We start from the raw sequence: 144,179 nt of genomic DNA on the forward strand, positions 1-144,179 counted from the left end.
TTCTAGACTTGTGAGTTTCTCTATCCACTTAATCATCTTTAGGACATGGTTCTAAACCAGTATCCCCTCAGTCATCCCAACACGGAAGAGGCTCTTGGATATCTCATATCACTAAGTCATTTTTTATTCCTCAAATAATTTACGGATATGTAAGAGAATAAATTTGGCATCCATCTTTTAATGTTATCTTTATAACTCTGGAGTCATGAAGCCCAACATATAACACTAAGCAAGAGTGAAGTCATCTATATACTTCACGTAGTGAGTGATTTTATCCTTGCTTGCCCTTTCCTCGGGTGTAAGCATCACTATATCAAGGATATACATGATTTTCTCTGCCGTGAGAATAATTCTTAAGTTGCGAAGCCAATCCGTATAATTCAAACTAGTGAAACGGTTGACATCAAGTATGTCACGTAAAAGATTTGAAAGCGATATTTTCAGAAAATAAAGACGCAGGAAAAAAATAACATACAAATTTCATAAAAAAATATATAAATAAGATATGAACTTTTATCTTAATCTACTCACACTATTTTTCTGGTGGGTCACTTGACACCCTCAGCACGTAAAACGAAAGTCTCTGACAAACTTTTAGTGGGGATTGAGATCCGATCACCATCTTAGTATAACCTGAAGTGACTCAACTAACCACACTAAGCCCAAAAGGTATGCAACTCTTACCGATCATAACTCCTTGTGATTCCTGTTCTGTTCATCCTCCGAACCACCATGGTCTCGAGGGACTCAACCAACCATGATGTTCGATTAAGTCAATATCATTGTTAAAAGATGAGTATGATTCAATGATATACCCTCAAGGGACTCGACCAATCATATCATATCCTTAGGTCATCGATGACATCTTTATGTCATAGGCAAGATAGTGAATCATGATATAGGTGAGCCTCGAGGGACTCGACTGTTAGGATCGGAGCGGCACTAAGAAGGGGAGGGGTGAATTAGTGCAGCGGATTAAAACGTCGATTTTGGAAAATCTTTCGTACGATAAAAAACCGAACTCGGAAGTGCTTAACTTGAAAGCATGTTCGTAAAGGTGTGCAGCAAAAGTAATGAGGAAGTAAAGCACGTTTGAAGGTTTGCAGTAAGGTAAATAGCAATAAGTAAATGCAAACAAAAGAATACACCAATTTTATAGTGGTTCGGTCAAAATGACCTACATCCACTTGTGAAGCCTTCTTCAATGAGGCTCCCAACTTCCACTAGCAAATCACTTTGAAGGGGAAGGACAAATACCCCTCTTACAACCTTTTACAAGTGGTTCACACTCTTACAAATTCTCAAAGAGAAAGAGGGAGGTGAACACTTAAGCTATTGAAAACAAAAACTTGCTAAAGACTTTGCTAAGACTTTTATCTTAATCTCTTGCTTCTCAAAGGTTATGTTCTCTGCTGAGAATTGAGGGGTATTTATAGGCCCCAAGAGGATTCAAATTTGGGCTCCAAATTTTGAATTCTCTTGGGTTCCTGAGGTTAGCGGTGCCACCGCCCGACCTCTCGGGTGCTGACCGCCTACACTATTTCAGCTCACTAGTTGGGCTCCAAACTTAGCCCAAACCAGTCCGAACTCGGGCCTAATTGGCCCCTACTTAAGTTGTAAGATTAACATCTAATCCTAACCCTAATTAACGTGCTAACTATGAATTTAAAGACATTTCCTAAGCTATTACAAAGTCCGCAAGTCAAGACTTCTTTCGGCGAGCTTCCAGCGAACTTTCGGCGGTCTTTCGATAAACTCTCGGAAACCATTCTGCGGACTCCCGGCAAGCTCCTAGACTTCACGATTTGATCTTGGCGAGTTCCAACGAGCTTCTTCAGTAAGCTCTGATCTTTCTCGGTGAGCTCCGCGAACTTCCAACGAACCTTCCGGTGAGCTTCCGAAAAACCCTTCAGCAAGCTCCCTACTCATTCTCGGCTAGTTCCGGTAGTATTCCCGACGAACCTTCCGACTTCCATCGAACTCTCGAACTCGCAACGAATCCTTCGCGCTGGACTCCGGCACTTTGTTTCGCTTTATGTATTCATCGTTATCGTAGTTAATCCTGCACACACAAGCCAAAACTCTACTCCGATATAGACAATTATTACAACGCGAATTGACATTCTGTTGCCCGGCACGTCATTGGTTGACGCTTCGTCCGATTCCTCAGCGCATCATTCTCTCATGCGGCTTGTTGCCCAATCGGCGGTTGACCTCCGCAATCCCGATATCCTTGGCACAATTCCGCTCTCCTTGGCCCGATGCCCAACGTCCGAAGCCTTCTGTCGTCCAATATCCTAACGTGATCTCCTCCGACGCAACGTCAATTCCTCCTGCGTTAACTATCTAATCCTGATCGAGTAGACCTGCATCACTCAAAATGTAGTTAAACATCTAAACACAATCAATTAGTTTCATCATCAAAATTGTTGGGAAATCATGGGGGCGACATCACATGCGCAGCGGAAGAACAAGACAACAGAATCCCCGATTCCCAAAAGGATGTTCGTCGTCGTGCGAAGATTGGTGCGTAAAATCCGCGAAACATGAAACTGTGTATAGAGTAGATTGTGTTACCTAGGGAGATCGTATATCCATGTTTCCTTGCAGATCCTTAGGAGAGGATGAAGGAGGTCAAGCGTCCTCCTCTTTAGCGGTGATCCACATAGCAGGGTTGCGATGACGCTCCTCAAGACTCCAGGCCTGCTCTGAGGTGGAGAGGAAAAGGAGAATAGGAAAGGCAAGCAAAGGCTGTAGCCTATGAGGCTCTGAATCACTCCTATTTATAGAGGTCCCTTGTCAAACCCTAATGGGTCCTCCCCTAGTGGGTATTGGATCTGCATCCAATAAGACAATGGCTCCGTCGGATATCTCATATCCGAACCTCTACTCATCGCAATCCCTACCATATGTGTGTGACCCTCTAGGCCCAATATCGAGCTGGCCGTGAGTCATACCCGTCAGAACTCCTTCTAACTCAGTGAATTATTATCTCTGTAATAATTCACTCGACTCATCGACTACGGACGTACTAGGCCACTACGCCGTAGTCCCCAGACGATACAAGGGAATCCAATCCATTGGACCTGTCTGTCCTCAGTTACCGTGTACCTATAATCCCTCATCCATCTAATATCTCAGAGACCATATATCGAGCATGGTGTTGTCAGACCCATACGGTTTCTACTCGAGTCTCTCTCTAATCGGATTCTCCCGGAGAACTCTTTCTCTCTCAACCCGAATGACCCTGGCCAGGGATTTGTCTGAGCAAGAACACATGGGATATTCCTCTCATGACGCCGAGAGTGGATGATCCTCTATCGACACTCAATAGCCCTCGTAAGGTCGACTACCACTCCCAATGACCAGTTGTACTAGATCTGGGACAGTCAAACCTATAAGTCTGGTATCAAAGAGTGGAGCACTCATACAGGACATCATTGGTGTCTCAAGTCTAAGGACCAGATACACCACTAGGACTACGGAATCGCTGTCTGACAATAAGGTATCATCAACCATCCAGCATTCCGTAAGCGGATCAATCAGTGAACTCATTCTCCAATGAGCACCTGTACTGTATCCCTAGTGTCCCTACACGAGCAGCTATGAGACCAGCTGCATCCATCATATGGACGGGTATACAGCACACTAGTCTATCCGGTTATCACGATGTCCCTCTCGAGTAACCTATGACCGGGATTATTTAGGATATGTGTTTAAAGGTGAATCGATCTCATTATCGTGATCTCATCACGATCCGATTCCCATTGCACAAATCCAAGGACATCACAATATATGTATGCATTTATGCAATAGTTATAAAGTGATATATGTCAAAATATAATAAGCAAAAAGATTCTGTATCAAGTCACACGTGTCATCACTCACGTGATTGGCTTGCTGGGCACCTATGACTAGCAATCTCCCACTTGACCTAAAGCCAATCACCTATGTGTCTGATCCCCATCAAACCCTTGTGACGCTCAAAGACAAAATGAGACAACGACTTTATCAGTGGATCTGCAATGTTATCTTCGGATGGAACTCTTTCCACTGCTACATCTCCTCGGGTTACGATCTCTCTGATAAGCTGGAACCTCCTCAGAACACTTCTGATGAGACCCGGGTTCCCTTATTTGAGTAATCGTCCCATAGTTGTCGCAATATAAGGAAATCGGCTCCTCGCTTCCCGGCACGACTCCCAAATTTGTGATGAACTTCTTCACCCAAACTCCCTCCTTTTGCTACATCTAATGCAGCAATGTACTCTGCCTCTGTGGTCGAGTCAGCAGTGGTATCTTGCTTGGAACTCTTCCAGAACACTGCTCCTCCATTCAAGGTGTACACATACCCTGAATTCGACTTGCTATCATCGACATCAGACTGAAAACTTGAGTTAGTGTAGCCTTCAACCTTAAGGCTATTACCTCCATATACTAGCAAAAGATCCTTAGTCCTTCTCAAGTACATAAGGATACACTTTACTGCTTTCCAGTGCTCCAAGCTTGGATCCGCTTGATACCTGCTCGTGACACTCAGAGCATGCGCTATATCAGGCTTAGTACATAGCATGACATCCATGATAGACCCTATTGCTGAGGCATAAGGTATCATATCCATGTTTGCCCTTTCTTGGAATTTTCAATGCCAAACATTTTGACAATGGTTTCTATGTACCTGGACTGGGACAAGCCAAGCATCCTCTTGGATCTATCTCTATAGATTCTAATCCCCAAGATATAGGATGCTTCTCCTAAGTCCTTTATGGAGAAGTGTCTAGATAACCAAGCCTTTACTGTGGATAGCATTCCTACATCATTCCCAATGATCAGGATGTCATCCACATATAACACCAAAAAGGTGATAGCGCTCCCACTTACCTTTCTGTATACACAAGGCTCATCTTCGTTCTTAACGAAGTCATAAGATCTGATTGCCTCATCAAATCTTATGTTCCAACTTCGGGAAGCTTGCTTTAGTTCATAAATGGATCTAAGCAACCTACACACCTTATATGGGCAGTTCTTGGACACGAATCCCTCAGGTTGCATTATATACACCTCCTCCACGAGGTTCCCATTGAGGAATGCGGTTTTCACATCCATCTGCCAGATCTCATAATCATAGTGTACTACAATAGCCAATAGAATTCTAATGGATTTTAGCATTGCTACGGGTGAGAAGGTTTCGTCGTAGTCAATACCTTGCCTTTGACGATACCCCTTAGCCACTAGCTTTGCTTTATAGGTCTCTACATTTCCATCTACTCCGATCTTTTTCTTAAAGATCCACTTGCAACCGATGAGTACAATACCTTCGGGCGCATCAACTAGGTTCCAAACCTTATTGGAGTACAGAGAATCCATCTTAGAATTCATAGCTTCTTGCCAATTCCCGGAGTCTATACTCATAATAGCCTCCTCGTAGGTATGAGGATCAATATCTTCAACATCCTCTCCTCTAATATGTCCTACATATCTCTCAAGAGGATGAGATACTCTATTAGACTTGCGTAAAGTTGAAACTTGTGTATTAGGTACCTGAACAGACTCGGGCTGTAGAGTGGTGCTTGAGCTTGGTTCTCCAACCTCGCTCAACACTATCATTCTCCCACTGTCTCCGCCAAGAATGTGTTCCTTCTCAAGGAACACTACTCTCTTAGCTACAAAGACCTTTTGGTCCTCGAGATGATAGAAATAATACCCACAAGTTTCCTTGGGGTATCCCACAAATTTGCATCGCTCTGTCCTTGATTCTAACTTATCGGGGTTGTGTCTTTTAACATGGGCAGGGCAGCCCCAAATCTTAACAACCTTTAGATCAGGCTTCTTCCCTTTCCATATCTCATATGGTGTAGACACTACCGACTTAGTTGAAACTTTCTTCAGAAGGTAAGCTGCGGTTTCCTGGGCATATCCCTAGAATAAGATGGGTAGGTCAGCGAAACTCATCATGGACCGTACCATATCTAATAACGTACGATTTCTCCTTTCAGAGACACCATTGAGCTGAGGTGTATAAGGAGGTGTCCATTGGGATAATATCACATGGTCCTTGAGGAACTGATTAAACTCTGTACTTAAGTACTCACCTCCTCGATCTGATCGAAGAGTTTTGATACTCTTTCCAGTCTGGTTCTCCACCTCATTCTTATACTCTCTGAATTTATCAAAGGCCTCGGATTTGTACTTCATTAAGTACACATATCCATACCTTGAGAAATCATCAGTAAATGTAATGAAGTAGGAGTAACCTCCAATTGCATGAGTTGACATGGGTCCACATACATCACTATGTATGAGTTCCAATAACTCAGTGGCTCTCTATCCAATTCCACTAAATGGAGAGTTGGTCAATTTTCCACGAATGCAAGGTTCACAAGTTGCATATGACACGTAGTTGAATGGATCTAGATATCCATTATTTAGCAACTTTTGAATCCTTCTTTCATGGATGTGACCTAGCCTACAATGCCATAGGTATGCACTGTTCACCTCATCTCGTTTCCTCTTAGATACTTATATTCATGATATGTGGAGTAGTGTCTTGCATAAACAAACCTTTATGCAATATTCCTCTCGTCAATCTCCCCTCGGCTTTGCTAGAATTTATAATAAATTGTAGATGTAATAAGCAATACTGGTATCCAATACCAATGCACTATTACAAAAATCTTACAATTGGAGATTGATCATGAATGTACCTGAAGCTTCACCAAGCTTCTTGTTTCGCGCTTTCTGTAAGGTACTCTTTGCAGTTCCTCTTCCAGTGCCCATCTTTACCATAATGGAAGCACTGGCCTTTGTCCTTTGCTGGGTCTTTCTTAGCAACTTTTGCTTTACCTGGTCTACCCTTGCCCTTTCCCTTCTTAAAGGACCTTTCTGCTTTCCTTTTCTTTCAGGTCTCACCGGTGTAGAGAACTGGCTTCTCTTTCTTAATAGTACTCTCTGCCTCCCTCAACATATTGAGGAGCTTTGGGAGAGTCACCTCAAGCTTGTTCATATTAAAATTCATTATGAACTGTGAAAAGGAATCTAGTAAGGACTGAAGCACAATGTCCACACACAAGTTATCCTCTAAGACCATTCCTAGACCTGTGAGTTTCTCTATCCACTCAATCATCTTTAGGACATGGTTCTGAACCGGTGTCCCTTCAGTCATCCTAGCACGGAAAAGGCTCTTGGATATCTCATATCGTTGAGTCCTTCCCTGTTCCTCAAACAATTTGCGAACATGTAGGAGAATGGATCTGGCATCCATCTTTTCATGTTGTCTCTGTAACTCAGGAGTCATAGAGCCCAACATATAGCACTGAGCAAGAGTGGAGTCATCAATGTACTTCACGTAGCGAGCGATCTCATCCTCGTTTGCCCCTTCTTCGGGCGTAGGTATCACTGTATCAAGGACGTACACGATTTTCTCCGCTGTGAGAATAATTCTCAAGTTACGGAGTCAATCCGTATAATTTGGACCAGTTAAGCGGTTGACATCAAGTATGCCACGTAAGGGATTTAAAAGCAATATTTTCTGAAAATAAAGATGCAGCAGAAATGAATAACATGCATATTTTGCAAGAAATAAACTATCAAGATATGGACTTCTATCTTAATATGCTCCCACTATTTTACTAACGAGTCACGCGACACCCTCAGCACGTGAAACGGAAGTCTCCGGCAGACTTCTAGTGGGGATCAGGATCCAATCAACGTCTTAATGTAACCTCGAGGGACTCGACCAATCACACTAAGCCTAAAAGGTAGGCAACTCTTACCAATCACAACTCATTGTGATTCCCGTCCTGTTCGGCCTCCGAATCACCATGGCCTCGAGGGACTCGACCAACCATGATGCTCGGTTAAGTCAACACCTTCGTTACAAGATAAGTCTGATTTGATGATATACCATCGAGGGACTCGACCAAGTATACCATGCCCTCAGGTCACCGGTGACATCTCTATGTCGTAAGCAAGATAGCGAATCGCGATATAGGTGAGTCTCGAGGGACTCGACCAACTCAACCTACACCGGGAATCGGTTCCTGCTTATAACGATGGAAGGCCACGTGGGTCAATCTAATTGCCTCACGTTTACCGACTTAATATTATCGAGAGATGTTTCTAAGATTTGGTCTCCTAATATGACATGTCACACTATACATATTTAATATATATCTACATCGCATGCAAATATATATACTTATCTAGTATGTGTATAATCAATTACACCAGATGATCATGGACCACAACCTAATGTGATTAGGCCCGAGCCAATAGGCCTAATCACTCACATCAAGATCTATGTGTGCAACGGTGCATCTCCATGCCCTGTGATCATCCATCTTGTCCTCGTCGGTTCCGTCGACATCTTGATGCATCTCCATGCATCACGATCGTCCGTCTCGTGGGTCCCGCTATCGCATCCACGCTCTCGCTGCGCCTCCTCATGTGATTACAACTTAATCATAGGCACGCAGGCCCGACAATAAATAAGAAATATAATGGAGGCTCGCAGACCTCAATAATAATAATCACAAGTACACACATCACACAGTCCATGATCATCCGTTCACACATCATACATCACATGTATAAATAATTATCATGTAGGACTACTAGATAATAATAAAAATAATAATCAACTAAACCTTTTAATTAATTAATATTTTCTGAAATCAGGGACATGTAGGGAATTTCTGAATTTATAGGGGTATTTTCGTAATTTGGACAAAAGACAGAAAATGGAATTTCTCAAATTCTGACGGGCAAAACTGTCTTTTGCCCAGAAAACCCTAATTGCCCTACTACCCTTTGCTGCTGCCGCCGCCGCCGCCGCCACGCTGGCGGCGGCCCGTGCGGCGAGGGGCGGGGCGCTGCCCTCGCCTGCGGGCGGCACGCCCGCTGGCGGCGCTGCCACTGCAGGTGGGCGCCCCCGCGGGCGTCGCCGCCTCCGCGGGCAGTTCTGCCGGCGGGGCAACGCCCGCAGGCGGTGCTGCCCCTGCAGGTTGGCGCCCCTGCGGGCGCCGCCGCCTCCGCGGGCGGTTCTGCCCGCGAGGCAGCGCTCGCAGGCGGTGCTGCCTCGCTGGCGGTCGCCCCTGCGGGGTTTTTGCCCGTGGGTGCAGCGGCCACAGGCGCCGCTGCCCTGCGGTGCCTCAGCCCGCGCTGCTGCCCCGCGGCGCCTCAGCCCGCGGGCTCAGCGGCCGCAGGCGCCTCTACCCGCGGGCTGCCAGCCCCGCCGGCCGCAAGCCTGCTGCAAGCAGACCGCCGGCCGGCTGCTGCAGGCACAGCGCTTGCGCATGCGCCGGCGCTGTGCTTGGCTGCGGCTGCGGTTCACGCTCGCAGATCGAGGGCAGCAACTGTTGCTGCCCTTTCTCGCTTTTGCGTCAACGATTTTGACGTCAATATTCTTCCTAAACACAACACACGCAGTTCAAAACCAATCATTCGCACGAATAACCTGGCTCTGATACCACTGTTGGGAAATCATGGGGGCGACATCACATGCGCAGCGGAAGAACAAGAAAACAGAATCCCCGATTCCCAAAAGGATGTTCGTCGTCGTGCGAAGACTGGTGCGCAAAATCCGCGAAACATGAAACTGCGTATAAAGTAGATTGTGTTACCTAGGGAGATCGTATATCCCTGTTTCCTTGCAGATCCTTAGGAGAGGATGAAGGAGGTCAAGCGTCCTCCTCTCTAGCTCCACACAGCAGGGTTACGACGACGACGCTCCTCAAGACTCCAGGCCTACTTTGAGGCTCCTCAAGACTCCAGGCCTACTTTGAGGTGGAGAGGAAAAGGAGAATAGGAAAGGCAAGGCTCCGTCGGATATCTCATATCTGAACCTCTATTCATCGCAATCCCTACCATATGTGTGTGATCCTCTAGGCCCAATATCGAGCTGGGCGTGAGTCATACCTGTCAGAACTCCTTCTAACTCAGTGAATTATTATCTCTGTAATAATTCACACGACTCATCGACTATGGACGTACTGGGCCACTATGCCGTAGTCCCCAGACGATACAGGGGAATCCAATCCATTGGACCTGTCTGTCCTCAGTTACCGTTACCTATAATCCCTCATCCATCTAATATCCCAAAGACCATATATCGAGCATGGTGTTGTCAGACCCATACGGTTTCTACTCGAGTCTCGCTCTAATCGGATTCTCCCGGAGAACTCTTTCTCTCTCAATCCGAATGACCCTGGCCAGGGATTTGTCTGAGCAAGAACACATGGGATATTCCTCTCATGACGTCGAGAGTGGATGATCCTCTATCGACACTCAATAGCCCTCGTAAGGTCGACTACCACTCCCAATGACCAGCTATACTAGATCTGGGACAACCAAACCTATAAGTCTGGTATCAAAGAGTGGAGCACTCATATAGGACATCCTTGGTGTCTCAAGTCTAAGGACCAGATACACCACTAGGACTACGGAATCGCTGTCTGACAATAAGGCATCATCAACCATCCAGCATTCCGTAAGCGGATCAATCAGTGAACTCATTCTCCAATGAGCACCTGTACTGTATCCCTAGTGTCCCTACACGAGCAGCTATGAGACCAGCTGCATCCATCATATGGACGGGTATACAGCACACCAGTCTATCCGGTTATCACGATGTCCCTCTCGAGTAACCTATGACCGGGATTATTTAGGATATGTGCTTAAAGGTGAATCGATCTCATTATCGTGATCTCATCACGATCCGATTCCCATTGCACAAATCCAAGGACATCACAATATATGTATGCATTTATGCAATAGTTATAAAGTGATATACGTCAAAATATAATAAGCAAAAAGATTCTGTATCAAGTCACACGTGCCATCACTCACGTGATTGGCTTGCTGGGCACCTATGACTAGCAAAAATCTGAGATTCAACATCGACCAACTCAACCTACGTCAAGAATCGATCCCTACCTATAACGATGGAAGGTCATGTGAGTCAATCTAATTACCTCACGTTTACCAACTTAATATTATCGAGAGAGGGGATTTTGATTTGATCTCCTAATATGACATGTCACATATACATATTTAATATATATCTACATCACATGCAAATATATATACATATCTAATAGGTATACAAACAATTACACATCACATGAGCAATCATATCAGATGATCATGGACCACATCCTAATATGATCAGGCCCAAGCCAGTAGGCCTAATTACTCACATTAAGATCTATGTATGCAACGATGAATCTTCGTGCCCTGTGATCGTCCATCTCGTCCTTGTCGGTTCTGTCGGCATCTCAACGCATCTCCATGTGTCGTGATCGTCCGTCTTGACCTTGTGAATCTTGCTATAGCTTCCATGCTCCCACTGCACCTCCTCATGTGATTATAACTTAATCATAGACACACAGGCCTAACAATAAACGAGAATAAAATTGGAGGCTCGTAGGCCCAATAATAATAATAATAATCACATGTACACACATTATAGATTTCATGATCATCCATCCACATCATACATCACATGTAAATATCATTATATAGGACTACTAGATAATAATAAAATAGTTAATTAAATTTTTTAATTAACTAATATTTTTTTTAAAATTAGGGATCTATATAGGGAATTTTTTTCAATTGCAAAGGATATTTTGATAATTTGAATAAAAGGATAAAATATGAAATTTCTCAAATTTTGAGGGGCAAAGCTATCCTTTTGCCCAAAAAAACACTAACTCTCCCCTTTGTTGCGTTGTAGCCGCCGTCACCCTATTGGCGATGACCACTGTGGAGGGGCGGGGACATCGCCCCTGCGATCGGGAGCCACTATAGGCGGGCACTCCTACGGGCAAGTCGCCCGCAAGCAAGCACCACACCCCACAGGCAGCTCGCTCGTGAGCAACACCCCTTTTTAAAGCGAGCGCAATTATGGGCGCGCCCATTGGCACCACCCACCCTTGTAGGCAGGTCGCCCACAAATACCACTTGCCCTCGTGGGCACCACTACAGGCCATCGGCAGCCAGCTGCTTGCACGTAGCCGGCCAACATTGCATACAATATTTGGCCACTTCTACGAGGGCCACAACAGTTGCTGCCCTTTCTCACCTTTTGCGTCAATGATTTTGACGTCAAAAGTATTCCTAAAACAACATATGCAGGTCAAAATCAATATTTCACACAAACAACCTGGATCTGATACCACTGTAGGGAAGTCTAGATGCGATATCACATACGTAGCGGAAGAATATAAAATAAAATTCTTATATTTCCCAAAAAGGTGTTCGTCGTCATACGAAGATTGATATGCAAAATTCGTGAAACTGAAAACCACGCGTGAGTTAGTTGTATTACCTAGGTACATCATATATTCTTAAATCCCAGCAAATATGTAGGAAATGATGAAAGAGGTCAAACGTCTTCCTCTCTAGTGGTGATTCACATAGTAGGGCTACGACGATGCTCCTCCAATCATTACCCAAAACTCCACACCTACTACTTGAGGAGGAGAAAGGGAGCTATTAGATCTCCATACAACTACACAAGCCTCTTAGATTACTGGATCTCTATTCAATAATATCTTATTGGCTCTTATTGGATCTCATCCGATCTAATAATTCAGGGATTTATTGGATATCCAATAAGATAAGGGCTCCACAGATATCTCATATCTGAACCTCTACTCGTCGTAATACCTACTATATGTGTGTGACCCTCTAGGCCTAATATCGAGCTGGTCATAAGTCATACCTATCAGAACTCCTTCTAGCTCAGTGAATTATTATCTTCGTAATAATTAACTCGATTTATCGACTATAGACGTACTAGACTACTATGCCGTAGCCCCCAAACGATACAAGGGAATCCAATCCTTTGGACCTATCTATCCTTAGTTACTGTGTATCTATAGTCTCTTATCTATCTAATATCCTAGAGACCGTATATCGGTTATGGTGCTATCAAACTGAATGACCGTATATCATACGGTTTCTCCACAAGTCTCGATCTAATCGAATTCTCCCAGAAAACTCTCTCTCTCAATCTGAATGACCTTAGCTAGGGGTTTATCTGAGCAAGAATACATGAGATATTCCTCTCATGACACTGAGAGTGGATGAATCTTTATCGACACTCAATAGCCCTTGTAAGGTTGGCTACCACTCTCAATGACCGACTGTGCTATATTTGAAACTTCCAAACCTATAAGTTTGGTATCAAAGAGTAGAGTACTTATATAAGATATTTTTTGGTGTCTCAAGTCTAAGAACCATGTACACCACTAGGACAACAGAATCACTATTTAACAATGAGGTATCATTAACCATCCAACTTTTTGTGAGTAGATCAATCAGTGAACTCATTCTCCAATAAGTACAACACACTAGCATATCCGATTATCTCGATGTTCCTTTCGAGTAACCTATGACTAGGATTATTTAGGTCTATGTTTAAAAGTGAATCAGTCTCATTATCGTGATCTCATTAGGATTTGATTCCCATTGCACAAATCCATGAATATATATACATATATATAAACAAATAATATAAAGTAATAAAATATTAAAATATAATAAACAAAAAGAATACGTATTGTGTCACGTGTCATCACTTACGTGATTGGCTTGTAGGACACCTATGACTAGCATGTGCTTGATAATACATTTAAAATATACATCGAGAAGTTCCAAAGCACATCTTAAATGCGAATTGATATTTGATAAATTTTTTAATAATTACATTTGACCTAAATGTTACATTAATATTAGGATAGTATTAATATTTTAATATTTATGAGATGCTAATATATATATATTTTTTATTTTCTTAGTACCATATGATATTATCTAAAATGATAAGGTTGTCATTATATAAATAAAAACTCTAACCCTCATTTTCTCATCCCTTCTCTCACAAGTCTTATTTTTTTTATTTATTAAATTTTTATATTTATTTATAAAAATATATTTTTATTTATTATATATTTGGGCCATACAATTTTTTATAAGATTACATATTTATTAAATACAAAATATATATTTATTTTTAAAATAAATATTAAAAATATTATAAGGATAAGTTTATCATCTAAATATTCAATGAACTTTTGAAATATAATTTTATATATTATTTATAAAATATTCGAGACATTTCATGAGGATTCATTCATTCAAACCCCTTTCCTAAAATACATATTACAATACAAATATATTTATATCCATAGCAGATTAAAAATACAAATGTAGTTTCACGCATATCCTTACAGGAGGTTCATGTACCACTTATTCTACTATCAAATCAATCTCGATTTTTTGATTATGAATGAAAAATACATATATATATGAAATATAAGAGCAGTTGAGTGAGCTTAAAATAAATATTAAAATAAAAAAATCTCCTTTTGGATGCTTTGAATAATACATCATATCTTCCTAAATGTACTTAATGACTAGTTGTCAAATAAACATTCCCAAATTTTAGGTTAATTATAAATTATTTCTATAATTAGTTGTATTTATCATCTTGATTTTCATCAATAGAGTCTAGAGAAGAACTCAGATTAAATATTTTACTTTTATAAATATAAATATCTTAATATAACTTTTAAAAAGTATAAGAATAGTATAGATAGTTAATTAGAAGAATAATCTATAATTAAGCTCTAAATTTTTAACTTTTTATCTAAAACAAAAATTAATAAAAAAGAGAGAGTATTGGATTAGATCAACACCTTTAAGTTGGATCGGTGAGTAAGAACTACTTTAACGCTTTTCTAATATCTAATTTGCTGAACTAATCCAATCAACAGAAAAACTATTATTATTTGATTAGAATTCAATATTTTATGAAATAGTTAGACCATGAAGACTAGTATCCAACTCTTAAAAGGAACTAAGAAGCTCAAGTAAAACAGTTTGATATTATATGATTATTTTTTATTATCAATATGATATTATAAGGAAAATGAATAAAAGTGAAAAAATAACTTTGATTGATACCTTAACAAATAGGTTAACCATGAATGTGTTTGTTAAAGATTGACCCATCCACAGTATCTTCTTAAATATGTTTAATGATATTAGTTGCCAAACAAACATTTTGGAATTCCCAACTTTTTGTTAAAAAATAAAAATATTAAAAATGATTTCTTTGTCACAAACTCTAGTTGTTTTGTTTAGGAAAATTCGAAGTTAATCCCTATGCCTTGTTATTCCAAATGTTAGTATGATTTGGGTGACCCCCATACCCTTTATATATATAAATATAATGCAATTTTATTTTGATTAAAGAAAAAGTATGCAAGTTTTCTTCATGAGAGAAAGGCTAAGATTGCATCAAATCAGCAAGTGCTTCCAGCGCTAATCTCAAAGCGGCGTGGAAAGAGATAAGGAGAATAGTAAAGGATCTTTTGCTGTTAAATTAGGGACGTCGGATGCGGCGTGATCGTTTCATCTCATCGTCTACCCATTTAAATGGCCGGTGGTTGGAAACAGATGGCTCCCCGTCCTTCCCCCTTCTCAGCCAACCCGATTCACCAAACCCTATAAACTCTCCTCCTCTTCTTCCTCTTCCCGGAGGATCGGAGCAGGAGAAGGAGACGGTAAGACGTCGACCGAAGCCTCGTTGTGTACGGTCTCGGTCTTCGTTGCACCGCGGAAGAAGAAGGAGAAGGAGAAGAAGAAGAAGAAGAAGAAGAAGAACAAGAAGAGGGAGTGGGAGGAGGCGATGGGCGCGATAAAGGCCGCCGCCGGGGACGCCCTGATCACGTTCCTGTGGATGTTCTGCGTCTCCACCGTGGGAGTCGCCACCTCGCTCATTACTTCCGCTCTTCAGATCCAGGGCGTCGCCTTCTCGGTCTTCGTCACCACCACCCTCATCTTCGCCCTCGTGTTCGTCTTCGACATCGCCTGCAACGCCATTGGCGGCGCAAGCTTCAACGCCGCTGGAACCGCCGGGTTCTACGCCGCAGGATTGGGCTCCGACAACCTCATCTCCCTGGCCGTCCGCTTCCCCGCCCAGGTAACGTTGATCTGTGGATCCGATCTTGCTTAGAAAACGATCGATCGGTCGTGGATTGTTGGCTGTATTGTTCCTCGTCGCAGGCGGCGGGGGCGGTGGGTGGTGTCTTGGCCATCATGGAAGTGATGCCTCTACAGTACAAGCACATGCTGACTGGGCCTTCGTTGAAGGTGGATCTGCACACGGGGGCCATCGCGGAGGGGGTTCTGACCTTCGTCATCAACGTGGCCGTGCTCTGGATCATCGTCCGGGGTCCTCGCAGCCCGATCGTGAAGACATGGCTGGTCGCCTTCTGCACTGTCTCCTTAATTATGGTAGGCACTGCTTACACCGGACCGTCCATGAATCCTGCAAATGTGAGTTATCCCCGTCTTCCTTTCTTTTCCAATTCTATTTCCTCTCGACGTCCTCATTACAAAATGCTGCCTTCTCTTCTCTCATCGAACCCGCTCTAGATTATTGCTTGGGGATAGTGAAATCTACTTGAAACACAAGTTTTGATGGTATTGGAAGAATATCCTTTTCCAAGTAGTTTGGATATACATCACCATGATTTGAACATCAAGCCGCCTCAAGAAAAAGAGGGATCTCCTACAGAATCTCTTGTAAATTTCCCAAATTTTATTGAGAATGCGTTGAAGTAGTTTTAATAATGAAAATTTAGTTGCTCGAAAATACCCAACCACAGTACAAATGAGAGAGCCTCTCTTTTGTAAAGTAGCCTCTTTGGATCATTTTGGTAAAGTCAACCTTTTCTGGCGAAGAATGATTCCTATACTTAAAAAGGTAGGTAAACATAAAATTAATGCGATCTTTATTTATACGTTTTAAATTTACGACAGTTAATATAAGCTTCTATTCTATTTCTTCGCACCTTATAATTGACTTTTTATTTTATATCCGATATGTCTCATTAATCTTCTTGTCCCTTGTGTCTTCTTACCTTGGGTAATTAAATCATGATGATTTTGATTGACTACATGTCTGAGGTCAAAGAGTTGTTTGGTGCTTGCGAACCTGTATTTGTCACCAAATCGTAATGATTTTATTTATAATTTAGAAGTTCCAACCAAAATAATCATGGCCACATAATTGGTTGCAACAAAAAGAAGTGGATGCATCTTTGGTTCAGCTTAGGCCTATGGTTTATTTCTTTTTTATCATTATTATCTTGTAATTCTGAGAAATAGATCTAGAGTCCTAGTTTGAGTAATATAGATTGGATATGGAGTCATATATGAATATATATTTGTGATCCTATGGAATAAAAAGTTTTCATGTCATTTTTTATCTGCATAGTCTGAGTCCAGTCTTGGTTAGGATTAAAGTCTTGATAAGGTCCATTAATTAATGGAGTATCAGTTGAAGATGAGAGAAATGAATGAAGTTTTTTGTAAAGTCCTTTTTCCTCTTTTAAAGTCTTTTTCATGAAATGTTGTTCCTTGTCTTTTCCCTTTCTTCTTTATGCTTTCTTTCATCTTTAGACTTCTTTTTCTTCTTCACCTCTTTTCCAACCTCTTATATATCACACCACTCCAAAACAACAGCCCTAAGGCTGAAACCATTGTCGGACACTTCCTACAGTCTTTGCAAACAGAGAGATTTTAACCTTAGCACTGATAACAGAAAGGAAGCCACCTTAAGATGCCACCAAAACTTACCTTTAACATTATGTATACGTCACACTTGTGTTCTTGTTAGTTTTATATTTAAGTTCTTGCTACTTTATTGTTTTGCGTTTATAATAAACAACCTGCTGCTTACTGATCAGTAGGAAAACTGATCTAAATATGGAGCCAAGTCTTGTTACATCTTCCCAGATCATCTTTGGGGATGATAAGAATATAGGAGAGTGAACCAATCCACATTCAAGCTTATGCAATCTCACACCCTTAGAGTTCAACACATGTTGTTTCTATTGATACTAGGCAAAGGTTATTGATGAATAAGTGGAGAGCAAAGAAAATGGGCTTAGATGCTAAATGAAATGTCAGCCAAGACGGTCAACAGCTGTTGCTGCTGGATGTCGTATTGATGTTACAAACATTTATGAGTATCATTTAACCACATTAGCTTCGCTATTATGATTTCAGTAAATGACATTTTTGTTCCATGATGTTCTTCACTTGCTGATGTAGGCAATCATGCATATAATAGATACTGGGTTCACAGGTTTTTCTCTAATGTCAAACTATCTATGATTCTTTCTTCCTCTCTGTTGTGGTTATAAAGATAGTCTATTTCATGTTAAATTTAAGGTGGTTAACACTTTTGTGTAAACGTTTTGAAACTTTATAGAATTTTGGTTAGCATACTGACTCAAAAACCATAAACTAGTAGTCGGGTGTTTGGTGTCATGTATGAGAATTATTGTGCCATAAAAAGTTTACTTAATACTGCTTCGTGGCTTACCATTTATCAGCTGTCTATCCATCATCTGTTTTGACATTACATTATTATAATTGAGGAGGTTTGGTGACTCATGAACTCCTCCTAATTTACAGGCATTTGGCTGGGCATATATCAGCAATCGCCATAATACATGGGAGCAATTTTATGTCTACTGGATAGCCCCTTTCATTGGTGCTATTTTTGCTGGTTGGTTTTTCAAGATTATCTTCCCTCGACGTGCAGAAAAGCCTAAAAAAGCATGAGGTTATCAGGTTCAGTTTGAAAATTTTTATCTTGAGAGGCTTCAGAATGTAATAAGTTTGTAAAACAATACATTTGCTGGCAAAACTCAAGTAACCATTTGTCTCTATCCAGTTGCTCTGCCTTGCTGCTTTAGAAGGATACATAGGCCGGTAAAACTGTAGGCATGCAAGTTTTATTTTCTCTTTTGCTTCTGGGCCTTATTTGCAGCGAAGAAGTATTTACTAGTTATGACTGCTTGATGGTGGGGTTGAAACTTGGAGCATGCTACTTGGGTAATAGGTATTGCGGCTGCTGAGAACCAGTTTCTGTTGGCCAAGCATGCCTTAAGCTAACTTAACTACTTGCTGAATTCTAATTTTTCATCAGGAAATTGTATGCATCATTTGACATGGGATGTCTTCTGTATTGAATTATAGGAGATGCCACAGTACAAGCTTAATTGATTGCTTGCCAAATTATGTTAGGCATGTGAAAAACATTTCTTGGCTACATATTTGGATCATCTGCTGAAGTTTCTGTACCAATTATTGAAATCTAGAGATTCTACTGTTGACAAATAGGAAAACTTATCCTACTTACCTTAAATTGATGGCTGGAAAGTACTCTGTTTTGATGGCATATGGATTGGATTAGTGTTACCTAATTCACGCTGTTGTTGCTAGTTAGTACAAATGAATTCATCCATAGTTATTAGAAACTAATCAGAAAGCATGTTTAATGAAATTTTTTTTTAAAATTATATGATACTTTTAAATTATGTGTAGTAAAAAATTAAAATATTAAAATTAATAACCATATGCAAATGAAAATAAACCATTGTTAGCATAGAATATGATAAAAATATTAATACAACAATAACAAAATTGTAACATCTCAATTATTTGAGGTTAGCTATCTGAATTTTTTATAGTAATAAGTTAATATAATAAACACAAACTTTTATTCATATTGAATAATACATGACAATATCTAAAATGAATTGTTCATTGATATTAAAAAAAAAAGTTTATTATGTTATAATAGGAGATGCATATGAATATTTGGGAGACAAAAATGGATACATTTTTAGTCATTAAAATGCTAGTATTCTACCTTAAGGAATAATTTCTGTATCGCATTTTGAATTTACAAAATTGCGTTTATTTTGGTGACCATATGGAGAGAATGGTTTACTTCGAAAATAAAAAGTTGGACTTTGAACTTTCCTATTGGGAAAACTCTTAGTACCTCAGTCCAATGATTTAGCTTCCTGCAGGAATGGAAGAGTCAATTGAAACCAAAAAAAAGAAAGAAAAAAGGCATTTAATTGATATGAAGGTTTTCTCTTACATTATTACTAATTTTAAGATTGACATAAATATTATCTTAAGCAAATAATAAAAAGATTTCAATTAAAGGTGTTTAAATAATCGGTTTTATTTAACCAATAAGTTAATGCAAGTTATAAAAAAATCGATCAACAAAATTGATTCATTCTAGTTTTTTTTTTTTGACATAATCAATATCATAAGTGAATCTAATCGATCAATAGTCTGATTTATTTTTTTGATTCGATCACTCGGTTAAATTTGGTTTTGATAATTATTTATCACACATGCAATGTGGTTATGTCAGAGAAGCAATAACACTAAATTTCTCTACCTCTGACAGCTACTTATCCACTGCAATGCCCTTACAATCATACTCTCATTATAGATTTGATTGAATCAATATATAGTCTTATTCTTGCAAGACAGAGATTAATTATGTGATCACTCAGATATCAAAGAATCAATCTTATCCTTTTTATAAAGATTTACACTCTATAATTCTCTCTCACATATCTTCGGTGCATAAGTTTAATCAATGTTTAAGGTGTAAAATATATCACAGAAATATATTGTGATGTTTCACTTTAAAGATTTGTTATAAATTCTCTTCAAAGTTGTTAACTTTTTATCATGAAATACAAAAAAAGGATCATAAGTTGTAATAATCATGCTGCAAATGCATGCTAAAGATTATTTTCTCTATTACTTAGCTAGCCCAATTTAGCTATTGAATTGAAAATATTAGAATTTTAAATCGATCTAACTTTACCATTAATCAAAATTTACTCTTTGATGCATTTGCAATGATCATTGGCCCAGATTATTTTTGTCTAAATATTGACATCAAAAAGCACCTCTAAATCTTAGCCGTTTCAAGTTTCAAGTAGCTATCTAAAATATCAACAAGTCCTTTAAGTACTAACAAAAAAAAAAAGCTACTCCTTACGTTCAATTTTTTTCTATACTATTATACATTATTATTATTATTATTATTGTTTACATCTTACAAGTTCTCTAATTATTAACAAAAATCTAAAATCAAGTTTTTCTAAATCATTATAATAATTTTTATATTCTTATATATATTTTATTTATTTATTTATTGAAAAATCTGATCCGGCTCAACGGTGGGCCGAGGCACCGCCCGGTCCGGTCTGACTTCGGTCTAATTCCACTCCGCTCTTCTCTCTGACAATCCAATCTCTATAAATGGAAGGAGGAGGAACGCGAGGTGGAGGTCGATGAGGCCATACGTTGTGTGAGGCGGCCTTATCGACTCACTCTCCCCTTCCCTTCTTATCTCCTCCTCTCCCTCCTCCTTGCGGAGCCGCGCTTCGCTTCTCACCCTAAGCGACTCGAGGCGAACGAAGCCGGCGACCATGGCCGCCGCCGCTACCACCACCATCGGCGTGTCTTCTCTGGTCCGGACTCCCTCCTTGGATATCTCCACCAGGAGGGTCCTCCTCTACGGCTTCGACAAGCCCCGCTCCTCCAGCAGCCTGCTCAAGGTCTGCGGTGCCGCTCGCAGGCTGTTCGTCCCCTCCGCTGTCGCGTCCCCCAATTCCGTCCTGAGTGAGGAGGCGTTCAAGGGGTTCCGTGGCCTCTCCAAGTCGCCTCTCGAGGAAGGCGAAGAAGAGGAGTACGGCTCGGATGCGTATAACTCCGAGGAGGAGGAAGAGGGGTCCTCCTCCGCCGCTGCCGGCCAGGACAAGGATGAGCTCGCCATCACCAACTTGGACTTGCCGCAGCAGCTCGTCAGTTCCCTCGAGAAGCGAGGGATTACTCACCTTTTCCCGATTCAGGTGCGGCAAAAGTTGACGTCTTGCTTTCTTCCATAAGCTCTTAACTCATTATCTCTAGACGGGTGGTTTTGATTGCATAATGTTATAGCTCTTTGTCATCCTTAAGCTCCTACTTGATGGGCTAATCTTCCTCTTCTCTTGATGGATAATTTCGGTAGCTTAATAATTGCGAGTAGTGTTTCCCGGTGAGTCAGGCATTGCCTGACTTTGTGCTCTCTCAAAACAGCTTGGCTACGGTCATATCTTGGCAGCTCATAGCTGTATATTGTTCGTTTGTCCACCTTTCGACCCTTTCAACCTTCAAGTTTCTGCAAGTAGTGGTTCAAGTTTTGGTTTTAGATCTAATTTTCCATCTCGCTTTCTCATTGTCAGTTGCCTTCGTTGATGCTTCAGAGTTTCATTCATAAATAAAATTAGGTTGATAGGTTCTCGGTCGCCCAACTGTTCAATAGAAGACAAATGATTCCACTTGACAATGTTCTTATATTCCCAATCAAATAGCTAAACTCCTGCTAAGTTCGATTGCTTTTGTTTTCGTAGAACTGTATGTTTGTCTCTCAACTTTCCAGTAGATGACAAATGATTCTACTCGACAATCTTGGTGTATTCCTAATGCAATACCTTAACCTCCTGCTAAGTTCAATTGCTTTTGCTTTCATAAAGTTGTATGCTTTACAACTGAGAAATGGCACACAGTTTTGCTTTTTTGATGCCTGCTTCTTTTAGCTGCAGCAATTGTTTTTTTTTTTTTGGCAGCTCTCTAATCAAGTTAACTGCTTTTTTGTCTTCCTCTCTTTGCGTTAACTGCTTTCATAGCTTGGTTAGTCGATCCTGCATTATTTGTAAATCAGACAGTTTTTTGACATGCATAACTGTTGTCTTTCGCCAGAGGGCTGTGTTACTTCCTGCTCTTGAAGGTCGAGACATTATTGCACGGGCTAAGACGGGTACTGGAAAGACATTGGCATTTGGAATTCCCATTATCAAACGGCTTAGCGAGGGTGATGAGGGGCGGAGGAAGTCAAGGTTCTCAAAATTTTACTATCATCTGTCTTTGTATTTTTGAGTCACTTTCACTATGTATTTACTGTTCCTTTGCACTGCTTCGTGTAGGCAGTTAGGCCGTCTTCCTCGGGCCCTGGTTCTTGCACCTACCAGGGAGTTGGCAAGGCAAGTGGAGAAGGAAATTAAAGAGTCTGCACCTTATCTTAGCACGGTCTGTGTCTACGGAGGAGTTTCTTATAACATTCAAAAAAATGCACTTTCTCGTGGTGTTGATGTGGTTGTGGGAACTCCTGGTCGAATAATTGACCTCGTTAATGATAATAGCCTTCGGCTTGGTGAGGTTCAGTTTTTGGTTCTTGACGAAGCTGACCAGATGCTTGCTGTTGGATTTGAAGAAGATGTGGAAGTAATACTGGAAAAGCTACCGTCAGAACGCCAAAATATGTTGTTTTCTGCAACAATGCCTGGTTGGGTTAAGAAATTGGCCAGGAGAAACCTAAATGACCCTCTGACAATTGACTTGGTATGTCAATTGCTAATTTTTATTCAACTTGGTTCCTTTATGAATGAAATTGGTAATTTCTGATTTTCTTGAATCCTCACATGCATAAAGAAAAAGATGGGCATAATCAAATTAAATATACTTGAGAATATTTATAATTAATTTTGAATTGTTTCATAAATTTGATAGATTTCCTTTTCATTGCAAAGACCAACATGAAGTTGATGACAATGACCATGGTATTTGTGTGATAATAGTTAATTGAAGATGATTATAATACTTTTCTTACTTGGCAATTGATTTGGATACAAGAAACTACATCAATTCTCAAAAGAGATTGACCTTGGTGGCTTTGTTTGTACTTAACTATTCTTGACCCTTCACATTGTTGTTCGAAACATCATTTGGCCGAGTTATTCATTCAACTATATGCTTCTAAAAGCAAGCTTGCAAATTATGTTAGTGGCCTACTTGGCGATAAGTGAAATCAGGGATTTGGTTTCATTGGCATGTCTTGTGCTAGCATTGTTGGCATGTTTCAGCATGGGCTTAGCGCTGATCGATGCAAGCCATGTGGTTGTATGTGCCATGTATCATGGAATGGAATGACCAGTATGTGAATTCCTTGAGTGAAACTGTACTTTGACATAGTCTAGACATAATTGTAATTATCTGCTGATAGCATAAGATTAGACTACTGAAGCTTTTTAAAGGTTGTATGTTTCACATTTATTGATGTTAAACCATCAATCAATGAAGAATTAATAGCCATAAATCAATGTAAAATTAATTATCCCATCATCTTTATCAATGCCATATGTGCACTGCTTTTATCTTTATGTTCCCTTCAATGCACTGCTGTAGTTAGATTGAAGTTCTTGATTTATGCATGCACAGACTAGTTATGTATGTTTCTGATGTGATGTTGCACTATGATTATGCTTCATGCTATTGATGTTATAATGTTTGTTTTTGATCTAGGTTGGTGACCAAGATGAGAAGCTAGCCGAAGGAATTAAACTATATGCAATACCAACTACTGCAACTTCAAAGCGAACAATCCTTAGTGACCTAGTTACGGTATGGCTGAAATCTTTGCTTTGGAGAGATTGGTTATTTTCCACTCAGTTCTTCCATTCTTCTTCTTGGTTCCAAAGGTGCTTTTTTTGTACATCACTGGTTGCTACCTTGATACTCAAAATGTATACCACAGTACAAACTTTGGGGACATCTTCAGTATATTCTTTGATACGTAGTTCACTCTGATGCTGATTGCCTACATTGTATTCATTTGCACTATATGCTGATTGTGGAATAATATTTTCATTAACACATCTCCTTCTATCTGAAAATGAGCTAAGTGATACTCGTTCTGCATGTGTATTCATCAAAAACATAAATTGCAAATTACGATTGAAGTCCCTTTCACAAATGCCATATATAAATAGTGGAATTAATTACCAATACAATATCCTACAAGTACCTGTATACTGCTGGTGTGGGGATGTACACATGTGACTTAAGTTGACCCCGGTCTAGTCTGTCTGTTTATTTTTTGATAAATTGTTCAAAAGTTGGTCTACTTCTGCCAGCTATTATGGCTGAAGTCTTGTTTTGATATTTATCTGCCAAAAAAATGCACTTCCTTTTTGTAATGATACCCTTGTATTTGTTTGAAGTGTATGAACATTTTTTTCCCACAGGTATATGCAAAGGGTGGGAAGGCCATTGTTTTCACTCAGACAAAGCGGGATGCTGATGAAGTATCAATGGCCTTAACTAACAGTATAGCATCTGAGGCACTACATGGAGATATATCTCAACATCAGCGAGAAAGAACTTTAAATGGCTTTCGTCAAGGGAAATTCACTGTGCTTGTTGCAACTGACGTTGCTGCTCGTGGACTTGACATACCAAACGTTGATCTGGTAGAGTTGTTATAATTTCTCCTAATTTAGATCACTTTTGGCTATTATTAACGTATGATGATAATGTTGGCTTTCAAAGCTAATCTCCTTATTTATGTTCTTGTAAAATCCATGATTTGTTAACATTCTTCAGCAAGTTTTGTCAGCTTAGCTCTTTTAGAATGTCGTCACATGCTTTACATATTTTTGGCTCCCTTTTTTGGTAGATTATCCATTATGAACTGCCAAATGATCCAGAGACATTTGTTCATCGTTCTGGTCGTACTGGACGTGCTGGAAAAGAAGGCTCTGCTATCTTGATGTTTACTAGCAGCCAGAGGAGAACAGTTAAATCCCTTGAACGGGACGTAGGATGCAGGTTTGAGTTTATAAGCCCGCCGCAGATGCAAGAGATACTGGAATCATCAGCGGAGCAAGTTGTTGCGACTCTGCAGGGTGTTCATCCAGAGTCCATAGAGTACTTCCTTCCAACCGCTCAAAGATTGACTGATGAACAAGGAACACAAGCTCTTGCTGCTGCTTTGGCACATTTAAGTGGATTTTCTCGACCGCCTTCATCTCGTTCTCTCATCAATCATGAACAGGTCAAAAATGTGGATTCTCATTTTATACATTCAGATTGCAGTTTCTGTATGTTAATCAAATGTTACAGAATATATGACTCTTAGTCATAGTCAAAGAGAGCCATATCAAACTTCTAGCTTTTTTTTTGTTTTTTAACTCCTAAATATAATTAAGATTTAAGCCTTATGACTGCTCTACTTTCATTTTCCAGTTGATTAAACAATTCTGGGCAAATGTTGTCCTATATAAGTTGAACTGGCCAGCATAATTGCATATAAGTTTCTGTTAGTATGCTTCTTGAACATATTTTGATTTTCAGTTTTCTGCCATGTGTAGGGATGGGTGACATTGCAATTGACACGTGAACCAGGATACTCAAGAGGGTTCTTTTCTGCTAGATCTGTTACTGGGTTTCTTTCCGATGTTGTTCCTGCTGCTGCTGATGAAGTGGGCAAAATATATTTGATCGCAGATGAAAGGGTTCGTATTCTATGAGGCCATTTGCATGGCTTAATCTTTCTAATCTATTTCTGATTGTTGCCGGTCCTTTGTCTTTAGTGTTTCTGACTCAAATGCTCAAGCAGTAATTGAAACCTCGACAGAATTCATTCTATCATTTGAGATTTCTTTTCCACATGGACTTTGTGTTATGCATTCTGTTTGCTCTTTAAACCATTTGTATGTTGTTTCTTGGTCATATATAATATATTTCGTGTTAAAAACAAGTTTTTGGTCAAAGTTTCTTCCTAACAGTTGGCTCTTATCTCTCTGTTACACTTTTTGAGTGTTGATGAGGTTTAAGACGTTGAAATTCAATCTTGAACTATATTTTAGTGCCACTTCTTTTTTTTCCTTTTCAAGCTACATGGATTTCAGACTATTGGTGCGAATGACTTCTTTCTTGTATAATTTCAAATGGAATCATGTGCTGCAGAAGGGATAATTGGGAGTACAGAACTTCCTGGACTGTATGTATATTAGAGATATTTTTTTCATAAATTTGGCTATAACATGCCCTTTAGGTTCTGCTTGCAATTAATTTAAAATTGACACCTGGAACTTAATGGCATCAGATTATGTTTCAATAAGAATGACAAAAGCTGGGATTGTTAAATACATCAATTATATCATTGAAGGGACTCATTGGGAATGGTTTTGTTAAATATAGGTAATTGCTTGACATCAAATTGAATAAAAATACGTGTTTAGAAGATAATGACATTAGAGAATGAGAAAATATATGTGAAGAAGTGAAGGGAATGGTTGTGTTAAATATAGGTAATTGCTTGACATCAAATTGAATAAAAATACGTGTTTAGAAGATAACCACATTAGAGAATGAGAAAATATATGTGAAGAAGTGAACTTTCAATTAGTGTATGACAATCTTGAAACTAATTTATGTCTCTTTTTACTCAAGGTCTGTAATACATTGGTTGTACTAGTATGCATTAAGATTCTTTGAGATTGTATACTGTTAAACAGACCAGTTCTAAGATGTTTCAGGTACTATATTTTTTATTCCAACATCTGCATAATCACTGATATTGCTGATGATTTCAGATTCAAGGTGCTGTCTTTGATTTGCCTGAAGACATTGCAAAAGAATTACTAAATAAGCAATTACCACCAGGAAATTCTATATCCAAGATCACCAAGGTGGTTCTCTAGCTCATTCTTTCAATTGCTTTTCTATACTTCATATTCAACTTCTAGTTATCCATGTAGATAAAACATTTTAGTCAGTATAAAATCTGCTTTTACATGCATGCCAAGTTTTCAGAATTTTAATGTTCTAAAACAACTAAAAGGCCTATGAATATTTGGATATTGGATTACCCTTGGTTTCATATGGATTATATATCTGCTTGATGGCTTGGTTTCATATGGATTCTGGTTACTGTATTTATGAATATTGAGAAATGTGATATGTTCCTAATTTTTTGCCAATACGAACTGGTAAATATTTGATTTTTATATTCTTTTTATTTCAAGTGTAAAAAACCTAGTCAGTGATATATCTAATATGCTCTTGGCATTTCAGGTTGTAGAGATTAATGATTTAATTAACACATTTTATTAAGATGAACATGTAACTATTTTGCCTGTTTTTGCTGTTGTACTTTTTTAGCTTCCTACGCTACAAGATGATGGTCCTTCTACCGACAATTATGGCCGGTTTTCAAACCGAGAGCGGGGATACAGAGGTGGTTCTTCTCGGGATCGAAATCAGAGGGGTTTTAGAAGTTGGGGTGCACGGGACTCTAACAGTGATGATGGCTTCCGACGTGGAGGCCGGGTCTCTAGAACTGACAACAGCTGGTCTAGATCACCAAGAGGGAGTGAGGATGACTGGCTAATCGGTGGTAGAAGATCAAGTCGTTCATCCTCATATGGCAATCGGGACAGGTACTGTTGATGCATTGTAGAGAACTGCAAAATTTGTTAACAGAGTGATGTTCTTTTTTGACAATATTGTTCATAATTTGGTCTGAGCCAGTTCATTCAGTTTTCTGACATATACACTGTAGATTGCTTTGCCTAACTGTTTTCTTCAAATTTAATTCTTCTCATGTCAGTGCCTTTGAGTTAAACATTTGTACATGCTAAATTTCCTTGACTGGTATATACTAACTTCTTGTTACAAATGTTGGTAAACATTCACTAGACATGTACTTTCAGTGTCATACCAAACTAGGTGGATTATTCTTCATAGGATTTCTGCAATTGTTATGAATTCTCCTTTCAATTGTTATGAAATCTCACCCTTGTTGAACCTGTAGAACTATTATAACTGGTTTTCAACAAGTAACAATAATTGAGTATCATGTTAAGTTACTGGAACTATATTTTTATTTATTTTTACCAGTGAACTGTTTTCTACATTTTTTCATAAAGTTTCTCTGGAAAAATCATCGAGCAACCATATACAAGTCACATAATATTCACTTTGGACTTGGCAAATATCAACCTAGAATTGTATCATTGAACCACCAGAATAGTGTTTGCTTAGTACACTTGGACTCATAAACTGAAACATGTAGATCTGGTAAGACGACGCAAGATGGTTCATGCTTTCGGAGTTGCCTCTGCCTTTTGGATGCCAAAGCATATAGAGACATTCTATGAATTTACTCCCTTTCATGGTCACTGTTATTTGTGTAATCTTCTAAAGTTCATTTTATGATGTCGACAGAGGCTTTGGAGGCACGTGCTTTAATTGTGGCAGGTCTGGCCATCGTGCATCAGAATGCCCAAACAAATAATCACTTGGACGACGGACATTCCTGCTTGGATTCATGGATATGCTCCAATTCTGATGTGATAAAGAGTGAATGATGACAGCATGGAAGTGAATCTGCTTGCACCATTGCTCCATCACATTTGCAGTCTGCACCATGCAAAGATGTGGGGATGATGGTGAACCAGTGATTTATAGGAGGTTTCACTGGGTTACTACTAATGTGAAGTTCCTGAAGAGGATTTATCCAGGGAGCTTTGCAAGCTTAGATCAGTTTCATAGTCTTTTTCCTCCCCAAAGCATGATTTGAGGAGCTTCAAGATATGATTTCCTTGTGTTCTCAGCTGAAGGTATTAATCACTTGAAACAATTGTGTTAGCGCCAAGGAGTGTGCGCACCGTGATACATGCTCTGGTTAATGAATCTATATATTTCGTAACTACATTATTGTAAGAGATGAATAGGTCTTCCTAGCTTTGTTTGCACTCACAGCTTAATCACTTGTTGAGATGCACTTGGATTGAAACAAGTTTTCACAGGTTTGTTTACCCTAATCTGAGTGTTTATTATTGCTGATTCATATTGGATTATAGCTGATTTTAACGATATTCGATTCCATGACTTTCTATCAACAGTTATTATTGCTGATTAATATTCAACAGTTATGATGTTTACAGTTAAGATTCCTAATCTGTGTCATTCATATTGGATTATATCTGATTGCATCATAAATGGTGAAAAGGAGATTCCATTCCATGGTATCTATCAATAGTTTACTGGTTGATTTCCTCGTATTATGCTGTTGTAAATGGAGGTTGATAGATGATGTGGAACTAATTAGATTAAAATATTAGACATTATAACAATAGGCTTAATGATTCCCTGTGATACATATCGGATTTAATGATGATCGCTTGTGCCAATGAAGCATAAATATTTAAATCTTAATTGTTAATAATAAAATTTTTAATAATATTTTATCTATTTTTATATGAAATAAAATTGGCATTTTACGTAAAACAGTTCTTATTATTCTTTTTCATTACTTTGAAAAAAATATTCTTTTGCCACCACCTTCAGTGTCGCATGCCCTTCCGATCCCTTCGAGAGAGGAGGGGAGGGAGACGATAGGGAAGGACGAAAGCAACGATGAGGGTGATGATAGAGGGGTATTTTAGTGCCCCCAAGTAAAAAGCCAATTAGGGAGGCACCATTGAGTACAAACCATATAATAATTTTTTTTTTAGGTAAAATGTCTAAATAAAATTTAAAGTTCAAACTAACGAGTGGTATGTGATGGTCAGTGTAAATTAGAGTTACACACACACACTCTCTCTCTCTGATTCTGATTTGAGAACTGCATTTGGTTGTTTTGTTTGCCAACAGCAGCAGCAAAATGATAGCCACATCAAATGTAGTGTAGGATAGTTTAGGGATGACAACTAAATAAGTAAAAAGTTCTCACACGATAGAAGAAACGAATTCAAATATTGAATACCCTTTGAACCAAAAAATATGTCAAGGAGCAAAGATTTTGAAACTTTGACATAGACATCTTTCATCCAATCTCAATATTGACTGTAAATTCCCCAAGCGGTCAAAACCGAGACAATATATTCAAGTATGCATTTTACATAATACACTTTTTTTTTATCTAACATCCTTACAGTAAATACTTCCCTTAATTTGGACAATTTATGATACAACAAAGAGAATCCCCCCCCCTACTGGATTTAAGGTCACAGCTTTTACTGTCGCTTTGAAGAACAGTGTACCTTCTGAATCACCAACCAATCTACGATGCTGCCTGTGCTGCACCGATGGGGTTGGCATCAGTATCGGCCCCCTTCCCTCTTGAATCCTTCCTCATTGAACCATCACCTTGTTGTTGACTCTTCGACAACACCGGTTGAAACTGCAACAGCATAGCATTAAGCATAAATCAACAACCGCAAAGTAACAAGAAGAAAAAAATCATCACAGAGCTTGTCGTCAAAGAGAACCTGGTAAATAGAATAGATCACATTTCTGCGGATTTGGGCCATCATTTCTAGGAAGAGATTGTATCCTTCTAGTTTGTACTCGATGAGAGGATCTCGCTGTGCGTATCCCCTCAAGCCAACAGCTTGCTGGACAAATTTGATTGCTTGAAGATGCTCTTTCCATAGTCTGTCGATATTGGTTAAGATCAGGAACCTCTCGGCTTCTTTCATCAACCCTGGTGCTTGTTTCTCCACTATTTCCTGAAAGTAGGATTAATTGAAACATTATGAGAATTTGCAGCAGCAGAAATATACAATCAGGTAAATAATAGATCTGCTACACAATAGTCAAATAGGCCAAAATAACAACACAAGCCATTTCAAACAGAGTTCTTATGTTTCTTTTAATCTTTTTGAAGAAAAGTTTGACAGCTCTGCATTTAGGCCTCATAAACAAAAAATGAAAAATAAAAACATGTTCCAACAAGGCGTAAATCAATCCATGTTGGGCAAGTTCTTTTCTTGGTGCACATCCTTGAACTTAACTAATGTATGACGTATCATAATATCTTAGACTGCTCTAGCTAAAGATGCGTGACTTCCCATATATGAAATTTTGGGATACAACTAAGATACCAACCATCTTTTGGAAGTATGCTTCACGTCCTCGATACCGAAGATACTCCCGCAAATCCTCGTAGCTTGGACATTTACTTCCTACCAACTCCGGTGTAAAATCATTCAAAAGGTAGCAGTATCTGCCAATTGGATATTTTGTAAGTCAGGTGTAGGTAAAGAAAAATTCACACAAACATAAAAGACACCATGTCCATATATAGGAACGTACTGTTGAACTTTTGCAATCAGCTTCTCAAGATCCCAGTTCTCCTTGGGGGTGTCAGGACTGATATTTGCCTAAGCATTTAAGAAAAGATAAAAATTAGAATAACTATAAAAAATAAAAAAAGATATAATTGAACAACTAAAATGAAAGCAATACATTCATGTATCTTATTGGAATGACATTAAAAGTTTCACATCTTCAACCACCATTAATATAGAATGGGTCAAAATTATGTCTTGATTCAAAATTATTACCTCCAAGATGTCATCCATCGTCAATTCAGCATATTCTATAATAAGTGACTGTAGGTTATCAGATATAAGGGCCCTTCTTCTTTCTGCATAAACACGATCTCTCTGACTATTTAGCACCTCATCATACTCGAATAACTGCTTTCTGATATCAAAGAAGTAATTCTCAACCTTCCTTTGAGCCTCATCTAGTGCCTTTGTTAGCATTGTTGATTCAATTGGCAGATCCTCAACCCTGAAAGCTCGCATCAAACCCTACATTGTCCATGTAACCAAAGCTTAAAGCCTTAACAAGCGTTCTAAATAAAACCATTATTTACATGGAGTGCAAAGTTATATTAGCTTGGAAAAAGAGAAAAAAACATAAAATATATTAAAAAGGAGAAGTAAGAATGACCTATATAACGACATACGTTTAGTTGTCAAATTGCCTTCTCCATTAGGTTGACAATCAAAACTCGACTTTATCATGAAACAATAAGTTTACAGTAGTATACTATAATAATTCTATCAGAAACACAGGAAAAATGCATAGTAGGTCCATTCAAATATATATAGACAGCTTATCGAAGACACGGCTGACATGCTTGATGTGCATTATGCATTTGTATGATTCAAAAGTCAGAAAAACAAATAAGTGAATTATGTATAGGGTGTGGGTGTAACGTTTGCCATGCTCTTCTATACAGATTAACTTCCAGAGTTCCCCTTAGCTTCTGTAATTCACTCTTTATGTGCACATCAGATAAGTCCAATCATATATACAGGGTGTGAGAAGTGACAGAAGACTTTATTGTCGCAGCCCTAATCATGGACTTTATCTAGAGTCTAAACGAGTAGGCTAGGATCATGCATGATATTTGGAATTTCATGAGTTTGAAATGTGGTTCTGCTATATACTGCTACAACGAATCAACTGAATGGTAATGCAACAATAGACAATGACAGTATGAGTACCTAATGCTTATTAGCAGCTTTTGTAAGAACCTTCCTCTATGAAGCCTTAATCAATTTCTTCTCTTGGTATACTCTATAAAAGATATGCAAAAAGATATTACAGACTGCAAGACCTCAAACTGTGACCAACAGAACCTCAATGGTGATTCTCTCTCTTCCCCCAGAGTTGTGCTTGTTTGGAACTTCAGGGGAGAGGATTTGGCCAAAACCGAGAAACTGTTTTTAACATTGGTTGAATCTGCCATGAACCTTATCAACTCAAGGCTTCTGATTTACGCTGACCAATTTTTATAGAAAACTAAAGCATGATTAGATATTATGGTAAATATGCTAATGACTCCAAGAGATTACCCAACTAGGGTGACAAGTACAAGACACCCTGCTAGAATATAATAAAGGGCGATTCTAGTGCTCTTCAGTGGATGATAGATAATGGGAAAATTTTAATGATAATATATGATAAGAATGACAACAACTCCAAGGATTCGGCATCAGCAATGTACCAAACCACGATCAGACAAGAAGAAATACTACAACATATTCTATTTTTGAGGAAAATCTAATGGTTTTAGCTTTACGAAGAACAGCACCGAAGTATTATTTCATTGTGATTACGGTAATTAACCATCACTAAATAGTAAAAGCAATCTGTATTTAGCTTATTTGCAGAATGATGAGGAGAATTCTGGAAAGGTTAGTAAAGAAGTCATCAACTGCATAGCTCAGTAATAAATATATTCTCCTCTACCATTGGTGTCTCATAACTAACAGCCACCACTAGTTATCCGTTAACCAAAGTTACCTGTAGCAAAGCATATTAACTGAAAATTATGTTCAAGTACAATTGCAGCGTAGAAGTTCTGGTCATTCACATGCCAGTTAAAACACCATGTTTTCTAAAGCTAGGGATAACCATTCAAGTAAACAAGAAGAAGATGGTACCTGTATCCTGTCTCCACCAAAGACCCGGAATAAATTATCTTCAAGGCTAAGAAAAAACCGAGAGCCGCCAGGATCACCTTGTCGTCCACTTCGACCACGAAGCTATGGAAATGCAGCGAGTGAATCAGAAAGGATTAATAGCACCAGAAATGCAACATTTGTGATGTGTCTTATACATGACATGGACTGGACAACAGACAAAGGAGTCTTCTATGCTTGTATTCAGTTGATACTGAACTAATATGTGAATAGCTACAACTAAACAACAGATATAACCTCCCAAGTTCTATATTTGGCTCATGTCTCAAGCCATAACATCACACGTACAATTCCTGAAGATGTTCATGGATTTTAAAATAGTTCAATAAAAAACCATAGAATTGAAGACTAAAGCATGTTTACTAAATCCACTCTGGATTCATAGCACAAGACTAAGACATGAAAGCTTAGGCTGAACACGGAAAAAATAATATGTAACTGCACTGCAAGGGTTTTATTACCATTACATAATAACAGCATTATATGAGGTTAAATTATTGATGGAGGCCTGAATGTGTGTCCATAAACATCAATATCATTTTACACTCTGTAACCAATCATACATGTCAACCCCACCACGACTCTGGACAATATACTCCAGGCAAAATGCAAGAGAAAAGCAAGTTGTATATGAAGTAGTAGAAAATAATACAATAGAAAATTTATACCAATGCCATGTCTATTCTCTGTTTTACATATATCTTCTTTAGCTTTACCTGATTGTCAATTCTCCGTGATTCATGGCGCTCTGTCCCTACCACATGAAGCCCACCAGCAGCCACAACCTGATGATTTGTTGGTAACATCTATTAGCCAGTAAAATTTATGTAAATTTAAAATTTCATCATCAGTAAATTATAACAACTATACCTTTTTTCTTTCCTCATCTGTATAAACCTTGTATTCTTGAACAATCTTAATAAACGCATCCCTTAACTTTGCAACGACTTCATCTCTTGTGGGTCCCTGCAATGGTTGCAAGAACATTATATGTCTCTTTCCAAAAGCATTGTATCTACTAGATGTTACCAACAAATCATCAGGTTATTCTATAATACTGTAAACAGCAATTAATGGTTAAAGAAAAAAGAAAAGTTATCTAGTACTGTAAACAGCAACCTCATTTAGTACTGTAAACAGCAACCTCATTTAGTTAGGAATATTCATGTGACAGCAAACAAGTGGATTCAATTTATTGTATCTACTATCTAGTGCTGTAAACAGCAACCTCATTTAGTTAGGGATATTCATGTGACAGCAAACAAGTGGGTTCAATTTATTCTATAATATTAATTAATGGTTAAAGAAAACAGAAAAGTTATAATAAATCTTGCTAGATGTAATTTTACTCAAAAAGTTACAATAAAGAATTCTGTTGGACTAACAAATCCTCAGATAGCTTTTTGCTCAAAAACTGCATATTGCTAGGATTTACAAATGGAATGCAGTAATATTCTGTGTTGTAAACCTAGATCAGCTTTTCCTTATTACTGTTAAAATCAAGGTTTGACACATATTTCTAAATTAAATTCAACTGAAGTTTAAATCAGCACTCAAAATCATTTTAAATTCAATGTCATTAGTGCCATTGTTCACATGAAATACACCTTTTCACATGAGTAAGAGAGCCTCTCTTCTGCTTCAAGCTCAGTTAATGATCTCTGCCCCCAGGATTTGACAGCTAATTCCACTGCATCATTGGCCAATGATATTGTCTCTTTAGAGAGATCACAAGGGAACAATTTCTCATTCACCTAAGAACATCACTGAGATGAGATTCAGAAATTTCATCAGATCCCAACACTAATGGTTCAATTCATAAATGTACCTTCCAAGTCTTTCTTGGTGGAAGTTTCTTCACAGATACAAAGACACCCTCAATTGGCTTGACAACACTGTCAAATTGCATTAGATTAAAAGCAATGTCAATGACATTAGAGTTACTTAAAAATGTATAGTAGCACCTAAATCTCTTTGCAGTTTGAATGAAAGAGAGTTGAAAAAAACTACAGCCTTACAAACTAATAAAAACTAAGTTACTAAGATGAGAATATGCATACAAGAGAACCCAGCAAGTTAACAAGTTATATACTAGTATAACAAAGATGTTACCTGGCTAATGCACAGGACAAATATAAAAATAGAATACACTTTTTCATTCTTGAGTATCAAAACAATGTTTACAAGAACCAGAACCATAGATACATGAAAAGAAAAAAACATAATTATCTGCTGACAAAAAGAAAAAAAAGCATATTATAAAATATTTAGAGGAAATTACAATCCTCTGATATAAGATGGACTACTATAACAAGCATGCTTTATCTCAAAGTTTTTTATTAAGTTGGCAACTACACTAAACAAACCAGAAATATATTTATAAGTACCTTGGCATAAGTATCTCACGAAGCTTTAACCTTGCCATGAATTCAGAATTACCTCCAAGTATAATATCTGTTCCACGACCTGCCATATTAGTGGCAATTGTCACCGCACCAAGACGTCCACTCTGTGCTACTATTTCTGCTTCCCTCTCAACATTTTCTGGCTTTGCATTGAGGACCTTAAAATGAATAGCAGTTCAGAAGAAGAATTGAAATGCTGAGACAAGCATAAAGTTGATTCATTTTTATTAATAGAATAAAAGTAGTAAACTTTTTTTCGTTTCCTTTTTGTAGCAATCAAATTTAAAAAAAAAAGATCAAGTAAATGATAAAACACTAAAGAGCAAATGAGTCATAACAAAAAGTAATCAAGTTTCGGATATCATGTTACTCAAAATTTATAATATGGAAAGAGAAGCACACTCCAGGAACATGTTTTGACTTTCAAGATACATTCAAGAATTCATCAATTTACAAATCTGCATGTAAATTATTTTGTACACAATCTTTCTGATATTTCATCCAGCCAATAGGATATACTACTTATGCCATGTCTCAAACTAATTTTTCTCATACCAAAGAGTTCTAATTGATGCTATTGACAAGACAATCTAACTATTTCAGAAACATTAAGCAGGATAAACAATGTATGTTTAGTCTTCTATATTTAGATTAAATTTAAATGCATCTTCTCCTTAGATATTGTATCCTTCTGCATTGACAAATGCGTACATTGTCATAGACCATCCAAAAGCCAACCAAGGTATGCTACCACTCAAGGTTTGCCGTACCGGTCCGACAGGCTAACGGTACGCGGACCGCCCTGTACCGGTCCGCCCGTACCGAGCACTGTAGCAGTGCACTGTAGCACTGTAGCACTGCTACAGTGCTAGGTACACCTGGGTGTACCGAGCGGTATACCGTATCGTACCGGTACCGAGCCCGGGTCGAAACGCCGGTACGGTACGGTACGGCGAACCTTGCTATCACTGTCCTTAATGTCACGTTACTTTGTAAGCAATCTTTCAAGGAAGACATTTTTTTTTTCAAATCTTGATAAATTGAGCCTTAAATGCACAAGTGTTATATAAATCTAAACAATAAAAGTAAAAAAAAAAAACTTGACAGTGCAATGAGTACCTCACCTCATGAGGAATTCCATCTTCATGCAATTGTTCTGACAGCGCATCACTTTGCTCCACGCTCGTTGTACCAACAAGCACAGGCCGACCAGTCTTGTGCATTCGGGATATCTCAACCACAACAGCACGCCATTTTCCTGTAGTTGCCCTAAAGACAACATCTGACTCATCCTGAAAAGATCAAGAAAAAGTTTTCAGGTCAGGAAAGAAAAGCGTCAGTACCTGTAGAGATGCAAATGTGTTGGGCCTAACTATTGGACCAACAAGCCAAACAATACATGGATCATTATCTGTGACACATCGGATTGGGTTGGGTCATAATAAAATTATGGAATGTTATTTAATATACGCGTATTAAAACGCAAGAAAACAGGACATATCAAAATGAATATACTTTATGTCCTATCAAATCTCATAAATTGTGGTAAAGATTATACTTAATTTGTTTCCTAATGTAAAACTTAATCACCTGCCAGTCTCTCTACCTGTGACATTAAGCAACCTCATCATCTACCAAAAGCCACATGCATGTTTCATTTGCTCTCAATTTTTGGTGAGAAAATGCTGTTGTCCAACTCTACTTCTCCTACTTAGTCCAACTCTAAATTTTGGACTTGAAACTTTGGCATTCGACAAAGTTCGGGGTTCTCTCCAAGGATTGTAATTTTAGTCTGTATTGATGTACCGAGCCCTGCTCAGTACGATACATACCAAGGCATATCGATAGTATACCAAGGCATCCCGACGATACACCTCATCAAAAAACAATCTCCAAAAATACTTTAAAAAAAAAATTATAATTTTTAATTAGAAATTAATATAAATTTAGTATAATTTTAGCAAAAATAATGTAAATTGACATAATATCGATCAAATTTCCAGTAAATCATCGTTAAAACCACTAATCACAATACTAAAAAACTTAATTAAAACCTAATAAACCTATTATACCATCACAAACATATGATCCAATCCTTAATATGTATGAAATATAAAGATTTGACTTATTAAGTGTTTAATTTTAAAAAAATCAATATTAAACATACTAATCATAACATTAAAGACCTTAATTACTTCTTAATTAATACTATTCTACCATAAAAAATATATCAAACAACATATTAGACATGAAGTCAACCACCACATAGAATAGGCTTAATCATCTCATAAATCATTAAATATCTAGAAAGATAATACATACCTCTTGATTAGAGTGTTCTTCCTCTTAATCCTCCTAAATTAGCCCCCTAAAATTGATCCACTCCATAAATTATATCTTTGTTGAGTTTAGAAAAGTGAAAATGTGATAATAAGAGAGAGATATAAGTGAAAAAGAGTTTGGGAGAGTTTAATAGACTGAAAAAGTGAAATGAGTTGAAAGAGAGGAGTGAAAAGGATTTAAAAACTTTTTTCTAAGCTTTAAACGGTCAAAAAAGAGTTTGAGAGAGTTTAAGAGACTGAGAGAGTAAAATGAGTTGAAAGAGGGGAGAGACAAGGATTTAAAAACATTTTTCTAAGCCTCAAACGGTCAATTTGACCGTTTAAAATAGGGCAATCTCAGCCCTTAATCGGTAACGATCGAAAATCCGACTGTTACAGCCCGGTACAGACCCTGTATCGCTCGATACAAGGTCAAGTGACCGGTACCGCCAGACAGAGGGCGGTTCGCATATTGGTATCCTGTCAGACCGGTACATACTACCTATATCGGGTGATATGCATCGGTACAACAAACCTTGGTTCTCTCTCTCTCTCTCTCTCCTCACTTTAATGTGCATATTTGAGATCCACATCAACTAAGGAAGGATGCAAGCATCTACAACTCATCTAGTGTCTTCCAACATGTCATCTAATGTTAGGTCAGGTCTGGTCTACCCTATATTAAGATTTAAGGGTTGGGCTAAGGTCAAAATATTATAATAAACTATGAAGCATTGGATTGGGCAGGGTCTGGGCTTCCTCATATGATTCTTTGGTTGGATCCAGAGTGACCTGGGACTCCTCTAGATCTCGATCCATTGACATCCTTAAATACCTGAGAGCTGAGTCAGCAAATATAAAGATCATCTTTTTCTTGAAAAGAATTAGAAAAAGGTGACTTCCACATTAATCAGCATTCAGCAATAAGAATGAGTTTTTTGTCCTAAGTTGCTCTAATGATACAAGGTGTTGCTTTAAAAATCTATATGACATTTTACAAACCTTTCCTGATTTGCAGCTTATATATTTCTTGAGGTTACAGAGAGACATAAAGATACAACAAGCAAGCTAAACAACATAAGTACAAAACTGTACCATTATATCTCAGGAACTTCTATCCAGGGTGCTGCGTGTGCGACATAGAATTATACTTTTTTTTCTATTTTTACACTCCTCACTACCAAATTTGGAAAATTAATCTATATGTCCTAGTTATGGGGAGCATCTCAATGTGAACATAACTGCAATGTTTAACTTGTGAAGATAATTCTACATGACCTTTTTTCCTAGTGAAATTGCCACTCAGGACAATTCTACAAATCAATAGAATGTTGTGCTCAACTGCTCATTCTGAAAACGGATCACCATTCCTGTCTCTTGCACACTTTATAATGATTTTGAGAAGGCTTATACTTGTGAATCTTTAGATATCAAGCATACTGATGCAATTTAAACATGTTTTACATGCATCAGATGTCAAATAATTTACATAATGCAAACAATTAATTTATAAAGCTCAACTTTCAAAGTCAAACAGAGATGTCCTTGTAGTTACAAGTTGACTTGATTTAACGAAACAACCAACATGCCTAATACTTTCATGTTGCATAGAGCTAGAAAAGCTCAAGAAAGCAAAGAACAGTGCTGCTAGCCAAGGTTTAAAATTTTGGCCCAGTGCTGATACCAGTCCCCGACCGGACCAGTAAGAAGCTGATATAGATTGATGTAGTAATGCCTAGTACGGGTAGTTATTGCCCAAACCATAGATTGAGGGAGTAGAGAAGATGAGGAGGAGAAGAAGAGGGAAGGCAGATGAGGAGAGCCAGTGGAGGAGGCAGAGTATGAGAAGGAGGTGGAGGAAGAGGAAGAGGAAGATGCAGCGGATGCAGTGGCAGTACAGCAGTGCAAAGGAGATGACAATTATAGGTGGGGAGGAGGAGGCGAAAGCAACGAGGAGAGTGAGCATACATGAAAGAAAGAAAAGAAAAAAAAAAAGGACAGCTGTGGCAACAGTTAAAAAAATCATATGGTATAACCACCAGTCTGCTTCCGACCCATTAAACCCAGTATGATGAGCTTATCAGGTGGTACAGCCTATGCTGGACAAACCAAGCAAATATTGCCTGGTCCATATAAACCTTGGTGCTAGCTACTCATTGCTGGACTTGTCAATTGTCATACTGAAAGAAGTAAGAAACCAACACAACCTGTATACCAACTCATACATACATATTGAATACTGTTGCCAGTAGCCCAACTTCTACACAATCAGGTTTCTGACTAAATGGTGGACTAACATATTTGCAGCTTCAAGCAATAGACAACTACTTTGAAGAGGAGAAAGTAACAATTACAGTATGGTGGTTACATGCAAAAACAAAGTGCAAGTGAATCAGTACCTTTCTTATCATTGGCTTGTTTGTTGGAACAATTGAAACCTTCAGCTTGTATATGCTCTCAAACTCTGCACTCTCAGTTGCTGCAGTGCCAGTCATGCCACAGAGTTTGGGAAACTAAAAATTATATAAAACCAATGTTAGCCCATTCGATGCTGTAACTAAAACCAACATTCTTGACTACATAAGAGCTTCTCCAGTTAGCATGTCTTATCAGAAAATTTTCTTCATAAGAAATGACCTAGAGCACGAATATGTTAGGACTCTAGCTTAGAGAGTCCTAATTGAGAGGGACATTTATGTAAAATTGTTAGGACTCTAGCTAGGAGAGTCCTAATTGAGAGGGACATTCTGTTAGGACTTTAGTTAGGAGAGTCCTAATTGAGAGGGGCATTCATGTAGGAGGTTTTTTCTTAGAGAAGAATTAAGAGTTGTAAAGGAATAGGAGTCTTAAGAATTAGGAGTTGTAAAGGAATAGAAGTCTTAAGTAGGAGTCCTATTAGGAGTTGGTTAGAAGTAGGAGTCTTGTGTAGGAGTCCTATTAGGAGTTAGGGTTTAAAAGCCCTATAAATAGTCATGTATTCCTCCTCTTTTCATAAGCAATAGATGAATCTTTTTTGCAGCCTTTGAGCAGCAACTTGGAGGGAGGAACCCCTATAGAGTTCCAAGGAGGCCGATCCCCTAAAGAGATCAACCCCAAGTTTAGAATCTGCAAGGGTTCTAACACATGGTATCAGAGCAGCGTTCTTGGCGTCTCGCTGCCCTTCCACAGCCATCCATCAACCCTCTACAACCATCCAAAGCAATTCCCACAATTGCTTAAAAGATCTTCACCGTATTCCGCCATCATCTCCACCACCGCAGATCATTCTTTGATCTCCCCGTGAATTGCAACAGGTTCTGGTTTCCTACCTTACTGCTGCTGCAATTTAGTTATCCTTATTCAAAAATCCAAAAAAAAAAAAAAATTGTTCCTATATTGCTGCATAAACTTTTCGTCACAAAGTATTCATCTCTACGACGAAAGATACATTGCAGAATTCCAACCGCATAGCACCATCTGTTTGATCTTGCTACTGTACTTTTTCTATCCAAATTTCTACGAAATTTTTATGACATCTTTGACACTTCCTAACAGTGGATTTCCCTTTGGTTTCATCAAAAAATTCTCAATATAAACTACTGATCTTTTATGTCCAATCTGCTGCACTTGAATTGCAGAATTCAAGCCGCATAGCACCATCTGTTTGATCTTGCTACTGTGCTTTTTCTATCCAAATTTCTACGAAATTTTTATGACATCTTTGACACTTCCTAACAGTGGATTTCCCTTTGGTTTCATCAAAAAATTCTCAATATAAACTACTGATCTTTTATGTCCAATCTGCTGCACTTGAATTGCAGAATTCAAGCCGCATAGCACCATCTGTTTGATCTTGCTACTGTGCTTTTTCTATCCAAATTTCTACAAAATTTTTATGACATCTTTGACACTTCCTAACAGTGGATTTTCCTTTGGTTTTATCGAAAAATTCTCAATATAAACTACTGATCTTTTATGTCCAATCTGCTGCACTTGAAAATCTATGCTGCAGAAAATTTCAGATGCATATCATTGCCTTAACCCATCTATTTGCAATCTTTTTTGAATGAAATTTCTTATACACTTCATAGATCATCTTGGCTTTCATCTAAGATTGATCTATTAAGAAATTCATCTCTAAAAACGATTTTATGTTGTTGCAAATTTTCATCGTAACCCGCTGAAATTTTTCGACGACAATTCTGCAATTGCAACTTGCACCAATTTCCTTGCTGTTATACTGCCGAAATTTTCTTGATTAAATTAGATATCCTTGCTGTCATATAAACTGTGATTTTGCTATCAATTCCCTCCTCAATTCTCTTAAGTTTTTGGTGGAAATTACGTCGAGAAACCGTTGTTTCTTCGACGACAATTCTACTCTTACAAGACAGCACATACTTGCTGCACCTTCTAAGGATTTCTGTCAAACCTTTGCTACCATCTACCACAGATCCAAAACTTTCATCCACAACCCTAAAACTCTGCCAAACCACACCCTCAAACTGTACCCAAAATAGCCACAAAACAAGCCTAAACCGCAGCCTACATCCACCAATCCACCAACCCTTTCAACCATCACTTCTCTCAACCTATACATGCCTTTAACCCAACAACAAAAGAGAGATTTTGGGGCATATACTATGGCATCTAAGGAGGCAATCAATGCTAAGTTCGAAGCCTTGGAGGTGCGAATGGAGGATAAGATTCAGATGCTCTTTACCGAACTCAGATTGGGCCGACCACTAAGCCCGAAGAAATCATATCAAGGAGAGAGCTTTGCCCAATCACACCAAGCCCGAAGAGATGACTTCCAAGGGAGGGGAGGCTATGTGACTGACCCCAACTATCCATGCATGAGAGTGGACTTCCCTAGATGGGAAGAAGGAGACCCGATTGGTTGGATCTCGCACGCGGAGCGATATTTTCGGTACCACAAAACCGCGGATGTATCTATGGTGAAAATTGCAGCTATACATCTTGAAGGGGACGCTATACAGTGGTTTGAACAGTTTGAACATACTTATGGAGTCCTTTCATGGCAACAATTCAAAGAAGGACTGCTGATCCGCTTCAGACCAACCGATTACGAGAATATTGACGAACAACTAGCAAAGATCCGACAAACCTCCACCGTTCAGGAGTACCAAACCAGGTTTGAAAGGTTATCTAATCAAAATCATGATTGGTCTCAAAAACAGCTATTGAGGACCTTCATTGAGGGCTTGAAGCCGGAGATCCGAGGAGAAGTTAAAGCGCGACAACCGTACACGCTTATGGCAGCCATCTCTTTCGCACGACATCAAGAGGAGCAATTGAACCATGAAGCTCGGAGGACTAGGGTCGCTACTCAACCAGTAATATTGAAGCCCTTAGCCCCCCCTACTGTCGACAAAGTCCCTACACCAAAGAGGTTAACAAGAGAAGAGCTTCGGGAGCGATATGCGAAGGGGTTATGTTGGCATTGTGACGAGCCGTGGAGCCGTGAGCATCGCTGTAGTAAAGGGGGACTTCTTATGATTGAACCGATAGAAGAAGAGGCCATTGAACATTCAGAAGAGAACTTTGAACATAAAGAAGATGTAGAAGAAGAGCCACAACCGACTGACGTTACAATACACGCACTAGCCAGCTACTCAAACCCGCAAACGATGAAAGTTGGAGGCCTTCTCAAACAACAACCGATCACTGTTCTCATCGACACGGGCAGTACTACTAACTTCCTAAATAGTATGCTTGCTGTTCGGATAGCATTACCTATCAAGAATCGCTACAGGTTTGATGTTAAGGTCACCGACGGACGGATTTTGAATTGTGATCGTAGGCGTCCGCAGGAGAAACTATTGCTGCAGGACCAAGAGATAATTGCAGATTTCTTCCTTCTCCCTCTTAACAATCATGAGGCTATGCTCAGAATTAAATGGTTGACGACATTAGGTGATATTTCCTGGAATTTTATGAAACTAATTATGAAATTTTACAGTAAGGAGAAACAGGTGACATTTCACGGGAAACATGGGGGCGACATAACAATGATTTGCACACAACAAATGGAGAATGTTTTGCATAAAGCATGCAGCAACTTTTTGGTACAACTTGAGCAGCAAACTAAGGGAGAGCCAATAGAATTTGAAGATCCAAATCTACTTCCTTTGCTTGCTGAATTTTCAAATATATTTGACGAACCGCGTAACCTACCTCTTACCCGTCGGCATGATCATTGTATAACTATTCTTCCAGGCAAATCTTCAGCAAATACTTAGCCATATCAGTATTTACATCTCCAGAAGGATGAAATAGAAAGGATTGTAAAAGAGATGCTCGAAACAGGAGTTATTCGGCCAAGTTGCAACCTCTACTCTTCACCGGTGCTACTTGTACACAAGAAGGACGGAACATGGAGAATATGCGTTAATCACCGAGCTCTCAATGCCATATCCATCAAGGATAAATACCCTATTCCAGTAGTAGATGAATTGCTAGATGAAAGGGAGCACAAATCTTCACAAAGATGGACCTTCGATCCGGGTATTATCAAATACGAGTGTACGAAGAAGTCATACCGAAAATCGCCTTTCGAATACACAACGGCCACTACGAATTTTTACTTTCTTCAACAAAAGGTGGGATATCTTGGGCATATCATATCAGAGGAAGGTGTGACGGTGGACCCCTTCAAAATTGAAGCAATGCAAAACTGGCCTACCCCGAGAAACATAAAATTGCTACATGACTTTCTGGGTTTAACATGCTACTACCACAAGTTCGTGAAAAACTATGGAAAGATCAGTGTACCACTTACTTCCTTACTGGAAAAAGATGTCTTCCAATGGTTGGACAGAGCCTCCGTTGCCTTCGACAAACTTAAGGCAGCCATGACGACGACGCCGGTGCTAACACTACCAGATTTCAACCGACCCTTCATTATTGAGGCCGACACATCTGGAGTTAGAATTGGAGTCATTCTCATGTAAGATGGTCGACCACTCGTATACACTAACAAGGCATTATCTTCCTCTCATCAAAATAAGTCAACATATGATAAGGAGATGCTTGCCATTGTGCGCGCAGCAACGAGGAGGAGACCCTACTTGATTGGTCGACGATTTCAAATTAAATTCGACTATAAAAGCCTCAAGCACTTTTTGGAGTGAAAGATATCATCCCCTGAGCAGCAAAAATGGGTAACAAAACTTCTTGGATTTGATTATGAAATAACTTACAAAAAGGGGAATGAGAATGTTCTTGCAGATGTGCTTTCGCAGCTACCTGAGCAAGTTGAATTTTCGGTCGTTTTACTTCCAACCAGCGACTTCCTTGAGGATATTAAGATAGAATGGCAGGAAGATTCAGAGACTAGTAAGATTATAAAAAAATTAGAGGAAGCACCAAGCTCCGTGGCTCATTACAATTGGGACTCAAAAGAATTACACTATAAGGGATGCATTATGCTTATGACAAATTCTACTTGCATCTTCACAAGCAGATTTTGGACAAAGTTATTCCATATGCAGGGTACTAAATTGAAAAGGAGTACGACATATCACCCACAAACCAACAGTCAGACGAAAGTTTTAAATAGGTGATTGGAGACAACCCAAAGCAACCCACCAAATATGACTACCCAAAGAGAACTCCAGACCCAGCCAAGTGCCATTATTGATCGACGGATCGTGACTCGACGACGACGACCCACTAATGAAGTGCTAATACAGTGGGCGAACCTACCAATAGAAGATGCCACTTGGGAGAACTATGACGACTTGAAGATCAAATTCCCAGAATTCACGAATCATCAACCTCGAGAACAAGGCTGATTTGAAGAGGGCGGGTCTGTTAGGACTCTAGCTTAGAGAGTCCTAATTGAGAAGGACATTTATGTAAAATTGTTAGGACTCTAGCTAGGAGAGTCCTAATTGAGAGGGACATTCTGTTAGGACTCTAGTTAGGAGAGTCCTAATTGAGAGGGGCATTCATGTAGGAGGTTTTTTCTTAGAGAAGAATTAGGAGTTGTAAAGGAATAGAAGTCTTAAGAATTAGGAGTTGTAAAGGAATAGAAGTCTTAAGTATGAGTCCTATTAGGAGTTGGTTAGAAGTAGGAGTCTTGTGTAGGAGTCCTATTAGGAGTTAGGGTTTAAAAGCCCTATAAATAGTCATGTATTCCTCCTCTTTTCATAAGCAATAGATGAATCTTTTCTGCAACCTTTGAGCAGCAACTTGGAGGGAGGAACCCCTATAGAGTTCCAAGGAGGCCGATCCCCTAAAGAGATCAACCCCAAGTTTAGAATCTGCAAGGGTTCTAACAGAATATCAGTTTCACCTGAAGAAAGAAGTTCTGATAGCTAATTGATGCGAGTGTGATGGTCTCATTCTGGATTGGTAAACCTTCTTTTGCTTCGACTGCCTGATGAAGACCATCACTCCACCGTCTGCCCTGCCAAAAACACGAGAGGAATTAAATCTAAAGACTATGCATCCATGAATGCATTTAAAAATGAGTGTTTCTAGAATAAGTAGAAGATACGAAAAATAAAGAAAGAGAACTATATTTCAGAAGTGAACTGAAATCAGTGTTTGAGAACAAGTAAATCAGAAGGAAAGAACCATATTCAGAAGTGATACAACTGAATTACATTAAACATTCTATATTTACAAAGAACCCCATCAGTTCAGAATATAATGTTCATGGTGGAAGACCCATTTTGTTAACTGCATCATATATTGAATAACAAACTGCAATAATATTGCAGTTTGACCACATTAATTTAAGAAGCCAACAGAAATAACGATACAACAGGCTTGCTTGATTAGATACACCATGCAAACAAAGGAAAGATAGTTATGATTAATCAAATAACTTATCAGTATGATACTTGTAACATTAAATCACAAATTTCCTCTAGTCTATATCAGACGTGATCATGAAACTCAGGACCAGTTCTTTACCTGGTTGAACAATCAACAGCTGTGCTTCCAACTTAGTTCTGTTGCATCATGCTCCTATACTCGAATAACTTGTACATAGAATTCTTATAAACATTGATAAACAAAGAAAAGAGATGGGGTTGACATAGTATCTATGCTGTCTAAACTTGAAAACCATCTAAAGAACTCAAAAATGTTCTGGTCACCTGTTTCAGTTCCTTCAATCTCGCCTAAAATTATAACACATTTCATACAAGACATAATCATTTATGGTTACATTAGAATTCACTATCCACTCAGCAACGACAACAAGAACAGTATACTCACTTGCATTACTCGGCCTGTGAACTCATCCACAATAAGAACTTCCTTCCCACGTACAATATAATTGACATCTCTAAGGAAGAGTTCCTTAGCTTTAATTGCATTTAGAACATATGAAGCCCATTGTTCACGAGGATCATAAAGATCCTTTATATCCAATATTTCTTCAGCATCCTCATAACCTTGTTCTGTTAGTAAAATGGTTTTCTGTTTTTCATCAACCTAAAAGGGAACAAGCAATATAAGAAATAAAAAATTATAAAAAATTTGGATCAAAAATTATCCAGGAGCATGAGTTAAAAAGATAAAACTATATCAGGATATTAAAGAAATGAAATTTCATAGGCGATCAAGATCATTTTCCATACTGTATAATGAATATCTCGCTCAAAAGCAGCTGCAATTTTTGCTGCTTTATAGTACCGATCACTTGGCTTTTCAGCAAGGCCTGAGATGATCAGTGGTGTTCTTGCTTCATCAATAAGAATAGAATCAACCTCATCAATCACACAAAAGTTGAAATCCCTTAAGACAAGCTCATCAACAGTCTGTGAATATGAAGTGAAAACATCATCAAGAAAGAGGTATTAAACAAATGCAAAGCATGATAACCCAAATTATTAAGTCAATAAATATACTTTCTTTGGAATTGAAATTAATAGAACAACAGTTTAAGACTAAAATTATGCATAAGAAATGATAATCTAACCATTGCAAGGTTGTCCCTTAGATAATCAAATCCAAGCTCACTGTTTGTGACATATGTAATGTCACATAAGTAGTTTTCTCTTCTTTGCTCACTTGTCATATTTTCTGCCAACACAAGACAAAAAAATGTTCACAATAAGAAGAAAAGAATTACAGAACTTCATCATAGAAGATTTGCATTTTAAGATTTATTAAAAATTTTCTCAACGACTCAACATACGAAGAGAAAATGACAATAGGTTAGAGCTTAGTGTAGGCTTTGCAAGTTAATCCATGACCATCAATAAAACAAATAATTAAAAAAATCCAATAAGATTAGCCTATGGTAAGGAGTTTTAGAAGCAAATCAAATTCAGAAATGTGAAAGAGTGTCTCTCTAAGAATGCATACCTAGTTTGCACATTTTCTTATTCTTCACTGAGATCTTATGGGTCCTGGATAATGAACTCCTCTTATTTAAGTTTAAACAAAAATTGGAGTACAGTGTAAAGACAAATATAAACATATCTTTAGAGAAGTCTAACCATTTGCATTGAAAGGAAAACCACAGAACATGTAAAAATTCAACTGACTTAAGTTTCAGATATCAACCATTCACCTCGATTCAGATGACAAGTTGAACCAAGATGGATACAAGACAATTAGATCAGATCATGAGAATGAACAGACAATGAGAAGATGGATGCAAGACAATTAGATCAGATCATGAAAATGAACTGACAAATGAGAACACAACGTACGTTGGATCAGGCCAACCTGCAGTCCAAGAAATCGTGGAACTTGACCGACCCATTCACAATCCCGTCTTGCAAGGTAATCATTCACGGTAACAACATGCACTCCTTTCCCACTTAACGCATTCAGATAAGCTGGCAAAACAGCCACAAGCGTTTTTCCTTCTCCAGTCCGCATTTCTGCGATTTCTCCCTTGTGTAGAACCATGCCACCTACATGTGCAAAAACATATGAAAAATAAGCCACACCTAAATAGAAGTTATTCTTATTCTCAAATCAAAGAAGCTTAATTTCATTTTAAGATTGCAATAGGTCCAGTCAATCAATGCAGCTTTTCAAAGAACAATTCTCCCCAGCCTAATCGCCCAGCACCAGTGTAGAATTACATATAATTGACTATAAGCACCAACATTTATCAAGTAGATTACTCACAACATACATCAAATAGAGTATATAAATTAAAGGAGGAACTAAAAAGTTAGTATAAGTATAGTCAATGGATTTAGACCTATAGATGTTATAGTTAGAAAAGGTGAGACAATTAGTATAAGTTTGCTAAGAGAGACAGAGGGAGGCACGAAAAGGCTTGTTTTAGAAATTACAAATAAAGATTAGCTAATGATATAACTTTGTACAAATCTTGATAGTAGTAGAAGACCCATGTGATTAAACCCAAATAGTTGGGATGTCAGTTTGTTGTTGTTGTTGTTATTGTTTTATAGCCAACAAGTTGATGCCTAAAACTTCCATACAAAAAATGTAAGAAGCCAATCTGCTATCGTCAACAGGTGAAATATCTTCTTAAAGTTCCAAGAAAAGAGCCTTCCAGATGAGTGCACATTCCACATGACGAAGTTTAATTGTATTTATTTTAGATAAAATTATGGTGGGAAGCTTCATCATTAAATATTCCCAATTCATACTACATACCTTCGACACAAATAGGCAGACAAGTAAGATGCCTTCCACAGACATATTCAGAATTACAAAATATCCAAATTATCACTGCCTAATAATATTGGTGCTGGAACAAAAGTAATCTAACAGTTACAAATAACTCAACAATTTCAGGAAATTTTTCACGAGAAAAATGGTGAAAGCATCACCTATCATTTCTCAGAAATGTGGCAATCAAATGTCAAACCAACAGGAAGTCTCTGATTCAAAAGGGTTGCCAGGAGCCTTTCTATTGACCTATTAGCACTTCAACATATACAAAGATGTGAAGCTCTACAAACATGTAAAATCTACATTTTCCTTGAAGTGGTGACATTTAATACTCGCTAAGACACCAATCCATTTTATTTGATTTCATTTTGGAAGAACATAGATACATTATTATTGGACATGATATTTAGTTGTCCAATAAAAGAGTCTAATTTGATAAATAGGAGTGGATCTCATAGCATATAATCCAACTCTTTAATGCTGAAAAAATATGCATCAAACCACAGCAATTCATTTTGCATAAAGAAGTCTCTTGTTGAACCCACGAGCACATCAAAGGACATGCATACGAAAGAAGTCTGTTAAACCACATTACACCATCAAATATGGTTATGGGTAGAACCAAAAAACAATATTATAGCAAAACATGAAAACATACCTATCAATTGCACATCAAAAGGACGCAAACCCAAAACTCTCTTCGAAGCCTCTCTTACAACAGCAAATGCTTCCTGTCAATAACTATCAAGTTAACGAATAATAAAATAAATGGTGCTCCAAGAAGGATTGAGAAAGAAATATATGAAAATTAGATCCTTGGTTGGAGATGATGTGATTCAAAACCATAAAAGTGATCAAGCGAGAAAAATAAACCCCAAAAAAAAACATGGTCTTTATAATAAACAGAACAACTATCTAATAGATCGAAAAGGAAATTGTACATTTGACTTCTCAAAGAATCATCTAATACATCCAAAGGACAAGTAAAGATAGGTATTAGAAATAGGCAACTATATTTGAACTAGCAAGGTTACAGAACTTATACACACAGTCTTTTTTAATATATGTCTTTTTCCTTATAGAAAATGAAATATGTGCACTTTTTTCTGGTAGACAAAACTGTAACTAAGAAGACTCAAGTGCCACTTTGACTTGTGATGCAGATAAAACACACTAGACAGCATTTTCCTTCTTCTGCATATCTCATTTCATGAGCAACCATTTCTTTGTGAACCCAATATTTTGAGGAAATTCTTTATGGACCCAATTAAAATAGAACTCTCTTGTGTTCTCAATTTCTAATCTAAATTTCTGAATGCCATACATCAAATAACAAGAAGACTGCGAAGAAGAAAACCCCAATGCGTTTTATAGTGAATAAAATCATGAACGATGACTTCAGCAAGATTCAAACTCTACAAGTTGGTGGATGTAAAGAAGGAGCTTACAGGCAGAAGAGAATCGAGCGGTTCATCGTTCCGCGCCCGCTCCTTCAAGAGCGACGTCCTCTCCCTCAGTTCCGAGTCCGAAAGGCGTGACATTTCGGGCTCCAACCTGTTGATCAGAGCGACAGCTTCCGAAAACCGCTGCCTGGTGCCCTCGCCGGAATCGGTGCCCTTAAAGATCCCGCCAAGCAGGCCTCCCAAGGACGCCACGGCGGCGGGAGGGCGGCGACGAGCGGGGCGGCACTTGGCCGCTCGGCGGTGGATGCCTCGCCGAAATAACGCGGCTACCCGGTCCGGCCTGAGTAAGAGGTTACTCCCGGAGAGTAGCGTCCCTTCGGTCTTGGCCACGGGGACAGAAAGAAGCAGGGAAGCGGCAGCCATCTCTTCCCGGTGGAATCCAATTGGATCAAAATCCCACTTCTCTTTTCTTCTTTTCGCCTTCTTCTCTTTGCTCCGGAGAAACGACGGGTGGGTGGCTGCTGCTCTCGGTTGTTGCCCTCTCGCAGCCACAGCAAAGCGTGCGAGGAGGATAAGATGACGCAGAGAGGGGTCTTTGTGGCGCAGAAGAGGTTTACGATAAAACCCCTACAAAAGGAAGATCTCGTAAAAGATCCTTTCTTTCTTACCCCTTCGGAAAAATTTTGCGTATATACCCCTGTAAAGTTCTCTTTTTGCCTAATTAATCCTATAATTATAAGTTTAATATATATATATATATATATATACATACTTTGATATTTAATATTCTAATAGTATAAATTAGGTTAATTATATATTATATATTAATTAATTACCTTTAGTATCTTTGGTCCCTATATTTTTAAAAGTTATATTGAAAATTTTATTTTATGAAAATAAAATATTTAATCCCGTTGTTCTAATATATTAACCTTTTTTATTTTAATATTTTACTTTTTTATAAGTAAAAAAATATAAATATTAAAATATTAAAGATATCTAAGAATAGGAGAGTATATAATTAGCTCGTATAAAATTGTGGCTGTTCAATTGAGTTCTTGCAGAGCTTGCCTAGATTCTCCAGGTGAGAAATTTGTCATATATGCCACGCCCAACAACAGCTGCTGTCATAATAATGAAATGGATGTGGGATGAAGAATCTTTCCATAAAGGTTCCATCAACTGTGGATTAAAACAGGAGATCAATATTTTTATGTAATCAGATCAGCTCCTCAGTATGTTCCGTTTCCAGTGAGTACCTGAGCATCGGATTTAGATGCTATTTGGCTACGTGGAGAAGCATCTTGAAGCACTTTTTGCTGATTCTTGATATGTTGTGCTTGTGAAGAAGAAGTGTCAATGGGAACTCAGAACTAAATCAATACAACACATTGTTTCTCCCAATCTATTACTGAAGAGATCGTATACTTTGTTGTTTAGATTCATTCAAAGATGAAAAGTTAAGAGAAGACGGTCCATTTGGATCTGAATCAATTCTCTCTTTTGTAGGTTCCATGTACTCCATCCACTACTGCATTCCTAATCATTTTCACACTGGACATGTTCTTCAGCTTTGCTTGAAGTAAAATACATCTCGATAATATACAGAAAGCCAACAAATTCTCATGTAGTCAATTCTAAGATACATAATCAACTACTCAGTTTCTATACACAATAAACTTCTGAATGATCTCTACACGTCGATCAGATGTATACTGCTGCAGCTACTAAAGGGCTGATACTAGAGGGCTACTAGATGTTGCAGCTGATACAGGCTATTGTAAGCACAAAGAGTAAGAAGGTCCAACCGACGGAACGAGAGATCGCATTGCTGACAGTGCTTGTTGGGTTGTCTGAACCAAATACCGAGTTGGAACCAGTTGGGTTGTACGTGTTCAACACTGATGAACCTGAACTGGGAGTAGAGCCAGCTCCGGTGGATGTAGGACTGTAACCGGGAACAGAACTGTGTATCAAATGAAGAAAATTTATGTGTGGTGAACTGCTGGTCAACAACATGTAATTCTAAAGATGTAAATCAGAAAGAAAAAAAAAAAGAGGTTGAGGTTATACCTTGATGATGGAAAAATGCAAGTTGCTGTACCTGCCAAAATATTCATAGCTTTGCATTAGTGTGACTTTCCAAGCTCATTGTCGGTTACATAAGGCAAATGGCTACCTGGATTGTCATCGTTTTTAGCTACTTTGAAAATAAACAAAGGTTGGTTGATCTTTCTATCAATGTTGTAGTCCTTTAAATACCTTAAATTAGTTACTTCCATAAAGAAATGAAGGTTGGCTGATCTAATATGTTATGGTCCTTCAATTACATCTCAATGATAGTATACAAAAATAAATAAGTCTTACTTGGATTAGCGTTGACAAGCATGGCTGTTCCTGCAAAATCACAACTTGATGCCACTGGATTCTTCTGGTAGTAGCTGTTAAAGGCATATGAAGCATGAGCCTGAAGGGTATCAGGATTGTAGCAGCTTCCTGTTGGCTGAATTGCTGAGCAGTCTGCACTGCCAATTCCACAAGCATAATCCAGTGCAAGCTGCAGCGCTGCATCCGGGGTTCCTGCCTTGGCCACGCACCATGTCTGCCCTGAAGTTGCTGGTGTGATGGGAACTGTGCTTGGCACGGTTACCGGTGGTAATATAGAAGGTGTGCTTACTGGTGGCGTAAATGGATAGCTTGTCACGGGGTTGGTCACAGGAGGGTTTGTAGGGTATGTTGTTGGTGTTGTAGCAGGATTTGTCACAGGCACTACAGGTGTTGTCACTGGTGTTGAGAAAGGATCTGTTGCAGGAACCGTGATCGGAGTGCTCACTGGATTCATAGGTGGGATGTTTACCGGTGACATGGTTGGAATTGTGGGGAGAACTGTGACTGGATTGGTCGATGGTACAGTCACTATTGCGGGTGCTGGGTTCGTGGAAGGGATTGTAATTGGAGTTGTGACAGGATTTGTTATCGGAGTGAACGTATCATACAGTGTGGTTTTGGTTGCAGCAGTAAGTTTTCGGCCATGGTTGAGAAGCTCTTTTTGCAAGGAAGGGACCATCAATTTCTCTTGCCAATCAAATGTCTTCTTTCCATACTGCCTAAGATGGGAGATGTCGATGAACAGCCCTGCAATCCTTCTTCTAAGCAAAGCATCACTCCTTAAGAACTTCATCATTCTATCCGAAAACTTAGCTATTTCGACTCCAGTAGGGATCAGAGAGCTTTTCACAATAAGAATGATAGGGATATCAAGGTAAGGTAGATAAGTGCAAGCAGAGGAAGCCCACTCGATAGTAGAACGAAGAAAGTCATCATCTAAGTTCATATCCTCATCCACAACAGTTTCTACCACTACATGAGACTCCCAATCCTTTAAAACATGCATCATCCTTTGAATGCTCTTAGGATGAGTCCTGTGCAGAGTTTTGAGGTCCAAGAGGGAGAACATGACTGTGATCCTCAGCATCCTATCAAGGTTGGAAGTCTTGAGAGATGCTCTGATTGAGGTCAAGGTGGAAAGGAGTGAGGGGAGACTCTCTCCATTGCTACTTACTATAATTCTATCGATGTTTAACTTGATGAGAGTGTCCATAAGGTGAGTTCTAGGCCATGAAGTTGCTGAGGTTGCCGATTCAAGTAGTTTCTTCACTTCGAATTGGCTCACACAGAGATTGACAGAGATGCTGGTGATGGGTACTGAATCTAAATAGGCACCTTGGTTTGCCACGAGCATCTTAAGCAGTGCCATGCCAGGCAAAAAAGGGGCAGTATTCTCTTCCCTTGCATCATAGGAGAACCCCACCAAGGTTCCTGAAGAAAACACAGGGACAGTTTGTTCCTCATCGGGACTAGAAATTTCTTCATAAACATTTAAAGCAAACCCAACAAGAACCAATCACTCACCAGGACAGTAATCGAAATAATGCACAGTCTTTTCTAAAGGAGATATGCATGCAATCCTACAAATGGCACCTTTCTTCCCCTTCCTAAGTAGTCCACACATATTCCTGGACCCAAAAAGGGAAGAATCTGCTCAACAAATGTTATCTTTTAGTGTTCATCTACACTTGAAACTCTTAGAGACTGTCAGCCAATCTTACAAATGCTACTTAACCTCTCTATCTAACTAGAACATGCATACTCTTGGACCTACTAGAGAGAAGAATCTGTCTTTTCTCAGCATGCATCTACACTTGAAATCGTTAAAGACTGTGAGCTATGGCTAACGAGCAGCTTAACTTGCAGTTTGTGTCTTGCACAAAAGAACTGGATATTGAAGATACTCAAAGAGAGAAAGGGAGGAGACTGAGAGGGGTACTCACCTGAAGAGCAAACAGTGTGAAGTCCTAGGATGCTGGTGAAGAGGAAGCTCCAAGCTAGAAAACCACTAGCCATTAGGGAATTTGGAGGAGGAGAATGATTCCTTTCCCCTTTTTCTAGCTGATCTCTGCATGAAATGGGGTTGAATAGTGCATCATGAGAAGGGAGCTGAGGGAGGGCCAAACTGAGGTGGGGAGAGTGTGTTGTGGGGAAGGAAAAAGCTGAAGATGGGAAGAAAAGGTAAAGGGTGTGTGTGATAAAGCCAAAAGCAGGCAGCAGAGAGTGAGTCAGAGAGAGAGAGCTAGAAACACCGGCAAAGGTGAAAACCACTGGGAAACCATGGCACATATACTGTGACAAGAGTGGGGCAGGAAAAGATTGATGTCACTGTGTCCACCTCTCCCGAGGAATGATTCTTTTAGTTCCTCTTCCCTATTCATTTATTCACACAAAACTCTTTCTCGTTCTTCCACCACAGTGGTCGAAGTTTTGCTTGTTTATATGTCCAAGCACCCCATTACATAATCCATATGCCCATTTGATACGAACAAACGTTTACTTTTTCATTCTATTTAGTAAAATTTAGTTTCCTTTGCTTTTGGAGGAAAAAATAAAATCTGTCAAAGTGGCTCCAATCTTCCGTGGGATGGATGATCCAAATCTGAGTCATCAAAAACTATTGACACTGTTGATGGGAAATAAAAAGTTGCTAAAATACTTGGGTGGATGATGATTTGTCGGACCAGATGACCAAGGAATGGATTCTGCATGTGCCTGCCTGCAGTTTTGGAGGAGGACAAGTTGGCCCTGTGGACCAGCAAAATGTGTGCATTTTGGATCATGTATCCTACTCCATTTCTATCCCTTTCGCTTTAAGATGGAGCTCATGAGATCTGCATGGGTGGAAATCCAACAAGAGCATGATCGGTGAAGTGGAAAGGTCTCTTGGGAGCGTGCCACTGACGCATGCCTTTTGTGTTCCACAGGAAGACAACACTGGATATGATCAGCACCATCTGTTAGATTCCGATGAACATAGAATGTTGGCGAAAAGCTTTTGTTCATGGTGATGCATTAGAAGCTCCAGGGACAAGTATGCATGAATCTAATACTGTGGTTGTTGAGGGGAGGAGGGTGGATGGAGATTAGAGAAGGCACAACAATGGGAGAAAAAAAAAAGGTAGGGAGGATGGTTGAGGTGGTGATAAGAACGAGGAGTCGAAAGCAGGGTCTCGTTGGCCTGCTTTCCGCTGGAGATGACGGTGGATTGACCTCTTTACATAAAGGATGAGATATAAAGGGAGTGAAAAGAAAAGACAAATCAGTCAGCTTGGGGGAAGAAAAGGAAATGGCCATGTTGCAGCAATACAATACATTCCTTAGCTCAACTATGGAATGGAGTGTGCTTTTACTATTAATCAATCCACAAAAGGTGCTCATGGACATTGATAAATGCACTTCCCTTTCGTCTCTCTCTCTCTCTCTCTCTCAAATCACCAGGTTGGGATGAGAAAAAGGAAATGACCATGTTACACTACAACAAATTGTATTTGTAGCTATGGTTTTTATTTATATATTTATATATTTTAATAATAGTAAATTCTATTTCTATAGTTACAAATTATAATGTTAGGTGAAAGTCTTAATTAGCTCGATGTGATTCAGACATGTGTGCGTAGAAATATCGTTCTTCCAAGGTGTTAAATTCAAAGGTGTCATCTGCACAAAGACCAGAGTTGAGTGAAGTTTTCCAACTTGAACCCTTTGATGTTTAAGTTAGTAAATTGATATCCCTAAACATGGGTTAGAGTAATTCTCAAGAAGTTATATTTTTTTATATTTAATATATGTTTTTATACCTTCAAAAGAGGAAAATAATATTTATTATTATCTTTTTTTTTATCATAAAGGATGAGAAGATAACGTAGGATTGTTCTCGTTATCATAAAAAGAAAGAAGAGAGTTGCATACGACGAAGGATGACATAGATCTTACATGGCAATCGCACGTTAACTATTGATAAATTTTCTATCACATGACAATGGAACAATGAATGCCATGAAAATATATATATAATTATGATTTTTACAACCATAGATAAAAAGGTCAATCATAGATGCATTTTCTTAATAAATAAAAATCATATTAATAGTTGATATATCATTGTGGATACTTTTATCCACAATAATAGATACTTTTATCCTACAAATAAAAATTATAATATTAATTTAGTTATTATTGTGATTATTAAACTACAGTTAGATATTTATACCCTGCAAATGAAAACCAGAATAATAGTTTAGCTATTACTGTGATTATCTGAGTACAGTAATAGATACTTTTACCCTGTAAATGATAACCACAGTAATAGTTTAATTATTACAATGATTATTCAATTGTAATAATTCACATATTTTTATCATTATTTAATTACATAAATAGATACATTTATCACAATAGTATACAAATTACTATGATATACTTACCACAATAGTAGCTCATAATTCACAAAAAGAAAGATAAAATAGATACATTTAATTACATAATTATCACATATTCTTTCTACCAAAATATAAAAAACAATATAATTAATAAATATAAAAAATACATCAAATATTTATGAAAATTTTACTTACCTTATCATCAATCAACCTGGCATAATAACTCTTCTTCTCTAAAGTATGTAGTAATTTTTACTTTGACCTATTGACTTTATTTCTATTGCTAAGATTCTGAAAATATATTTTAAAAACCATACAAATTGGCATAAAAATGAAAATGCAAAACTCAACATTTACTACTACATAGTTTTCTTCTTCTTCTTCTTCTTCTTCTTCTTCTTCTTCTTCTTCTTCTCTTCTACTCCTAACTAGCCAGAATTGAGTCATGGCAGCCCTAACCTTCATGCATCTGCTCTTTTACTCCCAACTGACCAGAATTGAGCCATGCCAGCCCTAATAACCTTCATGCATCTGCATGAAAAGGAATGCAGATTTGGATGGTGGTGGGTCAGTTGCTTCAGCTGATCAACATCAACATGAAAAGGAATGCAGATTTGGAGTGGGTCAGTTGCTTCAGCTGCTCAACATCACCATAAATCATAATAGGAATGCATGTTTATCCTATTTGATAATACTCTTAGAACAAGCAAAAAGATGGCAATTTAAACCTTACAACTCTTGAGAATCCACTGCTTTTCCTGCACAGCGCTATAAATACTTGCCTTGTTAATCTGAATTACTGTATGTGTTTCATCTATTAATTCTTCAAGCAAGAAATACTGATTTCCACATAATTTTCCAATAATTATTCAAGAATTGTAGTATTTGTTTCATCTATTATTGCGGTTTTAAGGAACTATAATCTTTGATTCATTTATAATTATAGTTTTAAAGAACCGCAGTTAAAAATATAAATTAAAATAAAAAGGCATAAAAATCATTGCTATTAGATATTTATAACTGTGTTAAAGCAGTAAAAGACATTAATCAGCTCAACCTTGCTTGTCATGGAGGGTGCTTTTACCTGCATGAATCAATGCATAAAAGGTGCTCATGAGAATTGATAAATGCACTTTCCTTTCCCTTTGATATGGTCCTCTCTCTCTCTCCCTCTCTCTCCCTCTCTCTCTCTCTCAAAGATCAACCAGGTTGGGAGAAGAATAAAGAAATGGCCGTGTTAAAGCAGGACAAAACATTCCTCAGCTCAGCAATGTCATGGAGTGTGCTTTCACCATGAATCAGTGCATCAAAGGTGCTCGTGAGAACTGATAAGTGCACTCTTCTTTCCTTTTGATGTGGTCCTCTTTCTCTCTCTCTTGAAAGAAGAGAAAGAAATGACCATGCTACAGAAAGCACTCTTCTTTCCTTTCGATGTGGTCCTCTCTCTCTCTCTCTGGTTGAAAGAAGAGAAAGAATTGACCATTCTACAGAAACACAATACATTCCTCAACTCAACCATGGCGTGGAATGTGCTTTCAGTACTATGATACAATGCACAAAAGTTGCTCATGGGAATTGATACATGCAATTTCCTTTCCCTCTCTCTCTCTCTCTCTCTCTCTCTCTCTCACACACACACACACACACACACACACACACACTCATGGGAAAGATCTATTTTTAATTATGTGTAGAACCTCTTTGAACAATAACTAATCATTGTTCTCTTAATATAATTATCACAATATAATATAATTAGAATAGCAGAATTATTTTTTCTTCTCTTAAAACAGTAAAAAATAAAGAAAGATGGAAATAAATAAAAAAACTAATTTTATTTTTTCTTTTTGTAATATCTATAATTCAGGTAAGAGCTGGTTTATCAAAACAGAATATTTAGGAATACTTTGGTTGAAATTTTTTTTCTATCATGGGTAGATTTGGGTTTCTTTATATATAATTTGATAATTAGGATTTTATTTTTTATTTAGATAGATATCAGAAACTAGAGTTCTTCTTAGGAGTGTTTTTTTTTCTTCAGATTCTAGAAGGATTTTCCTGAATTTTTTTATAGATCATATAATATCCATTCAGTGATACATTACACATAGACATGATTAATCTACAAGGAAGCCTGGCTAGTTATGTTTATTTTCTTATTCACCTGAATTCACTGTCAACTTTGTTCTTCCCTTTTTCTGAAAAGAAATGGCTGTTAAATCTGGCTCAGCTCTTCAGTGTAGGTCAGTTTGCAATCCAAACTCCACTGTCACTGAAATGGCACTCAGGTCTGCTTCCTCAAATCAAACAAACCTCTGCATCTTTATTTTCTGATTTCTAGTAAGTTTTAGGAACTCTGGAGGACAAGATTTCAGAAAATTTATGATTGGAAGCATCACCATAAACTCTCCATAATAAGATTGAGATGATATCTAAAAAGAGTATGATTTGGGGCCCCAAATTACTTTGAAGGTTGGAATTGCTGCAAACAATGGCCATTCCAGCCTTGTGCAGATACAGACACTGCTACTGCACTCTCTCTCTCTCTCAAGCAAAAACTATGAACACTAAGACTTTCTCTTCATAATATCAATTTTGAGATTTCTCTTTCAAAAAAGAGTATAATTGTGTTTTGTATAGTGAGGGAAAAAGACTTGGATACCAAGAAAACAATCCAAAAAATAATAATAAAACATAAAAGTAGAAAATAACAAACATAAAAATTTATGTCTCAACAATTTTTATATTTAATTTTATGAAAAAATCTCATCTTCTTCACCATATGATAACAATAAAAATGTAAGAAATAAATATCTATCTCAAGTTAATTCGAACATAAGTTCAAAGTCCCTTATACATAGTCTAACATAAATCTTGAAACTTCTTTTTTTCTTATAACTTTCTTAGATTTCTTAGAAAAAAACTTTATGAGTACTTCAAATATTTTTTCTTATCAAAACATTAAGATACATTAGCCATTAATGTGGTTGTATAGTTGATTCTATTATCTCAGTTCAAGAGTTAGAAATCTCACTGTATATATTTTTGTTAAAATGTCACATGCTATTAATAGCACATGAGATTAAACTTATAATATATATATATATACACACATGCGTGCGCGTGCACGCGCGCGCGCGCACGCACACACACACATATATATATATATATATATATATATATAATTAGAGTTGAAATTTTATTGAATATGTGTTTTTTGTGAATCTTATGATAATTTTTCAAAATTTTTACTGAGTAAGTTAATAAATATAGTTAGTATCTGTAAAATAATTTTTTGTAAAGATAAGTGGTAAATGTGAGATTCGAACTTAGCATCTTTTAATTACATTAAGATTAAATTTTGATTTCACTATATATCTCTCTAATTAATTAATTAAAAGGGATGAACGAGAAAATTATTTGACTTGGAGGGATATATGTGTAATTTCAGGGAAGGAAAAAATCCCTCTCAATGCATTCCCTCCTCCTCTCTCTCTCTTTCTCTCGCACCGTCTCGAGCGATATCGTCCGTTCGTTCGTTCTATCGGCACCTTCCTCTGTGAACAGGAAGATGCCGATCCTGGCCGTCCTTCCCGCCGGCCCCAACCTCTTCTCCTCCCCGCCACCCAATCCCCGCATCAACGAGCCCCTCCCCGCCAATTCCCCTCCTCCTCTCCCCATCCCTCGCCGGAACAAGAAGAAACCACAGCCGCCTCCGCCTCCGCCTCCCGAACCTTCGTCCCACGGTGCCCTCAAGGCCACCCACTTCCGCTCCCGATACTACAAGCCCGTCTCCGATGGCGTCGTCACCGGCGACGATAGTGGCCGCTCCGTCGTCGTCGGCCCCTCCGGCGTATCCTACCGCCTCCCCGGCGCCCCCTTTGACTTCCAGTTCAGCTACTCCGAGGCCCCCAAGGCTAAGCCCCTCGCCCTCCGGGAGCCCGCCTTCCTTCCCTTCACCCCGCCCACCATGAACCGCCCGTGGACGGGAAAGGCGCCGCTTTTGTCTAAGAAGGACAAGGAGAGGAAGAAAAAGATCCGCCTTTTCGAGCCTTTGGGCCATCCAGACGATGGGGAGGATGATGAGGTGGCGGACGAGGAGGAGGGGAAGGTGATGGAGATGGCCGGGAGGGCCGTCCAATTGGGTTGGTACCCCAAGGATGGTCGGAGCAGGGAGGAAATATTGGGCCCGCCGCTGAAGAGGTGGGAGGTTCGTGCCCTCGTCAAACCCTGCTTGTCGCATAACCGACAGGTGAATCTTGGTAAGGAAGGATTCCCGTTGCAGAATATAACAAGATATGCTTTAGATGTTTACATATTATTGAAATTAGACGAATAGTTGATGGCCTCCATCCGAGTCACATTATTCCAACGAATCTGCCACCAAACTTCGTACATAGCAGTCTCTGATTAATAATGCAAAATGGTGGTTTACACCCAAAGGTTTGGGAGGTTAACATCGTGTCTTCAAGAGGTAGAAAATGCTGTTCATTGCTCTCAATGTGATAACAAGTGGCCTTCACACTATTGCAAATATACCCCTTAGCAAACGAAAAAGAAGTTTTACGATTGCGATATCAATTAGATTTGAAGGTGATCATTTTTGTTCTAAAAGAAAAAATATTCATTGGCCATCTGATGGACTTTCATTATATATCCTTTTCATTTCCTTACCACAAGCGAAACCAACCCCTCTTTCTGGAAGTGAATATATTTATCAATAAACCAGCATGCTAAATTTTGTCTAATTTTGGCTAATTATGTTTATCTGTTTTTGATTTACTCAGGTAGGGATGGTTTAACACATAACATGTTGGAGTTGATCCATTCACATTGGAGGCGGCAGCCAGTTTGTAAGGTTCGGTGTAGAGGCGTTCCTACTGTTGATATGGACAACATCTGCCATCATCTTGAGGTTCACATGTTTATATGAAATTTGATTCTTATTTGTAGAAGATTTTACGCACTTGTGAACAAAACAATTGATATAATCAATTTTTATTATTCTGCTATCTGATATATTGCTTGAACATACAATGGTGTTTATTATCCGGTGCAAAAACTATACATCATCTTTTCATAACCATGCATGAAAGTCTTGGCAAGGCCATGATCATGCTGCTTATTTTTAATTATCAAATTCCATTTTTTTTTTCCAGTTATACCTACTCCACCATCTATAGACATTATAATGTGTTTTACAGGCTTCTATATGTTCTAAAAGTTACCACAATAATTTTGTCTAATTACAGGTCTTGATATATGCTTTTCCTTGATAAGAAATGAATTTTATCCACATTAAGATATATCATTGCGAAAGCCTTGTATTGTATTTCACCAATTTTTGATTCTGTAATCAATCCTTAAACTACTTAACCAAATAGATTAATTTGTAATGAAATTTTAGGCAATTGTTTTTTGCTCATTAGTTTATGGATCTTTCATCAGAGTAGCTGAAATTGAATTATGAAGTATTCTAAACTTTCTTTAAGGACAGAGGCATTAGGACTTTTTAACAGTATTTCTGATGCTGTTTTCTATCTGAATGACCTCACTTTAATTTTATCAATAATATTTTCTTTGACCACACTTCTTAGTGAACAATATATTTATGAAATACCAGAAACATTTACTTTACAATTTTAGAATTCCAATTCATCTTATTTTATTTCTTTTCTTTGTCTAAACAAAATTGCTCATGGTCTTTTTATGTCTCGTCCTCATTGCTAATCAGAAGTTTATAGAACCTTTACCCATAATTCGAGTTTATTGTTTCCTCAACTTTACTCATCTCTCAAATCATTAGCAACAAAACACAACATGGGACCTCATCTTATTCGTCTATTAACTTCATATAGTCTGATAGAAAAATATATGATGATTCAGTGCATCAAATGTTGTAATTCTGTACTTGTATTGACTTTCTTTCCTTTGTTAATAACTGCTCCGTAGTAAAGATCTGTAATCGTATTAGTGTTTTTTTTTGGGTAAAACCTTTTCTTATTTGTTGGAAGCTCCATTTTTTTTTCTAACACATCTCACCTGCCATGCTGTCTCTATTGGTAAGTATAAAGTATTTTTTAAGTTAACAAAGTGCACAAGGATATTTAATCTATTCTCCATCTTCGATATGCTGTATTGATCAGTAAACAACTTCTGTTTTTGATGCTTTAACATAAAACCAATTGATTTTCTGAAAGATTTCTTGGATATTTTTAGTCTCTGTACATACACTCTTCTTATATTCCACATTGTGGCTCATTGGTTTAGCTCCTCAGTTGCTGCAGCTTTTGACACTAATTTATTTATATACTTCAACCAAAATTGTTTTCCTTCTTTCATTAAATACTTTATATTTACTAAGAACCTAAATGACATATCATGAAAAGGTAGAATAGCTCATATGCCATGCTTATGTTTTCAAGTAACAATTATCTCTTTGAAAATTTTGAAGCAAACATGCAGTGTATCCTTATTTCTTATAACTACCTGGATTCATTTAATAGGTTCTTTATATTTTTATTATCTTGTAGATAATGGATAATTTCACTAAATGTCTAATGAACGAGTCCAAAACCTCTTGGTTGCCACAACTTTCTGTAAATCTAAAATGAATCACAGTGGACCTGAAAATGACTATTAGTCTTGAGTGTCTTGACAAACAGAAGGAAAGATCATTTTCTTTTTCAGTACAAGATATCTTGGACCATGGATACTGACACAATATTCTCCAATAACAGTCTTCATAAAGGGTGGTACTCCTGAAATCATAGATGATAATCATTTGCACATTATCTAGAGCGACAAGTGTGGTTGAGACAAAGTCTTAGAGATAACTTATCAGCTTTCTGGAGTGAGATGAAATGAAATGCATCACCAATATTCATTGGGATCTTAAGGTTTGTGGAAGAAATTTGTACAGATATAGATATAGCTTGAGCTTTCCACGAGATTAGAAAATTGGTTTTGCTAGAATATGACAAGTTTTCTAATGGGGAATCACGAAGGCATAAGTAGATATGTATTTATAAGATTGAAATAGAATTATTGCTCTAAGGCAATTTTAAGAGGAAGTCTTTGGAGTTTGGACTTCTGAGATGTATTTTCATATGTTTCTCATAGAATTTGACAATCATTAAACTTCAGGGTACTTTTGGTGTTCCACAAGTTTATGGCTCACTTCAGGAGTTCAGGGTCATTTCATTGTGTCCAGAACTTGTAGATTTGGTACCTCTATCTACCAATCAGCCATCTAACTTCTTAGCGTGGCTACTTGTTTTCCCATTTGTTGTAGGCTTATTGCCATAACTTCAACCAGAATGGGTGGTCTATCTGTACAGAGTGGTCCCTGATAAAAACATTTATATATGATGGTCATCTGCTGATCCATAATTAGATCCATTGTGAGCTGCACTGTTTTTTTCCCATTGGTTTGATCTACCTGTATATCTATCTCTGTGTCCTTATTTCGAGCCACCTATTCTATAATCAATTCACAAACTTATATGCTCTCATTTCATTTTTCTTCAGCATTATTATATTGTGGGTTAATGAATGACTGCATCCAGCTGGCCAATTTTCTTTTGAACTTCTGTGATGCCAGGAAAAGACTGGGGGGAAGATCATCTATCGAGTTGGTGGTATCGTGTATTTATTTCGTGGCAGAAACTATGATTCCCGAACACGTCCAAAATATCCTGTAATGCTGTGGAAGCCAGCGACTCCAGTTTATCCAAAACTTATTCAGGAAGCTCCAGAAGGACTTACAAAGACAGAAGCTGATGAAATGAGAAAGAAAGGGGAAAACCTAATGCCAATCTGTAAATTAGGTAAGCTGAAACTACATCTTTATAAATATTAGGTTTCTTTTCTAATTTCCATAAATATATGTTTCTCTACTAATTTCCTTTTTCAGGTTGGTTTTCATTCATGTAGTTGAAAGAGACAATCTCTCTATTTGTGGGGGTAAGGCTGTACACATGAATCATCATCAAACCCATTTTGGTGGGAGTCTCATGCATTGGACCATTTTTCCATATAATGAAAGTAGCTAATTACGTCTAACTTTTTGATGAGGCTGCTAGCTGGAGAAAAAGGGAAGGCACAGAAGAAAGTTTAAAGAATGAAATCATGTACCAACTGGCATGTGATATGCATATAACTTATATATTTGCGGAAATAATAGGTTCAGGTGGAATGCTAGGAATATTATCTAAAAGCGAATCTGCATCTACCCATTATGTAGACCCAGATGGTCAAGATGGTTATGCATGTTCCACAGAAATAGCATAATATGTGTCTAACTGGTCCATACAAACTTATGATACTGGGCAGTTTACTTATTTTTTCTGCCGAATGTGGCCCATATGCTATATATAACTACACATCTGATGTGTGTGCTACTACTATTTTGAATTCGTCAACATATATGGATGTTGCCTAGTTTGTACAAAGAGATTATCACTTAGTTGTCTTTATTTTTCTAAAGGCGATTCATACTTATGATTCCCTTTTTGGAAGTTCTGTGGCTTGTCTTCTTTTGCTCTGGTTATTGTTTAACTTATCATATGTTGATAAGTTCATGAACTTTTACTTCTCTTCTTGCAGCCAAAAATGGAATATACATAAATCTTGTCAAGGATGTGAGGGATGCCTTTGAAGAAAGTGAGTTGGTTAAAGTTAATTGCCAGGGAATGCATGCAAGTGATTACAAGAAATTAGGTGCAAAGCTGAAGGTTGAACTAATTTGAAGATTTCTTATCTTGTAACTGTTATCAGAAGTAGCTTAAATTTTGTAGAAACTAATTTGAAGATTTCTTATGCTTTCCTGAAATAAGCATGAAAGTGATGGTATTCTGTAGTGAATTTGGCCCTATTGCTATGTTACAGGAACTGGTTCCTTGTGTTTTGCTGTCTTTTGATGAAGAAAAAATATTGATGTGGAGAGGTAAAGATTGGAAATCAAGATATCAAGTTCCTTTGTCTATTGATATGCGGCATCACCACACAGAAAGTGGCAACTCATCTGATTTGAATGATTCAGGTGTGTCTATTTTTCTTTGTGGTTAAATTAACCACTTTTGAATATGCTTTTAGTGTTTTTTTTGTAGTGAATTGCATATAATAAGCAGCTATAGGTTATAAACATGATAGGAATTTGAATCTCACAATGGTCCTTGCTTTTGACTTGCATTAGCTGATGATGGAATTGAAATTGAAATGAACATCTCGAAGCTTAAAGTGCATTTTCACTATGTCAAACCAATATTCAGTATTTGCCATCTTAAAATTGTTGCTTATTGGCGGCTTGTTTGATTTATTTCCTTCACAGGAATGCTGTTAGGTTGGTTCGGTCTTGTTACTACTCCTTTTGGGCACATTTTGTAGGATAAACTGTAAGGGATTGGTCCTATACCACTAAGGCCCTGGACATTTGTTCCAGACATCTATGATATTTCATGTCTTGACTTAACTAGCTGGAAACAGATGCATATAAGGACTCGGGTGCAGGTGCGGATTTGATTAAGCAACAAGCTTTAGAGGATAAGGGTAGGAAATGGCTAGAAAGCTTTTAAGTCCCTGGTGGTTCTTATTTTGCACGATATACCTAACACATGATGTCTTGGTTTAGTTTTGGGCCCCATTTGAGAGTGTGTCATACCCTAGTGAAGTTATACACGTCCATCATTTGCCTATATTGTTGTCGTGTTTTTCTTAGGGCCACATAAAATAAGAATCCTTCTTTCTTTTGGGTTCAGTCTGATTTGTCTTTTAAATCTGAGTTTTTATGTGAATACAGATGAATCCAGTGTTTCCAGTGTTGAGTCCATTTCCAGCAGTGAGATCCTGAGCACAAAAATGCTTTCTTTGTGGAAGCGTGCAGTTGAGTCAGGCAAAGCTTTCTTGCTGGATGATACCAAGCTTAGTCCAGATTCTCTTCTCAAGAGGGTTGAGGATTTTGAAGGCTTGTCCCAGATCGTGGAACATTCTTACCAGGCCTTAATCCTGCCTGGTGGTAAAGATCCTGATGATTCAGAAGATTCTTTGGAACAAAGGCTTGCAACTGAGACAAATGATGATCACAATGACAATGATGGTAATAGGGAAATGGACACATACAATAGAGATTATGAGTATGATAATTACAGCGATGACATCTATGGTTCATTTGATGAGATTGAGCCGACAGTTCCTTTTGGTTGTTTACCTGTTGACTCAATAGCAGAGGAGGCTAAGTAGGGACTGAAAAATATCTTCTGCCAGCATATACCTGCTTTCTCTCCTGGAATTGTGGTAGAGTTTGGATCTGTACTTCTCAATTTTTTAGTCTTGCTGGTTCTTGTATGTTAAAATGGGTCAGTCTTAACATGTCTCTTTCATGCAATACAAATACGAGTGATACAGAAAACCAGGCAGAGATGTGACAGATGGAAGTGTAAATCTTCTCTGTAAGTACATTCACTACATATTTTATTATTGTAAAAAATGTATAAATCTTTTTGATCATTATGGAAGTTCATTTGATCTTTGATTATATTCTTCCGACAGTAAATTTTGCATTTGCTATATGCATAATTTTGTCCTTATTAAGATATCTGATTTCAAAGTGTCACCAACTTGGACATGAAGCTGAACTATGAGAACTTCACCATGAGTTACCATATCGGCATGTTGAGCTTTTGGGAAGGTGTTTTAAGATCATCTTTTGCAGATTTGTTTGTATTGTTCTATTTTGGTTTGTCCTTCTGTTGTGTTTCTTATAGGCTTGTTTGTGTTAATTTATATATGGAAACTAAGATGGCAACATGATAAAGATTAGCTCTAACACAGATGAATTTATGTATTTGAAATATTATCCACCATGGTTTGTCTTATCGGTGTACCGATCAACTGTCGATATAGTATGTATCGAGTTGTACCGAGTCGTATTGAGTGTATTGACATATAGTATATAGGAATATATCAGAGTGTATTGACATATAGTATATATCATATCGGTCTCCTGTTGTTGGATTGATATGTTGCACTCGTATTGAATGATACATAACGAACGTTGTTATCCATTATAATTACTAAAGTTGAAAGCCAAAATTTTTGTAGTTGGATCATTTGCAAGCTGTTGTGATCATTGTTCTAAAAGTTTCATTGAATGTTGTATACTGATATTGTCCATCTCTTATACTAGATTAGAATTTAGATGGTAATTCACTGAATGTCTTTATGCAAAAGGATCATATACATGTCATTTAGTGGTTGAAAGAATGTCATGCTAAATTCTCTTTGATCTGATTGATGTTATTCATTGTATGAATTTACACTGGTTTTGTAGAATATATAAATAATAACAGCATTTTATAATTCTTGCAAACTGACCACTAAATGAGTTCTCTTCTTTTTCTAAAGATAAAAGACAATGTCTCCTGCTTTAACTTTCCCAATAGTAAACACAAAATTGGGCAAATCTTGTGACACTGTAACTACAGGCCTGTGGGATGTTTTTGTTACAGCAGCTACATTGATAATTGGGTTCTTAATGCATTTGTACATCAAGAACAAATACAGAATTCAAATGTTACATCATTGAATTCAAATGTTATATCAATATCCTTGGCTTTCTCTATGGTTCAGGCATTATGCAACATTTCTGAGTGAAGCTGGCCTAGTTTGAGCTGAACTCTTTACATCATTGATATGAAGACCAACTTAGGTGAAAAACACATTCTCATAGTTAGTCATCCAACAATTATGATGCTTTTTCAATTCAATATCAAGAACATAAAACATAGTTCTCATAACCACAATCAGAAAATTAAGAATGCAAAATTGGACAAGCCTTCGTCTTCCTCTTTACCAAAATATCATACTGGTTAACATAGGACATCAACAAGTTAATAGCAGCTTGAAGCATCCATTTTGACTGGTAAAACCATCATCCAAAAATCTACTAAATTCAGTTAAACAATCATGGAGGTTCCATAGCTAAGAAGTTTTTTTTGTTTTTATCACATGATACTTCCACATGTCTAATCTCAGAGTGAAAATTCAGCTACACAACCATTCTTGACAAAAGTTTGATGCAAAAAATAGATACTGCTGTAGTACTGCTTCTCAAGACTCAACAACAAAGAAGCTGAGTGATCAGTAACAAATGGCATCTACCTGCAAAGATGTCCGATACTTCTTTCAATTGATTACACTCAGAATAATTGGAATTAACAATGTATAACCATAAATCCTAAGGCCTTATATAGATACGGTGAAAAATTTTCGGAATCAATGAGATCTTGGCTTTCACAATTAAGCTGTAGAGACCATAACAAGGGATGTGGACCAATGCCAGGCATAAGTACCTGCAAGTTTTACTGTAGCTGTTAGTATCTTGTGTTAACAGATGGAAGATTAATAAAGATCTAATACTAACCAAAAAGGAGCCCAAGGAGTTGAGAGCTCAAGAAAAGAGTAGGGCCACCTAAAGAAAATCTATCAGTGAGTTACATATAAAAGCAACATATGCCACAATAGTAGAATTGTTGGTTACAACCTTGAAGATGCACATAATGTTTACTGGAAATCACACATTAGTGTAGCGGAGATGACAATGATCTTCAGCTGGTGATATTTTTGTTATATTGATGTTTATTTTTGTAGATTATTCAGATTCAATATTTATGTAACAAGACGGATGCAGAAAGTAAAAGCCGTACCATGAAAAACCACAGATGTGCAGAATCCACTGAAAAATCACATAGACACAGCTCCAAAGAACAAAATATGCCATCCTGAACCATGGAAAAGGCTGGAAAGAAATATAAATCATTTCATCAACTCTTTATATACGGAAAATTGGATTTAAGTGATCAACATCCTGTAAGTACATAATCTACCAGACTGTTTAGGGCAGTATCAAGGAGAAGAAACACAAGGTTCAATGTGTGCATGCACCCCATGAGCTGCCAAGAAAAACACAAAAAATAATCTGGGTATCAAATAAAATTCTTTCTATATACTGAAGAAAACATAAATATGGAAGAAAATTATCATTACGGTTTATCAGTATGATTGAAGTGACCATTGAGGCTTTAACAGCTGGTTCTTCATATAACTCTTGTTTTATTTGCATTTTGTGCAGTCCAATGATAATAGACATATATACGACAGTGTGCTTTGCAGCAACTTTTGGAGAGTCTCAGTGGTTCTTAGGGTTTCAGGCCTTCACATTTCCTTCTCCAATTTGCTTCTAGCTAAAAAGCAACAACCAACTCCTATACTGAACTTAGATATGACCTCTGGTAATGACATACACTAATAACAAATGCATACATTTTTTTAATTATGCTATAATCATCAGCAAAGAAGTTTTTTATATTTTTTTATTGTGAACACTAGGTATTATGCTCTTCTATACATGTCAATAGATGAAATCTAGCAAGCCATTATATTATTATCTATGAGAACATGAAAAATCATAATCAAAGTTGGTGAATTGCTATGGCTGAATAAATAGCAGGCATGCACTTAGGTGAAAAAATAGGACAAACAGTAAACATACAAGTAGTAGTTTTGCATCTTTCAGAAGATACAGTAACACTGATGTGTGTGTGCGCGTGTGTGTGTGTGTATATATATATATAGTGCAAACAAAGAAACTAACAGTAGTTACATTGAAGATTGATCTGGAGGAAAACTTTCATTAAAAACATTACACAGGTAGGGAGCACCCACCATGTCCGGTTTGAAATGTTCAGCAGAAAGAAATGGTACTAGAAGCCCCCAAAAGACCATGTCTGTCAATGTAACAGCACCTGCACTAGTCTGTTCAAGTGAATACAAGGGTTTTACTCACAAAATTTAATAAGATGAACTGATGAAAATATGAAATTGCAATAAAATGTGCCATATGATTGGCAAGACAAAGAAGCAAACAAGTTTCTTAAAATGAACACAATAATATAGTTTGCAGTAGAACTGGAAGCCTCCTTAATAGTACTAACATGCTGATGGATGGTAAAATTATAAGATCTGCTCAAGAAATATTTATGATAGTTTGAAGCTGTCAAAAGACATACCTGATAAGCAATTTGCATGAGGTAACCCCAAAACCCAGCTTTTTGTTCATTGTCAACCCACTCATAGACATTATGGAATTTGCTAGATTTTGTGTTTCGATTTGATCCAGTTGAAGTTGCAGGTAATTCTTCTCCAAAGTCCCTATTAAAGAATGTATCCGCCTCATCATTTTCAGTGGCACGCTTTGCATAAATCCAGCAACCATGAGCAGATATAAACGTCCCAATCTGCAAGCATGCAAAATTGGTAGTAAATGAGTGACCCATAAGGTGATGCAGAAGATGTGCCTAACTGAATGCATGCTTGGAAGTAACTAGGTGACTAAAAATTGCATCCATTAGAGACATCTAATTATGATGGGTCGAAGGCATTACGGTATTAAGCAAGTGATTAACATGAAGAAGGGTTTCCATTAAGGGTCTTGCAAAATTCTGAAAAATGCTACAAAAAATCACAAAAGTGGAGAACTGGAACATACCAGAAAGTAGATGATTACCAACGAAAGGGTCCACCTGCAGATCATCCAAAGGATATTTACAGTCAGTAACTGGTTTAGAAGCCACCACACAAAGTAGATTTATTCTGCTTCTCCTTCACAGCACACAAATTTAGTTGCCAAGCGAAATGTAAACTCAAGGAGGAACCAAATTTCCCCTTCTGCACATCTCATGGTTTCTCACCTTACGTTTTACAAAGATAATCATAATGTAATCTTACTGGTTTAGAAGCCACCCACAAAGTAGCTTTATTCTGCTTCTCTTTTACAACACACAAATTCAGTTACCAAGTGAAATGTAAACTCAAGGAGGAACTAAAATGCTCCTTTGCACATCTCATGTATTCTCTCCTGACATTTTATAAAGATAAGCATAATGTGGTCTAATTGAGTTAGAAGCCACCCACAAAGTAGCTTTATTCTGCTTCTCTTTCACAACACACAAGTTTAGTTACCAAGTGAAATGTAAACTCAAGGAGGAACTAAATTGCTCCTTTGCACATCTCATGTTTTCTCTCCTTACATTTTATCAGGATAAGCATAATGTGGTCTAATTGATTTAGAAGCCACACACAAAGTAGCTTTATTCTGCTTCTCTTTTACCAACACATAAATTTAGTTGCCAAGTGAAATGTAAACTCAAGAAGGAACTAAATTGCTCCTTTGCACATCTCATGTTTTGTCTCCTTGCATTCTTTAAAGATAGCATAATGCAATTGATAAAAAGATGACAGAATTCATGGAAGCAGAAGCTCAGGTCAACTAAAAACAACAGAAATAAGAACAAAGTGACATCAGAAAGATGCATTGATAGGTTCATCGAACCGAAAGAACAACGGAACCATTAGACCTATACACCCAATTAGCTCATTACTGGCAACCTGAACCCTAAACCGGAAACAAGAAACCAATGACCTGATTGATGTGCACAACATCTGCTGCTATGAGTGTCCCCTATCTCGATCCATATCCTCCGCATGTGTATGAAGTGACCAGATTTGCTGAAATAGCAGCTTTCAAAGTTCACTCTACTTCAAATCCAGCAAGAAAGAAGGGAAAAAGAAAGAATCTTTGGCGATTTTATAGCCAATACAAGCCAAAATAGCGGGAGAAGCCGACCATTTCCATGTCAAGAAGGCGACTTGAGGGGCTTACTGAGTGTAGAAGTAGAAGGCGAAGGCGCCGTCGAGGAGAACCGCCCGGCATAGTAGCCAGAATAGGATCGAGAGGGCGAGAGCACGAAGGCCGAGGAGCCAGAGCGGGCTGAGCTTCTTCCAGCAGGGGGACCACAGATCCGAGGATCTGGGGGGATCCACGGCCCTGGATCTCGAGATCACAGCCACCGACACGGCGGCGGGGACGGCGAGGATAGCAGCGCAGGCCGGCACTTGCCACCGCAGCCAGTACTCCGGTTCTTCGGCTTCCTCACCGCCCGCCATGGCCCAGGGGAAGGGCGAGCAGCATACAGGGCCCCACGTCGCGCCATCGCCTTCTATTGGAGGGGAAGACAAGAGGAGCAAAAGACGAAGAAATTATGTGAAATCTAGCGAGGCCCCAATGGACGTAACCCTAGAAATTGACCACTGCAAACGTCGACAAGGGCCCCACACGAAATCCTTCTCTCCGATCGCCTTCGGCCTCACGTGTTTCGTGGGTAACCGCAGGCGTGTACCTCTTTCGATCACCTACCTGTTTGACCCGTCATCGGTCGGTTCCTCCAACTCATGGATTCCAGAAGTCAAACTGTGTGATGGAGTAGACTTCGTGGTAAGAAATGATACCAGTAATCTCATTTTGGTCGGATGTAGGTTTATGGACGAGGCAATTCGTCTCAAAGATGGACTTCAGATTGTGTTTAGGGGAAGAATCTGATTCATATACTTCTAAAAAGAATGTAATTTCATGAAATATATTGAACGTAATCAAGGACATTTTTACCTTGTTATAAAGTTTTTGTCTCTTCTGTTGGGTATATGTCTAGAGAAGATATCATGCTAGATTTACTCTCTCTCTCTCTCTCTCTCTCTCTTATATATATATATATATATATATATATATATATATATATATATATAATGAAAGGCTTTCCTTCATCAAGAGAATATATATTTGATCGTCTTCTAAACCTGATTACTGATGCTTCTTCAGTGCAAAACTAGCAATGATTATAGAATTCAGATCAGATGCATCTGGATATTCCCAGTATTGATGAAGGCCCAAAGCAGAATGCATCGACCAGAGAGCAATATCAAAGACAAGCATAATGCTCCAATCACAAGTACACAACATAAAATGGAATTGAATCTAAGATCAACTATATTACAAAAGATCACAATTCGTACTGCCGATTCGCTTTGACTGTTAAATTTCTTCAAGGTACATGTTATTCCAAATACAGAAAGAGAACATACAAAAGCAGATAACTTATGATGTGTACTTTGAGAGCAACAATGGACGACTGGTAAAAATCGAAAAAGTTCCTCTTGTTGACTGTTCCAAAAATTATTTTGAAAGCTCGCAAAGATTATATATGGTCTCAGCAAAAGGCCACTACATGTGAATCGGCTTGTCGTATGTAGCCATGGCAGCTTCCTTCACAGCCTCACTCATCGTAGGGTGCGCATGGCATGTGCGAGCTATGTCTTCACTCGAGGCTCCATACTGGAGGGCTAGCACAGCTTCGTGGATGAGTTCCCCTGCATTAGGTGCCATTATGTGGACACCGAGAATCTTGTCAGTCTCCTTCTCAGCCAGTATCTTCACCAATCCTTCAGCATCATCGATGGCCTTTGCACGGCTGTTAGCCATGAACGGGAACTTGCCAACCCGGTACGCCACCCCCATGGCCTTTACCTGCTCCTCTGTCTTGCCAACCGAAGCCACCTCAGGATGTGTGTATACAACTCCAGGGACCATATCGTAGTCTACATGGCCTACCTTACCTGCGATAAACTCTACGCATGCAACTCCATCTTCTTCAGCCTTGTGAGCAAGCATGGGCCCTGGTATCACATCACCGATAGCATATACTCCTGACACATTGGTCATGAAATGTTTATCGACTGGGATCCTTCCTGCCTTATCAGTCTGTACACCAATGGTATCCAGACCAAGCCCTGCTGTGTATGGGATTCTACCAGCTGAGACAAGAACAACATCAGCTTCAAGTGTGCTCTGTTCCCCACCAGCTGCAGGTTCGACTGTCAGTTTCACCACATCCCCTGACGCATCAATCCCAACAACCTTTGTCTTGAGCATAAACTTCATCTTCTGCTTCTCAAGCATGCGCTGGAATTGCTTCCTTACCTCACCATCCATTGAGGGAACAATATCCGGTGCAAACTCAACAACAGTCACCTCGGAACCAAGCCTTCCCCAAACTGATCCCATCTCCAAACCAATATATCCTGCACCAATCACCACCAATTTCTTTGGGACTTCAGACAAAGACAGAGCCCCAGTGGATGAAACAATCTTCTTTTCATCAATAGTAATTCCAGGTAGTGATTTGACGTCAGAGCCAGTGGCAATTATGATATTTTTTGCTTTGACAACAGTGTTGCCTCCTTCATCGGTGTCAACAGAGACTTCAGAGGGTGAAACAAATTTGCCAAAACCTTTGACATAGTTTACTTTGTTCTTCTTGAACAAGCCTTCAATACCACGTGTGAGACCAGAGACAGCTTTATCTTTCTGTGCCATCATGGCAGGTAGGTCAATTTCAAGCTGAGAGAACTTTACACCATGACTCGGGAATGCATGTTTGGCTTCATGGTACATGTGAGAGGAGTGAAGAAGAGCCTGCAAACAGGAAAACAAAAGAGTTAGTTAACAATCTTAAGAATGATCATTCAGCAACTTAGTTATTTTATATTTCACATGGCTGGTCCTGTTTAGTAGTATATTCATTTCACTCTATTCATGTTCCCCAGAACTCTGAACCAAACTAATCACTCGATTTTTTTGACCAAAACAGAAACTGAACCCAGCTAGAACAAAAATAGATTTTGAACAAAAACAAAATTTTCAGTTTGGTTTATCTTGTTGGGTTTCAATCAAAGTTGGACAACAACAGAAACAAGAGATAAACTGGAAGAGAGGTGCAGAAGAAGGTATGTCACTAGAAACACTCCAGCACACAGTTTTTAAAAATACCAGAATATTAAACAACATCAAGAAATTCAACTGGCAACCTTGTTGTATGCTTATCTCGTAGGTCTATTAAGAGAAGTATTTAAATTTTAGAGTACTAAATGAGTCCATCAAACAGTTACAAGAGCATTTCCATGTATGAAGTATCACAATAGTTACAACCATTACTTGACATATCTATATATTCAACATTCACACTTCACATTTAAGAGGTATTATACCTCTACATATCCATCTTCAGTCAAAATATATTTACAGCAATGTCTTTTGCAAAATAGCTCTTCATATGTTAGAAGTAACACCTCTAACAAGTAATTCACTGATTCAAGGTTAAGAATAAGCCTCACAAGCTAAGAACAAAGCAATCTATTAAATAAAATAACTTTTATTGCAAAGAGAAATAGTGAATGCATCCAAGAACTGCCATAAACCTTAAAATAGATCCTATATAGGGTTAATTACTAATGATCACAAATCCTAAAATAAACCTACCACTGGTTATTTCTAACATAATCTTGAACTATTAACTTGAAACAAATATTAAAGACACCTAAAATAGGTTCTTTTTTTTTTCAATGTCCACGTTGTTAATAACTTCAGATACTTTATGTGGGAGAAAAAAAAAGGAAGGAGGGAGAGATGTATGAGGAATCAATTCAAACTCACTTCAGATGCTTGGAACCACACCAGGAGGAAAAATATGACAAAGAGCCACTCCTTCATTAAACAATAATATCTTGACTCATGAGTTTATAAGTTTATGATCTTCAAGTTGTATAACCATCCCAATTACAAGCACAAAAGAAAAAAATATAGAAAAAAGCACAAAATGAAAATATCTAATTGTTCCGTTTCCTCTTATGCTAAAATGACTGAAGCACTTCCAATTCTTTGATATTTTGTGAAAGATTTTGTTCCATTCCCAAAAAATATTTAACTGTGGAGATTAATCTACCAACAGATCCAATCAAAACTGACAGCTCATTCCAAACTGACATCACCACAGGTCCAACATCGGGTAGACTTGTTCCAAAACTAAATCAGCCAATCCCAAAACACGTTTTCTTCTACTATATGTTCCATGCCCTTGAACTCCCACCTGCATTCATTGGTCTCCCCTCAACTTTTGCCATGATGAAGAGGGATCACTGTGCTGTTACCCTCTTCATAATCTCAAGGTCTATTACAATAAAAACTCCACTAGAAGAGTGTTGGAACGATGGAACACAATCAGAAATTACTCAAAGAAGCAAATTGGAGGATGGTGAAAGGCTTGTGTGGCAGTCAGAACAGATGAATGGTCATTTGAAAATAATATTTATCGATCGGGATAGAAAACAAGCACCACCAATCATAAAAGTAACACGTGAACTTTATAACCATGGTGGACACCATGCAGTAAATTCCATGACACCCCAGTCAACTCATCCATCACATCATCATCAGATCGATATGGTAAAAATTCTCCACATGGTAAATCTTTCACTGCAGATGAGGCATTAGGGATTTCAACACTATAAGAGGGACCTTCTCCGATGGTAAAAGGGGCAGAACATTCTGTTTGCTAACTCTTCTACTTCATCTTCTCTCGACATCCGAGTGACCGAGTGACCTTTGACTTGAGCATTTAAGGATCCAGATAGATGCAATTCCAGTGTCCATCTATTTTTGCAGGTTTTTCATTCTTTGTTTTGGCAAAAGCTCACCTTGGCCTGCCTGGCAGTATCCATCTTGACACCAGGTCGACTTGTGTCTTCCATCTCAGACCAATTACCAGAACTTGACTTTTATCAGTTATGAGAAGAATAAACCACTTAAAAAAATTATTTTATTCCATTGAAGACCAATGAATCCAACTATGCAGAACCAAAAATTTCAGTCCGAAGTGGGGTTTATCCTAAAAGCTGATTCTGGTTCCTCGGTGTATAAATTTGAACCCTCCTGTCCAGTTTCAAATTCACCATTTAACCAAACTGAACTGAACAAAACCTAAAATAGACCAAGAAAAATTAAGACCCACCCTTGCATTGGCAGTGAATCTGGGCTGCCACTTTTTGCATCTGCCAAGAGTACTAAAATCAAGCACCAAGCCAAACGTTACATATAGTCAAACTCCATGGATATGAAATCACACTTGCTAAGCCAAATTTACTAACAAATTCCAAGTCTGTTTGTCTTTTGTTGGAAGTCAAAACTGAGTAGAGCTTGATTTTTTATCTTGAGCTTTAATAAAAATTTTTCCTTCGCCAGAAGTTATCTCAACAATTTTCCAAAACTATGGGAGAATTCCAGTTTTTACTTTGCAAAGACTTTTGGTTCCTTGGATAATGGTTCTAATTTCCAAGAAATGACTTTGGGACCTTCCTAGCTTTAGACAAAAACCAAATATCAATGATTAATTCAGGCAATGACCTTAAGAAGCCCAAATCGATCAAACGACTCCACTTAACGAGAACATCACCACAAAGAACACAGATTAACTGGGAAAAAAGTTGAATCTTTCCTACAAGTTGTTTTTTTCTCCAACAGCTTCCAAATCTCAGATCCACCTGTTTGATATTTACAAAGTCAAATAACAGCACCAAGAAACACCAACTGCTATGAAAAGCCACAAACAAACAGAACGTGAATCCAATTCGTTTGCCCCTAAACAACAGATCGGGTCTAATTGGTGCACCGAATACATAAACATCAGCAAAATTTACTGCAATCAAGCAACACGAGTATGAATCAAGAAAAGACCAAGAGGAGAAGATCAAGGACGACATGTGAATGGGGGAAAAGAAGGGGCAGAAGATAGAGCCATGAGGCGATCTTTTACCTTGGAAGGGATGCAACCAACGTTGAGGCATGTGCCGCCGAGCGTGCCCCGCTTCTCGATGCACGTGGTTTTGAGCCCCATCTGCGCGGCCTTGATCGCTGCCACGTACCCGCCGGGCCCGCCGCCGATCACCACCACGTCGTTCTCATCCGCCGCCGCCGCGAATCCGCGGCAAAACACGGCGGCATGCCGCATCGTCTCCGGTCGGAGGAGTCCCCCAGCCCTCCGTCTGGCCAAGCTCATCATAGACGCCATAACCTTCGTCTTCTTCTTCCTCTTCTCCTCTTCCTCTTTTCTCGTACTCAGCAGGGAAGCCAGACGAATAAGGGAAAAGAATTGAACACATACACACAACTCGGTTGAAGTCGACGGCGGCCGTTCGAAGTAAAATGAGACGCAACTCGGAAGCAAGGAAGAAGCAGGGCCGTTGGATCGATGAGTCTCAATCAGGGATCATTCGTGACGACCTCGACCCGTCCGATGAATAATGTAGGGCCCAATAGATAAAAGACGCCGCCGGTACATTGCATATATGTACGTCCTAATTTAGTGTATCATTGGACAGTAAATAAATCTCATTATAATCTATATAAGAATGTACGTTATTTAATATATAAAAAAATATTTATAAAATAATAAGTACAAAATCTGAAGTTTGATCAATATTCATAATCTTTAATAATTAAACTAACTAAATAAACTTTACAAAATTAATCTTACATTGTACGTTAAATCAGATTTTGATTATATGAGTCGGATCCCATCAAGACTAATTCTAAGATTGTTTAAGGTTCCACGTACGATTTTTTGCCGTGGATCCTACAAGATTGAGTCGAGGGTATTTTTGATAATAACCTCTCTGATGATCAAGTCAATTTTTAAAATTAATAATCTACTTATCGAATGTGTTGAACTAGTTAATAAGATCGAATAGTTAAATCCCTCGAATGCGTATCTTGAGATCCTTTTTATAGATAGCCTGGGAACAATTATATCCGAGATCATCAAGCGACAAGACATGCAACATATTGGGTAAGGGAATAGCGTAACATTTGTTGCTCCTACAACCCACATCGCTTGGTCATGCCTTTCATGGGGTCAGATGGTCAAGTGTTCGACCATGTGCAATCAGTTGAGTCCACTTGCCTTTGGATTCGACAACAACTTGTTGGTAGGACATGGCTGACAAGTTGCTAGGATGATTGACTTGCCAACCATGTTTAAGCTTGTGTATGTCATATCAATTTCTCCGTATTACTAGCCCATGTTGAATATTGGATTTTGATGATAATATCAATTGGTGAATTAATGATCTAATCCATGTGTTGAGAAAAGTGATGCAGGACTAACTATAATCGTGAGAAAGTCAAAATGATTAAAGAAGAATCGAAGTTGGGCCAGAGTCAATGATCGGCCATTGGGTCGGATGAATCGGGGGATACGCCGAAGGATTAGATGATGCAATGAACGCTCACTGAAAGTTCATCGGGAGTTCATCGAAAGCCTGCCGGAGGTTCATCAGGAGTTCCCCAAAAGCTCATCGAAGGTTCACTGAGAGTTCGCTAGAAGATTATCGGGAGTTCATCAAAAGTTCATTAAGAGTTTGGTTGAACCATTGGCATGCAAGACAACTTAGATTGCAAGTAGAGTAAGTGTTTTAGCCTTAACTATCATAGTTAGGAATTTGATTTTGAGTTAGTTTTGGAAAAAATCCTACTAACTCAATTAAAGGCCAACTAGGCCTTTAACAGGGCTGAATTGGGGTGGTTGGATGGCCCATTCAGCCACTTGCAATCACGTTAGGCGATGGAACTACTTGGGGCTCAGCTTCTCAAGTAGTCTAAGCAGTGATACCACCGGTAGTTAATGCTGCCAAGCGGTGGTACTGCCCTGTCAGGCGGTGGTATCACCAAAGCCTAGTCTCCTAGGCTTTATTAGGTGGTTGTATCGGTCAGACTAGGCAGTGGTACCACCCAGTGTCAGTCTAGGCAGTGGTACCGCCCAATAATGGTAGTGGTACCGCTAGTACCCTGAAAACCCAGGATGAGATACTTTTTAGCTCTATTTTTTAAGTCATTGGGCCCTATAAATACCTTACTCTTTCCTGCATGAAAGAGCAATGAAAGTGTAAATAAAAATCTTGAGATTTCGGGTTGTAAAATTGCTAAGTGTCCTCCTCCTCCCTTTATAGTTTTGAGATCATTCAAGAGAGGTGTGAGGCTTGTAAGGGTTGTCTCCTAAACCCGTAAAAATGAGAAAGTATTGTAAGAGGATGGTTGGTCTTTGCCCATTGAAGAAAGACCGTTAGTAGATACCGGTGGCCTCAACGGAGGAGGAATCAGAAGTGGATGTAGGTCCCGATGATTGAACCATTGTAAATCTGGTGTGCTTTCTTTTTATATCATTTTTTTCATGCTTTTTATTCTCTTCACTCACTGATTTACTTGCTCACTGCCCTCAATCACTTACTAACGTTTTCAAGTTTAAATGTCTTCTCGGATATAAACTTTATCGAATAAAATTTTGAATCAACGTTATTTTTTTTTTCGAAAGCACTAAGAGTTATCTTGCCTATCTTTAGATTTGCCTATCTCAAGAAGCAAAGAATTGCTAAACTTGCACATCTCTAAAACTTGCTAGCATGCATATTTTAAAATGATATAAAACTTGCTATTTACTATCTTGCATTCTTTTTTAAAAACTTGCTAGTTTGAACATTGCAAAAAAAAGCAAACATACTATCTCGTACATCTCAAAAGAAGCAAAATTTTGCAAACTTTCTTATGTGAAAAACTTACTAACTTGTATGTTCAAAACTAATCTTACTAGCTTGTTAGCTTGCATATTTAAAAAATTTGCTAGTTGCACTTCTCATTTTTGTTGATGACAAAGGGGAAGAAGGTATGATAATGATCATGCAATGATATGATATAATTTTATTATGAATGATGATTTATAATCATATATGTAATGATAATTTTATAATTTAAAAATATACATAATGATTTGGTATTATGCATGCAATACTTCAACTTATGATAATGATACATGCAATGATGAAATATTCATGATTAAATTTGCTTTAACTTGAATTCAATTTGAATTCAAGGTTCATCTCAATTATACCATATTGATAGGGGGAGTTTAGTTTAAACTTCGTCATTAATTGGTTGTCATCATCAAAAAGAGGGAGATAGTTGAATCTCAGATTTTGATGATAAAATCAATTGATGAGTTTACGATATAATTTACGTTTTAAGTGACGCAGGACTAACCTCGATCAAGAAAATACAAATTGATTAAAGTAGGAGGAATCAGATGTTGGGCCAAAGTGAGCATGTCAGAAGATTGGACGTCGATCGGAGGATCGGTCGATGTGTCAACAGGACTTCGTGCTATAAGTTCGAGCATCAGACTGAATGATCGGACATTGCATTAAGGAGTTCGGAAGTTGCGGGAGTCAACATGCCAATTAGGCAATACGCTGAAGGAGAGGACAATATGCTGAAGGATTAGACGAAGCGTCGGATGAACCAATAACATACCGGACAACATAAGATTCATGCTTGTAATCATGTGTGTCTAGATCGAGTTAGTTTAGGTCTAATAGAGTTGGTATTGTGGTGAAACAATGCCAACTCAATTAGGGGCCAATTGGGCCTGAGTTTAGACTGATTTGGGCTAAGTGAGGCCCATGCAACAACCCATAGCATGCCCAAGCAGTGGCATCGCTAGGGACTTGGCCTCCCAGGTTGTTTGGGTGGTGGAACCTCCCAGACCGATGTTGGTACCGCCCAGACACAGTCTTCAAGATTGTGTCAAGCGATGGTACTGCCCAGTGTCAATGTCAAACTAAGAGATGATACCGCCCAGTATCAGACTGACAGGTGATGGTACTATCAATCATCAGTTTGGCAGACAGTGGTATCGCCCAATAATGGTGGTGTACCGCTAGGACTTGGGAAACTCGGGATGAGACATTTTTTGGCTCCATTTTTTAAGTTTAAGGTCTATAAATACCCTAGCTATTTCTGCATGGATAAGCATGAAATAAAGTTAAAAAGGGAGAAAGAATTCTTGAGTAAAAATTATAATTTCTTTATATTAGTGAGTCTCTTCATCTTAGAGTTAAAAGATTTCTAATAGAGGAGTGAGGTCTAAAAGAGAGGTATAAAGGTTCTCTCGTGAGCTTGTGAAAAGAAGAAAAGAGTTGGAAAGATAGTTGATCTTTGTCCATTGAAAGAAGATTAGTAGTAGAAGCCGGTGGTCTCCAGTGAAAAGGAATCGGTAGTGGATGTAGGTCATGACGACCGAACTACTATAAATATAGTTTGCATTTACTTTATATTTTTTATTTACATTACACACTGATTTCTTACTCTCACTATGCTTATGAACATATTTTTAAGTTTAAATGTTTTTCCGATATGATTTCATCGAACGAAGTTTTCAAACCGATATGATTTTACAGAAATCGAACAAAGTTTTCAAACCGATATGATTTTACATAAGTACTCACTCAACCCCTCCCCCCCTCTTAGTGTCGATTTCAGTCCTAACAAGTATACAATATTTTAAAAACTTAAAATTATATTTATAATGTAATGATTTGAAATTATATCTCAAAAACTTGCTAGTTGCACTTCTCTTTTTTGTTGATGACAATGGGACAGAAGGTATGATAATGATCATACATGGTAGGATGTAATGTACTTTGATATTTTAATACAATGATAATTTGAAATATTTATGATTTGGAATGATATAACGATAAATAGTTATAATTTTTTGAATTCAAAGTTTCTATTAATATGATATATTGATTAGGGGAGTTTCGTTTAAACTCCATTATCAATCGGTTGTAATCATCAAAAAGAGGGAGATTGTTGAATCTCGGATTTTGATAATGAAATCAATTGATGAGTTAATGATCTAATCTACGTTTTGAGTGGCACAAGACTAGCTTCAATCAGGAAATGACAAATTGATTAAAGCAATGAAATTATATATTGGGCCGAAACATGTTAGGAGATTGGACGTCGAGTTAAAGGATCGGTCGACGTGTCGGCAAAAGACTTTATGTCATGAGTTCAGGCATCGGGCCAAAAGGATCGGATATTGCGTTAAGGAGATCAGATGTTACGGAGGTCAATATGTCGATTGGGCAATACGTTGCAAGACAAGACGATGCGCCGAAAGGATCGAACGAAGCACCAGATGAACCAATGACATGCCGGACAACATAGTATTTTGTTTGTAATTGATTGTGTCTAGATTGAAGTAGTCATGATTGTAATTGAGTTGGTTTTAGGAGGAACCCTACTAACTCAATTAGGGGCTCATTGGGCAACTGTTTTGGGCCAAGTGAAAGGTTTATTCGGTCCCATAAGGTTAAGTGGAGCCACCTCTAAGCTGGAAAAATTAAGAGCACACTTTTACAGGCTGTCAAGCGGTGGTACCACCCAGTGTTAGTGTGTTAGGCAGTGGTACCGTCCAGTAGTAGTGCTGCAGGCGATGGTACCGCCCAGCATAGGCAGTAGTACCGCTAGGACCCGGGAAACCCTGGATGAGATCATTTTGGCTTCAAATTGAATCCATTTGGGGCCTATAAATATCCCACTCATCCTAGCTCGGTTTACACATCAATTAAGAATAAAAATAGGGGAAAAGACTATTGTTATCTTGTGAGAATTCCCCTATTCTAGCTCTAAGTATTGATTTCAGTTTAAGAAAGGGGTGAGTAGCTTGTAAAGGTTGTCTCCTAAACTTGTGAAAATGAGAGAGTTATAAGAGAGTAGTTGGTCTTCGCTTGTTGAAGGAAGACCGTTAGTGGATGTCGGTGGCCTCAACGGAGGAGGAATCAGGAGTGGATCTAAGTCACGTCGATCGAACCACTATAAATATGGTTTGCACTTTCTTTCTACATTTCATTTCTATTACATTCTGAGTTAATTGCTTAGTTGACTTACTCTAAGTCAATCACGCTTTCATTATCGTTTTCATCGAATGAAGATTTTCTAAAATCAATATTTTTATCATAAGCACTAATTCACCCCCTCTCTTAGTGTCGATTTCGATCCTAACAGTATTTTCTCACTTTTTATTAATTGATGCATAAATATATTATGATATCCATGGATTTATGTAATAGGAATCAAATCGTGATGAGATCACGATAATGAAACCGATTCACCTTTAAACACATACCCTAGATAATCCTAGTCATAGATTACTCAAGAGGAACATCGAGATAACTGGACAGACTGGTGTGCTGTATACTCATCCATATAATGGAGGCGGTTGGTCTCATAGTTGCTCGTGTGAAAACACTAGGGCTACAATGTAGGTGCTCATTGGAGAATGAGTTCACTGATTGATCCACTCACGGAATGTTGGATGGTTGATAATACATCATTGTTAAATAACGATTTTGTCATCCCAGTGGTATACTTGGTTCTTAGATTTGAGACACTAAGGATGTCCTGTATGAGTACTCCACTATTTGATATCAGACTTACAAGTTTGGAAGTTTCAGATCTAGCACAATCGGCATCGGGAGTGGCAGCCAACCTTACAAGGGCTATTGAGTGTCGATAGAGGATCATCTGCTCTCGGTATCATGAGAGAAATATCTCATGTATTCTTGCTCAAACAAATCCTTGGCCAAGGTCATTCAGATTGAGAGAGAAAGTTCTTCGGGAGAATCCGATTAGAGCGAGACTCAAGGAGAAACCGTATGGGCTTGGCAACATCATGCTCGGTATACAGTCTCTAGAATATTAGATGGATGAGGGACTATAGGTACACAATAATTGAGGATAGATAGGTAAAAAAAATTGGATTCTCCTGTATCATCTAGGGACTACGGCGTAGTGGCCTAGTATGCTTATAGTCGATGAGTCAAGTGAATTATTATAGAGATAATAATTCATTGAGTCAGAAAAAGTTCTAGTAGGTATGACTCATAGCCAGCTCGATATTGGGCCTAGGGGGTCACACATATATGATATGTGTTGCGACGAGTAGAGGTTCGAATTTTAGATATCTGCCGGAGCCCCTATCTTATTGGATACCAATTAATCCTCTGAATTATTGGATCCTATAGATGAGATCCAGTAAGAGCTACTAAGAGATTATTAGGTAAAGACCCACTAATATAAGAAGCTTGGGTAATTGGATGAAGATCCAATACCCAATAGGGCAAGATCCATTATGGTTAAGTTGACAAGGGACCTCTATAAATAGGAAGGAACCAAAGGGCGATAAGCTAGGTTTCTTGGCTGCCACCTTCTATTCTCTTCTTCCCTTCTCCTACTCAACCAACGGGTATAGGGATTTGGGCAACGATTCAAAGAGTGTCTTTACAGCCTCTATCGTGTGGATCACCGCTAGAAATGAGGACACGTGACCTCTTTCATCCTCTTCTATAGATCTATAGGATTTCTAGGATATACGATCTCCCTAGGTAATATAACTATCTCATACGTGGTTTTTCGTTTCACGGGTTTTTGCATACTAATCTTTGCACGATGATAAACACCTTTTTGGGAAATCTATGATTTTTGTTTTCTGTTCTTCCGCTATGCATGTAATGTCGCCCTGGATTTCCTTACACTCGAGGTGTTCAAGAATAGCCTAATTAGTGACTTTAGTCTTTCCACCGGTTTCGGGGTGTGTGATAGAATCAAAACAGAGATGAATCCTAAATGATTCATAAAACTCCTTAAATTTAGCATTGTTGAATTATGTTCTATTGTCCATGATGATAATCGGAAGTAAACTGAAACTAGAGATGATATTTTTTCAAATGAATCCCTCAACTTGCTTCTCAGCAATCAAGAATAATAGCTCAACCTCAGCCCATCTAATGAATTAGTCTATACTGACCAATAGGAATTTATGTTAGTGTGATGCCTAGAATATCCAAGCCTCACTAAGCGAACAGCTAAGCTCAATCTAGAGATGTTGTGCTAGTATCGGTCACACCATTGGATGAATTCTCTTCAATCCTAGCAAAGTATGGGCTAGTAGTAGCCCTATTATAGAATATTGAAGGCTAATGAGTGGGCTCCAATATGTTCCTTCGTGAACTTCAATGGAGCACCAGTGTTGCCTCCTCATGGAGGAGGCAATGGAGAAGGGGTTGAGTCATGGATTGATAAAAGATTTCCCCATTGATTAAGTAATACCAAGGGTATATATCCACTATCCAAGTAGACTAAGGAGAGAGGGCATATATTTTATTTGAATTCTCAAAGCTGAGCCTTGGGCTCCTAAAGCCAATTTTTAGGCATCTACTATGGCATTTTGTTCTCGTCGGATTTGCTCAATGTTGGTAGGGATATCAACGATTATTCTTTAGACCTCCAAGAGATATAATGTCATGATGAGATTACGAGTCTCATAAGTCCCTTTTATTGAATCTCAAATTTTGATGATAAAATCAATTAATAAATTCATAGATTAATAAACGTTTGAGATAAGTGACACAAGAGAAACTTCGATCATGAATTTGAACCATCGAAAGACAGATCATTGAAGCAGGAGAATTAGATGTTGGGTCGGAGAGCATCATGTCAGAGATTGAACATCAGGCTGAAGGATTGATCAACATGCCGAAGGATGGACTTCGTGACAGGAGTTCAGGTATTGGACCGAAAGGATCGAGTATTGTGCCAAGAAGATCAGATGTTGTGGGAGGTTAACATGCCGATAGATCGAGCAATATATCGAAGGAAAGGATAATGCATCAGAGGCTCAGACGAAGTGTCGGATGAACATATGACATGTTGGACAATGTGTTGAAGGCTTCATGATTGTAATTAGAGTTGTTAAGTCTTGATCAAAGTTGTTTAGAGTCTAATTGAGTTAGTTTTGGGGTGTAACCATGTCAACTTGATTAGAAACCCATTGGGCCTCAACCAGGGTCAAACTGAGATTGTTGGAAGGCCAATTTAATGATATGGGGTTGGGTTGGGTGGTGGCACCGCCAAGACCGCCTGAAAGAATTATTTGTGCTTTTCTGGGAATACCGATAGTAGTATCGCCTAGTGTCGGTGGTGGTACCACCCAGGCCAACGATGGTACCAATAGAGCCTAAATTCCCAGGCTTTGTTCGGCGGTAGTAACACCCAATGCTGACGGCAGTATCGCTAGTACCCTGAAAACTCGAGAATTTGAATTTTTTGACTCTATTATTGAAGCCATTTGGGGTCTATAAATACCCCACTCATAGTTGCTTGGTGCAAGCATGAAAACTTATGATTTGAAATGTATAAACTTTCTTGAAAAGTGTTGAGTCTTTTCCTCGAGTTTAAAGGTCATACTAAGGATGTGTGTGATTTTCTTATAAAAAAAAGGTGTGAAGGTTCTCTCCTAAGCCCGTGAAAAGGAGAAAGAGTTGTAACAAGAGTAGTTGATCTTCACCTATTGAAAAGAAGATCGGTAGTAAAAGCCGGTGGCCTCGAGAGAAGAGGAATTAGGAGTGGACATAGGTCGGGACGACCGAACCACTATAAATATAATTTGTATTTCTCTTTATATTATAAATCGATTTAGTTGCTCAATACCCTTACATTCTAAGTTAAACATATTTTCGATACATATTTTTCAATCAAAAATTTTTAAATTAAAACTTTATTTCAAAAGTACTAATTCACACCCTCTCCCCCTAGTGTCTTTAGAATCCTAACACCCTCCACTTGGTTAATGACCAATGGTGAGCCGTTATATATTTTTAGCTTCTTTATCAGTATATGCTTGCTAATAATGTAAAGTCTCGTTAGAAGAGCCTCATACACGACCTAGTTGTTGGCCACTTTGTTCCCAAAGTGAAGAGAGTGTTCAAATGTGTCCCCATGGGGGCATTACAAAATAAGCCTTGCACCTGCTTCTTTGATGCTTATAGATCCATTAATACGAAGGGTTCATGGTTGAAAATTGAGAGACAATTCTTCTAGAGTCAACACTACGATGAAATCGCCAAAGCCCAAACTTTTATAGTAGTGCATTAGCGGTAATAGATCAAATTTACTAAGCTCCACTGACTTCCTGACCTTCTCTTGTTCTCAGACTACAAAAGAGATGACCATCGTGGGAGCAACTAAAAGGTATAGGTACAGGTCCTCCTTGAGGTCAAGACTGGAAAGTTGGAATGGCACTGCCGAATACTCTTTGAGTTGTTCGAGGACCTTTCGGCATTGTTCGGTCCATTAGAAGCCCTTCAACCACTTTAGGTTTTCTGAAGAATGACAAACAACAAGTCAACTACTATTCTTCCTTGATGGACATTGGAGACCTTATGTTTAGGAAGACCTACACCTTCTCTGAATTAATGTCGATTCTAGTATGATGGATTGAGCTACATTTGATAAGTCTAGGAGCTTATCAAATCCAACCCCAAAGACACACTTTATCGGATTGAGTAACATTTGAAATTGAATTGAGTAACATTTGAAATTGATGAAGCATGTGGAAGATTTCTACTAGGTCCGCCGGGTGTATTAGAGCTAGCCCCAGGAAATTTACCACAAGGTAATTTTGGCAACCCAACAAGACAATAAAACGGAAAGAATAAAAGCGAGACAAGAACACCAGAACACCATATATACGTGGTTCGGTCAATTGACTTTGACCTACATCCACGGACGAAAGAGGAGCAAATTACTACTGCAAAAGAGGGACAATTACAAATGCCTTAGGAAGATGTTCCTAGGCCATAAAACATCCGAAAATACTAAACAAGAAAAATCAAACTATAAGTCCAAACTATTTAACTGAGTATGGACTTAAACCAAAGTAAACACTTAGGTTTTTCTTGTGGTGCCTCTTGTGGTGTCACTTGTGGTGCATCTGACTTCAAAGCCCAGACCCTTATTTATAGTTCCAAGACGAGACAACAAGTTTGATTTTCCCGATGTGGGACTATGGGACTTGCCAAACTAACAAATCTCCACCTTGGCATGTCCCAACAAAACTTGCTCCACCTTCTTCATAACAGCCCCAACAGGCAATCACCGACAATGAACACCAACCAAGTCCAAGCACTGCTTGAACTTGTAAACCGGAAGAGGCTTCGTAAACATATCAACTAGATTGTGCTTCATTCCGATGGAGAGACTCAATTTCTTCATTCATCGCAATCAATCACTTAGCGGAATTATCACAAGAAACTGCATTTGAGTAGGAAGTAGGCTCACCAACTTCACTTGTCTCTTCTACAACAGACAAAGCATATGCAACCAAATTTGCATATCTTTGTGGTGGTCGAATTTCTCTCCGTGGTCTATCCTTGGCTATGGAATATTGCTCTTCCTATGGATCATCTGCGTCAGTAGACTCGGGACCACCTACTAGCATTCTTTGAGTAGAAGAGTTCGACTTAAAAGAATCTGAATTACCAATCTCAAGCTCCACCTGCTTCTGCGCACTATCATTTGTACAACTAGTAGAATCCTCTTTGGAAGATAATATAGAGAATTCATCAAAAGTAACATCTCTACTGATTATAAATTTTGGAGATTTGGGATCAGAACACCATAATTTGTATCCTTTCACCCCAGAAGCATACCCAAGGAAAATACATTTTTTAGCTCGAGGCTCTAATTTTCCTTCATTTACATGCATGTATGCTGGACACCCAAAAATTTTTAAATCAGAATAATCAGCAGGAGTACCTAACCAAACTTCCTCCGGAGTTTTAAAGTTAAGTGCTGCAGAAGGAGCGCGGTTGACAACGTAACAGGCCATATTAATCGCCTCTGCCCAAAAGTCCTTTGTCAACCCTGCATTTGAGATCATACACCTCGCTCTCTCCAAGAGTGTTCTGTTCATATGTTCGGCCACACCATTTTGCTGAGGCGTCATCCTAACAGTACGATGCCGAACGATTCCTTCATTTTTACAGAATTCTTCAAAATCACCTTCACAAAATTTCATACCATTATCTGTTCGAAGCCGCTTAATCTGTTTACCTGTTTGCTTCTCAATCAAAGCCTTCCAGTGTTTAAATATTAGAAAAACATCATTTTTATGCTTCAGAAAATAAACCCAAACTTTCCTGGAATAATCATCAATGAAAGTCAACATATACCTAGCACCACCCTTAGATTGAATATAAGCTGGACCCCAAAGGTCTGAATGAATATAGTCAAGAGTACCTTTTGTTTTGTGAACTGCCGGAGAAGTGAAGCTGACTCTTTTCTACTTTCCAAAAATGCAGTGTTCACAAAAATCAAGTGGCCCAGTACTCTGTCCACAAAGTAGACCCCTTTTGCTCAATATGCTCAAACATTTTTCGCTCATATGACCCAAACGCATATGCCATAATTTGGTGATGTCAGAATCAGACAATGATGATGACGAAACTACAACCGAACCTGTGACAGTAGTTCCCTGCAGAATATACAAGCTACCAGACCTACAAGCTTTCATAACAACAAGAGCACTTCTAGAAACTTTCATAACTCCACCTTCAGTTGTGTATTTATACCCAAGGGCCTCTAGGGTGCCTAAAGAGATGAGATTCCTTTTTAAATCAGGAACATTTCTAACATTAGTGAGCGTCCTCATAATACCATTATGCATTTTAATTCGGATTGTTCCTCTACCAATAACATCACATGCGGCATTATTGCCCATCAAAACAATTCCACCATTACAAGTTTCATATGTGGAAAACAAATCCCTATTGGGACACATGTGATAAGAACAACCTGAATCTAAAATCCATTCATTTTTAGACCTCGTCCTGTCATCAATAGCAGAAAAAATATTTCCAACAATCTCATCAGTTGCTACACTAACTTCAGCGGATTCAGTAGTTTTTTCAACAAATTTTTCCTTTTGCTTTAATTTATTTTTCAATTTAAAGCAATCAGATTTAATGTGCCCCATTTTATGATAATATTTGCATTCCAAATTTCGATGTCTGGATTTAGATCTAGATTTAGATCTACTACTGTCAAATTCTCTTTTATCCATTCTCCCCCTAACAACTAGACCCTCAGCCTGATTCTCTCTACTTTCCCTAATGATATTCCTGTCTATCTGCTCCTTAGATTTCAGTGCAGATTTAATTTCTTGATACAAAACTGTTTATTTTCCATAAATCAAAGTATCACGGAAATGCTTAAAAGATTGGGGAAGAGAACACAAGAGTAACAAAGCCTTATCCTCATCATCAATTTTTGCATCTATATTCTCCAAATCCATAACCAAAGAATCAAACTTATCAAGATGTAAGAGTATAGATGTACCTTCAATCATCCGAAGCATATACATACTCTGCTTCAAGTAGAGACGATTCTCCACTGTCCTATTCATGTACAAGGTTTTAAGCTTGTCCCACATACTCTTAACCGTAGTCTCCGTAGCTACCTCCCGTAAAACCTCGTCAGAGAGATTTAGAATGATGCTTGATCGGGCCTTCTTATCCATACCCGTAAGCTCTTCTTTTGACATATCATCTGGAATGCTCTCAGCTCCCTGTAGTATCAAATCAACTCCGTCTTGAACTAGAATGGCCTCCATCTTGAGTTGCCACAAGCCGAAGTTGACATTTCTGTCGAATTTCTCGACAACAATCTTTTTGTTAGAGCTAGCCCTAGGAAATTTACCACAAGGTAATTTTGGCAACCCAACAAGACAATAAAACGGAAAGAATAAAAGCGAGACAAGAACACCAGATATACGTGATTCGGTCAATTGACTTTGACCTACATCCACGGACGAAAGAGGAGCAAATTACTACTGCAAAAGAGGGACAATTACAAATGCCTTAGGAAGATGTTCCTAGGCCATAAAACACCCGAAAATACTAAACAAGAAAAACCAAACTATAAGTCCAAACTATTTAACTGAGTATGGACTTAAACCAAAACAAACACTTAGGTTTTTCTTGTGGTGCCTCTTGTGGTATCACTTGTAGTGCATCTGACTTCAAAGCCCAGGCCCTTATTTATAGTTCCAAGACGAGACAACAAGTCTGATTTTCCCGATGTGGGACTATGGGACTTGCCAAACTAACAGGGTGCTTGTCTGACGTTCAACTTATGACCCACAAATAATCAACATAGACTTCTATGATCCTTTTGAACTGGGTTTGAAATATTTTATTCACTGTTCTTTGATATGTGACTTTGACATTCTTCAATCCGAAGGGCATGATCTTAGGCATGATCTTGTGATGATAAAAACCTCGATGGGTATGTGGCTCGTCGTTTTCTAGTGTCATCTTAATTTGATTGTGAGTAATTCGTGACCTAAGATTACATTGACCAATTGATGATTCAATGCAAAAGATAGTTGTCATTTAGACAAGCCGTCTTGAGAACTGTATAGCCAACACACATACCTCACTTTCGATTACTCTTATTTATGAAAATTACATTGGTGAGCCACTTTGCATAGTGAACCTTATTAATAAAGCTATCATACATGAGTTTACGATTTCTTGTCTTATTGCCACCTATCGATCCGATGAGAATCTCTAAGGCTTTTGTTGAATGGTCTAGTGCTCCATGTCAATGTTGAGGTGGTGCTAGGCTATTGCCTAATCTATTCCTGGCATGTCACTAGGAGTCCAAACGAAGACCTCTACATTATGATGGAGGAAGTTGATGAGATTGATCTTTTTTTTCTTTTGGTAGAGCAAAACCAATCTTTTTAGTTCTACCTGGCCTTATTAGATCAAGAGATTTTTCAATAAGGTCTCTCTAGTCTCGGGATGGGTGATCAAAGGAGTTGGTTCTCTTGGATCCAATTGATGGATTGAGAGGGTTGTTTTCCTCGAAAGTGTTACCAATATATGATAACACTAACCAGATTTTCACAAGTCGCTCTTTACTATTTCAACCCCAAAGCTGGTGGGGAATTTTAAGGTGATGTAATAGGTTGAGACGATCACATGAAAGTGATTGAGAGTTAGGCGACCAATGATTACATTATAGGCAATGGGATGTCGACCATCGGGAATGTTATCTTCATGGTTCTGGAGCAATCATCAGATCTAAAAGTAACATACAAATTTGCCATTCCCATAGGAGTATGGAGGAGATCGGTGGAGGTCTTTGACATTCAACCCAATTTTTATGAAATCATTATACAAATATGTCAGTAAAACTTTCCGTGTCCACCAAAATTCTTTTTACTAATATGTTTACAATCTTGAGGGAGACCACCAAGGCATCATCGTGATTAGGATCATGGTGCTCAGCGTCTTCCTCCTTAAACATGATCGAAGAATCTTCCAAGGGGTGAAATCTCTTATATGAAGGGTCCCTCATATAATTTTTTCTAGATGTGAAACTGGTTCCTCCAAATGCAAGTCGTCTCGTAATGACATCCACTTGATACTCAATAGGGCCTCACAATCTTGGGGAAGGCTCTTGAACCTTGTGTAGGTAATGATTGAACTTCTCCCTCTAGATGAATTCCTCAATCTGTAACTTCATATCGTAGCAATCTTTTATCTCATGCCTATGGTCTTAATGGAAGCGATGATATTTTGAACGACTCCAATAGGTTGGAGGAGACTATAAAGGGTGGGGGAGTGAAAAGTAGGCCATTCTCTCTTATCTACCTGAATACTTTGGTATGTGATATGTTCAATGGAGAAAATCCGAGTGCTCGATCACCCTTGGTTTATCATTGCAGGGTAACTCAGAGTTGCCTCGCCTTGAACTCCTCTCTTCCCTAGGAGCTTTCTTAGGTTCAGAGTATTTTTTTCCATAATTATAAATTATTCAATAATATAATGACTAGCTTCCTAAATAACTTTGAAAAATTTGTCAACGATCGTGTGATAATTGAATAAAGGAAATTTAAGGGATGGAGGCTGCCTATGTAAGCATTAATGAGAACAAAGGAGCTTGGGTCAGCCACTATAATGATTTCATCCTTAAATATCTTTGCCTAACTTGAAAGGTACTGTTTGTCCATTTGTCAAATTGCCTAAGAGTGAGGTAATTGATTTCTCTGACAACTTTTAGTTGATGAAGTTTAACTCAAACTTATTTTTGCCAACTTTCCAAAGGACGAGATGGATTTGGGTAGAGTTTCAAAAACTATTCCCTCACGACTACTCTAAGAGTGGTTAGGAAAGTTCGATAGTCCCGAATATTGTCATTTGAAAAATGAAAGTAGTAATGTGTTTAGTAGGATCGAAGCTTCCCTTATATAACTCCAAGGTCGACATACGAAAGCCCGGGGGAATAGGCTCTTGCATTATGCTCTTGGCAAATGGAAACTTAAGGAAAGTGTCGTTTATTATTATCACTACATTATCTTCCTTTCTATATCCTCTAGGCACTAATCCATCTCAAATAGCTGGTCTCGCACATTTGGATGGGGCCGATTGATGAAGCCATCAACCTTGGTGTCCTAGTTTTGTGAAGAGGGTGAGGAAGTGGAACCTATGGGGGTCGGATTGGAGGATGAATTTTTGGTTACTGCTCAGCCATAGGTGGATGTGACTCTACCACCATGCTAGGGGCAGGGGCTGGTGAAGACACTGGAGCAAGGAAAAGAGAGGTGTGAGGGGTTTGGTGTGCTCTTTGTTGCATCAATTGAGTTAGTTGGGAGAGATATAGGGCCACATATTAGAATAACCTCATCAAGAATTGGACTTGGTGGGTTAGGTCATGAAGAGTTACAAGGAATGGTGATAGTCTGGGTAGGTGGAGTTGCAGGCTGAGCAGGAGGTGGGTTAATTGTCGAATCATGGTGGGATCAACCCTTGAAGAACCAAAATCGAGGGTTTTGGCAGAGGGGCATTCTATGCCATTAGGCTTCCCCCCCCGGGTCGTTCAATGCAATTAGATGATCGACTTTATCCAGGTTTGGCCTTGACGGTCCTACAAAATTTCCTTAAGACATGCATCGTGGTCCTTCTTCTAACGCCCTTAGCTCATATTTCGATTGTCCAAGTTGAGAAGGTGGGTCAGATCCAACCCAGGCTCATTCCAAGATTGTTTGAGGTTCCACTTATGATTTCTTGACATATCGATCTTATAAGATTGAGTCCAGGGTATTCTCGACAATGACCTCTTTGACAATCAAATCAATTCCTAAAGTTAATAATCTAAGACTAGTCAAATCGATTGGACGAGTCGAACTAGTCAATGTGACCGAATAGATGAATCCCTCAAATGCATATCTTGAAGTCATTTTAATGGGTAGTTTGGGAACGATGACATTCGAAATCACCAAGCATTAATAGGAGATGTGCAATCTGTCAGGTAATGGCATGGCATAACGTTTGCTACTCCTAAGGCCCACGTCACCTCACCATGCCCTTTATAGGGTTGGATGGTTGAGTGTTCGGTCATGTACAACTGGTTAAATTCACGTATCCTTATATTCGACCATCACTTGTTGGTAAGATATGGCTGACAAGTTGCTAGGATGACCTACTTGTCAACCACGTTCAAGCTTATATGTTTGCCATATCAACTTCTCATTATCACTATTGAATCTTAGATTTTGATGATAAAATCAATTGATAAAGTTATGATCTAATCAATATTTGAGTGATGCAAGACTAACTTTGATTATGGAAAGATAAATCGATTGAAACAGGAAAATTAGACATTGAGTCGGAGTAATACATGTCATGTCTAAGAGTCGGAGTAATACATGTCAGAAGATTGGACGTCGGGCTGAAGGACCGACCGATGTGCCGGAAGGACTTTGTGCCATGAGTTTGAGCATCGGGCCAGAAGGATCAGACATTGCGCCAAGAATATCATATGTTGCGAGAGGTTAATATGTCGATGGATCGGGCAATAAGTTGAAGAAGATGACGATGTGCCAAAGGATTAGACAAAGCGTCGGATGAACTAATGACATGCCGAAAAATATAAGATTCATGCTTGTAATTATGTGACTAGATTGAAGTAGTTTAGATTTTAATTGAGTTAGTTTCTAGTGTAACAATGCTAACTCAATTAGGGGCCCATTGGGCTTGAGTTGGGATTGATTTAGGCCTATTGGGAGACTCATTCAGTGACCCAGAGTTCGGTCAGGCAATGGCACTACCAGATTAGGCAATGGAACCGCCTATGAGCTGGAATGTACGAAGTGTACATTTTTTGAAAGACCCGACGGTGGTACCTCCAGTGTCAAGCGGTGGTACCGCCTAGATTAGGGGTGGTACTGCCTAGACTAGTGGTAGTACAACCAGTACATGGTTTCCATGTGTCAAGCGGTTGTACCACCTAAACTAGACGGTGGTACCGCCAGTTGGCAGTGCTGTAGGTGGTGGTACCACCCAACACAAGCGATGGTACCGCTAGGATCACGAAAACGTAGGATGAGACCTTTTTTGGCTCCATTTTTGAAGTCATTTGGGGTCTATAAATACCCCAGTTATTCCTACTTGGTAAGCAAGAAAAAAAGTAGAAAATGGGAAAGTATACTTGAGAAAAAAAAGTGTGTAAATTCTCTTGAAGTATAGAGTCTCTTCCTCCTAGGTTTAGAAGTTCTTCTAAGGGATGAGTGAGGTTTGTCTTAGTGTAAAAGAGAGGTATAAAGGTTCTCTCTTGAGCCTTCGAAAAGGAGAAAGAGTTGTAAAGATGGTAGTTGATCTTTGCCCGCTGAAAAGAAGATTGGTAATGAAAGTCGATGGCCTCAACGGAAGAGGAATTGAGAGTCGACATAGGTTGCAACAACCGAACCACTATAAATTTGGTGTGCATTTCTTTCATGCTTTTCATTACCATTACTTATTGATTTAATTATCTACTACTCTCACTAGCTCTCTAAGTTTAAATGCATTTCCGCTACGGTTTCTGTTGAATCTCGTATTTTGATGATGAAACTACTTGATATATGTTTATGATTTAATCTGCGTTTTGAGTGACGCAGGATGCTTCGATCTGGATGAGACAATTAAAGCAGGAAAATCATGTTGTGCCGGAAGAACATGTCAAAAGATTGGACGTCGGGCCGGTGGATCGGTCGACGTATCGACAGAAGGCTTCGGGTCGTGGACTCGGGCATCGGGCCAAGAAGAGCGGGTATTGTGCCAAGGATATCGGAGTTGCGGAGTCAACAGGCCGATTGGGCAATAGGCTGCAGGAAAGGACGATGCGCCGAAGAATCGGACGAAGCGTCGAGGGACCAATGACATGCCGGACAACTTGGTTAATTGCTTAGGATTAATTGTCTCGATTGAAGTTTTTATTTTGAGTGTGCAGGATTAACTACGATGGAAGAAAGACATGCAGCAGGAGTTGCGCCGGAGTCAAGACAATGATCACGTTGGGATTTCGAGAGTTCTACGGAAGTTCGGACGGTCGTCGGAGGTTCTGCGGGAACAAATCCGAGAAGTCCAGGAGCTTGCCAAAGAAGCTCGTCGAAACTCGCCAAGTGGATCGTCACAAGTCTAGGAGTTTGCCGGAAGTCCGCAGGAGCATCACCGAGGGTTCATCGGATGATCGACGGAAGTTCGCCGGAAGCTCGCCAGAAGAAGCGATTGACGTATCGAAGCAAGTTGCAGTAAATGTCTTAGGAAATAATCGTAGTTAGCACAATGATTAAGTTAGAAATGGGAGGTGATCCCATTAACTTAATCTTGGGGCAATTGGGCCCCTGAAAGACCCAAATTAGGCCGAATGGATCAACCCATTCGGACCTGAAATAGTGCTAGGAGGTAGCACCGCCAGGATAGGAGGTAGCACCGCCCAGGAGGCAGTCTCCAAGCGAGACTGGGCGGTGCAACCGCCCCAGCCAGGAGGTGCAACCGCCCGGGCTCAGTCTCCGAGTGAGACTGGGCGGTGCAACCTCTTCTGTCAAGAGGTAGCACCGCCAGAGCTCAAGTTTCGAGCTCTGCTAGGCGGTGCAACCTCCCCAGTCAGGCGGTGCAACCGCCTGAGCTCAGTCTTCGAGCTCTGGCAGAGAGGTGCAACCGCCCCTGACAGAGGTGGCACCGCCCAGAGGCTCAGTCTTCGAGCTCTGCCAGGCGGTGCAACCGCCCCAGTCAGGAGGTGCAACCGCCTGATCCTGGAATTCCGGGAATTGACAGATTTGAGCTCCAAATTTGAACTGGGTTGGGGCCTATAAATACCCCACCCATTCAACACTGAAAGCATAGAACACACACTCGAAATCTTACTGTCTTTCTGTGTTTCTTAGAGCTCAAAACTACTAGTTCTCCTCTTTCTATTCTTCAAGTTTGAGTTGTAAAGAGAGGAGAGAAAACTTCTGTAAGGGTTGTCTCCTAAGCCCGTCAAAAGGAGTGAATCTGTAAGAGGGTGGTTGGCCTTCGCCTATTGAAGGAAGGCCTCTAGTTGACGTCGGTGACCTCGACGGTGGAGGAAGCCAAAAGTGGAGTAGGTCAAGATTGACCGAACCACTCTAAATCTCGGTTTGCATTTCCTTTGAGTATTTTACTTTCACTGCAAACTTCTCAATAGCTTACTGCCTCTGTGATTTTACGAACGAGTTTCAAGGTTCAGACGTAAATCTGCGTTTAGACGTAAATCGGGTTTTCTCGTACAATCATCATATTTCAGTTTACGTTTATGTTTTGATTTCAATCATAACTGTTTACTGCCTTCTGCGATCTTACGAATAAGTTTAGAATTTTTCGAATCTGCGTTTAGACGTAAATCGGCTTTTCTCGTACGATCATCATATTTCAGTTTACGTTTACTTTCCGATTTCAATCATAACTGCTTACTGCCTTCTGCGATCTTACGAACAAGTTTCTAAGTTCGGAACTTTCTAAATCTGCACTTAGACGTAAATCGTTTTTTATCAAACAAACGCAGCTTTCGTTTTAATCGCTGAAAAATTTCCGCTGCACTAATTCACCCCCCCCCCTCTTAGTGCTCTCGATCCTAACAATTGGTATCAGAGCCCGGTATTTCTCATTTCGGACTTACACCCGAGAGAAATGGCTCTTAATGGCTTTCAAGAGGGCTTTTCGATTTTTCGTCCACCGTTGTTTAACGGATTGGACTACACCTATTAGAAGACCCGAATGAGGATCTTTCTTATTTCTATGGATATTGAACTTTGGAATCTTGTCGAAAACGGTTTATCGAAGTCTTCTCTTTCAATGATCGAATGGTCGGATTTAGAGAAGAAGCATTTTTCTTTAAACGCAAAGGCTTTGAATGCCTTATTTTGCGCTTTGGACAAAAATGAGTTCAATCGGGTTTCTTTGTGCGAAACGGCTTTCGATATTTGGCGCACTCTTGAAATCACACACGAGGGAACTAGTAGAGTCAAAGACTCGAAAGTTAATATTTTACTGCATGATTTCGAGATTTTTCAAATGAAGCCAAGTGAAACCATTGGTGACATGTACACCCGTTTTACGGATGTCGTCAATGGTTTAAGAGCTCTTGGCAAATGTTTTTTGAATTCTGAACTTGTGAACAAGATTTTGCGTTCTCTTTCTAAGAAGTGGGATTCAAAAGTAACGGCTTTACAAGAAAAAAAAGATTTAAATATTTTTCCACTTGAAGAACTAATTGGTTCATTGATCACATATGAAATGACGTGCAATGCACGTGAAGAACTTGAGAACCACCTTCCAAAGAACAGGAAGGATTTGGGATATAGGACATTTGAAGACCACTCGAGCATAAGCTCAAGTGATGGTGAACTTAAACTACAAATGAAACAAAAATTAAAAAGTAAAAAGAACGGAACTACTTGCTTTGAACGCAAGAAGAAGAACAAAAATTGGGATGAATCGAGCTCCTCCGAAGATGAGGAGAAAATCAACAAAGGCGAGGTGGCAAACTACGCCTTTACGCCTTTCGACGCTGAGGTAATCGAAATGCCTTTAATTTACTTTGAAATTACATAATGCTTTTCATAAAGCATTTTTCTTTTTTATTTAATTTTCTTGAAAATTGCATGTTTAATAATTTTATAATGAAAATACAAACAATTAGGAATCATGCTTATCATTCTAGTAATTTTGAAAATAATCATGAAAATTGTATGTTTATGATAAACAAAATAATTTTGATTAAAAATACCTTATGAAATCATGCTATATGTGGTTGAGAAGTAATAATGTGCATCATGTTGATTTCCATTGTTATTTCTCGATTTTGAGTATATGAAATCATGTTTAATTTGAAGTTATGATTAACGAGTATATATTTTTGAAATTATGTATGATGATTCTTGATATTTATGGATTATCGATTTTCATGATAATAACAGTGGCTTAAAAAAAAAAATTGATACATGTTTTCATAAATGAAAAGGCATGCTAACATGAAATCAACCACTTAAAATGAAACACTTAAAAAGGGGAAAAATATATTATCAATGAAATCATGAATCTATTTATGTTATAAATTTTGTGAGACATAAAAATGATTTTGATGATTTAAATTTGAAATGAGTTTTATCAAAATCATGATCTTGATTTATCAAATTGAATGAATTGAAAATGAATGACTTGTATTCCTTGTATTCATGATATGATTTTTATGCAATTCTTTGTATTCATGAAATATTTATCTCATCACCCAATTATTTCTTTTCAATATTCCTCAAGTGATGATATGAATGCATGAGATATTCATGAATTTATTTTGATGTATGCAAATGAGAAGGTTCGATCATGCATGGTAGGATGCAATGTGACAAATTAATACCATGATGATTTGAAATATTTATGATTTGGAATGATGCATATGCTTTTTATTATGATAATGTATGATGTGTATCATGAATGCTTAAAAAAAAATTAAATAAATAAATGTTTATATCATGTTAGATGGTTTTACATATTATGCATGAAAAGCTATAGTGATGAGTGAAATAATGATTGAAATAATATGAATGATGATTTGGAATCATGCATATAATAATGAGTTTATATGTTTTGAAAATGTGCATGTTTTAATTTGAAAATATAATGATGCACAAATGAGATTGATACTAACCTTTGTCATGATTTAAAAATTGATGTAAAGGGTTTTTCCCTTCTTTTTGACAATGACAAAAGGGGAGATAGCTAGCTTGCACAATAAAAGAAGAAAGCAAAAATTGCACTTCTCAAAAGAAGAAATTGCTATCTTGAACATCACCAAGTGCTATCTTGCAAATCTCAAGACACACAAATGCAATCATACAAAATTTGTAATTTTACACATCATTAAAATTTATGATGCTTTGGTGATTATGCATGTTCTAATGTTATAAAATTCACTAGCTTGCATGATGTAGAACTTAGCTATATTGAACATCACCAAGGAATGCCATCTTGCCTATCTCAAGAAGCAAAAAGTTAACTTGCACATCTAGCAAAACTTATATTTCAAGAAGCAAGAGTTGCTTTCTTGAACATCTCAAAATTGCTAGCTTGCGGGCCTTAAAATGTAGAATTTTTTTTGCTAGCTTGTATATGGTAAACTTGCTATCATACTACCATGATGATGAGCATGCCTATCTTCATGATTATATTTGAAAAACTATAGCAAAAATATGTCCGAATGATTAAACGTGTTAAAATTATTTTTCGGACTTTTTTGATTGAATGATCAAATCACTTGATTGCCATAATGATTTCACACAATTACTTGCCATGATTACATGTTGGAAATTATGTGCTTGAATACAAAAATTTCCATGATAATAAGCATGTTTTACCTTCATGATTGTAATTGAATATCTCTAGTAAAACGGTGTCCGAATGTATGAAAATGTCAAATTTCATTTTCGGATTTTCTTGATCCTAACAATTGGATTTTCTTGATACATTATCCTCTTCCAAACTTAAAAAGCATATGCCATGAATAGATGTCATGAATGCCATATTATGATGAGATATCAAAAGCAGCATTCATATGAATAGGTGCTATGAATGTCATATCATGTTAAGATATCAAGAACTTGAATCGTAATTTTACATATTGATATCTTACCATTTAATAATAGCAAACTTGCATGATGATAACAATAGATATTATGTTTTTCATGCAATGAGTTAAACTTATATCACAAACACTTGATTGCGGTACTTCTCCTTTTTGTTGATGACAAAGGGGGAGAAGTATATTGATGACATGACATGTTATGCATAAGTTTATGATGACATGTTGCTTGGATTTTTGAATCCAAGAGTTTCTATCAATATGGCATATTGATAGGGGGAGTTTTGTTTAAACTCTGGGAGTTAAGGTTAACTTCGATTATGATGACATGTTCCTTAGATTTTTTGAATCTAAGAGTTTCTATCAATATGGCATATTGATAGGGGGAGTTTGTTTAAACTCCGGGAGTTAAGGTTAACTCCGTCATCAAGTAGTTGTCATCATCAAAAAGGGGGAGATTGTTGAATCTCGTATTTTGATGATGAAACTACTTGATATATGTTTATGATTTAATCTGCGTTTTGAGTGACGCAGGATGCTTCGATCTGGATGAGACAATTAAAGCAGGAAAATCATGTTGTGCCGGAAGAACATGTCAGAAGATTGGACGTCGGGCCGGTGGATCGGTCGACGTATCGACAGAAGGCTTCGGGTCGTGGACTCGGGCATCGGGCCAAGAAGAGCGGGTATTGTGCCAAGGATATCGGAGTTGCGGAGTCAACAGGCCGATTGGGCAATAGGCTGCAGGAAAGGACGATGCGCCGAAGAATCAGACGAAGCGTCGAGGGACCAATGACATGCCGGACAACTTGGTTAATTGCTTAGGATTAATTGTCTTGATCGAAGTTTTTATTTTGAGTGTGCAGGATTAACTATGATGGAAGAAAGACATGCAGCAGGAGTTGTGCCGGAGTCAAGACAATGATCACGTTGGGAGTTCGAGAGTTCTACGGAAGTTCGGACGGTCGTCGGAGGTTCTGCGGGAACAAATCCGAGAAGTCCAGGAGCTTGCCAAAGAAGCTCGTCGAAACTCGCCAAGTGGATCGTCGCAAGTCCAGGAGTTTGCCGGAAGTCCGCAGGAGCATCACCGAGGGTTCATCGGATGATCGACGGAAGTTCGCCAGAAGCTCGCCGGAAGAAGCGATTGACGTACCGGAGCAAGTTGCAGTAAATGTCTTAGGAAATAATCGTAGTTAGCACAATGATTAAGTTAGAAATGGGAGGTGATCCCATTAACTTAATCTTGGGGCAATTGGGCCCCTGAAAGACCCAAATTAGGTCGAATGGATCAACCCATTCGGACCTGAAATAGTGCTAGGAGGTAGCACCGCCCAGGAGGCAGTCTCCAAGCGAGACTGGGCGGTGCAACCGCCCCATCCAGGAAGTGCAACCGCCCGGGCTTAGTCTCCGAGCGAGACTGGGCGGTGCAACCTCTTCTGTCAAGAGGTAGCACCGCTAGAGCTCAAGTTTCGAGCTCTGCCATGCGGTGCAACCTCCCCAGTCAGGCGGTGCAACTGCCTGAGCTCAGTCTTCGAGCTCTGGCAGAGAGGTGCAACCGCCCCTGACAGAGGTGGCACCGCCCAGAGGCTCAGTCTTCGAGCTCTGCCAGGCGGTGCAACCGCTTGATCCCGGAATTCCGGGAATTGACAGATTTGAGCTCCAAATTTGAACTGGGTTGGGGCCTATAAATACCCTACCTATTCAGCACTGAAAGCACAAAACACACACTCGAAATCTTGCTGTCTTTCTGTGTTTCTTAGAGCTCCAAACTGCTAGTTCTCCTCTTTCTATTCTTCAAGTTTGAGTTGTAAAGAGAGGAGAGAAAACTTCTGTAAGGGTTGTCTCCTAAGCCCGTCAAAAGGAGTGAATCTGTAAGAGGGTGGTTGGCCTTCGCCTATTGAAGGAAGGCCTCTAGTTGACGTCGGTGACCTCGACGGTGGAGGAAGCCAAAAGTGGAGTAGGTCAAGATTGACCGAACCACTCTAAATCTCGGTTTGCATTTCCTTTGAGTATTTTACTTTCACTGCAAACTTCTCAATAGCTTACTGCCTCTGTGATTTTACGAACGAGTTTCAAGGTTCAGACGTAAATCTGCGTTTAGACGTAAATTGGGTTTTCTCGTACAATCATCATATTTCAGTTTACGTTTATGTTTTGATTTCAATCATAACTGTTTACTGCCTTCTGCGATCTTACGAATAAGTTTAGAATTTTCTGAATCTGCGTTTAGACGTAAATCGGCTTTTCTCGTACGATCATCATATTTCAGTTTACGTTTACGTTCCGATTTCAATCATAACTGCTTACTGCCTTCTGCGATCTTACAAACAAGTTTCTAAGTTCGGAACTTTCTAAATCTGCACTTAGACGTAAATCGTTTTTTATCAAACAAACGCAGCTTTCGTTTTAATCGCTGAAAAATTTCCGCTGCACTAATTCACCCCCCCCCTCTTAGTGCTCTCGATCCTAACAGTTTCATCATTCAAAATTTTCAAATTGAGGTTTTTACAAAAGCACTAATTCACTTGCCCCCCCCCCCTCCAAGTGCCGATACGGTCTTATCAGTTGGTATTAGAGCCAAGTTTCTTTCGGTTGGTTCAACACCCAAAAAGGATTAAATAGCTTTTGCCGACAATCAAGAGGGTTACTCTATCACTCGTTCTCTTATGTTCAATGGGGCATACTACATGTATTGTAAAACACGAATGAGAGTTTTCTTACTTTCTATAGATTTCAATTTATGGAATGTCATTGAATTTGATTTTAAAAAACCCTCTAAACCTATGAATGAATGTAATGATTTTAAGAAAAAAATATTTTCATTAAATGCTAAAGCTATGAGTACTTTGTTTTGTTCTTCGGACAAAAATGAGTTTAATCATATTTCAACTTGTGAAATTGCACATGATATTTAGCACACACTTGAAGTTACACACGAAGGCACAAGTAGAGTTAAAAAATCTAAGATCAATCTTTTGATACATAGTTTTGAATTGTTTTGAATGAAACAAAGTGAAATCATTGGTAACATGTACACCCGTTTTACAGATATCCTCAATGATTTGAAAACTCTTGGTAAAAGTTTTACTAATCTTGAACTTATTAATAAAATTCTAAGATCTCTTTCAAAAAATTAGGATCCAAAAGTAATTGATATTAAAGAAGCAAAGGACTTGAACTGTTTTCCTTTTAAAGAATAATCGTCCAAAGAATATGAAGGATGTTGCACTTAGAATAAAAGAAGATCACTCGAGCGAAAGCTCAAGTGATGATGATGACTTTGAACTCCTTACAAAAAAAATTTAAAAAGTTCATAAAACAAAAATCTAAGAATAAAAATGAACTTAAAAAGGACACAATAACTTGCAATTAATGCAAAAGGCTAGGGCACTTCAAAAGTAAATGTCTGCAACTAAAGAAGAAGAAAGCACTCAAGATGACTTAGGATGAATCAAGTGCATTAGAAGATGAGGAGCAAACCAATGAAGATGAGGTGACAAACTATACCTTAATAACTCTCAACAATGAGGTATGTGATTCAAATGAATCTTTTTTACCTTACAATGAATTACTTGATGCATTCAATGATTTTTTTGATGAATTTAAATTAGTTGGTAAAAAATATAAATTATTAAAAAAGGATCGTACTTCTCTCTCTAGTAAATTTGAAACTTAAAAAAATGAGCATGGCAATTGCGTGTTAACACCTTACACTAAATGTGAAGATTTAAATTCATACAAAAAAGAAAATATATTATTATAACAAACTTTAGAAAAATTTAAGATTTATAACAAATCATTAAACATGATCATCGCTAATAAAGGTCATGTATATAGAAAAGAAGGAATTGACTTTATGAATAGTAACCCTAAAAAAAAGTCCACTATATTTGTTAAAGGACTCACATTGCATGTTACCCTTAAAATTAAATATAATTTTTGTAGTAGATGTGGTCATTATGCTTATAAATGCTTATTTAAAAAGTATAGCTCTCATAAATTAGTTTGGATTCCTAAAGGAACCATAAATGACTTAATGTCAAAAATCAAGATAGGTAGATCTAAATGGATACCTAGAACAAACCCACCTTTCTTGTAGACATCTCTACAATCGAAAGCTATGAGCAAAAATAAAATCTTGATAGTGCATGCTCAAGGTATACGATTGGAGATCCAAAACAGTTCATAAAGCTCACTAACCGAAACAACAATAATAAAGGAAAAATCATTAGAGTTAGAATTATTAGTAATAAATCTTTTGATTGAAAATATTTTATTATTTAATATATTATACTATTGATCTTGATGATTTTTGTGATGATACCTATTTTTCGATTTTAAACTAGTTTTCGATTTTAAACGATGATGCATGGCTTTCGTATAAAAGATAAGGGCATGCTTGTATGAAATCAATCACATTAATGGAAATAAAAAAAAGGGGAATGTATTTTTTTCTTGACAATGTCTTTATCAAGTTTTTTAATAAGAGATTGATGAATCTATTTATATTTTTTATGAGTCTTTTAAACTATGAAAGTTATTTTGTTGATTGACAAATTGAATTTGAATGAGTTTTATTCAAATCTCTCACTTGATACTTAGAGATTTTTTGTGAATCAAGATCTCTTATTTGATCTCCTGTATTTCTTTTTGCTATTTACTAAAGAGGAGAATTATCCAAATGAATCATATTTTTTCTTTTAATTTTTTAGAATTATAACTTAAGATTTTTTATGAATCAAGATCTCTTACTATTTATTTATTCTTTCGTTTTATTAAAGAGAATTATTCAAATGAATCATGATTTTTCTTCTGATTTCTCATAATTATATCTTGATATTTTTTATGAATCAAAATCTCTTACTATTTATTCTCATATGATTCTTTCATTTTATTAAAGAGAATATTTATCCAAATGAATCATAATTTTTCTCTTGATTTTCGATACTCATAACTTGAGATGTACTTTGATGTTTTGAAACATTGTATATATAAATTGATTTTTCTCTTATGTTTCGATACTCCCTTGTATTCATGAATTGTATACCTCATCACCAAATTAATTTTTCTTGATATCTTTCATGTAATGATTTGAACATTGATGTAAAGGGAAAAGAATTATACCATTGTATTATTCCCTTCTTTTTGACAATGACAAAGAGAGAGAAATAATTGCTAAACTTGCACATCTCAAGAGAAGCAAAGAATTGCTAGCTTGTACATCTCAAAATATAAACAAGAATTGTCAGCTTGCACATCTCAAAAGAAGCAAAAATTACTAAATTTACACATCTCAAGAGAAGCAAAGAATTGCTAGCTTGCACATCTCATAAAAGAAGCAAGAACTACTAGCTTGCACATCTCAAGAGAAGCAAAAATTACTAAACTTGCACATTTCAAGAGAAGTAAAAATGACTAAACTTGCACATCTAAGCAAAAATTACTAATTTGCACATCTCAAGAATTGCTAGCTTGCATATTTTAAAAATTTACTAGTTGTACTTTTTTCTTTTTTGTTGATGACAAAGGGGGGGAAGTTATGATCATGATTTGAAATTTGAATCATGCATGATATGATGTACTTTGATATTTCAAAATTATGATGATTTGAAATTATACATGAAATACTCATGATTTCATGATGCATGCAATGACAAACTACTCATGATTTTCTGAATTTAAAGTTTCTTTCAATATGACATATAGATAGGGGGAGTTTAAGTAAACTCCATCATCAATTGATTATCATCATAAAAAAGGGGGAGATTGTTGAATCTCAGATTTTGATGATGAAATCAATTGATGAAGTTATAATCTAATCAGCGTTTGAGTGACATAGGATTAACTTCGATCATGGAAAGACAAATTGATTGAAGTAGAAAAATCAGACGTTGGGCCGAAGTAGAACATGTCAAAAGATTGGATGTCGGGCTGAAAGACTGGTCAACGTGCTGGAAGGACTTCGTGTCATAAGTTCGGGCATTAGGCCAGAAGGATTAAATATTACACCAAGAAGATCAGATGTTGCAAGAGGTCAACATACCGATGAATTGAGCAATACGTTGAAGGAGAGGACGATGCGCCGAAGGATCAAACGAATTGTCAGATGAACCAATGATATGTCGGACAACATAAGATTCATGCATATAATCATATGTATCTAGATCGAAATAGTTTGTCTTAATTGAGTTAGTTTCGGGTATAACCATGCTAACTCAATTAGGGGCCCATTGGGCTTGAGTCAAGGATGATTTGGGCCCATTTGAAAGCTCATTCAATGACCCAGAGTTAGGTCAAGCGGTGGCACTGCCAAACTAGGTGGTGGAATGGCCTATGAGCGGAAACATATGAAGTGTACATTTTTTGGAAGACCCGACGGTGGTACCACTAGTGTCAAGAGGTGGTATCGCTAGTGTCAAGTGGTGGTACCGCCCAAACTACCGGTAGTACCGCCAGTACATGGTCACCCATGTGTAAGGTGGTGGTACCGCTTAAACTGGGCAATGACACCGCCTAACATAGGCGATGGTATTGCTAAGACCCCGGAAACCCGGGATATGACCTTTTTTAGTATCATTTTTAAAGTCATTTGGGGCCTATAAATACCCCAATTATTTCTACTTGGGTAAGCAATAAAAAAAATAGAAAAGGGGAAAGTATATTTGAGAAAAAAAGTATGTAAACTCTCTATAGAATCTCTTCCTCCTATTCTAAGAGAGAAATGAGGTCTGTTTTAGTATAAAAAAGAGGTGTAAAAATTCTCTCGAGCCTGTGAAATGGAGAAAGAGTTGTAAAGAAGGAAGTTAATCTTCACCCGTTGAAAAGAAAATCAATAGTGAAAGCCAATAATCTCAACAGAAAGGAATCGAGAGTGAACGTAGATTACGACGATCGAACCACTATAAATTTGATGTTCACTTCTTTAATACTTTTTATTACTATTACTTATTGATTTAATTGTCTACTACTCTCACCTCTCTGAGTTTAAATGCATTTCCCTAACAATCACAACATCTAATCATTGTTGAACTTGTTTAGTATACATTTATATTACAAATATATACATAGATAATTGTCGGACATTCATGCTAACTTTAGTATTAGACTGTCCGAAATTTCAATAGAGTTTTTGAAAATATGCTAGGGCAAATTTCTTTATAAAATCTTAATTTTTCACTTTTTTTCCCACTTAGCATTCTTTTTTATTTTATTTTCACATCCTACCCTTTCTAGAAGATAATATTACTGATGTCTCCGTCTCATCGATCATCGTCTTCACCCTATCGTGATCATGACCTCACCTCTATCGTGACCCAAAGCACTTGTCTATTGTGCCGATGCCCTCACCTCCCTCGTGATCAATGCCCTCGTCTACCACCTCCAATCTCGCCCTCATCCATCACATCTGCTCGTGCTCTCACTGCTAAAGTCATGCCACCCTTGCCCTCAGTTTCGTTAACCTCCATCCTATCCATCGTGATCGATGATCACGATAGAGACAAGGGCCTGAGCAACATGAGTGCACTCAACGAGAGCTCAAAGTGAGGTCTCTCAACAAAATGATACAACGTGACATAACAACACCTAAGGCCTCGCAACATGAGAGTGCAACACGAGATGAAGGCAAGAAAATAATACAAGAATAAAATAAAAAGAAGACACAAAAATATAAAAGCTCGAGATTTTTTTTATAAAAAAATCATCGAATGTCCTATCCTGTATCACTTCAATAAACGAATCCAATCCTTTTGGATCACTACTTTGCACACAACCTCTAATTTCTGACGTCCAAAGAAAAGCCGATGTGTGTCCGTAGTCGAACAAACATATTTTGTAAAGAAATAGAAAGAAGGATCAGATCCATAATTCCTGACTACCTGCACTCCACCATCCGACGATATATAAAAATGCAAATGAGGCAGATATAACGGAAAGCTGAACAAGTGAACCGAGTAAATAGAGAGAGAAGAATAGTTATGATCACACTGACAGGCAGCACAAAAATGCAGCTCACCACTTTGTATCAGTCCACCAAGAAAACCACGTCAAATGGTTTGCCATGTAATGTTCCTTGATGAAGATACGTATACTTTGCAAGGAAATAGAAAGAAGAAACACAACCGTACTTACATCTGCACTGCACTAACAATTTCCAGACCAATATTTCTTGACGGTATATAGAAATGCAAATGAGATAGGCATAAATCAAACCTGAACAAGTGAACTGATTAAACGGAGATGGAATAATAGGTTATGTCCATGTTGACAGAGAGCACCAAAATGCATTTCACAACTTTGTTTTGGTCTACCAAATGTACCATTGCATCATCTATTGCTGAAAAGAGATGGAATATGAGCCCGTGTTTGGATCTTTTACAGCTTTGAAGTTGTCGAGGTTCATGCCAAATCGTCCCAACAAAGAATTCCCCATCTCCTTCAACTTACCTGCAATGATTTCAAAAAACTTGAATGCAACATTCAAGATATCCAAAATAATCCATGTGCAACTTCATCCCAAAACCAAATGTCAATCTTTTGTCAAAAAAGGAAGAATGGAGCTGGTTCAAACTACCATTGAAAACCTACCTACATGTAAGTCCCTCCATTTGGCTTACAATTTAAACCTGCCTTATCAATATTTATATCACAACAAAATCACTCTCTTTAGTATTGCATTCCAGCCCCTTCTTGTTCATGACTATTAGCCACTCTAATAGCATTTAGCATATCCCATTGCTTACATTTATTTTTTCTTTTTTCATTTCTTAAATAAAAAATTCTTGTTTCAATGCTCTTTTTTATTTCTCATGGAGTGACAGAAAAGTTCCATCCATACATTATTATGATACAAAGATTATTAAGTTCCTCAAATATTCGTATTCTGTTGGAACTCCATTATTGTAAAGGTTAGAATGAAAAAATAAAGAACTAATTTAGGATGTAAATATTGATGACACAGGGTTGAATCAAACAACAAGTATGCTAAAAATATATATATATGTAAACAACCCTAAAATGGAACTACCAAGACGAAAAACGGCAGTCATTTCTTGCACTAGAACTGACTGCACCAACTTCAAAAAAGCAATATGCAATCTAGTAAGTGAATATCTAATGCAATGTACTAAATTGAATAAGATGGTTCAAACGTAGTGGAATAACTATAACTGACCAGAGACACAAACTAGAGACCTCACAAACAATACGAATATGAATCTAAAATATTTTTGCATTACCAGCATTCAAATGCAAACAAACATCCATGAAATCAGCTTGAGAATGTTGGGGGATTATAGCTTATGGCAGCTGCTTCTGTTATATTTTTTGCAAGCACATTGAAACTTATTCATGTTACAGATATACTATGGGGCTGAAAAACCAGACTTGCTGATCATACACCAGTTAGCACTTTTGTTTCTACAAGAAAATTTAAGCATATTGCATGCATAATGATTCTCATTTTGGATTTATCTTAATATTTTGTTAAAAAAAAGCAGCATAATAATTTATTAGAGCAAACATGCGAATGATAAAGAAAGCAAATAGTAATCAAGTCGAACATTCCACATATTTGCTTGTTTTGTCAGCAACTAATTCAGAACAAGCCTCAAATCATAGCTTCAAAATTAAATAATCAAATGGTAATGGAAAATATAATACTAAATACTCAAACCTTCAACTGCATCAATTTAGTATATATACATATATGGACAGAAATAAATGCACCATGCTTACCAATCATTTCTTCTTTCATCTTCTCCCTTTTTTCTGCTGCAATTGGTTCTAACCGTCTTATGTTCTTTCTAGCTTGGTCATTTGCAGGATCCAACTCAAGAACCTTTTTCATGTCTGGAGGGATATTAAGCAAAAGAATAAAAAATAAAGACATTCAGAAATCATCAGGAAGCCATGTTTCACTGACCCACAATGACAATTGGCAATTAAAACAACAGAAAAATTATATAGCAAATTTTTGTAGCAGAATAATTCCCCAAGACCCACGCTTCATGCGTTCTAACTTACCAGCAATAGCCTCGTCATAGTTTTCAAGCTTTTCATGTGCCTCAGCTCTTCTAAATAGTGCTTTTATATAGGATGGATTCAATTCCAATGCTTTTGTACATTCTTGTACTGTCTCCTTGTACCTATCCTGAGAAGGGAAAATACAAACAAAAAAGGAAAACATTAGTGAACAAGATATATTAACCTACAGAATGTGCAGCATCTGCTTCAAATAATCCCCGGTAGCTTGCTAATGCATCCGATAGCAGAAAAGCAGTCTCCCAGCTGTAGACTCTGTTGCCCTTGCTTAATAGTACCACTTATCGACCAAACAGTCAAATAAGATTTTTTTTAAGCAGGTTATGTGTCAGTCATCATATCGTCTGCCTAAAATATGAAAATAGGGCTCAAGTAGAACAACAAAGTCAATGGATATGGCAAAACAAAAGGGAGTTGTAAAAATCTCACTTACAGGACCAATTAAAGAAACACAAATCCATAAGAACATCATGGAGTACCAGTTCAAGATGGGCAATCACACAGTGATGCATAGCTCATCTTAGCTATACAAGGCCCACCATCATAAATTTAAGGCACATAAGAAGCTGGTAGTATGTATTTAACAACCTCAAAATCATGAACCTTATTGAAAACAGATCAACATAATGTGAGATATGTATGAGGTATCATCTCAATATTCAGTTCATCGGTTGCCAATTTGACCACCCGTTAGTTTCCATTTGCAAAGGTTGTGATTAATCATAAATCTTAACTCTTAGGGCCTGGCTACATGAATTATTTTGAACACCATGGAGAAAAATTGAATACAAAGAGACATGACATTTTATAGTTTCAAATATCACCTTAGGTCTTCCTGTTGCATCATTGGTTTGAAAAGACTCACATCACCTAACTAGTATATTTAAATATATTTTAACATGTGCAAGCCTTGAGGGATTCCTTGTTTCATCCTCAATTGAGATTCTTCCAAATCATTCATGAATATAAATATTTTTTATCCTTGATCTCTGGTAATCCATAGTCCACAGTACATCCATTTCGACTTCTCATATAATTAACATTGATCAACAAGGATTCCGATCCATAAAGTAAAGAACCATGTAAAATTGCCTTAAAAAAGTCTTTAGTCCAAGGAACACACAGTGATCACATAACAAATAATCATAACATCCAAAGACATCCTTCTCCACTCTCGTCATTTGAACTCTAAATCCATGAGCAATATCTTTAGTCTCCCCTTCTGTTGAATAATAACAAATGAAATTGAATCTTTAGAGTTCTGGGATCATTGATTTCATCAACACAACATTTATGCCAACTCTGATGGTGTGATATTTGTTAAAATGCAAGTAAATTTGAGTTTTCAGTAAACTGGCTCCCTAAAGATAAAACAAGATGACTTTAGGACACTGTGTCTTAAATTAGACCATGAAAATCATTAAATAATCATAAAAGAGTAAGAGTACTTCAACGAACAATATTAGAAGGAAAAAGATCCACTCTAAAAACCATTAGACTATCATTATACAATAATTCTCCAAAACCAAGGAAAAACAAGAACTCTTGCAGCAGTTGTCTTCGTACTTTAAAATATACTGTAACCAGGGCAAAAGTGCATGCTGATCCATCAACTGAATTATATTACTAACTTCGGCAGCAAATAAGGCATTAAAATCTGATGATGATTTAAGGTTATTGTTAGCCACATAAAGACATCAAAATGACCTCATAATCTAAAAATAAAAAAGCTATCAGTGGCCACATACACAAAATAATATCCAACATAAACATACCCCTTGTTGCTTGTTCAGGTAATTTGAAAAATTAAGGTGAATTTTCAATAAATAAAGTTTTTCAACAACAAAAAATAGTTGGCACGTATAGTGCTTGTCACACTGCCTTGCACTATTATAACACTCCTAACCGTCTTTATTGAGACCTCACATAAGTGACTTAACGATGGCAAAATAAAAGAGGAATTATTTGTACCAATATCATTAACATCATCATCATTTACACCGAAAGAATGACTTACCAATTTCAAGAAACAAGCAGCCCGGTTCCCATGACACATAGAGCATACATCTACAGATGAAGTCACCTCTGAAGCAATTTGCAAAGCAAGTTCATATTTCAGGAGTGCATCCTCATATTGACCAGTCCTAAAAAGCTTGTTCCCTTCCTCTTTTGCATCATTTGCTTGCTTAAGAGCTTTCTGCATCAACAAAGAAAAGAAGAACGGTGACATGTTTTAGTAACTAGGATCTGATTTTATACTACAAAAAGAAATTCAATCCATCAAACATAAAACTAGCAACGAATTACATCCAATGTGAACACAAAATTTTTCCAAAGTATCTAGAACGGAACCAAGAATAAAATTATGAAATGCTTTTCTCAGGAACCCTGCTGAAAACAAACTTATTTTTTTACATTTTAGTGCTTCTATTAAGAAAGGACCCTATAAGATGAAGAACTAAATCATTCCATAAATTGATGTGGGCTAATGCAAATCCAAGTAATTAATGAAGCCAACCATATATCCATTAAAGATGATACAGTATCATGTGGATCAGAAGTAACAACAAATTTACATGGTCTAAGAAAGCCCTAACTCCTCTCCATCCTCATTCATCTAAGTGTACAACAGGATTATTCAAGAAATAAGGTCTAAGAAAGCCCTTACTCCTCTCCATCATCATTCATCTAAGTGTACAAAAAGAATATATCAAGAAGGAAACAAAAATTTCACACTAGCAGAAGAATTGGTATCAAGTGAAATAAATGATCAAACAGCTATTTGAACACTGATCATATCTCAAGTTTCTTCCTTGCCAATATTCCGCACAGCTCAACCTAGTTTCAAGTTTCAACAGAAATTCTGGTAGTTCAATAATTGGGCAACCGATTTAACATGGGAAATTATCTATATCCTCCTCTAGATGTCATCCGACAGAAGCCACAATCAATCCATAACAATCCAAGTCCGTACCAAACATTTCTCTAACGAAATTATCAGATAAAACCGAGGCAAGATCCAGGTTATCTCATTTGCAGCATGGCCTAATTAACAACGTAAAAACACCCAACTAAAAGAGGATGGGATAACAGACTAAATGAAGATCGATGATTTTACGAGCATTTTGTATTCAAGAAAGCAATCAGAAGAAGCGAATCTCAACGACGATACAGAAGAATTCAAACAAACGTGAAAGACTAATCGAATCAGTAAGAAAGAAGAGATCATGAGACAGGACCTCCCTCAACTGCTCCTCGGTGAGAGCGTCCTCGAAGGACTCCTCATCGCTGCAACTTCCCCCATGAGAAGCGTCCACGGATCTCGAGTGGGAGGCATCGGTGGCTTCTCCGGTCTCCGTGGCGTCCGGTTCCGGCTCGATGACGACCATGTTTCTTATCCCGAATGAAGAATCAAGGAGGAGATGGATCGCGGAGGAATTCTGCTGCGATGGGAGTTCAGGAATCGACGATCGATCGGATTCCTCGTCTAGGGTTTTGTAGACGCTTCGAGAGAAGGCGATTCTCTCCGCGCCTCGCTCTCGGGGAGCTTTTGGTTTTTATTACCTAAATTGCCCTTCAGCTTCCGTTATTTACACCACATTACAGTTTAATTAGTAGAATTTTATATTAATTTTTATATATTTTATTAATGAAGAAAATTATATGTATGATTAAGTTTCCACGTTTACTCTTCTATATATATATATATATATACATTTCGACATTGAAATTTCAAGTAATATTAATATTCTTTCAAAAATATTATCATTAAATATTTGAACAAAATACATATATGTTGTGTTAATTAGAAGGATATAAAATATGCTATTTCTAAACTTTGAAAGAATATGTCAAACCTTCCTATAATATGGGTTGGAATTGAATGGCACGTATACGCAATTCATATGCCATTATGCCGCATCATCTTTGAATACATCGATTACATTTTATTCAAATGAGAGAATTCGACTTGTAATGCGTATATATAACACATCACAAGTAGGTCTAATTATTGATAGATTTTATGTACGCAATTCTAATCATCATTAAATTCTGATTTAATGGTTAAATTTTGAAAATTATTCAAAAATTCATGGACATCTTACCATAGAACTTGTTATGGGAAAATGTCATTAATATATTGATTAGTAGCCCGATGTGGTCCAGACTCATGTGGTTAGGATTGTCCGGTGTGTCTCCGAGTTAAAAACGTCTAGCTCCTAAATTATCACTTATATAAATACTAAAGTCAAGAGAGGTTTTCCAATCCGACCTCTCCGACACTTAAATTAGTAACCCGAGGTATTGGTGTGTGGACGTGAGTGATGAAAAATGATCTTTACAACTACGTAAAAATAAGTTTTTATATTTAGTTTTAAAGAGGTAGAATATTCTATAAAATATTCTATGAGAAGATAATCTTTTCTATAAAATAATCAACTGTTTTTAACAACCTCTCGTTGGTCTTTTATCCAAATGGATGATAAAAAAAAGGAGATTATCTGTAATAGTCTATTTTGAACCCTTATTCACATGGACAGACCGATGGGAGGTAACCTCTGTCTCCTTCTTTCAATGTGGACATCACATGGGGTCACTATTGAACAACAATTGGTCGATGATACTCTCTCGATCAATTGTCCCTCCCGTATAAGTGTATTTTAGAAATTCTTTTAAAGAGGTCCTAAAGTATATCTATCAGTTTATCCAACACATGCACCATGCAGAGATGAGAGCGGAGGAGCCATCAAGATGCCTATTTTGGGACACCAATCTCACTTGGGATTTAGCAATCGAAGAAATTTGCAAACAAAACTAGTTCCTCCCATCCTTTCCCAAGAGAAGGCATCCACTTGATCAAGAGATCCATAGAGAGATTCAAGCTTTGCAATCTGCTGAGGCCACCTAACTACGAATCGATTGCTCCACTGTAGTTATTGTAAGACAAGTCCAATGTCTCCAAGTCTAGTGTTTCTCTCTTCCCCCTTCCCTTTCACTTGGCCATGGCAACTATAGACATTCAAAGGAAGAGGAGGAGCTAGAAGGCATTCAAGAACTTATATCAAGTGACATCAATATCTCTATCGGCGAATCTGCTAGTCATAGGTGCCCTACAAGCCAATCATGTGAGTGATGACACGTGTGACTTGACACGTAATCTTTTTGCTTATTATTATTATTTGATATTTTGTTACTTTATATTGCTTGTTGCTTGAATATATTATGATGTCTATGGATCTATGTAATGGGAATTGAATCATGATGAGATTACGATTATGAGACTGATTCGCCTTTAAACATAAATCCTAAAAAATTCTGGTCATAGGTTACTTGAGATGGATATCAAGATAACCGGACAGATTGGTGTGTTGCATATCTGTCCATATGATGGATGCAGTTGGTCTCATAACTATTCGTGTGGGGACACTAAGGATACAGTGCAAGCACTCATTGGAGAATGAGTTCACTTATTGATTCTCTCACGGAATACTAGATGGTTAATGATACCTTATTGTCAAGTAGTGATTCTATTATCCCAATGGTGTACCTGACCCTTATACTTGAGACACCAAGGATATCCTGTATGAGTACTCAACTCTTTGATACCAGACTTATAGGTTTGGAGGTTTCAGATCTCGCACAGCCGATCATCGGGAGTGGTAGTCAACCTTATGAGGATTATCGAGTGTCGATAGAAGATCATCCACTCTCGATGTCATGAGAGGAATATCCTATGTGTTCTTGCTAAAATAAATTCCTAGTCAAGGTCATTCGGATTGAGAGAGAAAGAGTTCTCCGAGAGAATCCTATTAGAGCAAGACTCGAGTAGAAACCATATGGGGTCTAATAGCACCATGCTTGGTATATGGTCTCTAGGATATTAGATGGATGAGGGACTATAGGTATACAGTAATTGAGGATAGACAAGTCCAATGGATTGGATTCCCTTGTATCGTCTAAGGACTGCGGTGTAATGGCCTAGTACGTCCACAATCGATGAGTTGAGTGAATTATTATGGAGATAATAATTCATTGAGCCAGAAGGAGTTCTGATAGGTATGACTCACAGCCAGTTCGATATTGGGCTTAGAGGGTCACACACATATGGTAGGCGTTACGATGAGTAGAGGTTCAGATATGAGATATTCGTCAGAGCTCCTATCTTATTGGATATTCAATAAGCCCTTGAATTATTAGATCTTATGGATGAGATCTAATAAGAGCCAATAAGAGATTATTGGATAGAGATCCACTAATCTAAGAGACTTGAGTAGTTGAATGAAGATCTAATACCCAATAGGGCAGGATTATATTGACAAGGGACCTCTATAAATAGGAGGGAACCAATGGTTCATAGGCTAGAGCCTCTTTGGGTTGTCATCTCCTATTCTCTCCTCCCCTTGTCCTCCTCAAATAGTAGGCCTGGAGTTTTGAGGAGCATCGTTGTAGCCCTACTATGTGGATCACTGCTAGAGATGAGGATGCTTGACCTCCTTTACCCTCTCGTACAGATCTATAGGGATTCAAGGATATATGATCTCCCTATGTAACACAAACCTTTAATATATGCAGTTTTAAGTTTCAAGAATTTTACGCACCAATCTTCGCACAACGACAAACATATCGATCGGAAATTTAGGAATTTTATTTTTATGTTCTTCCGTTGCGCTTGTGATGTCGCCCCCTAGATTTCCCTATAGAATCCTCGTCTCCACTTAGGGGAAGTTGACAAGGAGAGCTAAGATAGGCTCTCCTTGCTCCTTTGGCTGAAGAACTATAAGAAAGCCACTTGTAAGCCCAAAGCTTCTAAGATGGCAATGAATCCTTCACCAACGAGTTGTAAGAACCATAGGAAAAATAGAGTGAGGGGAGTCGAGATGTCCGACCTTCATGCCTCGGTAATGACATGGGGTCAAGGTGCCCGACCTCCCCACCTTGGTAGCGAGAGGGTCGAGGCACTTGACCTTTGTGCCTTAGCAACAAAGGGGGTCAGGTTTCTCGACCTTCGCACCTCCATAGCAGGGGGATCGAGTTTCCTGACCTCCACACATCGACAATGAGAGGAGTTGGGTTTCCTGACCTCCGCACCTCGACAACAAGAGGAGTTGGGTGCTTGACCTCCATGCCTTAACAACGAGGGGGTTGAGACACCTGACCTCTATGGCTTGACAATGAGGTGGGATCGGGTTTCCCAACTTTTGCACCTTAGTAGCAAGGGAGGGGAGGGTCAAGCTTTCCAAACCTATGCCTTTAGAACCATCAACCTCCATGTGTTGATCAAACACTGATAGGGATTGAGGATGCCCAATCTCTATATGCTAGGTGAACATCGACAAGGGTCAGGGACACTTGGCAAACACCTTCGAACACTTGACCAATGGCTTTCAATGCCGACAAGGGTGGGGTTGGGGTCACCCAACCTCCCTGCAGTGGGAAGAAAGCCAATGGGGGTTGGGGTGCCTGTTAGGATCGAAAGCACTAAGAGGGGGGGGGGGGGGGTGGGGGTGAATTAGTGCAGCGGAAATCTTTCAGCGATTAAAAACGAAAGCTGCGTTCGTTCGATAAAAACTATTTTGATGCAAAAGCCGATTCTAAGATTACTTATGATTAAGTGCAATTTACGTCTAAACACAGTTTGCGTCTAAGCGCAGTTTACGCAGTTTGCGTCTAAATGCAGTTTGCGTCTTAATGCAGTTTGCGTCTAAGCGCAGTTTGCATCTAAGCGCAGTTTGCGTCTAAGCTCAGATTGCGTCTAAGCACAGTTTGCGTCTAAGCGCAGATTGCGTCTAAGCGCAGTTTGCGTCTAAACACAGTTTTACGTCAAAACGTAGTTTACGTCTAAACGCAGATTCGGAAAGATCTGAACTTAGACACTCGTTCGTAAAAGCGCAGAAGGCAGTTTGCAGTTATAAATGGAATCAAAACGTAAACGTAAACTGCAAAGAAACTCGTTCGTAAAAGCGCAGAAGACAGTTTGCAGTTATAAATAGAATCAAAACGTAAATGTAAACTGCAATGTAAAGATCGTACGAAAACACCGATTTACATCTGAATGCAGATTCGGAAAGATCAGAACTTAGAAACTTGTTCGTAAAAGCGCAGAGAGCAGTAGCTATGTAGGAGGTTTGCAGTAATGATAAAGTGCTCAAAATAAAAGCAAACCAGAGATTTAGAGTGGTTCGGTCAGTCTTGACCTACTCCACTTTTGGCTTCCTCCACCGACGAGGTCACCGACGTCAACTAGAGGCCTTCCTTCAATAGGCGAAGGCCAACTGCCTTTTTACAGTTTCACTCCTTTTGACGGGCTTAGGAGACAACCCTTACAGAACCTTTCTCTCCTCTCTTTACAACTCAAGACTTGAAGAACAAAAAGAGGAGAACTTTTGGACTTTACACAAATTTGAGCTCTTAGAATCACAGAAAAGATCAAGAATTCGGTGTAGGTCTGTATCTTTTCAGTGCTGAATGGGTGGGGTATTTATAGGCCCCAACCCAGTTCAAATTTGGAGCTCAAAACGATCAAATCCTGGAATTCCGGGATCAGGCAGTTGCACCTCCTGACTGGAGAGGTTGCACCGCTTGGCAGAGCTCGAGGACTGAGCCCAAGCGGTTGCACTTCTCTGTCAGGGGCGGTTGCACCGCCTGAGTCTGGCTCGGAGACTGAGCCCCAGGCAGTGCCACCTCCTGACTGAGGCGGTTGCACCTCTCTGCCAGAGCTCGAAGCCCGAGCTCAAGCGGTGCTACCTCTCTGTCAGGGGAGGTTGCACCGCCCAGTCTCGCTCGGAGACTGAGCCCCAGGCGGTGCCACCGCCTGCCTGGGGCGGTTGCACCTCCCAGCTTCGCTGGGAGAACCTCTCCTGGGCGGTGCCACCTCTGACCCTGGCGGTGCCACCTCTTTCACTATTTCAGCTCACTTGGTTTGGCTCCAAACTTGGCTCAAACCAGTCCGAACTTGGGTTATAGGATTAACACCTAATCCTAACCCTAATTAACATGCTAACTATGATTTTAAAGACATTTTCTAAGCTATTACAAAGTCCGCAAGTCAAGACTTCTTCTAGCGAGCTTCCGGCAAACTTCCGGCGGTCTTCCGATGAACTCTCGGAAACCATTCTGCGGACTCCCGGCAAGCTCCTAGACTTCACGATTTGATCTTAGCGAGTTCCAACGAGCTTCTTCGGCAAGCTCCGATCTTTCTCGGCGAGCTCCGCGAACTTCCAACGAACCTTCCGGCAAGCTTCCGAAAACCCTTCGGCAAGCTCCCAACTCATTCTCGGCTAGTTCCGGTAGCATTCCCGACGAACCTTCGGACTTCCGTCGAACTCTCGAACTTGCAACAAATCCTTCGCGCTTGACTCCGACACTTTGTTTTGCTTTATGTCTTCATCGTTATCATAGTTAATCATGCACAATTAAAGCAAAACTTCGATCGAGACAATTAATCCTAAGCAATTAACCAAGTTGTCCGGCATGTCATTGGTCCCTCGACGCTTCGTCTGATTCTTCGGCGCATCGTCCTCTCCTGCAGCCTATTGCCCAATCGGCCAGTTGACTCCGCAACTCCGATATCCTTGGCACAATAACCGCTCTTCTTGGCCCGATGCCCGAGTCTACTGCCCGAAGCCTTCTGTCGATACGTCGACCGATCCACCGGCCCGACGTCCAATCTTCTGACATGTTCCTCCGGCACAACATGATTTCCCTGCTTTAATTGTCTCACCCTGATCAAAGCATCCTGCGTCACTCAAAACGCAGATTAAATCATAAACATATATCAAGTAGTTTCATCATCAAAATAATAGATTCAATAATCTCCCCCTTTTTGATGATGACAACTACTTGATGACGGAGTTAACCTTAACTCCCGGAGTTTAAACAAACTCCCCCTATCAATATGCCATATTGATAGAACCTTGAATTCAAACTGAATTCAAGTCATTGCAATATTCATCATGAATACTTGCAACATATCATCATGAACTTATGCATAACATGTCATGTCATCAATATACTTCTCCCCCTTTGTCATCAACAAAAAGGAGAAGTATCGCAATCAAGTGTTTGTGATGTAAGTTTAACTCATTGCATGAAAAACATAATATTTATTCTTACCATTATGCAAGTTTGAAGCCAGAAAATTTAGCAAATGTTACATCATGCTTAGAACATTCAAGCTATCAAGTTTTAGATATGCAAGTTTTACGGCATACAAGATAGCACATGCAAGCTAGCAATGTTACAACATTTTAGAACTTGCAAGCTAGCAGTTTAGAGATATTCAAGAAAGCAACTCTTGCTTCTTGAAATATGCAAGTTGCAAGCTAGCAAATTTTTGCTTCCTTTGTAGTGTTAGCTTTTGATATCGTAACGCAACTATTTCAAGTGTTTATCAATTGTAGCATTTCATCATATGGCATGATATCGACATGTAAAGCTGTGAAGCAAGATTTTGATATCATTTCATGATGTACACATTTCGAATATTTTAGCAAGTGTAGCATTGCATCACATGGTAAGATATCAGCTCGTACGATGCAAATTTTTGTTTGATATCTTGATACAGGGCATATAGCAATGATAGCAATCATATATTTCTTGGTGATGCAAGTATGGCCTAATCATAGCATTAGTGATAGCAACTATTAGTGATAGCAAACATATCAATTCATATATTTCTCCTCCTTTGTCATCAACAACAAGGAGAACGATATAAGCAAATTTTAAATATAAGTGCGATGCCATAAGTTGGTTCATGTCATTTTCCAACAGTGAGTGATAGGATACCAGTTATGCAAACATCTCGAGGAAAACATGACATGGAGATAGCTTTTATTGCTTCTTCCTTTTTATTTGTTATCTTTTTACATGAAGGAGGAAAGCCATATGTGAAGTTCAAATCGATAAGATATTAAAGCACACTTCATTTTTGCAAGGATTAAGATATGTAAGTGAGTCAAATCCTTGTATGTAAAAATATCTTCCTTTTATAAGAGGGAACCATTAAATATGTTTCTCGAAAAATATTTTTCACATGATAAGTGCATTTGCTAGATGATTCCATATGTCAAAAATCAATGATGTGAATTAAACTTGATATGACATATGCTTGTTAAATTCGGAAGAGGATAATGTATCAAGAAAATCCAATTGTTAGGATCAAGAAAATCCGAAAATGAAATTTGACACTTTCATACATTCGGACAGGGTTTTACTAGAGATATTCAATTACAATCATGAAGGTAAAACATGCTTATTATCATGGAAATATTTGTATTCAAGCACGTAATTTTCAACATGTAATCATGGCAAGTAATTGTGTAAAATCATTATGGCAATCAAGTGATTTGATCATTCAATCAAAAAAGTCCGAAAAATAATTTTAACACGTTTAATCATTCAGACATATTTTTGCCATAGTTTTTCAAATATAATCATGAAGATAAGGCATGCTCATCATCATGGTAGTATGATAGCAAGTTTACCATATACAAGCTAGCAAAAAAATTCTACATTTTAAGGCCTGCAAAAAGCAATTTTGAGATGTTCAAGAAAGCAACTCTTGCTTCTTGAAATATAAGTTTTGCTAGATGTGCAAGTTAACTTTTTGCTTCTTGAGATAGGCAAGATAGCATTCCTTGGTGATGTTCAATATAACTAAGTTCTACATCATGTAAGCTAGTGAATTTTATAACATTTTAGAACATGCATAATCACCAAAGCATCATAAATTTTAATGATGTGCAAAATTACAAATTTTGCATGATTGCATTTGTGTCTTGAGATTTGCAAGATAGCACTTCTTGGTGATGTTCAAGATAGCAATTTCTTCTCTTTTGAGAAGTGCAATTTTTGCTTTCTTTTTGAATTGTGCAAGCTAGCTATCTCCCCTTTTGTCATTGTCAAAAAGAAGGGAAAAACCCTTTACATCAATTTTTAAATCATGACAAAGGTTAGTATCAATCTCACTTGTGCATCATTATATTTTCAAATTAAAACATGCACATTTTCAAAACATATAAACTCATTATTATATGCATGATTCCAAATCATCATTCATATTATTTCAATCATTGTTTCACTCATCACTATAGCTTATCATGCATAATATGTAAAACCATCTAACATGATATAAACATTTATTTATTTAATTTTTTTTAAGCATTCATTATCATAATAAAAAGCATATGCATCATTCCAAATCATAAATATTTCAAATCATCATGGTATTAATTTGTCACATTGTATCCTACCATGCATGATCGAAACTTCTCATTTGCATACATCAAAATAAATTCATGAATATCTCATGCATTCATATCATCACTTGAGGAATATTGAAAAGAAATAATTGGGTGATGAGATAAATATTTCATGAATTCAAAGAATTGCATAAAAATCATATCATGAATACAAGGAATACAAGTCACAATCATTCAAGAGAAAAATCATCATTCATTTTCAATTCATTCAATTTGATAAATCAAGATCATGATTTTGATAAAACTCATTTTAAATTTAAATCATCAAAATAATTTTTATGGCTCACAAAATTTATAACATAAATGGATTCATGATTTCATTGATAATATATTTTCCCCCTTTTTAAGTGTTTCATTTTAAGTGGTCGATTTCATGTTAGCATGCCTTTTCATTTATGAAAACATGCATCAATTTTTTTTTTTTTAAAGCCACTGTTATTATCATGAAAATCGATAATCCATAAATATCAAGAATCATCATACATAATTTCAAAAATATATACTCAAAATCGAGAAATAACAATGGAAATCAACATGATACACATTATTACTTCTCAACCACATATAGCATGATTTCATAAGGTATTTTTAATCAAAATCATTTTGTTTATCATAAACATGTAATTTTCATGATTATTTTCAAAATTACTAGAATGATAAGCATGATTCCTAATTGTTTGTATTTTCATTATAAAATTATTAAACATGTAATTTTCAAGAAAATTAAAAAAGGAGAAATGCTTTATGAAAAGCATCATGTAATTTCAAAGTAAATTAAAGGCATTTTGATTACCTCAGCGTCGAAAGGCGTAAAGGCGTAATTTGCCACCTCACCTTTGTTGATTTTCTCCTCGTCTTCGGAGGAGCTCGATTCATCCCAATTTTTGTTCTTCTTCTTGCGTTCAAAGCAAGTAGTTCCGTTCTTTTTACTTTTTAATTTTTGTTTCATTTGTAGTTTAAGTTCACCATCACTTGAGCTTATGCTCGAGTGGTCTTCAAATGTTCTGTCCCAAATTCTTCCTGTTCTTTGGAAGGTGGTTCTCAAGTTCTTCACGTGCATTGCACGTCATTTCATATATGATCAATGAACCAATTAGTTCTTCAAGTGGAAATTGGTTCAAGTTTTTCGATTCTTGAATAGCAGTTACTTTTGAATCCCAAGTTTTAGAAAGTGAGCGCAAAACTTTGTTAACGAGTTCAAAATCCGAAAAGCTTTTACCAAGTGATTTTAAACCATTGACGACATCCGTAAAACGGGTGTACATGTCAACAACAGTTTCGCTTGGTTTCATATGAAAAAGCTCGAAATCATGCAGTAAAATATTAACTTTCGAGTCTTTGACTCTACTAGTTCCCTCGTGCGTGATTTCAAGAGTGCGCCAAATATCGAAAGCCGTTTCGCACAAAGAAACCCGATTGAACACATTTTTGTCCAAAGCGCAAAATAAGGCATTCATAGCCTTTGCGTTTAAAGAAAAATACTTCTTCTCTAAATCCGACCATTCGTTCATCGGTTTAGAGGGAAGTTGAAAACCGTTTTCAACGATATTCCATAAATTCAGATTTAGAGAAATCAAGAAAACTCTCATTCGAGTTTTCCAATAAGTGTAGTCCAATCCGTTAAAGAACGGTGGACGAAAGACCGAAAAGCCCTCTTGAAGAGCCATTTCTCTCGGGTGTAAATCCGAAATGAGAAATACCCCGCTCTAATACCAATTGTTAGGATCGAAGGCACTAAGAGGGGGGGGGGGGGGGGGGGGGGTGAATTAGTGCAGCGGAAATCTTTCAGCGATTAAAAACGAAAGCTGCGTTCGTTCGATAAAAACTATTTTGATGCAAAAGCCGATTCTAAGATTACTTATGATTAAGTGCAATTTACGTCTAAACACAGTTTGCGTCTAAGCGCAGTTTACGCAGTTTGCGTCTAAATGCAGTTTGCGTCTAAATGCAGTTTGCGTCTAAGCGCAGTTTGCATCTAAGCGCAGTTTGCGTCTAAGCTCAGATTGCGTCTAAGCGCAGATTGCGTCTAAGCGCAGTTTGCGTCTAAACACAGTTTTACGTCAAAACGTAGTTTACGTCTAAACGCAGATTCGGAAAGATCTGAACTTAGACACTCGTTCGTAAAAGCGCAAAAGGCAGTTTGTAGTTATAAATGGAATCAAAACGTAAACGTAAACTGCAAAGAAACTCGTTCGTAAAAGCGCAGAAGACAGTTTGCAGTTATAAATAGAATCAAAACGTAAATGTAAACTGCAATGTAAAGATCGTACGAAAACACCGATTTACGTCTGAATGCAGATTCGGAAAGATCAGAACTTAGAAACTTGTTCGTAAAAGCGCAGAGAGCAGTAGCTATGTAGGAGGTTTGCAGTAATGATAAAGTGCTCAAAATAAAAGCAAACTAGAGATTTAGAGTGGTTCGGTCAGTCTTGACCTACTCCACTTTTGGCTTCCTCCACCGACGAGGTCACCGACGTCAACTAGAGGCCTTCCTTCAATAGGCGAAGGCCAACTGCCTTTTTACAGTTTCACTCCTTTTGACGGGCTTAGGAGACAACCCTTACAGAACCTTTCTCTCCTCTCTTTATAACTCAAGACTTGAAGAACAGAAAGCGGAGGACTTTTGGACTTTACACAAATTTGAGCTCTTAGAATCACAGAAAAGATCAAGAATTCGGTGTAGGTCTGTATCTTTTCAATGCTGAATGGGTGGGGTATTTATAGGCCCCAACCCAGTTCAAATTTGGAGCTTAAAACGATCAAATCCCGGAATTCCGGGATCAGGCGGTTGCACCTCCTGATTGGAGAGGTTGCACCGCCTAGCAGAGCTCGAGGACTGAGCCCAGGCGGTTGCACCTCTCTGTCAGGGGCGGTTGCACCGCCTGAGTCTGGCTCGGAGACTGAGCCCCAGGCGGTGCCACCTCCTGATTGAGGCGGTTGCACCTCTCTGCTAGAGCTCGAAGCCCGAGCTCAGGCGGTGCTACCTCTCTGTCAGGGGAGGTTGCACCGCCCAGTCTCGCTCGGAGACTGAGCCCCAAGCGGTGCCACCGCCTGCCTGGTGCGGTTGCACCTCCCAGCTTCGCTGGGAGAACCTCTCCTGGGCGGTGCCACCTCTGACCCTGGCGGTGCCACCTCTTTCACTATTTCAGCTCACTTGGTTTGGCTCCAAACTTGGCCCAAACCAGTCCGAACTTGGGTTATAGGATTAACACCTAATCCTAACCCTAATTAACGTGCTAACTATGATTTTAAAGACATTTTCTAAGCTATTACAAAGTCCGCAAGTCAAGACTTCTTCTAGCGAGCTTCCGGCAAACTTCCGGCGGTCTTCCGATGAACTCTCGGAAACCATTCTGCGGACTCCCGGCAAGCTCCTAGACTTCACGATTTGATCTTAGCGAGTTCCAACGAGCTTCTTCGGCAAGCTCCGATCTTTCTCGGCGAGCTCCGCGAACTTCCAACGAACCTTCCGGCAAGCTTCCGAAAACCCTTCGGCAAGCTCCCAACTCATTCTCGGCTAGTTCCGGTAGCATTCCCGACGAACCTTCGGACTTCCGTCGAACTCTCGAACTTGCAACAAATCCTTCGCGCTGGACTCCGACACTTTGTTTCGCTTTATGTCTTCATCGTTATCATAGTTAATCCTGCACAATTAAAGCAAAACTTCGATCGAGACAATTAATCCTAAGCAATTAACCAAGTTGTCCGGCATGTCATTGGTCCCTCGACGCTTCGTCTGATTCCTCGACGCTTCGTCTGATTCTTCGGCGCATCGTCCTCTCCTGCGGCCTATTGCCCAATCGGCCAGTTGACTCCGCAACTCCGATATCCTTGGCACAATAACCGCTCTTCTTGGCCCGATGCCCGAGTCCACTGCCCGAAGCCTTCTATCGATACGTCGACCGATCCACCGGCCCAACGTCCAATATTCTGACATGTTCCTCCGGCACAACATGATTTTCCTGCTTTAATTGTCTCATCCTGATTAAAGCATCCTGCGTCACTTAAAACACAGATTAAATCATAAACATATATCAAGTAGTTTCATCATCAAAATACGAGATTCAACAATGCCCAATCTCCATGAGTTGTACGAACACTAACAAGGGTCGATTTTTCTCAATTCATATAGCTTGGGCACATTTTATCATATGCTTTCTATCGTGATGGGTTTCTTCTCACATGAGTTGAATTTTTTTTTACTCACACACCTTGAGCACATTTTGTATTGTGCCTCCCATAGTGGGTTTTTTCTCACGCGGATCGAGTTTTTTCAACTCACGTGTCTCAAACATATTTTGCCTTGTGCCTCCTGCTATAGTAGGTTTTTTTTCATGCGGATCGAGTTTTCCCGACTCACGTGCCTCAAGCACATTTTGCTTTGTGCCTCTTACCATTGTAGGTTTTTTTCATACGGGTTGGGTTTTTTCAACTCACATGCCTTAGGCATATTTTGCTTTGTATCTCCCGTCGTGACGAGTTTTTTCTCATATTGGTTAGATTTTTTTACTCACATGCCTCGGGCATATTTTGTCTTGTGTCTTCCGTCGTGATGATTTTTTTTTTCATGTGGGTTAGGTTTCCCCAACTCACACACCGAGAGCACATTTTGCCTTATATCTCTCATCATGGTAGGTCTTTTTTTTTTCATACGGTCAGGTTTTCCTAGCTCACATATCTGATGCACATTTTGCCTTGCACCTCCCATTATGGTGGGTTTTTTCATGCTTTTTGAGGTAGTTTCCGCACATTGACCTTTTTAAGGTATCCCTTTATTAATTAGTGTCTCTTTGAATTCGACCCAAGGGGACACTTGTCTTCAATATGGGTAGAGAAAGATTGATCATATGTGCGTCATGAATGTGACCGAGCATTTGACCGCCTTGAATGAGTAAATTCAAAGTATGAATAGTGAGATGGAGGCCTTGAAGGATGTGCTAGAGGCTAAGAGAACCATGATACCAAGGTTTCGGAAGGAGATGGTCATCAATTATAAGGCCTACATAGGGTTCAAGAAGAGTCTAGAGAGGTCGGGGGTCACCTTATATATATTAGTTACAAGTGCCCTACAAGCCAATCACATGAGTGATGGCACGTGTGACACACTATACAATCTTTTTTGTTATTATTATTATGGTATTTTCTCACATTATACTATTTGATAAGTATATATTGTGATTTTCTTGGATTTATGCAATGAGAATTAGATTATAATGAGATCATGATAGTGAGACCAATTCACCTATAAACACAGATTGCTAAATATTTCCGATCATTGTTTACTCGAGAGGGACATTGAGATAACCGGACAGACTGGCGTGCTACATACACATTCATATGATGGAGATAGTTGGTCTCAAAGCTGCTTGTGTGGGGATACTAAGGATATAGTGTAGGTGCTCATTGGAGAATGAGTTCACTAAATGATCTGCTTACGAAATGCTGATTTGTTAATGATACATCATCGTCAGACAGCAATTTCGTAGTCCTAGTTGTGTGTATGGTCCTTAAACTTGGGACACCAAGGATGCCCTATATGAGTACTCTACTCTTTGATACCTGACTTATAGGTCTGGAAGTCCTAGATCTTGCATAGTCGGTCATCGAGAGTGGTAGCTAACCTTACGATAGCAATTGGGTGACAACTACTAGTCATAAGTGTCTTGTAAACCAATTATGTGAGTAATGACATAAGTGACATTCTGTATAGTCTTTTTGCTTATTATTATTATTATTATTTTCTCACTTTATGTTACATGTTGTATATTTTGTGATATCCATGGATCTATGTAATAGGAATCGGATCATGATGAGATCACGATAATGAGACTGATTCACCTTTAAACACATACCTTAAATAATCTCAATCATAGGTTACTTGAGATGAACATTGAGATAACCGGATAGACTAGTGTGTTATATACTCGTCCATATCATAGCTGCTCGTATGGGGACACTAGGGATATAGTATAGGTGTTCATTGGAGAATGACTTTACTAATTGATCCGCTCACGGAATGTTGGATGGTTGATGATACCTCATTGTCAAACAATGATTCCATAGTCCCAGTTGTATGTTTGGTCGTTAAACTTGAGACACCAAGGATGTCCTATATGAGTACTATGTTGAATCTCAGATTTTGATGATGAAACCAATTGATAAGTGTTTATGAATTGATCTATGTTTTGAGTGACGCAGGATGCTTCGATCAGGATGAGACAATTAAAGCAGGAAGAATCATGTTGGGTCAGAGGAAAACGTGTCAAAAGATTGGACGTCGGGCCGGAGGATCGGTCGACGTATCGACAGAAGGATTCGGGCCATGAATTCGGGCATCGATCCAAGAAGAATGGATATTGTGCCAAGGATATCGGAGTTGCAAGGTCAACTGGCCGATTGGGCAAGAGATGGCAAGAGAGGACGATGCGCCAAAGAATCGGACAAAGCGTCGATAGACTAATGACATGTCGGATGACATGATTCATGCTTAGTAATAATTGTCTAGATCGAAGTGTGTTTTTATGTGTGTAGGATTAACTATGATAGCAAGGCATAAAGCAAAATAAAGTCCCGGAGTTAAGAACGCAATTTCGTTGGGAGTTCGAGAGTTCGTCGGAAGTTTGAACGTTCGTCGAAAGTTCTACCGGAACCAACCGAGAAGTCTAGGAGCTTGCCAAAGAAGCTCATCAGAACTCGCCAAGAATATCGTCATGAAGTCTAGGAACTTGCTGGGAGTCCGCTGGAACATTACCGAGAGATCGTCAGAAGATCGCCGGAAGCTCGCCGGAAGAAACCAGACTTATCTTGTTTAGAATATGTCTTAGGAATCGTAGTTAGCACATAATTAGAGTTGGGATTGGGAGGTAATCCTATCAACTCTATTAGGGGCCAATTGGGCCGGATTCAAGGCCCAACTAGGGAGGGTGCTGAAAGCATGGTCGGCGGTGGCACCGCTTGGGAAACAACACCCTAGGAAATCTGGGCGGTGGTACCACCAACAGCAATGCTGCCAGCGGTGGTACCGCCCAGTAGCAGATCCTCCGGCAGTAGAACCACCCAGGAACGACGGTGGTACCGCCAGTACCTAGGAAACCTAGGATGAGACCTTTTTAGGCTCCAAGTTTGAATCAACTTGAAGCCTATAAATACCCCTCTCATCCCTAGTTAACATACACAAGTATTGAGAATAAAAAAGAAAGAAAATGCTGCTACAATCTTATGTGAACTCCTCTCAAAGTTCTAAGTGTTAGAATAGTTTGACAGAGGAGTAAGTGAGGGTGTAAGGGTTATCTCCTAAACCCGATAAAAGGAGAATCGAGTTGTAAAATGTGGTTGGTCTTCGCCTATTGAAGGAAGACCGATAGTGGATGCCGGTGGCCTCGACGGAAGAGGAATCGACGGAGTGGATGTAGGTCACGACGACCGAACCACCATAAAATCTGGTTTGCATTTACTTCTTGTAATTTACATAAACTGCAAACTGCCTTCAATATGCTCTTACTTCACTTTCAAAGTTAAGCATTTCCGAGTTTGGTTTTTATCGTACGAAAATATTTTTCGAACCGACGTATTTTACAACTGCACTAATTCACCCCCCCCCCCCCCTCTTAGTACCGACTTATTCCTAACAGTTTGTATCATAGCCTCGTAGTTCTCATTTGATTTTAACACCTAAGAGAAATTGCTCTTTTCAGCTTTTAAGAGGGACTTTCTCTCATTCGTCCTCCTTTTTTCAATAGGATGGTCTACACTTATTGGAAAACTCGAATGAGAGTTTTCTTGCTTTCGATTGATTTAAATTTATGGAATATGGTCGAAAATGGATTTTAAATGTCTTCTCTTCCAATAAATGCTCTATTTTGTGCCTTAGACAAAAACGAATTCAATTGGGTTTCTTTGTGCGAAACGGCTTTCGATATTTGGCACATTCTTGAAACCACACACGAAGGCACTAGTAAATTAAAAGCTTCGAAGATTAATCTTTTAATATATTATTTTAAATTATTTCATATGAAACCAAGCGAAATCATTGTTGACATGTACACCCGTTTTATGGATGTTGTCAATGGTTTAAAAGCACTTGGTAGAAGTTTTTTGGATTTTGAACTTGTAAACAAGATTTTACGATCATTTTCTATAACTTGGGACTCTAAAGTAACGACCATACAAGAGGCCAAAGATTTGAATTGTTTTCCACTCGAAGAACTAATAGGGTCTTTGATGACCTATGAAATGATGTGCAATGCACGTAAAGAACTTGAGAACCACCTTCCAAAGAATATGAAGGATTTTGAACTTAGAACAATTGAAGACCACTTGAGCATAAGCTCAAGTGACGGTGAACTTGAACTCCTCATTACGAAATTTAAAAAGTTCATGAAATAAAAATTAAAGAACAAAAAGAACCCAACTACTTGCTATGAACGCAAGAAAAGGGAAGCACTTTGGGATGAATCGAGATCCTCCGAAGACGAGAAGAAAATCAACAAAGGCGAGGTGGCAAACTATGCCTTAACGGCTTTCGACGATGAGGTAATCAAAATGTCTTTAATTTATTTCAAAATTACATAATACTTTTCATGAGTTATTTTTAATTTAGTTTAGAATTAATTTTCTTAAAAATTATATATTTAATAATAAAAATATAAAAAATTAGGAATCATGCTTATCATTCTAGTAATTTTGAAAATAATCATGAAAATTATATGTTTATGATAAATAAAATAATTTTGATTAAAAATGCCTTACGAAATCATGTTTGATGATATCATGCCTAATAAATTTATTTTTTAAAATTATGCATGATGATTCTTGCGATTTATATATTATCGATTTTTACGGTAATGAAAATTACTTTTTCAGTTTTGAAAATGATGCATGTTTTGATTTGGCATAAATGAAAAATGTATGCTTATATTAAATAATGTAAGTATCATACTTGATGATTTTATATTTAAATTATAAATGATGATTTGAAGTAATGATGATTTTTGGGTAATTCATGGTTTATTGATCTTGATGATTTCTATGATAAGATTTTCTCTTTCGATCTTAAACTATGATGTATGGTTTTCATATGAAAAACCTAAGCATACTTATATGAAATCAATCACTTAAAATAAAACATATAAAAAGAAAAATATATCTTAATGAAAATGTAATGATGATTTGAAAGCATGCTTAACGAGTTTATATTTTGAACTTTTGCATGATAATTTTTGTGATATTTTGAAAGTTCTTTTTTGGTGTTAATCAATGATGCATGGATTTAAAAGAAAAGAACATGCATATATGAAATCAATCAATAAGTTGAAACAAAAGGAGGAAAGCATTTTTTTTTTCTCTATCTTATCGATTTTTCACTGAGAGACCAATCAAATTATTTATGCCATTTTGAATCTCTTGAAAGAAATGTTAAGATTTTGATGATTTTAACGATTTGAATTTGAATGAGTTTTATCAAAATCATGATCTTGGTTTCTTGGAATTACTTGAGATTTTTTGAATCAAGATCTCTTCTTTGTACACCTATAATTTTTTATTCTTGGTATTTTATTTAAAGAAGAGATTTACTATATGAATAATGTCTTTTGGTATTCAAGTGGTCTTATCTTTGATGACATGATTTCTTTGTATTTATGACACGAATGTCTTGAAATAATTAAAATATTTTACACTATTATGTTTTTCCCTTATTCTTTCTTGTTTACAAAGATAAAAGGGGGAAAAGTTATGATCATGTATGGTAGGATGTAATTTGATAAATTGATACCATCATGATGTGAAATATTTATGATTTGGAATGATGCATGCAATACTTATGCTTTTTATTATGATGATATATGTGATGTATTGCATATGATGTGAATCGTGATTGAAATTACTTTGATTTGAATTCAAGGTTTATCTCAATTATGGTATTTTGAAATAAGAATTAATACTTTACCTTTGTCATGATTTAAAAATTATTGTAAAGGAAAAAAATTATAATATTGTATTCTTCCCTTCTTTTTAATAATGACAAAGGGGGAAAAAAATTGCTAGCTCAAGATGCAAAATTTAAAAACTTGCACATTGCAAAAGAAGCAAACTTGCTAGCTTGCTCATCTCAAAAGAGAAGCAAGAAGTGCTATCTTACAAATCTCAAGACGCACAAATGCAAACTTGCAAATTTTATAATTTTGCACATCATTAAAATTTATGATGATTTGGTGATTATGCATATTCTAAAATATTATAAGATTCACTATGTTGCATGATGTAGAACTTGCTATCTTGAACATCACCAAGAAGTGTTATCTTGCCTATCTCAAGAAGCAAAAAATATTAACTTGCATATCTAGCAAAACTTACAAACTTGTATATTTCAAGAAGCAAGAGTTGCTTTCTTGCACATCTCTAAATTGCTAGTTTGCATGTTCTAAAATTTTATAAATTTTTTGCTAACTTGCATGATAATAAAAATTAAGATTTATGATGCAATGATCTGAACTTGTATGTCTGAAACACTTGCTCGTTACACTTATCCTTTTTGTTGATGACAAAGGGGGAGAAGTATGATGTTATGTATAAGTTTATGATAACATGTTGCTTAGATTTTTTAATCCAAGAGTTCTATCAAATATGGTATATTGATAGGGGGAGTTTATTTAAACTCTGAGAGTTAAGATAAACTTCATCATCAAATGGTTGTCATCATCAAAAAGGGAGAGATTGTTAAATCTCGGATTTTGATGATGAAACCAGTTGATAAATGTTTATGAATTGATCTGTGTTTTGAGTGACGCAAGATGCTTCGATCAGGATGAGATAATTAAAGCAGGAAGAATTATGTTGGGCCGGAGGAAAATGTGTCAGAAGATTGGACGTCGGGCCAGAGGATCGGTCGACGTATCGACAGAAGGCTTTGGGCCATGAATTCGAGCATCGTGCCAAGAAGAACGAATATTGCGCCAAGGATATCAGAGTTGCAAGGTTAACTGACCGATTGGGCAATAGGTCGCAAGAGAGGACGATGTGCCAAAGAATCGGATAAAGCGTCGATGGACTAATGATATGCCCGACGACATGATTCATACTTAGTAATAATTGTCTAGATCGAAGTGTGTTTTTATATGTGCAGGATTAACTATAATTGCAAGGCATAAAGCAAAATGAAGTCCCGGAGTCAAGAACGTGATTTCGTTAGGAGTTCGAGAGTTTGTCGGAAGTCTGGACGTTCGTCGGAAGTTCTGTCGGAACCAACCGAGAAGTCTAGGAGCTTGCCAAAGAAGCTCATCAGAACTCTCCAAGAAGATCGTCGTGAAGTCCATGAGCTTGTTGGGAGTCCGCCGGAACATTACCGGGAGATCGTCAGAAGTTCGCCGGAAGATCGTCGGAAACTCGCTAGAAGAAACTGGACTTATTTTGTTTAGAATATGTCTTAGGAATCGTAGTTAGCACATAATTAAAGTTGGGATAGGGAGGTAATCCCATCAACTCTATTAGGGGCTAACTAGCTTGAAGTTGGGCTGGTTTGGGCTAGATTCAAGGCCCAACTAGGGTGATGAAAGCCTAGCCGGCGGTGGCATCGCTAGGGCTGGCGGTGGCACCACCTGGGGAACAGCACCCCAAGAAATCTGGGCAGTGGTATCACCAACAGCAATGCTGCCAACGATGGTACTGCCCCTGTTAGACGGTGGTATTGCCCAGTAGCCAATCCTGCGATGGTAGTACTGCCTAGGAATGGCAGTGGTACCGCCAATACCCAAGAAACCTGGGATGAGACTTTTTTAGGCTCCAAGTTTGAATCAACTTGAAGTTTATAAATACCCCTCTCATTCATGGTTAACATACATAAGTATTGAGAGTGAAAAAGAAAGAAAGCGCTGCTGCAATCTTGTGTGAACTCCTCTCAAAGTTCTAAGTATTATAATAGTTTGAGAGAGGAGCAAGTGGGGGTGTAAGGGTTATCTCCTAAACCTGATAAAAAGAGAATCGAGTTGTAAAAGGTGGTTGGTATTCGCCTATTGAAGGAAGACCGATAGTGGATGCTAGTGGCCTCGACGGAAGAGGAATTGGCGGAGTGGATGTAGGTCACGACGACCGAACCACTATAAAATCTTGTTTGCATTTACTTCTTGCAATTTACATTAACTGCAAATTGCCTTCAATATGCTCTTACTTCGCTTTCAAAGTTAAGCATTTTCGAGTTCGGTTTTTATCGTACGAAAATATTTTCAAACCGACGTATTTTACCGCTGCACTAATTCAACCCCCCCCCCCCCCTCTTAGTGCCGACTTGTTCCTAACATACTCCACTCTTTGATACTAGACTTATAGGTATGAAAGTTTTAGATCTAGCATAATTGGTTATCGGGAGTGGTAGCCAACCTAACAAGGACAATTGAGTATCGATAAATGATCATCTGCTCTTGGTATCATGAGAGGAATATCCTTTATGTTCTTTTTCAAGAAAATCCCTAGCCATGGTCATTCGGATTGAGAGAGAATGAGTTCTTCGAGGAAATCTGATTATTAGACCAAGACTCATGTAGATTCCATATGAGCCTGACAGCACCATGCCCGATATATGGTCTTTAAGATATTGATAGAAAAGAGACCGTAGATACATGGTCATTGAAGACAAACAAGTCTAATAGATTGAATTCCCCTATATTATCTAGATGGTCACACACATATGATAGGTGTTATGACGAGTAGAGGTTCATATATGAGATCTCCATTGGAGCCCCTATCTTATTGGATATCCAATAAACCCTTTAATTATTGGATCTTTTGGGTGAGACCCAATAAGACTAAATAGATATTATTGGATAGAGATTCACTAATCCAAGAGGCTTAGGTAATTGGATAGAGATTCAGTACCTAATAGGGCATGATCCATTATGGTTAAGTGGTATGAACTCTATAATTAAGAGGGGCCAAAAGGTGACAGAGGCTAGTCACCTTTTGGCTGCCCCTCCTATACTCCTCCCTCTCCTCTCCCCCTCAATAGATAGCCCCAGTTTGGGGCATGTGGACAGCAAGAAGGGTTGGCCCCTTCTTGATCACATGGTACACGTAGAGAGAAAGATCGTGTAGCGATTTAAGGAGCATGTTTGTCGCATCTACTGTGTGGATAAGGAATACAATTGACCTCCTTCATCCACTCCTACAAATCTAGAATTTTTCAAGGATATATAATCTCCTTATGTAACAAATCTCACTTGATACGTGCGGTTTTCGGTTTTACGATTTTTGCGCACTAATCTTCGTATGACGATGAGATACTTTTTCAAAAAAAATCTATGTTTTTGTTTTTTCTATTCTTCAATTACGCATGTGATGCTCTAATCAGATTTCCCAACAGTGGTATCAAAGCCAAGTTGTTTCATGCGACGATTGGTTTTTAGAAACCAAGGGTGTCCTACGGCTAAGGATTCATAGACTTAGGGTAACCTTGGTGGCTAGGGTTTCCTAGTTACATGGGGCACCCTAGGGTAGGGTACCCTAAAAAATTCTATAAAGTAATTAATTAATTAATTTAATTAATTAATTAATTATTTATTTATTTAGTAGTCCTAAATGATGATGCGTACATGTGATGTAGGATGTGGACAAATCATCATGGATCGTATGATGTGATTTGATTATTATATTATTATTGGGGCCTGTGAGCCTTCATTTTTTCTTATTTATTGTCGGGTGTACGTGCTTGTGATTATGTTGTAATTACACGAGAAGGTGTGGTGGGAGCGTAGAAGTGACAACGGGACCCATGAGGCTGAGATGGACGATCACAGAGTATGGAGATGTGCCGATGCACACATTGTTAGGATCGTAAAGGGACTAAGAGGGGAGAGTAAATTAGTGCTTTCGGAAAAAAAAGTTTCGATTTGAAATTTTCAATCGAAAAATATGTATCAGAAATGCGTTTAACTTAGAATGTGAGTAAGGGTAGTGAGCAATTAAATAAATTAGTAAAAGCAAGAAAAAGTATAAAGAGAAATGCAAACCAAATTTATAATGGTTCGGTCGTTCCAACTTACGTCCACTCCCGATTCCTCTTCCCTCGAGGCCATCGACTTTTACTACCAATCTTCTTTTCAATGGGCAAAGATCAACTACCCTTGTTACATCTCTTTCTCTTTTTCACAGGTTTAGGAAAGAACCTTCATACCTCTCTTTTATAAGAAAATCACACACCTCCCTAGTATGACCTCTAAACACAAGGAGGAAGAGACTCAACACTTTTCAAGAGAGTTTACATACTTCAAATCATAAGTTTTCATACTTGCACCAAGTAAGCATGGGTGGGGTATTTATAGACCCCAAATAGCTTCAAAAATAGAACCACAAATTCAAAACCCCGAGTTTTCGAGGTACTAGCGGTACTACTACCGAACAGAGCATGGCAATTTGGGCTTTGGCAGTACCATTGCCTACTTGGGCGGTACTACCGTTGGGATTCCCAGAAAAGCACAACTCATGCTTTCTAACTTTCAAGCGGTACCACCGCCCAACCCAACCCTAGGTCATTGAATTGGCCTTTTAACAAGCACATTTCGACCTTGGTTCAAGCCTAATGGGCTCCAATTTGGCATGGTTACGCCCCAAAACTAACTCAATTAGACTTTAAATGACTTTGATCAAGAGTAACAACTCTAATTACAATCATGAAGCCTTCAACATGTTGTTCGGCATCTCATCTGTTCATCCGGAACTTCATCCGAACCTCCGACGCATCGTCTTTTCCTTCAGCATATTGCTTGATCCATCGACATGTTGACCTCCCATAACATATGATCTTCTTAGAGCAATACCTGATCCTTCTGGCCTAATGTCCGAACTCATGGCACAAAGTTCATCCTCCGGCACGTCGACCAATCCTCCGGCCCTATGTCATATCTTTAACATGATGCTCTCTGATCCAACATCTAATTCTCTTGCTTCAACGATTTACCTTTCGATGGTTCGAGTCCATGATCGAAGTTTCTCCTATGTCACTTATCTTAAACGCTTATTAGTCAATAAACTCATTAATTGGTTTCATCATCAAAATCTGGGATTCAATAGTCTCCCCCTTTTTATGATGATAACTAATTGATGACAAAGTATTAACAAAACTCCCCTTGTCTATATGTCATTTTGAAATGAACTCAAAATCAAAAAATGATAACCTTTCCATGGTACTCTTTGAAATTCAATTCGAAATAAATTTTAATAAAAATCATAGTAACTTTCATCACAAAGATCATATGTATAATTTCAATTTTCATTGCAAAGATCAAAATAATCATAGTGACTTTCATTGCAAAAGTTATATGCATAATTTTAATTTTAATTGGTAAAGATCAAAGTAATCATTGCACACTTCATATGCATATCAAAATAATTATTGTAGATATCCTATGCATAATTTCAAATCATCATAATATCAAAGTAATCATTACATACATCATATGCATAATTTCAAATTATCATAAGTTACCACATCATAATTTTTCAATGTCATCAAAGAGTACATTCAAAGTATGTATAATTTCAAATTATCATAAGTTAAGACATCATAATTTTTCAATGTCATCAAAGAGTACAATCGAAGTAATCATTGCATACATCATATACATAATTCCATATCATCATCAGTTAAGACATTGTCATCAAAGAGTACTTTGGACGTCTCTCCCTTTATCATCAAAAAAAAAAAAAAAAAAGAGAAATGTGTAAGTCACTACTCCTCTCTCCCCCTTTGTCACCATAAAAAAGAAGAGAAAAATATCATGGATTCATAGTGCTATTTCTCATCATTTACATTAATATGTCAATTGTAAAGTTATTTTGATATCACATAAGGATATTAATATAAAAAATAAGTTCAAGTCATGCGAGATCAATTTGATGATGGGATCTACAAGTCATGAAAACATAAACAGCGATAAATCAAGATAATGATCCGTTTAAATAAATCTTCTCCTTAAAAAAAAAATCATATGAGAAGAATTCATGCATTTGAAGGATTCAACATGCCTAATTCTCTTTTGATAAAATTGAATTATTCCTCGTTCAATGGTTTAGTAAAAATATCTACTAATTGATATTTTGTGTCATTGAAATCTAAAGATACATCATGATTATTAGTATGATCCCTAATAAAATGATGTCTAGTATCTATGTATTTAGTCCTAAAGTGTTGAATAGGATTCTTTGTTAAACAAATTACACTAGTATTATCACATTTTATATGGATATTTTTCACGTAAAGTCCATAATCTTCCAAGGTATTCTTCATCCAAATTACTTATGCATAGCAAGCACCTACCATTACATATTCAGCTTCGGCTATAGATAATGTAATAGAATTTTATTTCTTGGAAGATCAAGAAACAAGTGCATGACTTAGAAACTGACATTTTGCAGAGGTACTTTTTCTATCTATTCTACATCCTGCAAAGTCAGCATCATCATATGCAATTAAATCAAAATTTTTAGATTTTGGATACCATAATCCTAGATTAGGAGTTCCTTTTAAGTATCTAAAAATTCTTTTAACTACTTTATAATGAGATTGTTTAGGATTTGACTGAAATTTTGTACAACACCCAACACTAAATATTATATCAGGTCTAGTTGCAGTAAGATATAATAAACTACTTATCATACCTCTATAAGTTTTTTGATCAAAGCATTCTCCATTATTATCCATGTCTAATTTGGTAGAAATATTCATCGACGTGTTAATGGCCTTAGTACTATCCAAGTGAAACCATTTTAGTAGATCCAAAGTATACATAATTTGATTAAAAAAAGTTCAATCACTTAGTTGCTTAATTTGTAATCCTAAGAAAAATGTCAATTCATCCATTAAACTCATTTCAAATTCTTGGCTTATACTTTTGGCAAATGATTCACATAAAGATTCATTTGTAAAACTAAAAATAATATCAACATAAATTTGAACAATAAAAAAATTATTTTTAAAATATTTAATAAATATATGGTATCGATCTTAACTTTCAAAAAATTATTTTGAATAAGAAAAGAACTAAGCCTCTCGTATCAAGCCCCAAGGGCTTACTTAAACTCATAGAGAGCCTTAGATAACTTATAAACATGGTTTTGAAGAAAAATATTTTTAAATCCGAGTGATTGCTCAACATAAACTTCTTCAAAAATAAAATCATTAAGAAAATCACTTTTGACATCCATTTGAAATAACTTAAAATTTTTAAAATAAGTGTAGGTAAGGAGCATCCTTATGGCTTCAAGTCTTGCTATAGAAGCAAAAGTTTCTTTATAGTATATACCTTCTTCTTGGTTGAAACCTTTGGCCACTAATCTAACTTTGTTTCGAATAATGATACATTGTTCATCTTGCTTATTCCTAAAGACTCATTTAGTGTCAATCATCATATAATCACTAGGTCTAGGAACAATAGTCCAAACCTTGTTTCTTTTAAATTGATTTAATTTTTCATACATTGTAAAAACTCATGAGTCATATTCGAGAGTATTGTCAATGCATTTAGGTTCAATTTGAGACAAAAAAAAAGTAACATTTGCACAAAAATTTTTAAATGAAGAACAAGTTTGAACACATTTTGATGTATCTCCAATTATTTGCTCCTTATGATGTGTATCTATATACTTCCATTCCTTGGGTAAGGATTCTTTGGAAGTAGATGTATCCAAGTTGTTTTAGAGAGGAGAATTCTCATTCAAATTCAATATATCAAATTTAAAATCATCATCAAAATCATTTTTCTTAAATTCGGGAGACTCATTAAAAACAACATGGATAGATTCCTCGATAACTAAAGTTCTTTAATTGAAAACTTGATAAGCTTTAGAAATAGAGGAATATCCAAGAAAAAAGCCTCCATCGAATTTTACATCAAATTTTCCTAATACATCTTTTTTTATTTAAAATAAAATATTTACAACAAAAAACTTTAAAATATGAAATGTTGGGTCTTTTATTATTC

General features: G+C 37.9%; 8 protein-coding genes across 13 annotated transcripts; 3 read left to right on the forward strand and 5 right to left on the reverse strand.

The window, feature by feature from the left end:
* The first annotated feature begins 15,462 nt into the window (after positions 1 to 15,462).
* LOC135605283 (aquaporin SIP1-2-like) lies at positions 15,463 to 18,751 on the forward strand. The gene is made up of 3 exons (XM_065095193.1): positions 15,463 to 15,990; positions 16,074 to 16,346; positions 18,495 to 18,751. Exons 1-3 carry the CDS (start codon positions 15,697 to 15,699, stop codon positions 18,642 to 18,644), a joined length of 717 nt encoding a protein of 238 aa, XP_064951265.1. The 5' UTR covers positions 15,463 to 15,696; the 3' UTR covers positions 18,645 to 18,751.
* A 2,440-nt stretch (positions 18,752 to 21,191) lies between these two features.
* On the forward strand, positions 21,192 to 29,551 carry LOC135605284 (DEAD-box ATP-dependent RNA helicase 3, chloroplastic-like). The gene is made up of 10 exons (XM_065095194.1): positions 21,192 to 21,757; positions 22,647 to 22,783; positions 22,871 to 23,285; positions 24,246 to 24,344; positions 24,968 to 25,192; positions 25,399 to 25,776; positions 26,093 to 26,236; positions 27,320 to 27,415; positions 27,888 to 28,165; positions 28,953 to 29,551. Exons 1-10 carry the CDS (start codon positions 21,335 to 21,337, stop codon positions 29,020 to 29,022), a joined length of 2,265 nt encoding a protein of 754 aa, XP_064951266.1. The 5' UTR covers positions 21,192 to 21,334; the 3' UTR covers positions 29,023 to 29,551.
* Positions 29,552 to 30,466: 915 nt separating this feature from the next.
* LOC103969562 (protein translocase subunit SECA1, chloroplastic) lies at positions 30,467 to 52,318 on the reverse strand. The gene is made up of 20 exons (XM_009383131.3): positions 51,806 to 52,318; positions 51,016 to 51,088; positions 49,415 to 49,621; positions 48,676 to 48,779; positions 48,335 to 48,514; positions 47,970 to 48,188; positions 47,038 to 47,151; positions 41,138 to 41,251; positions 37,542 to 37,709; positions 36,400 to 36,575; positions 35,841 to 35,907; positions 35,620 to 35,766; positions 34,883 to 34,978; positions 34,729 to 34,797; positions 33,974 to 34,075; positions 32,078 to 32,329; positions 31,827 to 31,894; positions 31,620 to 31,737; positions 31,001 to 31,240; positions 30,467 to 30,912 (listed from the first exon to the last, which is right to left on the reverse strand). Exons 1-20 carry the CDS (start codon positions 52,181 to 52,183, stop codon positions 30,793 to 30,795), a joined length of 3,012 nt encoding a protein of 1,003 aa, XP_009381406.2. The 5' UTR covers positions 52,184 to 52,318; the 3' UTR covers positions 30,467 to 30,792.
* A 988-nt stretch (positions 52,319 to 53,306) lies between these two features.
* Positions 53,307 to 56,397, reverse strand: LOC103969571 (uncharacterized). 4 transcript variants are annotated; one of them, XM_065095196.1, is made up of 5 exons: positions 56,092 to 56,397; positions 55,673 to 55,798; positions 54,128 to 55,579; positions 53,834 to 53,864; positions 53,307 to 53,708 (listed from the first exon to the last, which is right to left on the reverse strand). In XM_065095196.1, exons 1-5 carry the CDS (start codon positions 56,162 to 56,164, stop codon positions 53,513 to 53,515), a joined length of 1,878 nt encoding a protein of 625 aa, XP_064951268.1. In that variant the 5' UTR covers positions 56,165 to 56,397; the 3' UTR covers positions 53,307 to 53,512. The 4 variants fall into 4 exon arrangements, with proteins under 4 accessions (XP_064951268.1, XP_064951267.1, XP_064951270.1 ...); XM_065095195.1 differs by having other exon boundaries at positions 53,307 to 53,726; positions 56,092 to 56,393; XM_065095198.1 differs by having other exon boundaries at positions 53,307 to 53,726; positions 55,673 to 55,776; positions 56,092 to 56,391.
* A 5,615-nt stretch (positions 56,398 to 62,012) lies between these two features.
* Positions 62,013 to 69,064, forward strand: LOC135605286 (CRS2-associated factor 2, chloroplastic-like). The gene is made up of 6 exons (XM_065095199.1): positions 62,013 to 62,792; positions 63,318 to 63,445; positions 66,134 to 66,359; positions 67,138 to 67,265; positions 67,420 to 67,573; positions 68,330 to 69,064. The coding sequence occupies exons 1-6, from the start codon at positions 62,102 to 62,104 to the stop codon at positions 68,767 to 68,769; spliced, it is 1,767 nt and encodes a 588-aa protein (XP_064951271.1). The 5' UTR covers positions 62,013 to 62,101; the 3' UTR covers positions 68,770 to 69,064.
* Positions 69,065 to 70,462: 1,398 nt separating this feature from the next.
* LOC103969593 (uncharacterized) lies at positions 70,463 to 74,602 on the reverse strand. 3 transcript variants are annotated; one of them, XM_009383184.3, is made up of 8 exons: positions 74,249 to 74,600; positions 73,076 to 73,109; positions 72,597 to 72,824; positions 72,253 to 72,342; positions 71,415 to 71,480; positions 71,235 to 71,326; positions 70,952 to 70,999; positions 70,463 to 70,880 (listed from the first exon to the last, which is right to left on the reverse strand). In XM_009383184.3, exons 1-8 carry the CDS (start codon positions 74,530 to 74,532, stop codon positions 70,766 to 70,768), a joined length of 957 nt encoding a protein of 318 aa, XP_009381459.2. In that variant the 5' UTR covers positions 74,533 to 74,600; the 3' UTR covers positions 70,463 to 70,765. The 3 variants fall into 3 exon arrangements, with proteins under 3 accessions (XP_009381459.2, XP_064951272.1, XP_064951273.1); XM_065095200.1 differs by lacking the exon at positions 70,952 to 70,999 and having other exon boundaries at positions 74,249 to 74,602; XM_065095201.1 differs by lacking the exons at positions 70,952 to 70,999; positions 71,235 to 71,326; positions 71,415 to 71,480 and having other exon boundaries at positions 74,249 to 74,602.
* Positions 74,603 to 75,372: 770 nt separating this feature from the next.
* On the reverse strand, positions 75,373 to 80,431 carry LOC103969606 (dihydrolipoyl dehydrogenase, mitochondrial). Its single transcript, XM_009383194.3, has 2 exons — positions 80,067 to 80,431; positions 75,373 to 76,894 (listed from the first exon to the last, which is right to left on the reverse strand). The coding sequence occupies exons 1-2, from the start codon at positions 80,319 to 80,321 to the stop codon at positions 75,644 to 75,646; spliced, it is 1,506 nt and encodes a 501-aa protein (XP_009381469.2). The 5' UTR covers positions 80,322 to 80,431; the 3' UTR covers positions 75,373 to 75,643.
* Positions 80,432 to 111,983: 31,552 nt separating this feature from the next.
* Positions 111,984 to 117,513, reverse strand: LOC135605287 (uncharacterized). Its single transcript, XM_065095202.1, has 5 exons — positions 117,193 to 117,513; positions 115,971 to 116,150; positions 113,936 to 114,062; positions 113,648 to 113,761; positions 111,984 to 112,357 (listed from the first exon to the last, which is right to left on the reverse strand). Exons 1-5 carry the CDS (start codon positions 117,340 to 117,342, stop codon positions 112,242 to 112,244), a joined length of 687 nt encoding a protein of 228 aa, XP_064951274.1. The 5' UTR covers positions 117,343 to 117,513; the 3' UTR covers positions 111,984 to 112,241.
* Between the last annotated feature and the right edge of the window lie 26,666 nt (positions 117,514 to 144,179).

This window comes from Musa acuminata, chromosome BXJ2-2 (assembly GCF_036884655.1).
Source record: "Musa acuminata AAA Group cultivar baxijiao chromosome BXJ2-2, Cavendish_Baxijiao_AAA, whole genome shotgun sequence".
Taxonomy (NCBI): Eukaryota; Viridiplantae; Streptophyta; class Magnoliopsida; order Zingiberales; family Musaceae; genus Musa; species Musa acuminata.

Coding starts and splice junctions, on each gene's coding strand:
- LOC135605283 (XM_065095193.1), top strand. CDS start 15,697: ATGGGCGCGATAAAGGCCGCCGCCGGGGACGCCCTGATCACGTTCCTG. Junction 15,991..16,073: donor CCGTCCGCTTCCCCGCCCAG/GTAACGTTGATC, acceptor TCCTCGTCGCAG/GCGGCGGGGGCGGTGGGTGG. Junction 16,347..18,494: donor CGTCCATGAATCCTGCAAAT/GTGAGTTATCCC, acceptor CCTAATTTACAG/GCATTTGGCTGGGCATATAT.
- LOC103969593 (XM_009383184.3), bottom strand. CDS start 74,532: ATGGCGGGCGGTGAGGAAGCCGAAGAACCGGAGTACTGGCTGCGGTGG. Junction 73,110..74,248: donor GCCTTCTACTTCTACACTCA/GTAAGCCCCTCA, acceptor GATGATCTGCAG/GTGGACCCTTTCGTTGGTAA. Junction 72,825..73,075: donor TGGTAATCATCTACTTTCTG/GTATGTTCCAGT, acceptor GCATGCTTGCAG/ATTGGGACGTTTATATCTGC.
- LOC135605284 (XM_065095194.1), top strand. CDS start 21,335: ATGGCCGCCGCCGCTACCACCACCATCGGCGTGTCTTCTCTGGTCCGG. Junction 21,758..22,646: donor CTCACCTTTTCCCGATTCAG/GTGCGGCAAAAG, acceptor GTCTTTCGCCAG/AGGGCTGTGTTACTTCCTGC. Junction 26,237..27,319: donor ATTTGATCGCAGATGAAAGG/GTTCGTATTCTA, acceptor TGATGATTTCAG/ATTCAAGGTGCTGTCTTTGA.
- LOC103969571 (XM_065095195.1), bottom strand. CDS start 56,164: ATGGCTAGTGGTTTTCTAGCTTGGAGCTTCCTCTTCACCAGCATCCTA. Junction 53,865..54,127: donor GCTTGTCAACGCTAATCCAA/GTAAGACTTATT, acceptor ATATTTTGGCAG/GTACAGCAACTTGCATTTTT. Junction 53,727..53,833: donor TGCATTTTTCCATCATCAAG/GTATAACCTCAA, acceptor TTTGATACACAG/TTCTGTTCCCGGTTACAGTC.
- LOC103969606 (XM_009383194.3), bottom strand. CDS start 80,321: ATGGCGTCTATGATGAGCTTGGCCAGACGGAGGGCTGGGGGACTCCTC. Junction 76,895..80,066: donor TTGGTTGCATCCCTTCCAAG/GTAAAAGATCGC, acceptor TCCTGTTTGCAG/GCTCTTCTTCACTCCTCTCA.
- LOC103969562 (XM_009383131.3), bottom strand. CDS start 52,183: ATGGCTGCCGCTTCCCTGCTTCTTTCTGTCCCCGTGGCCAAGACCGAA. Junction 36,576..37,541: donor AAGATGGAATTCCTCATGAG/GTGAGGTACTCA, acceptor ATTCATTTTAAG/GTCCTCAATGCAAAGCCAGA. Junction 35,908..36,399: donor CGTGAGATACTTATGCCAAG/GTACTTATAAAT, acceptor GCAATTTGACAG/TGTTGTCAAGCCAATTGAGG.
- LOC135605287 (XM_065095202.1), bottom strand. CDS start 117,342: ATGGTCGTCATCGAGCCGGAACCGGACGCCACGGAGACCGGAGAAGCC. Junction 116,151..117,192: donor CCGAGGAGCAGTTGAGGGAG/GTCCTGTCTCAT, acceptor TTGTTGATGCAG/AAAGCTCTTAAGCAAGCAAA. Junction 112,358..113,647: donor GATGAAAGAAGAAATGATTG/GTAAGCATGGTG, acceptor AAATCATTGCAG/GTAAGTTGAAGGAGATGGGG.
- LOC135605286 (XM_065095199.1), top strand. CDS start 62,102: ATGCCGATCCTGGCCGTCCTTCCCGCCGGCCCCAACCTCTTCTCCTCC. Junction 66,360..67,137: donor AATGCCAATCTGTAAATTAG/GTAAGCTGAAAC, acceptor CTCTTCTTGCAG/CCAAAAATGGAATATACATA. Junction 67,266..67,419: donor AATTAGGTGCAAAGCTGAAG/GTTGAACTAATT, acceptor GCTATGTTACAG/GAACTGGTTCCTTGTGTTTT.